Source organism: Peromyscus leucopus, chromosome 17 (genome assembly GCF_004664715.2).
Source record: "Peromyscus leucopus breed LL Stock chromosome 17, UCI_PerLeu_2.1, whole genome shotgun sequence".
NCBI classification, from domain to species: domain Eukaryota; kingdom Metazoa; phylum Chordata; class Mammalia; order Rodentia; family Cricetidae; genus Peromyscus; species Peromyscus leucopus.
The window spans coordinates 43,831,862-43,952,556 of NC_051077.1; the positions used below are offsets into that span (position 1 = coordinate 43,831,862).

General features: G+C 40.4%; 2 protein-coding genes across 10 annotated transcripts; one reads left to right on the forward strand and one right to left on the reverse strand.

Moving 5' to 3' along the window:
- Positions 1-6,942: 6,942 nt before the first annotated feature.
- LOC114701103 (histone PARylation factor 1) lies at positions 6,943-28,873 on the forward strand. Of its 3 annotated transcripts, none has more exons than XM_037211755.1 (9): positions 6,986-7,047; positions 10,436-10,595; positions 12,064-12,253; positions 13,332-13,430; positions 16,624-16,774; positions 19,872-19,959; positions 21,578-21,750; positions 23,559-23,690; positions 28,254-28,873. In XM_037211755.1, the coding sequence occupies exons 1-8, from the start codon at positions 7,000-7,002 to the stop codon at positions 23,688-23,690; spliced, it is 1,041 nt and encodes a 346-aa protein (XP_037067650.1). In that variant the 5' UTR covers positions 6,986-6,999; the 3' UTR covers positions 28,254-28,873. The 3 variants fall into 3 exon arrangements, with proteins under 3 accessions (XP_028736887.1, XP_037067650.1, XP_037067649.1); XM_037211754.1 differs by having other exon boundaries at positions 27,368-28,442; XM_028881054.2 differs by lacking the exon at positions 28,254-28,873 and having other exon boundaries at positions 6,943-7,047; positions 23,559-23,800.
- On the reverse strand, positions 26,920-107,223 carry Clcn3 (chloride voltage-gated channel 3). 7 transcript variants are annotated; one of them, XM_028881048.2, is made up of 14 exons: positions 106,623-107,223; positions 95,548-95,723; positions 58,930-59,087; positions 55,521-55,619; positions 54,056-54,243; positions 51,785-51,907; positions 50,486-50,692; positions 48,762-48,842; positions 47,114-47,659; positions 45,313-45,499; positions 40,933-41,331; positions 35,878-36,094; positions 31,350-31,425; positions 26,920-29,736 (listed from the first exon to the last, which is right to left on the reverse strand). In XM_028881048.2, exons 4-14 carry the CDS (start codon positions 55,585-55,587, stop codon positions 29,578-29,580), a joined length of 2,250 nt encoding a protein of 749 aa, XP_028736881.1. In that variant the 5' UTR covers positions 55,588-55,619; positions 58,930-59,087; positions 95,548-95,723; positions 106,623-107,223; the 3' UTR covers positions 26,920-29,577. The 7 variants fall into 7 exon arrangements, with proteins under 7 accessions (XP_028736881.1, XP_028736883.1, XP_028736884.1 ...); XM_028881050.2 differs by lacking the exon at positions 95,548-95,723; XM_028881051.2 differs by lacking the exon at positions 31,350-31,425 and having other exon boundaries at positions 106,623-107,222.
- Positions 107,224-120,695: the final 13,472 nt, after the last annotated feature.

Below are 120,695 nucleotides of genomic sequence, written 5' to 3' on the forward strand. Positions count from 1 at the left end.
AATGAAAAGGAAGAAGGAGGGAGGATTCATTCTCTTGCTCCTCAACCTCTTCCTGTATTCTTATTCTTCTTTGCTTTCTTCTTCTTCCTCCTCTTCCTCTTCCTCCTTTTCCTCCCCCCCATTCCCTCTCCATAGCGCCCCCCAAACCTCTTGAGCTTTGCCATCCATCTTCGCCCGTGCTCAGCGACCCTAGTTTTCACCCCTACAGTCCGGAAATACACTCTTCAGCACCAGTATCCTGGCTTTCAGGGCTTCCAACTACAGAAGTAGCTTTCTTGGGTTCCCAACTTGAAGGAAACTGTTTGTGGGGCTTCTCAACCATTTCGTGAACTGAGTGGATGAATAGATTATAGACAGACAAAGGATAAATATCTGTGAGTTATCAAGCTGCTGCCCAGGGCCATGTCTGGGTCTCTGTGGTCCTGCTGCAGCTGGGGGTCTTTGATGATATCTGTGGCCTATGTCACCTCAGTGGGCCATAGGAACAATGCAGGATGAAATAAAAGGGCCATGCTGAGCCAGCCCTGGCCTTCCCTGGCTCTGGGAAAGCTGACCTTGCCCCTCACTGGACACTGCAGCAGAGAGTTGCCCCCATCCCCAACACTCAGGAGAGATGGCCCCACCCCTCACCACAGGTGTGGGAGAACTAGCCCTGATGGCATGGTAAGGGGAGCTGGCTCTGCCCCTCGTCTAAAGGGGCCAGCCCCAGTGGCCTGGACAGACCAGCTCAGCTACCACCCAGGTCCATAGCCTGGCCTTGGGTTGGTCCACCCTAACATTTACCCCATCTAGGACCTGCTGGAGCTTGTGAAGGAACTGGTCCAGTGGAACAATACTCTCAGGAGCTCCATGACTCAGGGTGGCCGAGGGATATCAAGAGGAGTTTCAGTGATGATCCAGTGATGATGGTGTACCAGAATCCAGAGGCCTTGAACCAGACTAATGAGTCATTACAATGAACACTTGCAAGGAAAGCTGATTAGAAACATATATATATATATATATATGTTTGTTTCTCTGGAGAACCTGTCTATCTGGAAGACATACTTTGAGATAATTCAGATTCCCAGTCTCTTTCTCCCATTGGTCTCCAAGGAATATACTCGATACAAATACAAAATAAGTAATTAAAGAAGTATTTTCTTCAAGGAAGGAGACTTGCCCTTTCATGTCTTCTAAAGTTGGTGGCAAGCACTGCCTGGTCCTTAAAACACTTCTAAGACCTCCTATTTTACATATGGTTTAACAGCAAGGATCATCACACACACTTCGGAAGACCTCTAGCCTAAAAGGCAAGGGCTAAATATAACAAGTAACCAACCAGAAACGACTCAAAAGAATCAAGGTCAATGCAGATTTAAGGTGGAAGCATTTTTCTCTTTAAAATGTTTTTGTGTGTATGTGTGGTGTATGTGAACAAGCATGCTTGAGAGTGTGTGCTTGTGTGTATACACATTTGCAGGTGTGCTCATCCATGCATGCACATATCCAAGCCAGAGGTAGACATTGGAGTCTTCCTTCATCGAGCTACTTCCCGGATCTGCCTTCCACACCCCCTTCTGGCTTCTTACATGGGCGCTGGGGATTTGAACTCAGGTCTTCATGTACAACAAGCCCTTTACCCACCGAGCTGTCTTTCCAAGCCCAGCAGGAAGCATTTTGAACTCCATACTCTATGTCTTCAGAGGCAAGATAAGCTGCCTGTGTGAAAAAGAAAACCCATACGATGCTATAAAAAGGACATTGTTTAAGAGCACACAAAATAGAATTATAGCTGGGTGTGGTAGGGCACACCTTGAATCTCAGTGTTTGGGTGGCAGAGGCAGGCAGTCTCTGAATTTGAGGCCAGTCTGGTGTAACACAGCCAGGGCAACATAGTGAGATCTTGTCTCAACAAACAAACAAACAAACCAGAATTATAATTAAAGTACTATTACCACTACCACAAAAGGAGGTGTCTCCATGGATGCCCGGGGTCTGGGCTGCAACCTGTGGCCATGTTTGTGTCTGAGGGCCATGCAGCCGCCCGGCCCTGCTGATCTGAGTTGTCTGTGCTGCCACACAGGGTCATGGTGTCACCTGGGGCCAGGTTGCTGGCTCCGTGGCCCAGCGGCAAGCAGAGTCTGGGTTGACGTCCATGGCTCCTGCTGCCACCAGGGCCTATGTGGATGCCCAGCTCTGGACAGCCACCTGAGACCATGTTGGTGTCCGAGGGCCTTGCTGCCAGCGAGGCCATACTGATGTGGGTGACCTGTGCTACCTGCCCCCAAAGCCACGGTGACATCCAGGCCAGAGCTGTTGCTGAAAGCCATGTCTGGGTCCTTGGTCCTACTGCATGCAACTGGAGTCTGTGTTGATGTCTACGGACCATGTTAGCACAGGGGGTATGGGAACCATGGTCTGAGGGTCATATGCACCAGCCCTACCCCTTGCTGGTTCTAGGATAACTAGTCCCGCCTCTTGTTGGATACTGCAGCAGGAGAGCTGGCCCTGCCACCAGGGGAGAGCTGGTCTCCCATATTCTGGAGAGAAGGTCCACTTCGCACCCATGGGTAAGGGAGAACTGGCCCCAATGGCATGGGCCTAGGAAAGCTGGCTCTGCCCCTTGCCTAAGGAGGCCAGTGTAGCTAGAGTTTTCCTGCCTGGCCCACAGTCAGGACAAATCTCTGTCACCCGCCAGTCCCACAGCTGCTCAGACCCAACCAAGTAAGCACAGAGACTTAGATTGCTTACAAACTGTATATAAGGCTAACTGTTCTTATATCTTAAATCAATCCATTTCCTTAACTCCATACCTTGCCACATGGCTCGTGGCTTACCATCATCTTCACATGCTGCTTGTCATGGCGGCGGCTGGCAGTGACTCCTTCTGCCTTCCTGTTCTTTCTTTTCTCCTCTCAGTTAGTCCCACCTATACTTCCTGCCTAGCCACGGGCCAATCAGTGTTTTATTTGTTGACCAATCAGAGCAATTTGACACACAGACCATCCCACAGTAGGTCAATCCTAGTGGCCCGGACCAACCAGCTCAGCTACCACCCAGACCCACATCTGGGCCTTGGCCCACCCTAACATTGGCTCCTTCTATGATCTGCTGGAGTGGGTGAAGGGACTGGTCCTGCAGAATCTCCGGGGCTGGGGCAACAGCAGGATATCAGAGAGGAGTTTTGGTGAGGGTCCAGAGATGATAATGTGGTAGAAACCTTGAACCAGACCAGGGACTCATCGAAATGAACATTTTGCAGGTGGGGCTGATTGGACAAAAGGGTGTACTGAATGACACCACAGCTCTCGGTACCACTAGGATGGATGAAGAGGTGTTGGAAAGACAGAGGAGTGAGGTGGTTTGGTTTGTTTCTTTCCTGCTGTGTGATATTTTGTTTGTGTTCTGAGAAATAAAGCTTGCCTGGAGATCAGAGGGTGGAGTTAAGCCACTAGTTAGCCATAGAGGCCGAGTGGTGGTGGCTCACACCTTTAATTCCAGCACTTGAGAGGCTCATACCTTTGACCCCAGCACTTGGGAGGCTCATGCCTTTAATCCCAGCACAATCAGGAGGTAGAGACAGGAATATAAGGCTGGTGGAGATAGGCTCTTGGTCCCCTTCCTGTCGAGGATTTCTAGAGGTGAGAAGTCACTAGTGGCTGCTGCTCTGCTTCTCTGATCTTTCAGGTTATTACCCCAATATCTGACTCTTGATTTTTATTGATAAGACTAATTAAGATCACAATTAAGTTTTTGTTTTTAATTAATTTTGGAGGGCACGCTACAGGAGTGAGGTACAGATATGGAGGGATTGGGAGGTGAGCAGAATTGGGGTGCATTATGTGAAATTCCCCAAGAATCAATTGTAGCTAGAGTTTTCCTGCTTTGCCCACAGTCAGGACAAATCTTTGTCACCCGCCAGTCCCACAGCCACTCAGACCCAACCAAGTAAACACAGAGACTTATATTGCTTACAAACTGTATGGCCGTGGCAGGCTTCTTGCTAACTGTTCTTATAGCTTAAATTAATCCATTCCCATAAATCTATACCTTGCCACATGGCTGGTGGCTTGCCAGTGTCTTCACATGCTACTGGTCATGGCGGCAGCTGGCAGTGTCTCCCTGCCTCAGCCTTCCGTTTCTCAGAATTCTCCTCTCTCCTTGTCCCACCTACTTCCTGCCTGGCCACTGGCCAATCAATGTTTTATTTATTGACCAATCAGAGCAATTTGACATACAGACCATCCCACAGCAATCAATAAAGAATTAGGTTGAAAAAATAAAAAATTAATTAAGAAAGGAGGTGTCTGTCATAGATAGTAGAACAAAGGATGAAGAAAAATAGGAATAGAGCAAATTTTAAAAAATCAGGCAAATATAAATGACTAATTTCTGAAAAAAAGCAATTTAGTGATGGGGGGTTAGAAGAAATTACCAAATAAGTCATGCCAGGAAAAGCGAGGAACATGTATTATAAAACTGTATAGAGTCAACTGTGGGGCTTTTACCCACCACCCCCACAGCTCCCCAGAGTTTTCTTGAGTGCAATCAGCAGGAAATATTAGAAAGAAGGATTTATTGCGGAGAATATTGCAGAGATAAACAGATAGAAAATAAAGGATAGCCTCGAGAGGGCTTGGAACCTATTCCAACTGGGCCCCAACTGTCTCTGGCCCAGGGTTTTTATAGAGATGCCAAGGGGTGGAGCAAAAGACCTCCTCCCCCAGCACAGCCAAGTGCAGACCATCTCAGACACCTGCACTCAGGCCCGTGGTCCTGATCATCCTCTATTCGGACCTGCTGGGTAAAGCCACAAAGAACCCGAGAACGGGCTCCCACAGTCAACCTGTTCAAGGTTCAAAAAAAGTGAGAAAAAAGTCATTGTCAGAACACATTCTAATTAGAACAGTGTGAACTGAAAGGGGATCTGAAAACCTTCTGAGGCAGAAAACAGACAACAGGTGGGTTACAGATAAAGAAGTTAGTCACCTATAGCATAACACAAATCAGTGGCATAACGTTGCCTGTCAAGAATATTGAGAACAAAAATGCTGTGGCCCATGCCCTCCAGTATTCTGAGTGAAAGTTATTTTCAATTAGGAAGTTATTGTTTGGACAGGTGTGCCACTGGCGACAGGAGAGACAGCCCCCTGCTGCTGGATGTGCAGCCCAAGGACTTCCTTGTACCAGGCTTCTTCTTTTAGGCCACCAAGCAGCTCCCAAATCATGACAAGGAGACTTACTATTAGTTACACTTTAATGTCTTTTTTTAATGTAAATTTTATATATAGCTTTTGAAATTACATTGTTCAAAAGATGTAATGTCCAACCAGTCTCAAAGATTAAAGTTCTTAAATTGTTAAAAGAACTGATTTACTTAATTTCCTAACCTTAAAGAGCCTCATCTTGTCAATGGAATTATAAGGTATTTTAAGAGGTGCACTGCTCAGGTTTATGAATGAGATAAGGTCAATATCAGAGGTCACATGGGTCAAAACCAAACATTTTGGTCATAAGCACGTTTTCAAATTCCTGTTTCAAATAGCTCTCAGAAAAGGGAGCATAATCACTTGAAAAATCATAGTCTTGAGTAGTATTTCAATCACTTGAAATAGCAATGATAATATAGTCTTGAAAAGAAATGACTATGATAATATGGTCTTGAAAAGAAATGGCTATGATAATATAGTCTTGAAAAGAAAAGACTATGGTAATATAGTCTTGAAAAGAAAAGACTATGGTAATATAGTCTTTTCAGGTTTTGTTAGGCATGTTGAAATTCTTTACGTTAGTGAGAAACATGAACCAGACGGGAGGAGTAGGGCAGGATCACGGAGGGACTGTTACCGTTCTGACGTCCTTTTACTTGTCCCTATCTTTCTATCCTGCCTCGGTTACAGACTCGGAAGCAGCTGTGCACCTGGTTCGAAGTGCTCCTCCGAACCTGAGGATAAGGGCTACAGAGACGGCTCAGAGGTTAAGAGTAACATGCTGCCTTTGCTGGGCGCCCACTTCGGGTGTCTCACAACCACCCGTAACTCCATCTCCGGAGAATCCCATGCCTATTTTGGCTTCTGTGGACACTCGCACAGACATGCACAAACCCACAGGCACACATAACGAAAAATAAAACCACTTTAAAACTAAGGACATGCTCCACAAAATGAGAGTATACAAATTATGAATAATGAAATACAGACTCCACCTCAAGAATGGGGAATAGGGCATAGCCCGGACGGCAGTGGAGCCGTGTGTTCGCCAAACCATATTATTCCTAAAAGTCAAATTCTAATTTTTAAACTCTAGGTACAGCCTGAGGTTGTGCCTTTTAAACTAGCTCTCCGGGGGATGCCGCTGTTGCTGCCGGTGGTTCAGGGCTTAGCAGAGCCAAGATGTAAAAAACTAACTGTATTAAGAATGAAGGAGAGAGAAAACAAGAACAGAGAGAGAGAAGGAAAATGGGAAGATACAGGGAAAGAAATGGAGAGAGAGAAAGAGAGGGAGAGAGAAGAAAAAAAGATTGATTGATTCTCGAAGACAACAATTGCGGAATTAATGATAGACAATAACAGTGCAATAGGGAATTGAGTGTAAAAGAACAGTTCTTTAAATCAACAGAAAAGAAGAAAAACGAAAAGGCTGAAGTGAGGCAGCATCATACAGCCACCGGGCCAGCAGTTTGCATTGGAGGACGAAGTTTGTGCCTCATCAAAGACCCAAATTCGATAACCTCGGGTTCTCTGGAGCATCCGGCACAGGTACTGGGCAGTGGGCGGGGCCCTGGCGGCACCTCCGGACAGAACTGCGCTCAGGGGGCGGGGCAATCCTGCCGGGGGCGGGGCAATCCTGCCGGGGGCGGGGCCTGCGCGCCCACCTCCCGCCTCAGGGGGGCGGAGTCTGATCGCTAAAATTGGCGCCGCTGAGCGGCTGCTCGGATTGGCGGCTTTTGAACCCGGAAGCAGTCGTGGGCGCTCGGAAGTGGCGGGAACGCGGTCGGCGGCGCGCGGCGGCTGCGGGATGGTCGGCGGCGGCGGGAAGCGCAGGCCGGGCGGGGCGGGGCCGCAGGTAGGCGAGGCGGGGGGATGCCGAGGTGTGGGCATTGCTGTGGGCGGTGGCCGAGCTCGGGGCGGCGCTGGGCACCCCCGGAGGGCTGCTCTCCCGGGGAACGGCCGGGGCAGTCGGTCCTCCTCAGCTCCAGCCGACCGAGCGACCATGCATGCATTCATTCACTCGTTCAGCCCCCAGATGGAAACTGAGCCCTGGAGAGCCCCCGCTCTCCAGAGGAAGGAGCTGCCAAGGCGGCGGGGCACACGCGAGCATGCTATTCACCCTCAACTTTTTGCTTGGGGTCAACGCTGGTGTGTAGAGAAAAAAGAAAAGTGCTGGCTGGATTAAGCCCTGGAGTTATTAAAGACGACTTTTGTTTGTTTGAGACAGGGTCTATTTTGTAGCACTCACTCGCTCTGTAGACCGGGCTGGCCTCGAACTCACAAGAGATCCGCCTGCCTCTGCCTCCCGAGTGCTGGGATTAAAGGCGTGCGCCACCACTGCCCGGCAAGACGACTTTTAAGGCAACTCAGGTCTGAAAATCTTTCTTGATGACAGAGAAGACATGGAACTGTAAGGGATGCTGGGGGTGCAAATGAGTGATTAAAGTGGCCTGTCTGGACTTTGACATGATTTCGTACGTTCCCTAAGCATTCAGTAGCTAACAAGAGGAAATTAAGCAGGAAAACTAAAGCTTAACAAAAATTGTTCTAGCTGAATTTTAACTTGGGGAGGGGGAGGCCATTACTGTTAAGGCTTAACGGCCAGCGGAAGATGCTTACAGGTATTTTTCACAATGGGTCGTGTTTTCTCGCAACACCAAGTTAAAAATGTAGTCTGAAGACAGCAGCTGTCCCAAATTCTACTTGTTAGGAATGTGAGGACTCTGAAGCCCACTGATTTAAAGCCCAGCTGAGACATCTCTTTGAAGGGGCCGCTTTGGCAGGATAATCAACTTAACTGGAAATAAGATGGAGATGATCTAGTGGAGTGTCTGTCGCTGGCAATAATAGCCAGCATCAATTATCTGCTGTTTTATTTTGAGATAGAAGCTATTTTTTTATTTTTTTTTAAAAAAAAATGATAACAGGTACTGCAGTATGCCTTTGCATGAGAGTACAAAGCACAGAGAGGTTAAGTGACTTGCCCCAGGTGACAGCTGGAAATTGTCAGGAGTCAACTCAAAAGCCAGAGTGTTGGCACACACTTTTGATCCCAGCACTTGTCAGTGTCTTCTTCAGCTACGTGGCAAGTTCCAGGCCAGCCTGGGCTACAGTAGACCCTGTCTTAAACAGGTCCAGTGTGATAGCTCAGTGGATAATTGCACTAACCTCAAATCTGATGACCTAGATTCACTCCCTGGAACTCGTGTCAAGTTGGGGGAGGGAGAAAATGGGACCAAAATATATTGTATGAAAGAATCGAAATAAAAAGATAGATTTGAAAATAAAACACTCCCATAGCTCTGCATCTACCACTCCAGGTGCCTTATCTACTCTGCCCTGCCAAACTTCTACTATCACTGTAACTATCACCCTGAACTTCGAGTTTTCCCTTGCTGCCTTTTAGAGTTGTTTTCTAAAAAAGCTATTATGGTACCTCTTGTCTTAGTCTTCCATTGCTGTGAAGAGACACCATGACCATAGCAACTCTTATAAAAGAAAACATTTAATGGAGGCTGGCTTACAGTTTCAGAGGTTTAATCCATTATCATCACGGCTGGAAGCATGGCAGCATGCAGGCAGATGTGCTGGAAAAGGAGCTGAGAGTTCTACATCTGGATCCACAGGCAGCAGGCAGAGAGAGACTCTAGGCTTGGAATGGGCTTTTTGAAACCCCAAAGCCCGCCCCCAGCGACACACTTCCTCCAACAAGGCCACACCTCCTTTCAAATAGTTCCTGTCGAGCCATGTTGTCTAACTGTTGTTGACTCTACTTCCCTTTCATTGATTTAGTGTGCTCCACTCTTTGAAAGCTCTGTAACTATCTATTCTCCTGTTGGCTGGCATTTCAACCCTTAAGGACAGTGCCATCGTGAACAGTTCTTCCATGCCATTTGATGTGTAAATACAATATGTAGACTTTGACACTGATTAATAAACCTGGGCCTCTGAGAAAATGTAATTATCAGAAACACCTAGGTGAAAATTTTCAACTCTGGCATAATTGACCTATTGAGTGCAGGTCTCCTGTGCACTGGATCATGCTGAGCATGTCCCTAGCCTCTGCACCGCTAGACGCCACTAGCTCCCCTGGGGTTAAATGTGCAGGTGCTCCTTCGTTCAGAACCTCAGGTCTGGGCAGAAAGGAGGAATGGGATGGAAATAATATACTCCAAAGGATCTAGGAAAGGATCTAGGTTCCCAGAAAGAAAGATTGTACTTAGAGAACCAAGACAGGTACCCGGAACTAAGCGTGTTACCTTGGTAGAAGTGAATGCGCTTTCTGCTAACATCCTTTAACCTAGCAGAGTTACACTGCACAGGTGCTGGAAGATGCAAAGAATAGCAAGTCTTGGCATTACAAACCTCTTCTTAAATGAGTGGTTTTAACTCAGAGTTGATTCTCATTTTCCTAGCCATACCTCCCTCTCTTCTTGTTTGTGGAGTGTTAAAAGGAAGGCCTCTGGTTTTAAATGGAAGGTTATAATGATTGTGGTAAATAGTCCAGAACTAACTCCGGTAGGACTTCCTGAGGAAACAATTTTCTTTTTTCTTTTAATAATGTTTTAGATTAGAACACAAAGTCACTGGTTTGTCCTGGCTTCTTTATACATATGTGCCACTGTACCTTTTTTGCTTGTTTTTTAAGATGGGTTCACTGTGTGATTCTGTGTTGGCACTGCCCAGGCAATCTTCTTGAGTGCTGATTATGGAGTAATGGCATTCTGCCTTTCTGACAGTTTTTAAATTTTTTTCTTTTTTTGTGTGTGTTTCTGCTATCATGGAGAAGTGTATTTAAAGACATGCTGTGTGTGGGTATTTCTTGACCACCATGTAAACTATTTCTACTTCATACAAAAGAACCCCTAGGATTTTACTCATAAATATCATTAGCATATGCCTTTGTTGTTGTTGTTGTTGTTTTTTTTTAACATATATTAAGATGGAGCTAGAAAGATGGCTCAGCAGTTAAGAGTATGCACTGGTCTTGCAGAGGACCCAGGTTCAGTTCCTGACATAACTCCAGCTCCAGGGAATCCAATGCCGCCTTCTAGCCTATACAGGTAGCCACATACCCAACACAGACATACACACATGCACATAATTTACAGTAATAAAAGTAAATCTTTAGAAAGAATGTATGTAGCTCATGGAAACTAACCAACAATAGGCAGTAATTGGTATGCAAGGAGAGTTGTTGAGGTTCCTTTTGGAGAACTAAAGTTCTGTCTGCCAATTTTCAGTGTGACAAGACCGTTGAAGTGAAGAAAAGTAAATCCTGTGAAGCTGATGTCTCCAGTGAGCTCCGAAAAGAAGTAGAAACCCTGTATAAGCTTTCACTGCCTGAGGATTTCTATCATTTTTGGAAGTTCTGTGAAGAACTTGATCCAGAAGAGCCAGCTGGTGAGTTCCTCCAGCATCTTTCTGCTTCGGTGCCTGGAAAAGATGATAGGAAACTGGAGGAAAGACAAACAGCTCAGAGAGAAAGGGCATTTCAGCCTGCTACGGTGATGCATGCCTATTACAGTCTCAGAAGTTAGGACACTGGCTTGAGAGTATTGCAAGTATCAGGCTAGCCTGGGCTACACAGTGAGACCATATCAAAAAAGAGAGGATGAACACTCCCAGAGTTATTTCTAATGAGAGGGATGCCATCAAAGAAACAATACTTAATGTTAGTCCTTTTCATGGCTGACTTGAGAAGACAGCCCTGTAGGATCCTGGACGGGGTTATTTTGAGTCATGGTTTTAAAGGTTCCTGACCCAGGAGTTGGCTCCAGTGTTTGGGGGCCGGTGATATGTTATGCCAGAGGATGTGTGGGAAAGTGCTTACCTCATGGCAGACAGGAAGCAGAGCATTAGCGAGCGGGAGTCCTAGGATAGGATGAACCCTTCAAGTCATTGACCCACCTCCTCCAGCTAGATCTTACTTCCTACTGGCCAGTCACTTCTCAGTAATTTCACTAGCTGGGGACCATGCTTTCAGTACGTGAGCCTTTTTGGTTTAATGTCATATCCAAACCATAATGCTGTAATATGCTATTGTCACCTATTGGCAAAGGCAGGCAGGTTTCAGGACGTTCCTTCTTGGAAGTGGAAAGGGAAATTAGCAGTTGCATGTATTGTCATTTCTTCTGCAAACATGGATAAGCATAAATTCAAAGATATTTACTGGAGCAGAGAGAGAGAGATGGCTTAATGCTTGATTGTACCCTTCCTAAGAAAGCTGCAGGCTCTGTGAAGTTGTAAGTTGCACATCTGCACAGACTTCATGGCATTGTGGTCTTCTTTTGACCCTGTGGTCTGTGAAAGAGAGATGAGTCATTGAGGATCATGGTTCACAGATTATCTGAAAGAACCTGGAGTGACAGCTGAAGAGGAGGAAAGGAAATGGTCTCTCTATCCTTCATCTATGTTGTCTCCTCCTCAATCTGTGTATTTGTGGTAATGGCAGATAGCAGTGAGACAAGGTGAGTGTGTGGCTCTTATGCCTGAAAGAATGCACAGCAGCTTGGCTTGGGCAATGTAAGGGACAGGAATGCTTAAAATGCTAGTTCAGTAGAACATTTAAGGGGAAATCCTAAATTTAGTGCCACATTTCTGTTAAATTGATTCTTCCATTGAGTAAAAACATTTAGCATTCTTTAAAACAACTTGCTTAAGATTTATTTCGAATCAGGAGGCAGGGGTAGGTGGACCTCTGAGTTTGAGGCCAGTCTGGTCTACATGGTGAGTTTCATAACAGCCAGGGCTACACAGAGAAACCTTGTCTCTAAAAAGAAGAAAGAAAAGAAAAATTCAAAGTGATGAAAGACATTATTTCCTACTTACCTTAGAAAGTGTTCCCTGAGTAAACTTATTTTCCTTATAGATGCACTCGCCACAAGCCTTGGCCTTCGGTTAGTGGGTCCTTATGACATCCTTGCTGGGAAGCATAGAATGAAGACCAAATCCACAGGCTTGAACTGTAATCTTCACTGGAGGTTTTACTATGACCCTCCTGAGTTCCAGACCATTATTATTGGAGATAATAAAACTCAGTACCACATGGGGTATTTCAGGTAAAGGATCTTCTCTCTCTACAATACATACAGCTCCTCTGCTGTCAGTGAGTCTTCTAGACCTTCACTGGCATCCCCCAAGGAAAGACTACTTTTCCTCTATTGGTGGCTCCATGGTCTGTCTGTTGTTCTGGCTACTTTTCACCTCTTTGGTCTGCCTAGGTTGGTAAACTCTTTACATCAAACTTCCCTGGTTTCTTTTTCTCTTTGACTATGAAGTTTTGTACTTTTGGCATCAGAAGAGCTTCTCTGAAGCCCAAATAAGAAAACGTAAACCAGGTGTTTGACTTAAACCGTGCGCTTCCAGGGGCCAAAGGACTCAAAAGATGGCTCCTTCCATTTATTATCTTGATGACAGTATGCCAGTCAGTGATGACTGTGGTCTCTCTATGACTCAGTTTCCTCTCTTGGAATAACGGGGATAATAATAGCACATATTTGAAAGGAGTAATGTGAGAATTAAGAGAATGCCCGCAGAGATGTAAAATGTTAGCAGGAGTACTGTGGTGTAATAGAAGAAAAGAAGTAATAGAAGTAATAGAAGAAAAGATGAGGTGTGGCTGAAGAGAAGTTCTGAGCCTAGGGATGAGATCAGATGGATTTTGTTCTTGGCTTTGACACTACTTGGCTGCTAGAACCTTAGCCAAGAATCTTAACCTCTCTACTGGTTTCTTCAATTTTAAAATGAAAGGGTTGGCTATGAATAAGATTCTTCAATTCTTTATAATCTGTTCTGTTTCTGTTTGGCTTTTACTCCACTTTTTCTTCTCGCTTTTTTTTTTTTAATAAACTTTAAAATGAAGGTGATCGTCAGTTGTTTCTAATAGTCTGTTGACAGACTGACTTTCCCATTTTTTTTTTTTTTATATTTGAGGAAAAATAATTAAGTACTAAGAACTTTATCATTATGTTCTGATATATCAGATTTTTCATAGACAGTCTGGAGATACTTGGAGCTTAACCCTAGTAAGTTTATTCTGCTTTTTACAGGTATAAATTTGTCTATAGACCTAATTTTCTGCTTGTTGGCATCATAAATTATGGACAGCTAAATTTTTATTATCTTCTCTTAAAACAGGGATTCTCCTGATGAACTTCCTGTATATGTTGGTACAAATGAAGCAAAGAAAAATTGTATCATTAATCAAAATGGAGATAATGTGTTTGCTGCCATCAAGTAAGAAACTATTTCCTTTCAATTCTCTTTTAATTTCTTCGTTTGCATGTCTGCACCACATTCCAAAGTGGGGTTGTGGTGACTCCAGTGCTACAGATTCTAGAGCTCACTTCTGTGACTTCTGAAGTTAGCCTTACATGTTTTGCTGCTTGTCATCAAACGTTTATGGAACTGCTTATTTAATGGACATACTGCTTTATTCTGGGCTGAGCTCTGAACATGTGGCAGAGCGTGTTCTTAGCACATCACTGTAGGGTTTTATACGCTGCATTGCAAAAGTGAGTAGTGCTTAATCTTGATTTCATTCTGATTTTCCCTTGGAAATATCAGTGTTTTGTTTTTTTTTTAAAACTGGACATTACATTTAAGCAGTGCCATTAAGAGTTCATTATAAGAACTGACTGCAATATAGTTCATAGTGAACAGTTTTTAAGAGTAAGGTGGGTATTTATGAAATTCTTGGAAGAGCTACTAAAACAAGCTGAGCCTCCATGGAGGACAGTTGTGTGACTACTGTTTCATCAATGATGTTTGGCTTTGCTCTTATCAAGAAGCCGGAAAATGAACTGCTCTCTCAAGTAGCTCCAGGACTGTATCATTGATCTACAGTTATACCAGAAAAGTCACTGCCCACCCTCTGCCACTCAGCCTCATGAAGCTAAGGATGAGGTCCTGAGATCTCCTCTATAGCTGCTCCAGGCCTATCAGCTGTCTCCACAGCTTATACAAAGTGGAAATGCAGAAGCATGACTGCTACTTCCCATCCCCTCCACCTTTCAGACTTGAAAGAGTTGCTTCTGCTTGGAATAAATCAGGTCCCGTGTGACATCAGCTAAAAAAAGAAAAAAAAAAATGGCATGGGAAATGCACCAATTTTTCATATAGGACGGGGTCAGATCCAGCTGAATGAACCAATTAGTACTGACTACCTACATGATTTGAAGTCATTTGTTAGTAGGTGTGTAATTGATGTTGTAATTCTACAAGGTAATCTTTACACATGAAATAGTTGATAAAATAAAAGGCTTTATTCCTGTGACTTAATAGTATAATTTATTATTAAAGAATTCAAACCAAGTCCACCCAAAGTGACCACTATTCTATGCTGTATACACACTGGTGTGCATGAGGGACAGCCACATTTTGTTCTTTCTCATCTAAGATTTTCGAGTGTTATAAATGCCAAGCAAATTTTACATTGGTGTAGGTATTTCCCCCGGGGTTGGTTTTTTGTTGTTTTGGTTTGAGTACTGGGGTCTGAACCCGGGGCCATCCTAGGCAAGTGCCTATCACTTGGTTATGTCCTTGGCCCTGACACCATACTTCTAAACCTTTAAGATTTACCATTCAACTTAAGTTGGCAGTTGTTTACTGTCTCTTGTGCTGGCATGAAGTCCACGAGGGCAGGGCTGTATCTTTTGCATGGTACTGTTCCCTAGTAGATGCTCCATACATAGCACATATAAATGTATCTTTGTTTAAATTTCCAGTGCTGGGGACCAAACTCAGGGCATTACACTTGCTAGGCAAATGCTCTACCACAGAGCTAAATTTATAACTCCTCAAATATTTAATATAATTTGTATTGGTCTTCTCAGTCTTAATAGTTTAAAAGAATCCAAGTTCTAGGATTTCTGTCTGTTGTGCAAGACTCAATAGCTAAAGAATTGGACTTAAGAAAGCAGAGTCAATAAAGGTTAAGCAAAGGCTTAAATGACTGTCAGGGTCTAAGAACTTTTCTTAGGTTGTGTAATGCCCAGAGACGTGCATAATGAAATGAGGAACAGGTAGGAAGTACTTCCGCACATTGAATTAATGTGATTTGTGATTTGAATCTACTTTTGCTGAGAGGGAGTGACTGACAGACTTATTTGGCATAAGTTCTTGCAGAGCAGACATTTTCTCAAACCAAAGAAATGACTAGTTATATTTGGTGTCATTATTAAAATTCAAAGTTTTTATAAAAAATAAGATAGGAAATGCCAGTCAACACTATGGTGAACTTGACAGCTTTTCACAAAACTTCCTAATAGTCATGAATGTGTTGTTTTCATGTTCCATAATGGAATGAACTTGGTGTAATGAGAAGTTCCAACATTTAGGTTTATATAACTTAGGGAGCCCCATTCAGAATGCTGTAAAACATGCACGGGTAAAGCTTTATCCAGACCTGCAGGCATTCCAGTGGGTCTAACCAAGTGTTCATGATCACCGTTTCCATTCGCACGTTGCACATCTTTAAACATCATGAAGCGGCCTTGAAGCTGATAGTAGCTTTGACTGGTAGATGATAGAGATGATCCTAACAGCTTGATGGCCGAAGGGTCTTGGTGATTGCACAGTGCGTTACTTGGAATAACGGAAAGAAGTGCTTGAGTGAAGGAACGGTGTGCGTGTGGCTGTGTCTGAGTGAGAGACACAGAGTACTTGAAGGCCTCCCAGCCTCCACGAGAGAGCTTAGGGTAGGATTCATTCACATTGTGACAGACTAGATCTAGTTGTTAATGTGCTGCAGTGAGGAGGTGCTGGGTTTTATGGTGTGGGTCTCCGTGGCATGCAATCTGACCGTACTCTCCACTGTACCTCAGTTCCCTGCTGTGGAAAGAGCAGCGGGAATGACATGGCCTAAATGACTTCTGCAGATCCCTAATGTCGGTAGCAAACAGAAGTCAGTTTGTTCCAGTTTTAAAAATAATAAAACCCTTTCTGTGTACAGCACTATTTGTGTTTTCCTCTTCAGCCAGCCCTCTCCAAGGCAATATGCCATATCTTTTTTTGTGGGGGAAGTGGGGGGTTCAAGACAGGATTTCTCTGTGTAGCTGTTGCTGCCCTAGAACTCGATCTATAGACCAGGCTGGCCTCGAACTCACAGAGATCCTCCTGGCTCTGCCTCCTGAGTGCTGGGATTAAAGGCGTGCGCCACCACCTGGCTCTGTATGCGGTCTCTTAATTTCCAGCAGTATGACTTAAAGCGCAGCCCTGGCTTTTTGATCATGTTTTCCTTCCAGTGTTTACAGTGAAGATACATAATGCAGACATGTAACATGAGTACTGCCTACTCCTTGTTTAATGTAACCTATGAGGGCTTTGGAGAGAAGCATTGTATGGACTTGACATTTTTATTGCAGCTCCTTGACTTCTGGGTATTAAATAGAGACCATCAATATAACTAGGGCCTTTGCTTCTTTTTCAGATTATTTTTGATGAAAAAACTTAAAGAAGTAACAGATAGAAAGAAAACTAGCATTTTGAAAAACATAGATGAAAAACTCACAGAAGCAGCCAGAGAACTAGGATACTCGCTGGAACAGAGAACCTCGAAGATGAGACAGAGAGATAAGAAGGTAGTGTGCCACCGGTCAGCTGACTGCCGTGCTCTGCTCTTGGCTCCTCCCCCATCTGCCCTGTATGCTTTTCTCCAGCCCTAGCCTGGAGAGAGCTACATGCTATCCTCCAGGGGCTCTTAGACGGTGCTGCAGCAGGGGGCAGGTCAGCCTGCAGGTCCTATAACTGGAGGACATTCTTGTGGTTATATAAATTATGCGAGTCTTTTTTTCTTTTTTTAATGTACACTGGTCTCTTGTCTACATGTATGTCTGTGTGAGGGTGTCGGATCTCCTGTAACTGGAGTTACAATTATAAGCTGCCATGTGATTGCTGAGAATTGTACCTGGGTCCTCTAGAAGAGCAGCCAGTTCTCTTAACTGCTGAGCCATCTCTCTAGCCCCTCCTTCTGGTCTTTTAATCTTGTTTCAGCCATTGTGTAAAAGTAAATAGAAGCAGCTTTGTGCTTAATATTAAGCTTCATTTTTGGATGGCTGAGGTCTTGTTGTAGTGCAAGGTATGTTAGGGGTATAGTTCTATATATACTTAGTGACCTGACTAAAGTCTCAAAGGCAGCCTGCTTTTTAGAGACAGTATGGGAGCCAGGCAGTAATGGCATGCGCCTTTAATCCCAACACTCAGGAGGCAGAGGCAGGGGGATCTCTGTGAGTTCCAGACCAGCCTGATCTACAGAGTAAGTTTCAGGATAGCCAGGGCTGTGTCACCAAGAAACCTTGTCTCAATAAACAAAACAAAACAAAAAAAACTTCATAAACCAAAAAAAAAAAAAAAACAAAAAAAACAGTATGGGTTAAGATTTGTTAATTTTCTCCTGATTCCTCCTTGACCCTATCAGCATTTACTAGTGCCTACAGAGTGAGAAAGTGTTTTTATAAAGAAGCAAGTAATTCTCAGGTTTGGGGGTTTTGGATTTTCAATTATAAATCTGTAAGTCAACAGATATGTAAAAGAATTCTGCTTTTTTTGTGAGCATTCCTCATAACCACTGGGGGAGTGAGGCCCGGCATTGCCCTCTGGCCTCCCACGTTGTCGTCTGTCTTGTCTGAACATGCTAAGCCAAATGGCATCCTTGTTATCTCTGAATGAGCTGGTGCTGTGCAGAGTCCCAGGTGCACTTGGTTACTGAGGGCCCTGCCACCCTCTCTGATCTTGATCCAGCAGCAGGCTGAAACGCTGCCACTGAACTGCTGTTTTAGTGACTCTTTCTTGAGTCCTAAAGAACAGAGATAATTTCTAAAGATGTGTATTTTGAGAGTTATTAGTGACATTGAACATTCTGTATTTTCTTTCACCTGTCTGCTTCTCACGGGAAATTTCTCACTAGAAGAAAGGGAAATGAGCCTGGCCTTGCTGTCATGCATTCTAATGATCAGCAAGTTCTTTGTTTTTCTGTTAACAGCTAGAATTTAGTTCAGAGAGTTCATTAATGCCTTCCTACATCTATAAATATGGTTGAAACTTAAATTTCATGTGTTTATTTTGACTCCTCCCAAGTTTATATTATTTGTTTTTTCATTAAAAGAGCTAATACTATAAATACAAGGAAAATCATTTACAAGAAAATTATGATTTTCTCTTTCTGTGTTGGTGGTTGTTTTTAATTTATGTATAGTTTTTAATGTTACTGTGAGATCTTTATTTTCATAGTTTCCGATTCCTGAAAAATTCAGTTCCAACAGTCTGTTGGTGACTTTATCCTTCCATCTTAGCATAGAATCTGCATTTTGGCATGATTGAGCATTATACAACATTATATAGTGCAGCAGTGTTTTCATGGAGATAACACCTTGGAGGACTTGGAATGCAAAGACTATGTGAGTCACTATATTTGCCTGCAAGAAATCTGTATAGTGTTGGAAGCAAGTCTGCTTTTCTTGTATTTTAGTTTTTATTTTCACATTTAACACTGAACTGCAACTGTAAGTTGATCCAGTGTAAAGATTAAGATATAAGGCTATCATTTATTTTCTCCCACTCAAGATCAGTGTCTGAGAAATTCTTTTGAACACTCTGACCTTGAGGGTCACTCAGGCAGACGATGAAAGAAGTCGAGTGGGAGAGAAGGAGCCTTCACCATGCCTGGGGCTCAGGGAAGACTTCAAATGTAGATGGCGTTTGGGAACTTTATCTTCTGTCGTGAACACTTTCCCTAGACTACCTAAACAAGTGGAATACTGAAGATACTTGACTAGAAAAGACCAAGGCCAAGTACATTGGTGCACATTTGTAACCTCAGCACTCAGGAGGCTGAGGCAGGAGGATCAAGAATTCAAGCCAGAGGGCTGGAGAGATGGCTCAGCAGTTGAGAACACTGGTTGCTCTTCCACAGGACCAGGGTTTCATTCCCAGGACCCACATGGAGGTTCACTACCATCTGTAACTTAGTCTAGTGGATCTGATCCCTTTTCTGGTCTCTCCAGGCAAACATGCAAGACACGTAAAATGAAAAAGTTAAAACAACAAAAAAAGTGGGAGAACTAAAGAAAAAGGATCTAAAAATAACGCAAAAAGTAGACTAAGCGAATGTTAACCAGGAGGTTTAGGAGGGTGGCTCCTCTGGTTGGGCCTGTCTTCATCCTGGAAGATGAATGATTAAAAGTAAACTAGCCACACGATTTGTCATAAAGACACCATCTATTAGAACCACCTACCCTGTTTTGTAGTTTATTAACGAGCCTAACTTTCGGGTCATAAATAGGACTCAATTGGCAGTATTAACAAGAAGAGTCTGTTTTTCTACCAATTCACCCTGTTTCGTCTTCCTTTCCTTCCCAGTGTCCCGATGCTGTCTGTCTGGAGAAGGCTGCTATTCTGACTGCCTGCTAGAACAGTACTGGTGGTTTTCTGACATATAAAGACAAACTTGTAAATGACTGGCATGACTAATTATTTATTTTATTTTATATTTACTTCAAATACTTGATTTCTGATTTTTAAGAATGTATTCTCCCCAGGTTTACCTTGGTCCAGATTGACTGAGATAATGTCCCTGAATGCTCTGTTGTGAAAATACCCAGGGTTTATGTGTCTGTTGAGGTAGTTCTTTTGGACCCATTTTCCTGGTCTCATTTTGTGTTTTTTCTTTTCTTGATATAGGTTGTGACAAAGACCTTTCATGGTGCAGGCTTGGTTGTTCCCGTAGATAAAAATGATGTTGGCTATAGAGAGCTCCCTGAAACAGACGGTAATGTGTTTTATGTGTAACTGTGTATGTACGTTTGGACATGTGGTGAAAACTTTCCTTGAATTGGGAAGTAGGTAGCTGTTAAGAACAAACTCTGGTTTCAGATAGATGAATTAAAACTGCATTCATAGCTTGACCCTGAACAGGCTATTTAGTGTTATTAAACCCTGACCTTTTCATAGGCAAATTAAATAGTGATGTTCATTTTTATAGTGGTCTTTGGAGTATGAAAGTACTTAGTATGATGTCACATAATGCTGGATGCAAAGTAATTACTTTCAAAATTTAAGGGATTTTAAACCCATTGCTTAGGTAATTTTTTTTTCTATCTTGAACATAGTAATAACTTTAACATAGTAATAATTGAAGTGTTTGGTCACAGTCACAAAGCACTATATGAACATTTCAGTTTTCATATACCTAAGATACTACTTCATATAGTCATACAGAACTACTTAGATGATTTCACAAAGTCTAGTCATTACTCTGGTGAGAATCATTTAACCATTGTTCTGTTTACTGTGAGTACCCCGTTGGCATTCTTCATCTTCCTGTTTCTATGAAGAATCCAAATTAGTACCTCCTCAAGGAAGAAGCAAGTACTCCTGCCTCCTCCCTACACATGGCCACTTGGTCCTCAGAACTGTAAATGAGTCTTAGTAACCACCAGTCTTTAAATGACAGTTCTCAGAGTTTTACTGTGCTGGATCCAGCCAGTAAGTTGGGATGTGTTGTGTGACAATTTATATTTAGTTATATTTGCTATAGTTTCATTCTCCCTCTAGAAATTCAGAGGATGACTGACTGAAGTGTCTAATAAGTGGCTCCTAAACACTTCACATGTGGCTAGCACCACTGACAAATGGCATAATTTAAATTTAAAATTTTAAAATTAAAAAAATTTTTGTTTAAGTTTATAAGTTGAACCAGTATTAAACATTGTTATATTGATTTAATGTTAAAGTAGACCTATATTAGAAGTATTGGGTTAAATATCCTTAGTTTCATCTATTTTTAGTTTGGGTATAGGGTGTGTGTGTGTGTGTGTGTGTGTGTGTGTGTGTGTGTGTGTGTGTGTGTATGAATGAGAGGGGAAGGAAGAAGGGAGATGGGGGGGAGGGAGTGGAGGGGGGGAATTCAACACATGCCCTGGGGTGCATATGGACTCATAGGACAACTCGGGAGTTGGTTCTCCAGCCCCCTCATGGGCTTTGGTAATCAACGCAGGTGGCCAGGCCTGTGTTGTACAAGCATCTATAACCCACTGAGCCCTGTCACCAGCCCTTTCTTTTTAAATGTGATTACTAGAAAAATGAGAATTATATATTCAGTCATCCTAAATTTCTCTTTCACACTGGTCCCAGTTCCTGAAGCCAGGATTAATCAGTCTCTGTGGGAAGTTCTGGCTCCCTTGTCCAGTCTTCTGCTTGAATCACAAGTAATATTATGATGGACATTCTGAATTGCAGCTTGTCAGATTCCTAAGATGGCATCAGTTGAGTAGTAGTAGACATAGAAGTAATAGTAGTAGACATTAGTAGAAGACGTAAGGAAAATCTGTCATTAAAGATGGTTGTGATTTTGTATGTGGTAGCTTTACATCATTGGTTTCTTTCAGCTGACCTTAAAAGAATTTGCAAGGCAATTGTTGAGGCTGCGAGTGATGAGGAGAGACTAAAAGCATTTGCTCCCATTCAGGAAATGATGACTTTTGTGCAGTTTGCTAATGATGAATGTGATTATGGCATGGGGCTTGAATTAGGAATGGACCTCTTTTGCTATGGCTCTCATGTGAGTAAAAACTCTGCCTTTCCCCATTATCCGTGTATACCCACTCAAGTTTGCACTTACATTCTCAAGTTCAAATGCTGGGAAGCTATGGATCCAGCTTGTATTTCAAAGTCAACTTTTAAAGAAATTTTTAAAAGTTCTAAAACTGTTTGAAATCTTGTATTCTGGGACAGATGATAAGCAAAATTTAAGTTCACATTAAACTTAACTTATGTATCAATATTCCAGGGTGTACCATCTTTTTGGTGTGTTTATCATACATGGTGGGTATGTACGGTTGTACACACACCATTCCTTTGGTTCTGCTTCTCTTTAGGGGTGGTTATCTACTACCATGTCTTTCAGTACTATTTTCAAATATTTTAATTAAAGTATTGGAGCTAGTAGTCTATCATTATTTGTTCCTTAAGAAAATTAGCCATATCAGTGCTACTTTAACTATAGGTGTCTCAGAGTCGAAGGCCTGTAAGGCTTAGTTACGATTTTAAATCATGCCCAGCTGTGTAAGGCTAGGCACTTTTCTTAGTCCTTTATCTCTTTTCCTACCTGTAAAGTTGTCCTCTCATGTGCCCTGCACATTTCTCACTGTATCTTTGCTAAGTCATTGGCAGAGCATCTTCTCCAGGCTCACAAACACAGTCCCGTTCCAGTGTCTTAAATCCATTATCCACAAACTGCAAATGCTTGGGAGCCACCTTGGCTGTTAAGAATGCAGATTGTTTCAGTCGGTCAGAGATGAGGCCCTGATGGCACTGACATTCCCCTGTGACAGGAATGCCACCACTTCACAGACCGTGCTGAAGAGCAAGACTAAGCCAGCAGCTCTCCAACTGCAGTGTGCGTCAGTCATGGAGGGCTCGTTCACGTATTAGTGCTTCCTGAAAAATTGATGTTACTGGTTGAGAACCCTGCTGGAAAAGCATAGGCCTTTCTCTGCCTATATGGTTGTTGTTATCAGTAAAAAGTATCCAAAGTGTTCAACAAGCAGAATGATCCAGTTGTCACAAAAGACCTAACCATAAATGCCATTAAGATGTGAAGTAGGTAAAAGCAAACTTGATGGTTTTGAGAATCACACAAGGTACAGGATAAGTACTTCAATAAATGCTTCCTATTTATCAACAAAAGGATGTAATGTCGCTGGGTTTCCCACTAGTGTATGTCTAATAGCAATACTGTAAAATCATTCAGCAAGCCGAAGACCGAACTCTTAGCAGGGAAGAAATGTTTACATGATAGAGATGAGTCTGTGAATAAAGAGGAGGGGCTGGAGAGATGGCTCAGTGGTTAAGAGCACCCACTGTTCTTCCAGAGGACCTGGGTTCAATTCCCAGCATCTACCTGCCACTTCACAACTGCCTGAAATTCCAGTCTCAGGGGATTTGTGTACATATAGGCAAAACACATGCACATAAAATCCTTTTTAAAAAATAATAATGAAGGAGAGTGATTCAAATCCTACATTTGGCATATCTATTATAGGGTCTATAGAAGAAAAAGCAAAGTTTCATATCTTAACTAGCATTTGATGGCAGTTTGGGACACAAACATTGATAAAACTTAATGGACCATGAGAAAATTAAATTTGTAATGATCCTTAATTCCCTTCAAGATATACTGTGTGTGGGGGGAGGGGGAGACAACACGGACAGTTGCCTTTGAACAGACTGTCAGGTGCATGTCCCATGTCCACGGTTGACTGACATGATTTTGGAAGTGGGCTTTGTTGCACCAGTGCTTTTCAATGTACTGTCAGCTATACTTGCCATTTTCGCTGCTTGATGTTTTGTCTTGTTTCTGCTTTTCAGTATTTTCACAAAGTTGCTGGCCAGCTTTTACCTCTTGCATATAATCTGTTGAAGAGGGATCTGTTTGCAAAAATTATTGAAGATCATTTGGCAAGCAGAAGTACAGAGAACATGGATCAGCTTGCAGGATGAGTGAGTTGCTCTGTCAGTGAAGTGTTTTAAAGTGGGACCGTCAGATGGGGCTTTGTTTTTAACAAACAGAAATAAATAATGGAAACATTTATTAAAACTTTCATAATCCAGCTCTTCCGATGTTTTTCTTTCACATGTTAATAAATGGCACTCCTCTTAAGTTTCTAAGGTATTTGAGTGCTATCCCTGGTATTAACATGTTTATAAAATAGTACTTATCCAAATTCAAATAAACATCTATTAACTAGAAATCCCAAACTAATTTAAACTAAAAAGACTCTGCCTTTAGTGATGTGACAGTCTCAAAAATATAGCTTATAAGACTTTTTATGTGCCCTGGGACCAATATGAATCCCAACAAGATTTATCAAGAACAAATGGAATGGGAAAGCCAGCTTGTCATCCATGTCACACACACAAGCCTAACATGGAATTATGTCTCCAGAAACTGTGCCAGCCCATGAGAGCCAAGATAGGAACTGAACAAGATGTGACCATTAACTGCATTATAATTTGGATGTTTGTGGATACAGTAATGAAGGCAATGAGATAACTGATCTTTCAGCTACTAAACACTTTCCATTCTATTACAGAATACCAAACCTTCCTTGACATTTTCCTTCACTAACGGCATAGTCCATTTGAATTCAATACTAAGTATGTTTACCTAGGACCTGACTGGAACACATTTTAACTGCCTAAGCACACTCATGAATTGCCATAACCCAATCAGGATTGTTAGCCAGCTTAAATCCATTTTCTTCTTGGGGCCCAGTAATGGAATTTCTGTGTTAACCTTTTAAGTATATCCAAGGAAATGGAATGCTATGAAAATGGGAGATACTTTATAATGACCCAAAATCCTCACATTAACTCAAAAGTGACCTTACTGTCTTAACAGCATTGTCTCTAAACTACACCACCTAATTCTATTATTGATCCAATGTACAGACCTCAGTTCCCTGTTTTCTAGACTAGGGCTTGACAAACTTGGAGCTGGTCAGTACCAACACTGTAACCTCATCACAATCCCAAGCATCCTACCACCTAAATACTACTCCCAACTTTCCATCTTTCTTCCTCTAGTACCCCATTTTTTTTTCAATCTGACTGTAGGCTTCACCCAGCCTTTAGGTTCAGTTCCTATCATCATGCATCCATCCTCAACTCTTGTATTTATGTTAGTACCCTAAACCAAACAGTCTACATTTCACCTGAATTCTACAAAGTAGCTAGAGGGAAAAAATGCTGTCATACTGAGATGATTTATTTTAACCTCAGATGGCCATTTTGGATGCCTATGGGTTCTAGTCATTTCTCATCTAGTATCTCCTTCATCCTCAGTTAATGTAACAGAAAAAGGCAATCAAAACAACGGACTTAAAGCACAGGATACTTTGCCTTTCACATTTATGTCATACTTAGTCTCCAAGCCTACCAAGACACGCCCCCCCCCACACACACACACACTTAGGTCATTCATTTTCCCTCATTCCCATAATTAGCATAAGCTGTAATATCCTATACCTTAAAATCTGATCTCAAACTACTCTCAAATATTGCTGTCATCAACAGGAAAAGCTATGTCGTGCATCTTAAAATCATTTGTAACAGACTCCTTTTATGAAGACATCACAGAAGAATCCCAACTCTCTCCTGCCTAACTGATTACATGCTACCTTGCCATCAAACACTCAGGCAGGTCATCAGTATGCTCACACTGGCCAACTTTCAGCCCTTGCTTCACCTATCAGCAAACGGCTGGCTGCCGAGGGTTCCTTGAACCCCTTCATTTGGTCTAGCTCACCCTGTTTTAATGGCACCCCTTTCCCACCTCATTGGCAGTTTTCTTTTGCGCTCATTTCACCATTGAGCCTTCTGCCTCTTCTCTGTCCAAACTTAACCCATGTAATTTCACTTTGTCTTGTTTCTGGAGTAGACTTTCCATTTAGCTCAAGGCAGACCTTTCTCTTTCACTTGAATCTTCATGTTTTTATTAGTTCCTACTTAAAATCCTCACTTGTAACCCTAAAAGGTACTAAAAATGTCTTGGCTAGAGAAAGCTCAGCAGTTAAGAGCACTTACACCTATTCTAGAAAATGAGTTCAGTTCGTTCCCACTACCGACATCTGGTAGCTCGCAACTACCTCTAACTTGAGTTCCAAAGGCATCTGCACTCGTGTGTGTGCACACACAAAATAAGGGGCTGGAGAGATGGCTCAGTGGCTAAGAGCAAGACATGTACTGCTCTTCCAGAGGAGCCAAGTTCAGTTCTCAACACCCACATAGATGCATCACAACTATCTGTAACTCCAGCTCCACAGGATCTGACAACTGGTCCCTTGGGTACCTGCATGCATACCTACAGCACTAAAATAAAATCTTTAAAGAAAAACCTTAGTATTGGGCTGTTTGGGTAGGCCTTCCGGCCTGAGTTAGATCTCTGGCTCCCACATGATGGCAGGAGAGAACTGACCACTGAAGGTTGTCCTCTGACCTCCACATGCATGCTGTGCTAAGCTCATGCCTCCATTTACATATCCACAAAATAAACAACTTCATGTCTAAACATGAAGTTGCATGCCATTCTTTCATCAGAGCTTAGAGATGCTCACCCTTGAGCGCTCTTACCCTACTCGGCAGTCCTGTTCACCTTCACCATCTCTACAATCCTGCCATTTTCAAAGCATGACAGTTCAATTCCATGAACAGTAAGTGGAAAAATACATGATAAAAGATTTATCCTGGCTCTTTGGTGCTCTCCTCTTAAATAAATACTTGGTATTAGAAGACTGAAATTTCATTCATGTGCTTCTTACTGTTGTTTTAAAGCAGATCAGTTAGTGTATTTCTAAGGTGATCGTTTTTTAAGCGTAAAAGTCATTTGTTCTCTCAGTGAAGACAGTATAATTTTTCTTCTACAAGAAACCTTTTGAAACTGAACTCAACTGGACTCTTCTGTGTTGCCACTTGGGGGTCCTAGCCTGTTGCTAGAAAAGTATACATACATTCTCAGTCCAGCATCTTCCTCCTGGTTCTGGCCCCCTGCTCACAAAGGCAGAGCAAACAGCTGTAACCGCCCAAAGCAGATTGCCCGAAGCAGTGCAGGCACCATTCCTTGGAGGCTGCATGTGCCAGGCATGCAGGCTTACACTGACTGCATAGTGCAGCTGAGCAGCTGTGCAGGGAGGGCAGCTGGGACAGAGGCAATTAAAGGCCAAACCACACATTGAAGTAGAGATTTTTAATAGATTTTCTTAGTAACTCATCACAGTAATCACTTTTACTGTAATGATATGCAGCTTTACTACACTAGTATAAATAAAAACAGATAAATACAGCTCTAGGCAACATCACAGATTAACAACTAAGCATTCTTCAGGAACCAAAACCAAAAGCAATTATTAATAAGAGATGCTGACACCCTTGCCCATTTTCATCATACCTTCTTAAAAAGGGTACTCAAATAAGGCTCTGTACTTAATATATTGGTCAATAAGTTTGCCAATTAGCTAGGCACGTGTAGTTCATGGTCTCCACTATCTTATTTGGTTGAAAAACCAACCAAACCTTAATGTATGAAAAAGAAAAGGAGAACAGATGGCAATACCATAAAGAAAACAGAAACCCCAAACCTCTGAACACATTAAAAACACGGCACTTTTCATGTATTTCAGCAGTGAGACACATCAGAAATGGAGAACTATAACAGAAGAAAGTGAATGCTCTACTATGTATCCTGAAATGTCAATCTCTGAAGTAAGATGGGTTGTGAGAGCAGAATCTGAAAAGGAAATAAATGTGGAAAATAAAGTCATGTTCAGTTTCACTGGGTGAAGCGGCCAAGAAACTGGCCTCTTTCTCCTTTGAAGACTTGGAACCCAGAAAGGATGGGATGAGTCCCCAATTGGCCATGCGAAGGAGTGGTACCCCGGCAGTGCCGTGCACACACTGCAAATACACTTTGAGATCTCTGTAACTATCATTAAACATGAGTTTGCTCTGTTTAGCCGAAGAACAATGGAGGCGCTATGAAACACCTTGAAATCTGCCAACGGAAGTAAAAATATTGTTGGCAGGCAGCACAGCTGAGAAACCCAGAGTTTGGTGAACTCTGGATCATTCTAATATGGCTTCCTGATCTTTAAAGTTGTCGAGACCATACTGATCCAACATGATCTCACAGATATTAAAAGTGGCTCATTGCCGGTTGTTTCAGAACATGTCTGTCTGCACAAATGCATCTGCCTTTCAAAGTGCATACTCACAGATATCTAGGCCAGTCTAGTGAGCAAACTGACTTTGCCAGTAGTGAATTAAGACCATGATTAAAACGGGCATTTCCAGTAACAATTCCAAATACTCTGAGGTAAACTATAATTAATCCTGCAAAAATATGCACCATAGCTATTCACATAAATCATCACTGAACACTTCAGGGAAAGTCCTGACCTACTCAGTTATACTCAGATTATGATTATTATTTTCATTTTTGTTTGATTTTTCTTTTTAAAAGGTTTGGTTTTAATCTAGTAGTCATTTACGGTATTTTCAACTTTCTAGTTTGTGAACCGGCATGGCCAGGTCAGGGGCACAACCCAGGAGATGGCAGTGAGAACTCAGGAGGTACTGTGTACACCGGGATCACAGCAGTGACCACCTCTTCTCCAACTCTTGGACCCCCTGTAAACTTCCTTCACCCCTCCATATTTGTAAGTCAGAATTAGTCCATTAAAAAAATCACATTAAAAAGGTAAAATTATTTAAGTGCAATATTAACTGATCTGTATTTTATAAATTTTAATCCATAAAAATATAAATAAGAATGGTAAATTTTTAAGAAAAGAAATATACATTTAGTGCAAGTTATGAATTACATTTCATCTCCAGTGTCAGCAATGAAACAAACATCCGAAATAAAAGAATAATCTAATTTCAAGAAAAAAGTTCCAGTGTTTAACATGCAATTAATACCAGGTACAGCTTAACAGAATACTTCCTTCTCTTCACTGTCACAGCAGCAGCATTTGTTTAATTATGCTAAACAGCACTTTTATGTCCTAGTTGTAATTTAGAAATAGAAAATTTGCATAAGACTAGGTCACATTATCCATAAAGTCTGAGAGGAAAAAATAAAACTGATTAGAGTCAAGTTTCTTTGTTTTTGATTCTGAACCACACATCACACAAGCTGGGGGATTTCATTCACATCTCAAGATTTTACCTGCTTGGCCAGCGGTGGTATGTGTGTGCACGTTTCCAAGCCTTTAGTGATGGTACAAACTACACAGTTAATGGCACAAGAAACATTCCCTTCTTGTGATGAAACCTCAGTAAAATCACAGTACATCTCAATATGAGAAAGGACTGCTTCAAAAGGACACACCAATTTAAAGAGGTTCTGTTACAGCTCAGAAAAGGGGAGATGGGGGAGGGAGGAGAGAGAAGCTCTTTTGGAATGTAGAAAGGTAATGCTTAACTATACATTTCATGAGTTAAACACAACAGTTCTGATATAAAAGGGCAAGACCTTGCAGTCTTAATAGATGGCTCAATTCAAAGTAATCCCTCCAGAAACAGGGACTGATAATGTGTCTCTGTGGTGCTGAAGTACAGCCAGAGGCTTGAGGATTCCAGTGAAGGCTCCATGAAGGCTCAGGCCTGCACGCTCACTGCATAGCCTCAGTGAATGCAGCCAGTGCAGAACAAGAGATGAATTACTGCTCCAGTCAGTCAGGGAAGTACCTCACTCCTTTGCCTTCTCCCTCCCCAAACAATCCCTTCTGTCTCCCAGCATTATCTGCAAACCAGGTTGCAAAAGCTCCGCTTGTATTTCCTTTCCTTTTTTTTTTTTTTAAAGAAGAAAAAAGTGGACGAGTCCCTCATGTTAAAGAATTGTGCTATTCAACAAACGAACTTCCTCTTCTGTCTCCTCTCTCTCCTCATCTACAGAACTCAGTTGAACATTATTGAAGCGGGGTCTTGGTTTGCCGTCTGGGCCATATGACGGAGGATATCTTTTTTTGTTATAATGCCAAGGAGGCGCCTGAAAAGGATAAACAGAAAAGATCTATTAAACTAAAGGGGAAAGAAAACAGGAGCTAAATCTATAGATAAGTTCTTTTTGTTGACAGGAACAGAAAGCCAAGCAAGCAGACTGATTATGCATTTTTAAAGTGTTTTACTGGTAAAGACAATGAAATTACCCAGCAACCATCCTGTGACATAAAAAGTACTGTGGTCACTCAGATGTGAGGTCCTTCCACTGGGACTGAGGAATTCGAGCCTCACTGAAGCAGAGCTACTTTAATTCAAGAATGCCAACAAGTAACAAAAACTGGAAAGATGTATGAACAGGAAATAATTCTGATCCAGTTTGAAAAAGGAACCCATTCCCATTATATTAGGAAATAATTTAAAACTTCAACATTTTGTAGAACCAAAAATTTTAGGAGAATTTTCAGATTACCCAGTTGTATGCAGAATATTCATGAAAGCACATACAATTGAGATGAAATATATAAGCAACAGTCAATACAAAGCTTCACCTCCCAAACTTCAGAATGCAAGAATAAAACTATAGCACAACCCAGGTTTCCAAAAGCATACTTATGTTCTCTGTTCGTTCAATTTTGTGCTCCCCCAAAAGAAGATACAGTGCTTTTATGAAAGTCTTGGGTGTTAATGCTTACATTAAAAAGAAGGCGAAAAATCAAAAGGCAATCCTAAAAGATTATTACAGGAAGCAGAAAGCAGAATGAATGAGTAGCTACTATTCTGAGGTTAGTAGTTTTAAAAAAGGATGCATGAAACACTTGTGAAATATTAGCATACAACAGGAATACATACTCAGTTGTGTACTTAAACAAATGGGGACAGGTTTCATATAAGTATGACAACTGCAGGGCAAAATAATTTAAGGCAGTAATTGTTAAAGCCAGACAACTGGTTATGCATAAATCAAAATTTATCTGCAATCAATCACACCACTAAGATATAAAGCCCATTAACACATAAGCTACTTAATGACAGTCTAGAAACATACAAAAGGGGCACATACATGACCTAGGTACAATCCACTAACGAAATGGCAGGACACACATTCTAACTCTGAACATACGCAAGGGGTAGCAGAAAAAGAACTAATGCTATGAACACAGATATATACACAGTGTGCTCTGGTTAGTGTGCCCATTAAAAAGTTAATGGTCAGCATTTCTACTTGCTAAGCTCAGTTAAAGTCACAGAGGAGCTTAGATTTCCCACAACACTACCACAGACGAGGAAGCATAAACGAGGGTGAAGGGCTGGGGGTGACAGCACAGGCATTTTTTAGCCAGTCAGGAGTCTTCTGAGATGGGTGAATCCACTAAGACAGACAGACTTTCCATGTTTAAGCATGCCCAATAATGTCCCTCATTCAAGCAGCAGACTCTGCAGTTGTTACAGTTTACCTAATTCTGAGACTGTCACCTGCGGCTTCCTCTCTAAGAATGGGGTTTAGACAGTCTATCTATTTCTCTCACAGACATCTGCTGAGAGACGGTGACCGACAGCATGGTGGGGCTGCTGGTCAGCAGGTGTGGGAGAACTGAACATTCACAAGTTTCATGCCTCCTGACTTAAGGTGTCTAGTGAGGAGAGCTGACAGCTAATCACCAAGGGCTCCACGTGCTGCTTTAGTTGCTCGAGATGCTCTAAAATGTTCTTCTTTGTGATGATCCCCAAGACAATCCTGAAACAGATTATTATGCTAATAACTGTGAGAAATTAAATTGAAAGAGGTTCCAATCATAATGATAAAGAATGAGAGGAGATAAAACATAAACCATAAGAATGCTTCTCATGAACTTGAGATAAAAATAAGATTTAAAAATCTAGGTTCCATTTTCAAACATTCTAATTTCAAAAGTGACACAATACTGTTTCTAATGGTGGGGTTTATTTTTTAAAAATCAAAATAATGAAAATTTTAACTATGAAGATGGTCCAAACTAAAAGTATTAAAAGAAACTTAAGGATACACAGCTACAGACCTCTAAAATTGGGAGGTGGCTTTCAGTGTTCTCTCCTTGGATGAACATGTTTTTCAGTTTCTAGGAGCTATTTGATCTGCCTCAGCATTGTGCATATGAGGGGTGGGGGTGAGGGTGAGGTGTTGGTGGAAGTGGTTGAGTTTGAGCGCCCTAAGAAAACTTAAATCTACTAGATTTTTACTATTTATTTGGAATTCCAATTCAGGAAGAGCACATGTAAATACTACTGACCTCATTTTCAGCAACTAAATCCCATTTCTTATATAATATGGTAATAAAACATTTATGAGTAGAGGTCAAAATGACTTTTAATGCATATTTTTCTAAATAATTATTTCTCAGTTTACAGTTATCACATCTTACAAAGTGATTTTCATAAATTCTCACAAGGATACATGAAACTAGACTACTTTTAATTATTAAATTTTTTGATGCTTATTTTACAACAAATAAATTTGACTGTAATATGTAATGATATAAATTTCGAAAGTCCATCTCAAATGTCTTTAGAATAATCAGGCATTTTCTGATGATCTGTCTGCTTAAGGTAACTTTCCTGTTAAGCTGCCTTGGAAATTCTGATTTCTTTTGCTATTGTTGTTTTGTTTTGTTTTGTTTTGAGACAGGGTTTCTCTGTGTAGTCCTGGCTGTCCTGGATCTCACTCTGTAGACCAGGCTGACCTCGAACTCACAGATATCCCCCTGCCTCTGCCTCCTGAGTGATGGGATTAAAGGTGTGCACCACAACCACCCAGCCTGATTTCTTAAAGAGGGTCAGTATAGGACTTGAAAGCAGTCTGGCCCTTATAGATATCTCCCTCATAAAATAGTAGTGGCTGGTGCTGGAGGGGCAAGAAGGGTGGACAAACTTAAAAGCAAAACCAGGTTCATAACCAGGTTCATGTATTCACATTATTTTCTTTAAAACACTGTAGTGGAGTTTTAGATTATGGGAACAACCTCTCCAAGAAGCTCAAAAACTCTGCTGCATAAAATGAGTATTTGACCACTAGAGAAATGTTCTTTGGGAAAATATATGAGGGTTCTTTCTTTCTTCCTTTCCTTCTTTCTTTCTTTCTTTTTTTTTTTTTTTTAAGCTTTGGGGTGGTGGTGGTGAATATGTGCAAAGTGCATTGTACACATGTATGAAAGTGTAATCCATGATGTTGTACAATTACTATATGCTAATAAAAGGATTTTTTTAAGCTATAAAGTTCAATACATTTTTATGGTAGCACTTAATTAAATACAATAACACCAGTGTGACTCGTGTGCATGCTTTGTTTATCCAATTAAGTAGAATGATTAATTTCAGTTTATCACAGTAAGCTCAATCACTGTAGCAAATGAGGAGGAGAGGGGCACATCTGCAAGGACCAGCGGCCACCTTGGGACTCCCAGCACCCGCAGACAGAGTGCAGGACTTTTAGGAGGGCAGAGCACACCACTCCTCTGTAAAGACCTGAGAACAGAAAGCCAGTTTCAGGGTCACTCTGAGTTTTAAAGGGTGAAAGGAAAATCAATGCAAAACATTTGTTTAAGAACAATCTGATGTTTCATTTTGAGCTCACAAATAATGATGTGAAAATTAACAAGTCAGAAACTGACATTTCCCAATGTGTGTTTCAAGAAACAGTAATCCCAAGAGTGCACCAAAAAAATGTTTGTATTCGCAGGCAAGCCAGGTAAGCTATGATTCCATTACTGAGAGCTGGGGAATCAAAGAACATCAACATCTTCAAAGTCCTGAGAAGTTCCAAAGTAAACCTCAGCTATAATTTAATTCAGTACTTCTCAAACTGAGTCAGTCACAAAAAATTCTAGCAACTTCTAGCAGCTGTTTTGTAAACTCATGGACTCTGAGAAGTTCTGTTAATGTAAAATGAGAGACAACACTGAGCTGATACCACAGTTCAGATCTGTTCTCACTACTTCCTGTTCTTTTTCCCTCCTGTGCCTATGGCCCCAAGTCTGCTGCATTTTCCTTCCCCCCAGTAACTGTTTTCCACTGCGAAGGTACCACATGAAGCTGGAAAACACACGGCTACCTAGAACTGTATGGTCTTCACTTTCAAACATGCCGTCTTCTTTTCTTAGTTTTAACCACTGAACTTTGAGACTAAAACACCCTCCTGCTTAAGTAGTTCACAGACAATAAAGTCAAGCGTTTCCTCTCCATATGATCTTTTTTCTTTCTGAATACTTATTTTCTGTGAAGAAATAAGGAAAATATGCTCAAGACTGTGAAACATGACCTCCCTAGAAGAAGAAAGCTCCTTCATTTTATATCTATGCCAGTGGCGGCAGCAGATAAAATTGTATGTAACTAATTCTTGTCTCCCTATAAAGCTAATTTAATCCTTAAGTATTTTCCTTCCTAGGCTCTACACTGCCAAAATCTTGTCAATTAAGCAGTAAGGTGAAATATGAAAATTAACCTACACAGCAGGGCTTTGTGGTCACAGCTAATCACTGCTTACAGAATAGCACTGGGATTTGTCAGTACAGAAGAGAACCTAGGCCAGGCACAGAGAACTCAAAGCCAACAGGAGCTTATGAAAACTTACTTTAGTTTCCAACTGAGTTATATGACTCAAAGGGCCCAAGGTGAAGCTTTGTGAAAAGATACACTGTTTAACCAATATTTATTAAGTCTGAAACAATGAAGTTTGGTACCATTTTTTTAAATTAGACAATAGTAAACAAAACTGTAGACCATAGTATTTTTGTTTGTTTGTTTGTTTTTGGTTTTTTCGAGACAGGGTTTCTCTGTGTAGCTTTGCGCCTTTCCTGGAGCTCACTTGGTAGCCCAGGCTGGCCTCGAACTCACAGAGATCCGCCTGGCTCTGCCTCCCGAGTGCTGGGATTAAAGGCATGCGCCACCACTGCCCGGCAAGACCATAGTATTTTATGAAACACATCTTTGATATATTTATATTATACTCCAGAAGCTAAACACCCACCATGGCTCTAATATTCCCACTTTCTGCTTCTCCTGTGTTTTAAACTGAAGTATAAATGTCTATGATACTGCTATTCCTAAGCCAAAATGGTCTACTGTGTCACCCAGAAAATGTTTAAAGAGATGGAAAGATTGGGAAGAAAGGACATTATGTCAGTAAGTAGAACAGTAGCAGGAGTCTGGGTTTCTGTGAGCTGATATGCTAACGTGAACAAGACACCTGTGAAACCAACCCCTCCTACCCAGTTTGCAGCTACCCAATTACGTGAAAAAGTACCAAAGTATCCAGTAAATTACCTTTGTTTGTTGTTTATGCCCCCTTTCTCTAGAGAGTGGCCGTGTTCTGTTACCCACATGTTTTATGCAAATTCTTAAAAAGATAAAATTTGTTGTGATTCTCTGATGTTTTGGGGACAGTATTTAATCAGCTTCACGCTATTCACGGTGAGCCTTCAGTCCATAACAAATCCAGAAAAACCATGTTTCCTTTTCCTAGCATTTCTGTTACATGACTTCACATGAAATAATGTTCTAAGAATTCCAACCAGTTACCAGCAAGGAGGCACATGCCTGTAATCTCAGTGCTCATGAGGTTCACAAGGATCACAAACTCCACCTGCCTCTAGCTAGTGAGGCCCTGTCTCAGCAACAACAAAAATAATTAAATACAAAAATTAAAAATTCTGCCATTTAGCAGTTCATGGGTCAGATCTGTTTTGGAGAAGGTAGAAAAAAAAAACAAAAAGAAAAACAGTATCACTGAGGATTTTCAGTTAAACCATAAATTTTCATATATTACTTCATTAATGATAAGTACTGGCTCAAATAGCATATAGCAAACTATCTAGAAAAAGATGTACAACAAACCTATCCACTAGAAATGAAACACAGAAAGAAAACGGTTCTGCAATGCTCCCTGAAGGCTGAGCCCAGTATCCCCAGGAAAGAGACACCTGAAGTTCACCAAGCTCTTCACTCTGCTCCAACTTTAATACAGTATCCTTGACAACCAGCACAGAGCTGACATCCTCCTTACTCTCAGGCAAGTGTGGAGCTTGACTGATCCTCAAGTTATTACTAAGTCAGACAGTCCCACTGGGACCTGACTCACACTCTGCCCTGAAAAGGTTCCACTAATAAGGACCAGTAATTGCAGTGAGTGAACCGATGTCTGTTGAGCTAAACTTACCCGTTGTGAGTTACAAGGCACTGCCTCAGACCCAGCTTTCGGAAGATGTCGACCACAATCTCCATTGGGGTGTGGTCTGTTACTGTAAAAGGGCTCATATCAAGAATGCTTCTCAGCTTTAATGGCCGAGGGCTTTCTGCCGGAAGAGATGGGGTATGCTGTGCAAAGCACACCCGAGAACTGCCAACAATACCTTCTTGTTTTTTCCTGGCACTTTCTGAAAAGGAGATAGAGAAGAGCAAACATTTTCAATTGATGGATTTTCTTTTCTTACATGCAGCTTTGCTCATTTGGCATTAAAAACAGTAAGTGTATTCCATGATTTCTGGTCCCTTTCCTTTTCCTGTCCTTCTATTTAAAAGAGAATTAACTGACAAGCCATTTGGTAGCTTTTCATATCTGCCGGAAATGGAACTTGACAATAATTTTCTATAATCATATCATGCTGTGATTTTCTTCAATGGCACTGAACTCTTCTAACTGTGGAGACAAGGAAGCACATTTGAAATAATTTTATTTAAAACCTATACGCATCACAAGAGCTGTTTACTACAAAATCTGTCATCAGATGAAGCCTGCCTGTGCTGACTGTGACTTAGTTCTGCACTAGAGATGAGATTAAGGACGTTCACTCTTGCTGTGTCTGCTCTACACTCCACCACTGGGAATGGGCTGGCTCTTCCTAACTACAATTACACTCCCGAGACAGGGTTTCTCTGTGGAGTCATGGCTGTCCTGGAACTAGCTCTGCAGACTAAACCAGGCTGGCCTCAAACTCACAGGGATCTGCCTGCCTCTTGAGTGCTGGGATTAAAGGTGTGCGCCATCACGCCCTACTGGGCTGTTTTATTCATAAAGGTTCTATCAATTTCTCTTCCCCTCCAATGTTCTCTGTCCAGCTGCCTGTTTCTTCTCCCACCTTTGGGAGTGAGTGCAAGACAGAATGTGCAAGAAGTATAAGAGGCCACACACAGGAAAACAGAAACCCATAACATGGGCAAAATATGCAAATGAAAGTCATCCAGCTTTATGCTTGGTTTTTGAATAAATATTCACTGAAAACTATGTGTGTGTGTAAATATGGTATTAGTTATAGTGAAAATATTTTGCACATTAATTTTGCTACAAAAATATTTAAGCCAAAATAATAAACACCAGTCTGACTGGAGAGAAGGGAATATTACTGCTCCTAAATGAAAGCTTTTGTGCTTTTTAGTCTTTCTGACCACTGAAGCTGTATTCAGCAGTGCTAGAAACATCTTGACTACCAGGGCACTAAGTGAGGTCCTAAAGGCTTGTGGATGGGCCACCTGAAAAGTATGGTCACAGTATGGAAAAGACATCCATTAGTGAGCAACATAGATGGTTCTTGAACAATGCTTACTAAGTTGCTTTCAGCCCATAAAAATGCAACATGTGCATGACAACTGAACGTACAGTATGAACAGTAATAGTAAATAGCCTTAATGGACACACAGAATAAAATGATGGAAAGTGTGACATTAACAATATCAAAAAGAGGAGAATGAAGAGAGGCTTCCTCCAGCAGCTGATGGGAGGGGATGCAGAGACCCACAGCCAAACATTAGGCAGAACTCAGGGAACTCCACAAAAGAGGTGGAGGAAGGTTGTATGAGTCACAGGGTTGGTTCTAAGATGCCAGCAGAACACAGCCCAGAGAATCAACTAAGCAGGGCTCACAGAGACTGAAGCGACATTCACGATGCCTGCATGAGTCTGTGCTAGGTCCTCTGTTGCTATATTGAAACTGTTTAGCTTGGGGTTTTGTGGAGTGCCTAAAGAGGGAATGGGGGTGTCTCTGACTCTTTTGCCTGCTCTTGGGACTCTTTTCTTCCTACTAGGTTGCCTCGTCCAGCCTTGATATGAGGGTGTGTGTCTAGTCTTAATGTAACTTATGCCATGTTTGGTGGATATTCCTATGAGGCCTCCTCTCTGAAGGGAAAGGGAGGAGCAGTGAATCTGGAGGAGGGGGAGTAAGAAAACTTTGGTAGGGATATATTGTATGAGAGAAGGATGAATAAAAAGAAAAAAAGAAGAGTGTGAAGAGTGAAAGTTTTTATATGCATCTAAGTTATCAGGAATAGACAATCCAATTTAGCATACTGTAATGGGGTGTACATATTATTTAAAACTGCAGTATAAAAAATAAAAGTGTTTAAAAAAAAAAAACTGTAGTGCTGGGTGGTGGTGGTGCATGCCTTTAATCCCAGCACTCAGGAGTCAGAGTCAGAGGAATCTCTGTGAGTTCAAGGCCAGTCTGGTCTACAGAGTGAGATCAGGAAAGGCGCAAAGCTACACAGAGAAACCCTGTCTCAAAAAAAACAAAAACAAAACAAAACAAAACAAAAACAAACAAAAAAAAAACCTGTAACTACAATATTAACAATGTGATATGTTAAATAAACAAACAGCAACAAATGAAATTAACTAAATACTCAAACATTTAAATGTGGTGATACATTTTAGGAAAGTGTCTCTCACATTCAGAGACCAGAACTTCTGAGTTAATAATACACTTGAGGTCACTAAAGCCTGTGAATTAAGCTGATTTCCTGTTGTGTACTCAGCCTATTTGCTGAAACCTTCTTTTAGAGAACAATGTAACAAACAACCTTACTTGCCTTGGATTCCCCATGATTCTTAGCTTTTAAAACCCGAGCTAATCGATAGCTTTACTCTTAAATTTCATACTTTTCCATGCTGCTGACCCAGAGTGACATATGCTTGCATGTGTGTACTGTGGTAATTGCTGAAAACAGCAAACAATTCAAAAGCGACTTTATATAAGCAAATATTTGCCATAAATACTGGGAACAGACATTACTTGATGACAGTACGTTTGCAGTTATGCTTACTTTTCTGAGTCCTTCTAGGTCAGGTGAAGTAAATAACTTAATCCCTTGTAAAACTCTTAAAGATTTCTATAAAGTATCCCTCAACCCTTTCCCACACCATGTTTTCTGTGCTGTTCAATAAACACAAAACAAAGGCCTTTGTTAGGGACACTGACACAGAGACAGATCTACAGAAACATATAGCAAGATGGACAGTTAGACACAGAACAGAATTCAGGCAGACACAGATATACATACATACACAGATGACAGACAGCCCAGAAACCATAAGCTACAGACAGATGGAAGACACAGGGAAAGAAGTAGATATTGCAACCGTGACCTTGTTCTTTGTCAAACTAATCCAAGTCTGAGATTTTACTCCTTAATACGACATCAAAGCATTCTGGTGCCTGTTTATGATTACACAGTTTTATTTTGTTTTTGTTTTTACTTACTGCAGTGCTGGGGAGCAAACCTAGAGCCTGGTACTAGACACGTTTGCCAACTGAGCTGCATCCTTAGCTAAAATGCTCAATTGTAAAATTATATATATTTATATATTCTTTGGACTGTTCCTCTGAAGTGAACATCCAGCCCCTTTGCCTTCAATGCATCATTTTAAGAAATGGCATTCTTCATTGTGGGAGTGGAGGGAGGATGATCAAGAGTTAAAAATCATCCTCAGCTACACAAAGATTGAGGCCAGCCTGGCTAAAAGAGACTCTTTAGGTCTTAACCTCCCACACCCCAAATAAAGAACTGTCACTTCCACTTTTAATTTTCATTTGAAACTTAAAGAGATTTTTAATCCTCACCATGAAATAAGTGTGTGCAATGACAGATTTTATCAAGCAGCTTAACATCCCACAATGCATTTATCAAAACATGACCCTAACATTAGTCTCTATTTGTCAGTGAAAAGAATGTTTAAGATGATGACTAGTATATGAAGGCAGAATTCACTTGAAGGAGCATCGTGTACTGGCCACACAATGTGCCATGATACCTGCTAAGTTGTTTCATTTTAAAATTATTTTAATGTTGTTCATTCCCAGGCTTTTGAAGTAGAAAAGAACATGGACTTCATTTTCTTTTTCTCCTTTCTTTTTAAAGGCAACTTCAAACATGCATTCCCCTTCTGCTTCCACCTCCAAAGTAACAGGATGACAGGTGTGTGCCAGGCCAGATGTCTGTTCCAATGCCACCCAGAAGATTTTTAAAAGAGTTTCAACACTTTCCTTTTCATGATTTTAAATAATCTGAGACTTCTCATTTGGATTTAATATTCTAAAAACGTGTTCTCTGATTAATTCTCTATTAAAAAGGAGAACACATCTATTTGGTATTTCAAAGATCGTTTGTTGGGCATGGACAATTTATCCTTCAATTATGTATAACTATGTATACATATAATAATACATAGTGTAATCACACACACACACATAGACATATACTTACTGTACAGGATTTTGTCGAGTAAAATATTTTAAAAATCTACAAAAGTACCCACTGGCAAATATTTAAGATGTGTTCAAAAGTCATCTTGTGACTTAACATTTCTGATGCCATGATCTTGGCATTTCATGTATCCAAAGTACCATACTCCCTTAAACTAACAAACTATTCCTATGCAATAGTCTCTGTCAAGTGACAAAAGTTTAAAACAATATCTCTCTGAAATCAGTAGGAATATGAGTTATTGAAAAGTTTAGCACTGTTTTGTCTTCAAACCTGACCATTTTCCTTAACCTTTCTATAGTAATTCCACAACTGCTCACCTCTCCCCTTTTCTCTGGCTGGCTACTAGCAACCCTAGAGAATGGGAAGGGTGATAACAAGGACAGTTACCTTTACGGAATGACAAGTGTTTGGACAGCTCTACCTCGAGGTACTGCACAGAAAACTAGGGGCAGCAATTCAATGGTCTAGTGAGTCTCCTCTCTCACCTCTGCATCACAGGGAAGAGCTGCTGACAAAGACTACAATTCTCACTGGCCTTCCCACCACAGAGCAGAAGAAGAATCACTGAAGCCTAACCCCTTTTCTGGAGAACACAGACTGTAAAGCACAGAAATTAACACCACTTGCCCCTGGAAACCCAACCAATTAAACGCCATGCTTTCTCCCCTCCTATAAATCTGTTACACCCAAGGTGTAACACATGACAGACATTCATGACGGTTTGTAAAAACCATACCTATTGCAATTGTCAGGTCCCTTCTGAGGGCAAATCCCACTAATCGCTGAGATTCTTTTGACATTATAACAGGAAAGCCATTGTAGCTGGTTTCATTAATCATGTTTTCTATGTCATCTACTGTCATATTGTCCTGTGTCAAAACAGCTAAGGGAGGATCACTTCTTCGAGGTCTCATGACGTCAGCAGCCAAGGTTGTATGAGTGAATTCTTCTTTTGCATCCAGGAAAGGGTATCCATTTAGTCGGATGTGTGCTTCATAAATGCCTTCCCTACCAAAGGCATCGCCAACCCATTTACTGGTCATTACTGCAGCCATAAGAGGAACGATATATTCTAAGCCTCCAGTAAGTTCAAAAACAATAACCACCAGGGAGACAGTCATTCTTGTCACACCACCTGAAAGAAATAAACACCACTGGTCAGGGAAGACAGACTCCTCCCACCACCTCACTAGAGTCTTGGACTAGGCAGGTGAACATGGAATAAAGCCAGACCCTGACCAGTGAAAAGCTTATCCCCCAAAACAACTGCTCTTAGGATAATAACCATTACTTCTAATATGATCTAGAGAGAAACCAACCAGTTATAGCACAGAAAATGATTAAAGCAACATTCCTAAACCTTTTATAGACAAATCAACCAACCAACCAACCAACCAACCAACCAACCACAGTTGACCAAGAAAAACAACTTGGCCATTTTGAGTTACTGCTGCAGCAAAGTTCAATCTCACTCTCATAAAAGCTTACTATAACCTCTTAAATATAAATAAGTATATCGTGGCTCTTTCTTGCTTGCTACCAATTTATAAATTACACATATAAGTAGAATATTAAATAAATTTATTTCCTCTATGTCTTTTCAAAATGTATAGAATATTTGGAAGCCTTGATATGTACTAACAATGTATGTGATATTGTCGGGTAGAAACTTCACCTATGCTGGGGCTGGGGACAGGGCTCTAACACAGTGGGAGGGTGCTTGCCTAGCAGGTACAAGGACCTAGGTTGAGGTCATTATCCCAAGGAGGAGGCATGGAGGAGAAAGGGAGAGGAACGCATCCACTCATTTCTTCGGAGAATCACTCTCGGCTGTGAACTCTGACCCGGCCAGCCTAATCTATTTCCACTGACTGGTGCCGTTACGTGTTTCTGTAATGCACGCTACACTCACTACCTGCTTTGTCACCTATAAAAAGAATCTGAAGTGGCTGTCAAAGAAAACAACACACATTTGAAATCCAAATGTCCTCCTAAGAGGGGTCATTTCAGCTTCCCTGATCCCACATCCTGCACGTACTCTTCCTGACAATCTAGGTGATTGTTTTCGGAACCTTAATCATATTGCACTGTCTCCACTATCACCTCTACAGATCTGAATTCTTCTGTAAAACACCTACCTATGAGTCCTTTTCTCAGGATTCCTCTGTAAATACCTATGAGTCCTTTTCTCAGGATTCTCACCGTTACCAACCTAGTCCAGGACCCAAATTATTCTTTCATTAAAACTAAAACAAACAAATGGCAGGCTCTTTTCAATTTATTTTTAGTATTTATTATGTACAACCGTTTGTCTGCGTATTATATCTGTGCACCGTGTACATACTTGGTGCCTATGACAGCCAGAAGAGGCCGTCTGCTACCCTGGAACCAGAGTCCCAGACATTCAGAACCGCATGTGGGGTCCTTTGGAAAAGCAGCCATGCTCTTCCCTGACAGCCATCTCTAGCCCTGTGCTCGCATTTTAATACACCTTCTCTTTCCTCCTTGACTCTCAGACCCCGTTACTTTCAACCTACTTCCTACGCCACGTATACAACTAAGCACTGCTTCCTTTCTTACTCTGCAGCCCAGGCTGGCCTCCACTGGCAACCTCACATGTCCGCTGGGGTGACAGTCATGCACAGCCACAGTGACTTTAGCGTCATTTCCATCATGCTGTTCTTCTGGTCAAAAGACTCAACAACATGGGCCAGCTGGATGGTTTGGCAAGTAAAGGCACTTGATGCCAAGCCTGATGATCCGAGTTCAATCCCCACCAAGACCCACATGGAAGCAGAGAACTGATTTTCATAAACTGTCCACTGACCTCCACATTTAAGTGTGACACTTATTCTGAAACCCCTCAAAGTAAATAAATAAATGTAATTAAAAAACTGACTAGTTCACAAACCTGTCAGTTCATTACACTTTTTTGTTTCTTAACCTAAAAAAGGAAGGATCCTCTTACTATGCATTATATATCTACTCTATGTCAGCATGTCCCAGTCAATTTATAAAGACTTTTTCTTGTCTTTAATCACTTATTTTACCCGGAACCATGCTAACATCCATATGTGCATGTTTTCTCATACAATCCTCAAAATAATCATAATAAACAAGCTGGTATTTCCATTTCATAGATAAGAAAAGTCAATATTAAAGAACTAAAGGAACTTTTCCAAAGTCATCCAGCCAAAATGGCAAATCCAGAACTCTGCAACCAATCTGAACAATTTCAAATATAAATTCATCCTGATGTAAACTAAGATACTAATCTTTTTACAGTCTACTTCTTACCAATTCAACTTGTTTCCCAAAATATACAAAATGTACTATATAATACAGTTACATTTCTTCAAAGCATGAATTCCAAATATGTTTTCAGACGAATTTATCTTTGCATTAGACTCTTCCTATCCCACGAGATTACTCTAAAAACACTTCAGAGAGTAAGTCTATGGCTCTGACTTACAGGACTATTATGGAGGTCTATGAGAAAGAGCTACTGGACAGTTATTAAAAGTATAGAAGACCATGCATGCGTGTGTGTGTGTGTGTGTGTGTGTGGTACATGCCAAAGGAGGACACTTGCTGTTTTCCTCTACTGCTCTTGGCCTTATTCCTTTAGAAAAGGGTCTTACACTGAGCTGAAAGGTCTCCCCAGCCAGTGAGCTCCCAGGATCCACCTATCTCTACCCTCTAATGCTGGGTTACAGAAATGCACAGCCAAGCCTGGCTTATGGGATGGGTGGTGGGGATTAGAACTCAGGTCCCATGCTTGCATATCAAATTTTCTTTCTCACTGAACTACCTTGCCATCCCTCTATTACATTTTTATCTGAGGTATCAGCATGATTACAGATACAGATCCCAAAAGTCTGTATGATTCTTCATATAACAGCTTTAAAAAACATGACTATGACTTGAACTCATTCATGTTTAAACATGGTTTTAGGAATTGAGAACCAGACAGATCTGTCTGATTGAAAAACGACCTTAAAGTTAATTGCCAGAAAAAAAAATTAGATGCCAAAGAGTCATGGGTTTTTAATTGTCATTAGTGAGCTCACACTTCAAATGGAAAGAAGATATGCCCAAATAAAAGAGCTGGGGACTCACAGTCCTCAAAGACGAAAGCTTTCAAAGTATGAAGGTGACCTGTACAATTTCCCAATTAAAATGTAACTTAAAACAATAAAACTGCAACCCTCCCTTCCTTGAACACCTGAACGCTCTGTTCCCTAAGTCCTGCACTGAGTGCTCTCAGCCCATGGACGGGCGGGGGCGGGGGGAATCAGCCAGAGGCCGGCCCACATTTCACTCTTATCATTCATTATACCTAGTGCAACACTAAAAAGAATGTGGAAGCTAAAGAAACGAAACTTGGATGAAAATGATTTTGTTATTTAATTTCACCTAATATTACACTTCTGAAGATTTTGAGTCACTGAGCAAAAACAAAGTCAAATACCTACTATTATTAAATACTACACCAAAGTTTGGTGGAAATTTTAAATATAAAACCAAACAATTTTTTCATTTTTTTCAAAGGAAATAATAGATTCTTGCAGATTGAGAGTCATTATTTTGCTTTTATTTCACTACAACGAAGTTACTATTTCTTACTTTTCTACAAATGTACCTTAGATGCTAGAAGGCTGAAAAATAAATCTTTTATTCAGGCTGATAAATTACTACAGAGTTTAAAGTGAAACTATTCTGAAGCTTTATTATAATGCTGATCTTAGGAACAGCAACTGCCATCAATGGTTACAGACAGGCTCAGATCCTCAGTAGTGAAAAAACTAACAGGCTCCTTGAACAGGTTTCAGATTAAGCCTTAGTTGTTCCAAGATGGTCTCTGTCATAAAGCATTATGTGATATTACAAACATGCTATTATTAAATTTTTACATTAAACAAATGTTCTCAGACAAGTACAACAAAATCCAGTACTACATAAGAATATTAGTGCTTCATTTCTTTTAAAATTACTCCTTCCTTCTAACAGGCATCCTTTCTCCCTAGCAACCAAATAAACAAGACTCCATTGACACTGGCTCTTTTCCTTCTCGGACTGGCAAATATCCACAAACAAGGAAACACGATCACATTACCTAAGCACGCAGCAGCACCAACCATGGCATAAAGCCCAGGTGTGATGCAGTCGGCCCCAACCTCACACCATTCCTTGAAGATAAACCAGTCGTGGTGATAGTAGGCAAGCTGCTCCACGGCAATCCCCACGATTCTCCCTGCAATTGCTCCAATGGCCATGCTGGGGATAAACAAGCCTGATGGAACCTGGGACAGGAAGGAACACAGCTCTAATCACGTGACTGAAACTACACCCTATGGATTTGTTGCTAAGAATTGGCTCCCTTCATATCCTAATGAAATTCTAAAACCCTAGTAAAAATTCAACCACAGTAAAATCCTACTAAATGAAAGTTCATTAGTAATTCTCTGAATTCAGTAACAACGCAATAAAGTGAATTCTCTAAGCCAAAGAGAAAATAACTCACACTTTACTTATCCTTTATCATTAGTTAGTCTCTAACAAATTTCCAGTAGTCCATAGTAAAAAGAAAACAAGAGACTGATGTTTCCCGTAAATCTGTTCACTGTGGAGCAGTAAGCTTCCAGTCTGACCTTCCCTTATACTTCTACAAATGGTAGAGACAGCAGATGCTACTTCTCAAGTGCTACAGCTTAAGTCAGGCAATGTTTCCAGAGCCCCCAATATTCTGAATGGAGTATACATGTGAATCAACTAAAAAGAGAAAAATCTTTGCTGGCAGAAATTCTTTCTTCAAAGTTAAGGAAAGTAAACACTGGCATGTACTGAGCTAATTAAAGGGATATACAATGCAAAGGATTAAAGCACATTTCACAATCTTCAGTTATAATCTGTCAGCCTGAGCCCAGGACTTAACGAGGGCCTGCCATCTGCCTCCAGCTTCCTCAGTGCTGGCCAGCTACAGCCACTGAGAGTACTGGGTATAACTCTACTGACACTGGGACTCATGAAAAACACCACTCTAGTGGTCCTTTCAACTAACTCTGCTAAGAAAAAGAAGAATAAAACTCTTAGTTTTTGAATTTGATTCAATGGCCTGAAAGCAATCTTAAAACTTCCAACCTTCCAATCTCACAGAAGTGAAGCCGTTACTCCACATGAGCTCAGTTTGTGAAAGTGCGCCATCCCTGCCAAGGGTCAGCTGCTGCAGGAACCTCAGGGGTCATGAGCTGAAGAAGAACAGGCTACGGCAAGCTGACATTTGCTTCTCTGTGTTTGCATCTGGGAGAAAGCTGTGAGTCCAGGAGAAGCCATGTTCCAGGGCACAGGACTTTAGATACTTGATGGATAGCCACAGCATTTATAGCTCTAGCAATCTGATTCTGAGACCACAGTGTCCATTTAAACTAACATACTACAGTCTATAGAAGGGAGAATAATGGCTTCTCCTGGATTTATGACCATGTTACATGCCAAGGAAAAATTAAAGTTGCAGAGAATGAAGACTGTCAGCCAACTGACTTTTAAAACAAGAGGTTACCCTGTATTATCTGGGTAGATTAAAAGTAATCCTAGGGGTTTTTTCATGTGAAATCAGGATTTATATTTCTAAGAGTTAAACAAGAGAGAGTAACCAGCCAGCCATGGCTCTAAAAATGCAAGAGAGGGAACACAAGCCAAGGAGTGCATGCAGCCTCAGAACATGGAAAATGCAGAAAAACAAACTCGGGCCACTGTCTCCAGAAGTCACCAGAAACCTCTCGATTTCAGACCTATAAGGGCTTTTCAGATTCTGCTCTCAGAATTGTAATCATTTGGATACAATTTCATTTCTCATTACACATAAATATTTTGGACATCTCTACATTATTCCAGTATCATCTCACATGAGCACTTACCTTGATACCAAAGGTGAATACTGTCATTATTATCTTAAATATGAGTGCCAGACACAACTGCCAGATAGCTGAATACACTCCAACGCCTGCTGGACGGTCAGGAATATCGTCAACAATTTTACTGGCATTCATGTCATTTCTGTAGTCACAAAGAGAAGAGGATTCCAACGGCCCACAATCTGTAAACAGCTCTTTAATCAGTTCACTGGTGTTGAGCCTGGTGTAGGGGTTGGGGAAGGCTATCACAGCAGTAATGGCGGCAACAATAATGACTTCGAGAACGGGGTACTTTCCAAACTTGGTGGACTTGCGTCGACGACACCAGGCAATATTTGCCCTAATAAAAAAGGCTCCCCAAAGCCCTCCAAACACCCCTAGGAGAATAAAAGGGAACAGTTCAAAAAGGTACCAGGGTGTATGATACTCCACATAAAAAAGGACCAGACGGCTGTTCCCAAATGGATTGATGGATCTCAAAACGAATGCAGCCACCAAAGCAGCAAAAAATGATCTCCATAAAGTTTTCAGAGGAAAATAATAGCTAACCTAAAAAACAAAAAGAAAAATTAATGCTATCATTTCTGATTCATTATAACAAGTATAAACTTGACTGTAGCTAGCTCAAATTTTGTTGCAGCTTGAATTTACATGATTTGCCCTAATAAAAAAATGATGCTTTTTCTTTGACTATAACTACAAATTCACAATAACTGATTACAAATGTCTAATAATCATTTAGAATACCAAGAACTGTTTTTCAAAAGGAGTTTCATATCTAATTCAATCATATCAGCTAAAAATAAATATCCCCTTAGGAACTTTTGTTAATTCATTAAAATGTAGTTGATTTGTCTCTTCTCTAAAACCGAAAGAAAAAAATTTTAGAGTCAAGCACAGGCATATTTTTATGTAAAATATGAAAAAAGGAAACCAATGAGAACACAAAACAATATATTCCACCAAAGCAATAAAATTATTTCCTTAAACATCAGTAACTGTTAAAGAAATAACCATATAAATTTTAAACAAGCAAATTATAAAACTTTAATTAAAAGTCAGCTTATAAAGTGATTTAAAATAGTAAAATAAAAATGTGGACTATAATTCAGCCAGAGATATATAGGTTTTAGTGGCTTCCATTAAGTAAAATTCTTATTTTGTTCGTTTTAAAGATGTCAACAAAGCTCAGCTAGAACAATCACTAACATTTACACATGAGTAACAGGCTAAAACAGGTGGCTGTAATGCGCAGATGCACACTTGATGCTCAGCAGTCATAGGAGATGCTCAGCCGTCAAGTATACACATACTCCATGCAGAGGCTCACAGCCATCCAAGACTCCAGCTCCAGGGGAGTTGACACCCTCTTCTGACTTCTGTGGTTACCTGCACTCACATGAATACACCCACACACAGATGCATACAAGTCATTTAAAACAAATCCTTTCTTGAAAAATTAAAACACAATTTTCCGTAGTTGTGGGTTATGTATAAATTATTACTTTTTATGTGGGAACTACTTTAAAACTTTCTAAAAATAAATTCAAAAACTTGAATTCTATTATACCAGCTATAAAAATTAAAAGCACACCAAGATACAATTTTAAATGGAATTCTGCCATTTTCAATGCTATATTTTTGTACATACCTCTTCCAAACTAAAAAGAACTCCTCCAATGGGCGCACCAAAGGCCACAGAGACGCCTGCAGCAGAGGCAGCAGACAGGACCTACAAAGAGAACATGGTTTGGTTCTAGTCCCCTGATCAATTCAGACACAGCAGACAGACTTCATACTCCATGCTATTCCAAACTCCTTTTCTGTCCTAACCTACATGACCTGTGAAGCAAAGGCAAGTATTCATTTCTTCTAAAAAGTTATTCTTTCTTTCCTACTTTAATTTAAAACTCATTTGCACTCTTTCTACTCAGTTAAAACATTAACACCAAACATACAAATGTGAGTGTATTGTAGAGAGAAGGAAATGAATACCGGCAACCTTCAATACTGAAGTTTTATCAACAGGGAAGAGAGGAACACGTGAAATGGGTAAATGTTTACTTATTTTTTAAGTAGGCTATCATTTCTCCAGATTTTGGAGCTAACTACTTTACCATTAGTAATTACTCTAAACTTGTGAAAGACATCAAACATTTCTCTGTATTTTACTATCCAAAGTACTCTGAACATCCGGCCACACTTGGTATCACTCTAAGTATGTTCCAAAGGCACCATTCTAAATACAAACAACAGCCCCTTTGAGTCACCGACTAAACGGTGAAGACAGTTTCAAGGAAGAAGGAGACCTACACACATTCTTGGGCCCCCAGGGCACTTCTCTAGGGGCACTTATTGCTGACTCTCCACCTGAAGGAAATCAACTACACTGTCGTTTCTTTGGAAATTGACTGAATTATTATTCTTAAGAATCTTTATCCCAGGGCTGGTGAAATGGGTCAGAGGTTAAGAGCACTCACTGGCTGCTCTTCTAGAGGTCCTGAGTACAATTCCCAGCAACCATATGGTGGCTCACAACCATCTGTAATGAGATCTGGTGCCCTCTTCTGGTGTGCAAGCATACACACAGAACACTGTATACATAATAAATAAATAAAAATCTTAAAAAAAAAATCTTTATCCCTTTTACTACTTTGATCCAGTGAATACCCGAGGGTACCCTAAGCACTTGCTCAAGTCATCCCAGTTTACACTTCTGTAAAGAGCATGAATTGTGTCAAGCTGCAAGGCACAAGTCCTAACTGCACAGACCAGCTATGTAACCACGGTATCTCAACTTCTCTGGGGCTCCCTGTTCTTTTCTCTGGAACGATCATGATAATGTCACTCAGTGAATATATATAAAGTGCTGAGAATGCCACCTAAGTCTCCATAATCCAAGATTTGGATATTTCACTTTTAACATACCTAGACATACGCATACAATTACAGCAATAACACAGTAGATAAAAACAGCATTTGGAATCAGAGAAAAATAAATCCAGATTCTGCTACTAAGTCTATGCTATCTTGAGCACATCTGCCAGCTTCTTTCTTTTTAGAGGAGACCACACCTGACTTCCCAAGCCAGAACATGCAATAATGTCAAAAACCAAGTGAATACAAACAGCAAAGGTATCTGAGAAATCAGCTGAAAGCAAAGGGGTTCTGGCTAGTCTGACTGAACCAGCAGTAGCAGTCAATTCCAGAAGAGTACAAATTAGGAAAGGACAGACAGACGGGCTACACCCAAGTTTCCATCTGAGTCGGCAGTTTGTCCGAGCGCGTTTCACAGATCCCGACACCGACGTCACTCAAGGACGTGGAGCTCACGTGACACCACTGCTCTGTTACGGAGCTGCAGACACCACTCACCTCCCTCTTCTTAGCTTCATTTGTGCTGTACTTGGGAAAGAGGTAGGAAAAGATGTTTCCACAGCAACAGGCAACGTGGACCAGGGGGCCTTCTTTTCCTAAACTCAGCCCTGATGCCACAGCCAGCACTAACGTGATGGTTTTAATCATTAAAGTCCACTTCCCCAAGTAACCTCGGATGATGAATCCACTCAGAATTGTTTTGATCTACAGAGGAAAGATGGAGGCAGTTTAACCCTTTAGGAACAGTGAGAATTTAACTCAGCAAAAACACTCTCATGTTTCACCCACCAAACTTTGGCAAACTGTAAAATATTTCGTAATTTAAAAAGACTTTATTTTTACACATACGATAAATCTGCATATAATTATATATGTAACCAAAGATAAAAGACAACCCTATCTCAGGAACAAATAAAAATACTAGGTCATGATAAAGTAAATGTAGGGCCATAGTAATACGTAATAAAAGGCCAATTCGAAATTTTCTGTTATAGGAATAAACAAAGTATTTAGATACATCTGTCCGTCATGAATAAAGACATTATGCCTTCTCATCACACTGTAATCACTTGGATGTTCTTACCTACCACAGAAGATGAGCGATAACCAAAACTGCAGGCATTGATTCCTTATTAAGTATATTTACCTACACAGCCTTTAAAAATCACAGTTCATTTCTAAAATATGTAAGAAGAAAACTTCATTTTTAAAAAATAAAAAAGAGAATTAAATGAGTTCAAGCTTAAGTGTTATTCTCTTTTAAATTACGACTGATGAAACAAAAAATAAGTGTGTATACTACTGATCTACTATGGTCAAATTCTGTTCTTAAAATATAAAATGACGAAATTTATAAGTTATCAGTTTATTTAATATAGCCAACAGTTGTAGAAAGGGAAGGATACATTACAATTAGAGTCGAACAGCAAAATATCAACTAATCCATCAAAGAAATTCAGGCCATAAAACATTTCTGATATTTTTGTTTTTCAAACCTAATTTGCTTATTTATGTGCTATATATTAGTGGTTGAGAGGTGTGTGTGTGTGTGTGTGTGTGTGTGTGTGAGAGAGAGAGAGAGAGAGAGAGAGAGAGAGAGAGAGAGAGAGAGAGAGAGAGATTGAGATTGATTGATTATCAACTTCTATATTACAGGCTAAACCATCTCTCAAGCCCCCAGCTTAAACTTTTTTTAATTTTTTTATATTAAAAAATACTCTATTTTCTAGAAAAGTACAATTCCTAAAGATAAAAGGCAGAATATAATTTCCATTCAATGAATATTATATGGCTTACCTCTGGAATTCCAGAGCCACAGGCATACGGAGCAAATACTTTCACCAAAGAAACTGCAAGAAAGGCAAAACTCAAAGCCCAAAAGATGTACATGATATAGTTCATGATATAAGATCCCGGGCCCTAAAAAGCAAAAACAGCAGGGAGTATGAACACGAGTCCAACAATGTACCACTAATTCAAGTGCCTGTCACATAAGAAACGTCTGTAAAACTTATTGCTACTGTTATTAGTATTTTCGGATTTGGGATTCAGATATGCACCCAGGCTGAGCTCAAACTTCTGGCTCAAGCAATGTCCTCGCCTAAGCTTCCTAGACAGCTGGGACTACAAGTACACGCCACCCCACACACGACTGGGTAGAAGTTCTAACAGTTTATTTCCACAATGACAAAAGCTTTATGTGAACAAGGAATTGAACAGAATCCAAAAGCTAACCACTATCCATGCTAAAAGCCTTAGTCCCATTTGGTAAACTTCCTAGTTCTCCTGATTTCTAAGGTCTTGTTACAGAGACACAGGCACTGACCCATGCCCACCCACAAATGTTTTAGAAATCGTTGGTGGAGGTAACTTGTGCTGGCACTTGGATTTTTCCTGTATTTGTCTGCTTGCTTGTTTGATGTGTCGGTGTGTTTGGCTGTGTGGTTTACTGATGCACAAGCATGCAGAAGTCCACAAAGTACTGAAAAGAACAGGGGGATTCTCTGGAAATGGAGTTAGAGCTATGAGCTTCCACGTGGTGCTGAAAATGAACTCTGGTCCTCTGCAGAGCAGCGGCCACTCTTAACCCTGAAGCACCTCTGCAGCCCAGCACTAAGATTTCATCCTCTTTCAACTCTCCCAAAGATCATCAAACTGACTTTAATTAAGCAAGGTAAGAAACAAAAGCCACATGAAATACAATACCGAAAAATATTCTTTTTACCTAAACTTTGGCTATAATAAAAGTTTTTAAAATATAGCCATATGTGAAAATACAAATATCTGTATTTTAAAATATATTCATATGTAAATATATAAATATCGAATCTTATCCAAATTTAAGCTTTATTACAGAACATCGCTGTAATTATATAATTAAATATTGAACTACTGCAAAGAAAAACATAGGACCTTCTACCATCTGCAAATACATACGCCCAGTTCCAGTCTAAGGCCTGCTAACCCTTTTTGTTTGGGAGGCACATTTCCTGGCAAATGGAGATCATCTCGGAAAACTCTTAACTGTACATAATACAGAGGTCAATGGACTGTGGGGAGCCCAGCACCACTGGATACCTCTATACCATAGTTCCTGCATCTATGGCTCAGGGGACGGGGAGCAGAAAGATTTTTAAGAACCAAACTACCAGGAAGTCTACCTTAAAAGGTCAGCATAAGCAAGGCCAGAACAATGGCAGTATTGATAGACCCATTAATGCAGAAGAGGGGAAATTCCACAGGACCCTACCCTAGACAAAGAACTACAGGAACCAATGGCAGCTAGGGAAGAAGTATTAGTCTCCTCCAAGGATGAACCCCCTTGTTAGCTAACCAATACAAAATGGTCAGCCCCTGCAAACACAAACAAACAAAAACCAGCTCAGCAGGATGTATTTACTTGTTCATGCGTGCGCGCGCACGCACACACACACACACACACACACACACAACACACACACACACACACACAATGTAACAACAATAAAAGACAGAGACTATCAATTTCAGAGTAAGGGGGCACAGAAGGAGTTGGAACGACCGTACCCAGGAGGGATGGAGTGAGGAAAGAGGAGGGAAAAAGGATGTACTTCTATTTCAATTAAAAGTCTATCTTAAAAAACAAAAAAATAAAGCTGAAAAAATTTTAAATGTATTAATTTCTTTAAAGTATCCCAACCTAGAAAGGCTGATTTTATAAATTATAAAATATATCTTGCACTTCCATAATTCGAATGTTCCCATCTTAGAGACACGTCAATCCACTTCTTCAACTTCACACAGCTCCTGTTGCACTAACTATACTTCTCTGCCACACTTGCAGTAAATCTCTATCATAATCCACGTGACTCATGATTATGCATTAAATGACACAAAAGCTGCCTGAAACAAAATGCCCTTGTTCTCACTGTATTTACAGATTTTCCATTCCTCTCTGCTAAATACAGACTTTGTCTTTTTCTCCTTTGGTGCAGGTTATAATCACCTAATGTGTGATTAATTCTGTAACTAAAGGAAGCAGACACACTTATCTACATCAACGCTAACTCATCTTGAGCAGAGACTTACCTCTGCTTGGCCTATGATCAACTCTGCCCATGTTTTCCACTGTGGACACTTATCCCTCTCTTCGAAGGTCGTTTCATTGGAGCCCCAACAACACTGCTCATGGTTATACCACAACGCACTGAGGCAAATGCCCTCCTTTAGGTCAGTCATCCAGTCAGCAGCAATGTCTATTAATCCAGCCAGGGCTCCTGCAAGAGTGCATTGGACAGGGCCAAAATGTAAGTCTATTTAGGGAGCGTTGAAACTATCTAGTGAAGAGATCAATAAAAAGCAAAAATCTTCCTATAAGCCAAGGGTCAATTAGGAACTATTACCTAAATTTAAGACTTAAAAATTTAAATACATTTATTTAAAATCAAATACAATTTTAAAAACTGTAAATAGCTCTATTTTAAAATAAAACTGAAATTCTCTGGAATTAAAACTGACACATCGTTAAAATTAACTGCAATTTTAAAAAGAGAAAAGTTATTTTAAAAACACTAAAAACCTTGGAAAGACAGCTACTTGACAGGAGCCTCACAACTCTGGCAAATGAAATTGGGACATTTAATTAGCATGTTTCCATTCTAAACTTAATCAGTAGACTTACGAATGAATGATATAGACCTTATTAAAATTTGATGCTCACAGCTAAGCATGGTGGCACACACCTTTCATATCAGCACTTGGGAGGTAAAGTCAATCTCTGTAAGTTTGAGGCCAGCCTTTGTCTACATATCAAATTCAGTATAGCTAGAGTTACATGTTGAGACTGTCCCAAAACAAAAAAAAATAATAAAATAAAATGTTCATTAAATATAATTAAGGAAGTTCACATCATTCACTGAATAACTTCACAATAAATTAATTTTTTTAATTAACAGAAAGCTATACATATGAAGGTTATCTTACTGACAGAATACTAAAAATATATAAAGTTATGCTAAAATCTAGATTATCTTATCACAAGAAAGCAATGGGTCACACAGACATGGGTTTTTTTAAAAAATATATATATATTTACTTTATTTTATGTTGATGGATATTTTGCCTGTGTGTGTGTGTGTGTGTGTGTGTGTGTGTGTGTGTGTGTGTGTGTGTGTCACATGCATGCCTGGTGCCATGGATCCTCTGGAACTGGAGTTAGAGACAGTTGTGAGAGGCCATGTGGGTGTTAGGAATTGAACCTGGGTCCTCTAGAGAAGCACCCAGTACTTCTAATCCCTGAGCTATTTCTCCAGCCCCAGAACACAAAATTCTTATGCATGCCAGTTATCAATACTTTTTCTATTCTCCACAAATACCTTACTTTTTCATGTTTTCTGTCGTACATGACAGAAGCCAGGAATGATTACAACTATCCCTAGAGGTACTCAGACCATCAGCTGCTGGCTGTTCAGCTCCACTCTCTGGGGACCTGGTGGCCACACTCTCGGTTAACTTACAAACAAGAGCAAAGGTTGGCGGTGAAAGTTCTCCTTACCTGATGCCAGTCCTGTCAGCGTGACTACGAGCCATCCTGACCAGGCGTCATACAGACTCTTTGTCATTTCCCATGCTGATTCTTTTTTTTACTGTTGATCTGAAATTAGAAATATTTGTTTCATTTTTAAACTGCAGTTCTCCAGTTCTTGAGTCTAATTTTTTCCAGGTATCACAACACAGAAAGTGCCTTGCAAACTAAATAGTGACACTGTTCCTAAAAGCTGGAGGATAAACACCATTCGGAGAGCTGTACTTTAAATAGGAACCTGTGGATTTGAGTGTGAGGGGCCAATGAGCCACATGGAAGTCTGACCTCGGCTGTTTCAAACTCCATCAAATTCAAACCTTAACTGCTCCACAGATGGCTTGCACATCACAAGTTGGATAACCTAGCTGGAAACTGCTGGCTTCGGGAGCCAAGTAAATGCTCATGAATATAACAGAAGTCACATGGGCAGAGACATCCCCAAAGTAACAGACCTGGGAAGACACAGACGCAGAGCTTCAACCCCACTTGTAACAGACTAAGACTCTTCTTCACCACGGGATCGAGAAGAACAGTGTCCTCAACTGACTGAGGAGAGGCAGTTCGACATCACCAGGGAGGAAAGCTATTTGTTGCAAATCTCCCCTCATACCTGTCTTCCCAAGAATGGTTTTCTAAGCCCGTCCCTAACTAGTTTCTTTAGTTCTACTCAGAACTTGGCTTTAAGAAGCCTATTGTCCGTCCAGGACTTCAGCACTCAACTATCCTGTAGGAGAGCTACAGCTGGAATTCAATGGCCTTCTCTATTTCAGATGGATCATCTATTCAAAAGCCACAAGGACCAATTAAAAAACACAGTCAATTCTATGCTGAATGAGGAAATTACACTCCTTTCATAATAGAAGAGTCCAAACACAGATATCAACCACTTTTAGAACTGGAGGTAGGGCATGTCTTAAAAGCAGTCACTAAGTTCCATTCTGCATTTCCTTGATAAAATAAACATATTTTTCAAAGATAATATTAGATCATTTTCAGACAGAGTCTGTCATTCTTCTTGTTCCTCTGTTTGCACACAACAGTCACCTAATCAACACGGCTAGGGTATTTTCAGTATAGAAACACTGTGTGTGCATCGCCAATCAACAAATATAGAAATCACCTAAATGCTTACCAACATAGTATTGGTCAAGTAAGCTGTAATGCATATAAAGACTTTTCTAAAGAAAACACTGGTGATACCTGTCACTTTGTAAAGCAAATTAACAACAATGTAAAGTATTTTTACTCAGTGGTACTTTTCTGATACTACCTAATAAAAATTATTAATACAGGCTAGATAAAAAAAAAAAAGTTTAGGCCCATGAAACCCCCTGAAGTTTTACAAGAAAAACTATTTCCAGTGCAGTTAAGATTTTATATGCCAGGGCTGGAGAGATGGCTCAGTGGTTAAGAACACTGGCTGCTCTTCCAGAGGACCCAGGTTCAATTTCCAGCACCCACATGACAGCGCACAACTGTCTATAACTCTAGTTCCAGGGGATCTGACACCCTCACACCAATGCACATAAAATAAAATTAAATAAATTATTTTTTTAAAGAAGATTGTATATGCCATGAGTTAAGTTCCCAGGACAAAACCCAATCAACCAACCAACCACTGTTCACATCTGACAATACACATAGATCAGCAAAGTATTATTATCCAAATGATGATTTCATGTGAAGAAAGTATATCCTCAAAGTTCAAGGTGAAGCAATGGATTTTAATGTAACAAAAGGCAGTGTTGATTAAGACAACTTCAGAATGCACACAATAGCTAATCTTTCAGAAACTAGTACTTATTTTATTCTATCAGAAAATAGCTATGATAAAATGGCTATTGAAATATTCATAGCTTTTCAAACTACAATTGTGTGAGGCTAGATTTTCTTTTTATTCTTTAAGCAAATAAACCATAACATTAGAATGCAAAAGCAGATATAAAAACCCATCAGTCTTTTATTAAGCCAGAAAATCAAGAGGGTTAAAAAAAAAAAAGCACTCTGCAAATACTTTTTTATTTTAGAAAATGTATTATTTTAATATAATATAGTTAGGTTTACAAATAATGGGCTTGTAGTCATAATTTTTAAGTGAATGAGTATTTTTAAATGTTCTAAATTTTAGTACTTAACAGGGAACTATTAACTCATATAAACAAAAGTTTCTTGAGGTTCCTCAATACTTTTTCTAGTTCAAAGGACATTTTAAGAATGACTGGACGAGAGCAGTGAGTTCATGTGCTTCTTTTCAGCTCTGCCCTCAGGTCAAGAGCATCTGAACAATCCGTACTTTCATACAGAGCACAATCTATTGCAAGCTCAGGCTTCACATAAAAACAGACACCAATACAAAAAATTACAACTAATTTGTATAAACTTATTTTGATAGTAAATTTCAGATACCAAACACATGAATGAATGAATGAATGAATGAATGAATGAATGAATGGAGAGGCTTTGACAATTTGGAATTTTAATATAAAAGAAATTTTCTTTCTCTTTTTGAAAAATTGTGTTTTAGATTATACCAGTTTATATTCACTGTACTGTGGGATTCGGGGGATAGGGTTATTTTGTTTGAGACAGAAGCTCCTGCTCCTCAGTTTCTTGGTTACTCGAATTATAGGCAGGAACTACCATGCCTCAATTTTATTTATGTTTTTCCTTTAAAAAACCAGGGGCTAGAGAGGTGGCTTGGCAGTTAGGAGCACTGGCTGTTCTTCTGGGGGCTCAGGTTCAATTCCCAGCACCCACATGGCAGCTCACAACTATCTATGACTCCAGTTCCAGAGAATCTGGCACCTCACAGAGACATACATGCAGGCAAGACACTAATGTACATGAAATAAAAGCAAATCATTAAAAAACAAAACAAAACAAAACCCAGTGGCTTGTTATGCACACAAAAAGCTTTATCCAGGATCCAATTTGAGAAATAGCTCAGCATTTAGTCCTGGGAAAGGAAATGTAAGTAACAGCAAAATCCTACAGAATCATTCTTTTTCTCAGTACATTGTCTTCCTTTTGCACTAGGCTTATGCAACACGGTTCTTGCCGCTGTAGCTGCTGAGACGCTGTAGCTGCTGAGACGCTGAGAGCGAGTATCTTGGTGTCCTCACCCAACTCCTAAGCTGCACTTCTCCCTTCCCTTCCTATCTTGTCAACCGTATTTCCTTGTTTTTAAACCACCTCAAACCCTGCCCAGAAAAATACAGGGCATAAAGAGCCAAAAGAGACAAACCAAGACAAAGGGGGAAATGCATCATGAATGACATGCCAAATATATTTTAATGTGTATCATTTTGGTGAACTGAGATCACTGGCAGAAACACAATTTTAAACAGTTCATTTCGCACCATTTTTATAAAATACTTACACGTCTGTGTCTTTCTCTGTCTTTACACTTCTCTCGAACCCAGTCAATAGTATGGAAATCATCATATGTACCAACACCTGGGATCGGTTCGTCCAAAAGATCCAGCAGGTGTGTAGCGCTATTAATGCTGCCTCCATTTGTCATTGTATAATGAGTTCCTGCAGAACAAAAGAGAAAGAGATTATTTTAACAGTGAATTTTCCAACTTCCTTACAAATTGGTAAGTAACACAAAATCACTGAAAAGTAGAGGAAATGTTGATCAGCCAAAATTTCTTTCTAATTTTGGATAAATTAAGGTATAAAGGATACTCATGACCTTATATTAACAAGCAGCCAATGGTCATCTGGTATTCTGGCCAAGAGAATTTTGTGTGAATTACTACCATTTACTGCCAACAAAATAAACTCCAGTTATCTACTTGTGAAGACTACTTGTGAAGACTGATAAACAGAAAATGATTTTCATCTAGTAAAATGCAAAGAGTTGTTTTCCAGCAGGAAAGAAAACTCTCAGAATTGTGAAGGTCTGTGTTGTTGTTTGTTGTTTTATGTCTTAACAGGATTTTCTTTCCTTCACAGACTATATATACATTTCTGTATCACATGTTCGCTGAATCGGTTTTGTCATCAAGCTGGTTCCTTCATTAGGGTTAAATAAATCTTTGACATATATTTACTACATATTTTACATGTGTAAACAAATTTAAAAAACAACTGGAGAACTGAAGAAATGCAGATAACTTTTAAATATGAAAATAAGTTCATTCTAACACATAAAATGAATGCAAATTTTTAAGTATGTAAATACACTGAGCTGTCAGTTATGTAAAAAGAGGCCTTGACAAAAAGTTCCTAATTTAAATACAAGCCCTTTGGAAAGACAAATGAGATTGCCCTCATAGGCTCATCTATATGCATACTTGGTCCCCATTAGAAGAACTGTTTGGAAGGATTAGATGTGTCCTTGTTGGAGTAGCTGAGTCTTTGTTGGAAGAGATGTGTCTGGAGATGGGCTCTCAAGAGTTCAAAGCCCAGCCAAGCCCAGTCTCTCTCTGCCTGCTAAGTATGATCTCTCACCTCTCAGCTATTGCTCCAGCTATGACTGTCTGCTTCCCACCATGATAATGGTCTAATCCTAAGAAACTGTGAGCAAACCCCAATTAAATGCTTTCTCTTGTAAGAGTTGCCTTGGTCATGATGTCTCTTCACAGCAGTAGAACAGTAACTAAGACATACACAAAAAATTTCAAACCCACAAGTTCACTATTAGGAATTTTTCTTTAAGCTTCTATCTGCACAGTCTCCAATTCAGTGTAGGTAAAATTTCCTAAAACTTGTTACAGGAAAAAAAAAAAAAATGAATGCCAGAGTATTTATAATCTGATACAAGAGTTGGCAACAGTTAGAGGGCAAGAATCCGTGGCATGGAAGCCAGAGAGTTCCAGCTACTTAACTCTGCCACAGTACCACAAAATAAAGTACAGAAACACACCAGTGGATGAATATGAAAGCATTCTAAAAAAAGTTTAAGAAACAGGTGAAAATTTGTCTTAAAAAAAAAATAAAGAGATGAAGGGCAAGATCTGTCACACTGGCCACAGTTTGGCAACCTCTAATCTACAGACCTTGTGCCAAAAATAAATATAAAATAAATTAAAACAAGAAATCAAAATGAGACCTATTTCTTTTTCCCTGACTTTTAAGGACTAAGCAAATTTTCTAGATGACCTTGCTTTGCTGTCTTTTTGTTTTAAACTTTTATGTAAAGATAAAGAGATAATCACAAACATATCAAATAAATTATCACATAGCAACACTGAAACAGAAGTCTTCCCCAAACAGTAGGTAACACATCTGGATGTCAGCAAGAGGTTGTCCTACATACACTGGGTAGGAGAAGTAAGAGGACAAGGAGCTCCCACGCCAACCCAAGAACCTCAGCACTGTTAAGACATCAGCCAACAAAATACACCATTTCCTCATCATTCAAATGCCCTAGAAACAAGGTATGAAAATGGGAATATCTACTTCCTTTTCCTTAACAGGGTTTCTCATCCCCCTACTGAACACACTTGAATGTTTGCACTGGGAAGGTGTAACATATCTACAAAGGGAATAGTAGAGTGATTTAGGTGTTCTGGCCGAAGTGCTCCAAGAATAAACAACTTATTGGTATTGGCTGACAGTTTAAAGATACAATCTCTGCACTGCAATGTTCAAAATGTGAGCACTCAAATTTAAAGCTTTACATTCTTCTATTTTGATAGAAACTACTTTAAAGGCTAAACATTTTCAGAAGAAAAGCCATTTATCAAATTATAAAAGCATGTGCTACCTCAACAAATGTTAAGAATATCTACTTTGCTTTCTTTTGTTTTATTGTGTTTGTTTGTTTGTTTGTTTTGTTTTGAAACAGGGTTATTTTGTGTAACCCTGGGTGTCCTGGAACTTGTTTTATAAACCAGGCTGGCCTCAAACTAACAGAAATCTACCTGCCTCTGCCTCTCAAATGCTGGGATTAAAGGTGTGAGCCACCACCAGCCGGGTTTCTACTTTGCTTTCTATATGGTAACATTAAAACTGGTAAATTAAAAATATTTTGGAGGGTAGTATCAAGAGCCCCTATGCGCAGTACTTTGTGGTATTTTAGGCAAAAACAAAGAAAGTAACTCTCACAAGGAAAAAAAAAAACAAATACACCCAAATTAAGGAATTTTTGCACAGTAAGTTTGTTTGTATTCCTTAAAATGTTGAAATTAGCTGGATGTAGTGGTGGATCTCGGTGAATTTGAGGTCTTTATAGTAAGTTCCAGGATAGTCAGGATACACAGAAAGAGCCTGTCTCAAACAAACACCCCCAAAATGTCAAAATTATACAAGATAATGAATAGTCTTATGATTAAAAGACATGACAACTAACTGTAAGATGTGCTCTAGGATTAGATCATGAACCAGAAAAATATAGTATGGGCACTGGTCTGCTGGAAAAGATGTACATTATTGTAAGAATGCCAATTCTGATTTTTAAAAATTGTAATATAATTACATACACATGTACTTTTTGTTCGTTTTTCAGGACAGGGTTTCTCCATATAACCCTGGCTGTCCTAGATCTAGCTCTGTAGACCAGGCTGGCCCCGAACTCAGAGATCCACCTGCCTCTGTCTCCTGAGTGCTAAGATGAAAGGCGTGTGCCACCACTGTCCAAATGTACTTCTTTATTTGGGAAAAGCACGCACTTTCTCTGAATTTTACTCTTGACATAATTAAAAATAAAGTATATCATACATTTTCTATAGAATATGTTACATGTTTTATATAACTTTGGCATATTTAATACAAATGCAAAGAACAAAACACAAAACAAACTAATGTAGTAAAATGCTAGTAATTCAGAAATTTAGATAAAGCATGGAGGATTTTTTGTATTAATTTTCACTTCTCTAAGTCTGAAGATTCTTTTTTTCTTCAATGCTGAGGATCATGCATGCTAAGTATACCATTAAACTACACCCTTAGCCCTGAAATTGTTTAAAGAATCTACTACATGGATAAAGAAACGGCTCAGTCAGTGAAGTGCCTGCTGTGTATGCATGAAGACCTGAGTTCAGATCCCAGAACTCACCTCTAAATCTAGGTGCAGTAGTGAAAGGTTAGGGGGCACAGACAGGAGGAGCCATCTCTGGGGCTTGCTGGCTAGTGATTCTAGTCAATTAGCAAGCTCAACATTAGTGAGAGACCCTGTCTCTCTCAAAGGGAGAGAAAAGGAAAGGAAGAGAAGAGGACTATAACAACACGAAGACAACTGGAAAGATGGCACAAAGGTACAGAAGTACTGATTCCTCTTCTAAGGACCCAAGTTTGGTTCCCAACAGAACCACCTGTAACTCCAAATCCCCAGGATCCAATGCCCTTTTTTTGGCTTCTGCAGGCAGCCACACACATGTGACACACACTCATGCACACACACACACACACACACACACACACACACACGACACGAACGAACGAACGAACGAACGAACGAACGAACGAATCTTTACCAAACAATGAGGTGGAGACTGACTGCGGACAACACCATGCATCAACCTCTGGCCTCCACATGTAGTTGCACACACACATGCACAGACAGAATACATTCACTACACACACACCTCATGCATACACGAGTCAACTACTAAATGCGTTACAAGCTCCAACACTTTTGTCCTGTGTTGCCCTTATCTGAATGGAGCTAAAGAGCTACAGACTTCTGATTTCACTGCCTTTCTAAGCAAACTCAGAACCTGTGAACCCTTCAACATACATGTACAATAACACATCACCAGAACCACGAAAAGCACTTCTAGACTGTTTGTATCATGAAGCTATGCATATGGCATATCTATTTCTCCAATACACTTGTGAACTGGAGCACAGCAAACATTCATATTCATCATTCACATGTTTTGAGCTTAGTGATTTTCAAATAATTACCCTACAGAAACTATTCTAACTTGCCAATTCACAAAACTATGCAGCAAATCAAAACTTGTGAAAACCAAAACTTTTCAAAAATTCAAATATTTTCTCTAGGGATACCTCTAAATGGTTTTTATGTACTTTGTTCCACCAAACACACACAGACACAAACACACAAACTAAATTGTAAAAAAGAAGAGAGGAAAAGACGCTTTAGTCTACTCTAATACATCATAGAGATGCATACACACCTCACATGTGCAGTAACTTTAAAGGTATTATTTCCTAACATTAACCACATCATAAGGTATTCAAATACGCCATTTCTTTGTATACAGTTCATAGCAATATATGTGTTATAAGGTTTTGCTTACATATGCAAAAGTGAGATAAACAGAAACCAATTACATGTGTATTAAATCTTTTAATAAGCAACAGACTGAACAACTTTATCTTTCAACATCATTTTACACATGAAGTAGACAAGTTTTAGGCATTATCCAAACACAAACTGAAGTTCTCTTACACTTAGGGTAAACTTCTTTTATACTAAAAGAATTTCAAGAGTTGGTTAATATAAAAATGATAGCATGGCTTTTCTAAAACTGATATATACAAATAAGCTCTGGAAAATAAAGAGGTCTTCAAGGTTAAGAGTTGCTTCCTTGATTATGCATTTCTTTGTTTTCAGCAAAAAAAAAAAAAAAAAATGCTTCTCACAATTGGATTTTATTAACCTAAATTCACAGGATGCCATTTCTCAATGCAAATGCTGCCCTCATTTGCTTATCTTTAAAGACAGTAATGGAGATGTAGCAGAATACCTTTTAAAACTATGAATGAAGTCCTATGACCTTATTTCCTTATCCTGTCCACATACGTTCCCTGACCATTGGAGACATACATTACCAGGGAAAAGAGTAGAACAGTATTACTGGGGCTGGAGAGATGGCTCAGCAGTGAGAATCACTCACTGCTCTTGCAGAGAACCCAGGTTCAGTTCCCAGTACCCACGCAGAAGCTCAGAGCCATCTGTAACTCCAGGTCCAGGGCTTATGATGCTCTCTTCTGGCTTCCACCGGCATTGCATACACATGGTACACATACATACATGCATGCAAAACACTCATACATATAAAATAAGAATTTTTATTCAATATTATTTCCAAGTTTCAAATGAATAATTCTGAAAGCCATACAAAGGAGATAGTCATAAAAGCAAATACTTTGAGCACAAGAGATATTTTCTAGATTTCAACAGTCTATAAGGAAAATAAATGGCTAGAATTTCTGCAAGAAGTCATATGAAGAGCCCATCTTGCTCTATTACTTGAGATGTGCTGTGGGAAGAATGAGAGAGAACCAATTATCCAGGAGAGTCATAACAGACCAGTGGTTGGCTTCAGCCTTTTCCATTTCCTGTAAGTGAAATATATAGACCATACTTACTTAACAAGCTGGCCATATCTGTTTTAGATGATGAGTTTTTCATTCACACTTTCTGAAAGTTATATCATTAAATGGACACACGCATCATTTTTGATGAGGTGTTTAATATATTTTCTAATGATGCACTATAACTTGAACATCTTGATCACTTGACCATTGCAAACAGTATCTGAATTATATGTATATTCTTGGTCATCTTTTCCAATTGATTTCAACTTTTCCTTGTCCCCTTTTTCAAAGCCTAATTTCAAATATTTATTTTTAGTAACTAGGTATATCTTCAAACTTAAAATGATTAAATAATCAAGTAATTATCCTCATCAAAAGGACATTATTTGTGCAAAAGGCCCATATTAATATTGCCTATTTGGTGCCCCTTTACTTCTCTTCTGGTAACATACCTTAAGCTTTTTTAAAAAAACTTCTACCCTATGAAGTCTGCAGTCTTGATTTGGAGATCTATCAAATCCATGCCTCAGCCTAGAAAAAAGGAGTGAAGCTCCCCTACCAAGGATGGGCCACTGGGTCTGAACTCTCTGAGGACAGCGGGGAGGGAGAGAATGGAAGAAGGGAGGGTCCACCAAAACTAGCTGCTGGATATGTAAGGCTCAAACATATCAATACAAAAAATGAAACCAATTCATTTTAACAGCTAAACCATCAAAAGGATGAAGCTGGCTCCTGCTACTTGGATTCCAAGATATTACATTATATTAAAGTTCGTTAGATCTCAAATTTAAGACCAAGTCCCCCATGACCCTGCAATACACATACACACATACACATACACACACACACACACACACACACACACACACACACACACACACACTTTTCTCTGGAGGTTTGACCACCAATATTTGCCTGCCAATCTAATATCTACTTATAATTACCTACCAGTTAAAATTCAGTAATAAAAAAGTCTGGACAAATATTTTCCTTCAGAGGAGTCTGGAAAAGAAATTCCATGACCTTCACATACTTTGATGGTAGAAGGTTTTAGAGAGTCAAATGCTAGCTCTGCTACCTATTAGCTTTGTGATCCAGCACACATTGCTTATTAACCTCTTAGCCCATAGGTCCATTCTGTCACCTACTTTTAGCTTAGAGGCCAGTATGTAGACCAGAAGCAGAAAAGTAATAAGAAAGATTAACATTTGACAGACAAAAGGAAATAAAACAAAGACGCAACTTTTAATTTTGTTCAAATGTTTTGGTGTCTAAGACTTCACTATATTGTATTATACTTTGATATTCATCTAATATGATTAAATCATATAGTATTCATCTTAATCTAAAACACTGGCAATAGCAAAAGAGAAGGGGAGGGAAAAAGTATCTTCTACATTTAGGCAAGGAATCCTTCAACTTTAGAGGTGGTGAGGGGAGTCTCAAATTTTTAACTAATCATAATTATGCTAACATATATACAAAAACAAATCGCTTACAAGTATGATCAACAACATAATTAGTGGCGATTTTACAGTTCAAATACCAGCAACACTGAAAGACTTCACTTAGTTAATGACCTGCATGCAAACTGACCTGCAAGTGACTTCACCAATTAACTGTACTAAGAAGGCTTTTCAGCTTCATTTCATTCTTCTATGGCCATAGAACTGTAAAACACTCTGACACCACAGAAATAAAATGCACTATTTACTAATTATCTGCAACCTAAACATTGATTTGTAGAAAATAAGTCTAACTGTTCATTGAAGAATTTTTTTTTTGTTTGTTTGTTTGTTTGTTTTTTCTAGACAGGGTTTCCCTGTGTAGCTTTGCGCCTTTCCTGGAACTCACTTTGTAGACCAGGCTGGCCTCGAACTCACAGAGATCCGCCTGGCTCTGCCTCCCGAGTGCTGGGATTAAAGGCGTGCGCCACCACCGCCTGGCAAAGAAATATATTTCTAATAGTGCAGAGTCTCACTGTTAGACCCAATGAAGTTGGGTCAAAGAAAGTTGTCCTCAGCTAACAAGGTAAAGAATGATCAAGGGAGATTGCGAGTATCAACCTCTAACCTCCATACTCATACAGACACACGTGTATGCATGTGCACACACAGGCGCACACAGGCAGGATGAAAGAGAAAATGTTGTACTCTTAGTCATGGACAGCGTTTTGCTCTCAGAATACACATTCCAATCTGCTGTGATAACGCATGTCCAATTCCACCCTCATGCCTTTACTTACACAAATTAAAACATGTCTCCAGGTAAATACGTAGACGCTAGTTTTTAAGACCTTTTGACTGCAGCCTACAGCATTCCGCGCTGACACAGTTTACAGATACACACATAAATAAAATCGAAGTCAATAAATGATACTATTTAGTAAGTTGTGATTTTTCACTTTTTGTTTTATCTTTTAAAAAATACTTGCCAATTTCATGACCAACATTTTAAACATGAAAGTTTACACAAAAGTAGAGAATAATAAATATCAAGATTGTCTACTTTTCCATTATTAAAGATCTTTATAGACCTCCTGCTAGCTCTCACTGTATAGTTGTTAAACAGTATTAAATGAAAAAATTACAAACTGCTACATCTTACTTACACTGGATTCAGTAATCAATTCCATAGTTATATAAACAGCAACCTAATTTTTTTCTCACTGATAAACACTCAAATGACATTCTTTCACAAAAAAAGTAAACATACCATTGCTTAATAAGATTGTCATTTATTTCTTCTGGGCCAATTTCCAAAGTTATGAAGGAGAACTTGGCGTTCCCACTGACATTACGTATTGCTCTCACAGCAGACAAGCGTAAAGCACAGATGCTGAACATTACGGACAAAGGCGGGCAGACACCCATGTTTAAGCATTCCCTGCCAAAGTCACTGCTGTCTTGAGAGCAGCAGGTCCAGCCACGCGTGTTCTCTCCCTCTGGGAGCGTACTGATAAGGACTGGTCATCCTGGTAAGGGAGGAGAGGGTAAATGGAGCTTGAGAACAGAGGTCCCTGAGTTTTGTAAAGTAAAGGGGCAGTGCCAAGGGCTGTCAATGTGACTCAGGTGGTAGCATGTACAAATCCTAAATTTGATCCCCAGCACTGCATAAACTGGACATGGAGGTACAGGCCTGTAATCCCAGTGCTTGGGAGGTAAGAGGCAGGAGGATCAGACATTCAAAGTCATCTTCAACTACATAATCAAGTTCCAGGCTAGACTGGACCACATGAAACTGCTTCAAAAAACACAAAGGAGGGGCGGGGGCAGTGCCCAGCATGGAGCTCTGCAGTCAGTAAGGGTCAGTTAGATGGGGGCTAGATCAATGACAGTATAAATGAAATACAGAAGGCTATGCTCTGAAAATCTGTTCAGGCATCTAGTCACATTTAAGTACTGAAACCGCAAAGCCTCAGAAGCTAACACAGAATCCAAAGAGAAGGCATACAATTAGCCAGTGTCAGTGCAGAGCTCCGGCCTACTCCAATGTACTGTTTAGTTTTCTATCGTGTACCACCTCAATAGCAAAGACAGCACCTTCGATAGACAAGGTAGATGAAAGTTCCTATGCATACTGGAAGGAGGTTAAACATGCACTTCTGATCTCTGCATAGACAATGATCTGTAGACAGCATCAGAACAAATAATAAAATCGGCAAAAGAGAAGCTGAAGTAAATTTTGGTCTGAGTTGTAAAGGAAAGACCACACACACACACACACACACACACACACACACACACACACCCCTAAAAATTAAACACATATTAATTAAAAATCAAAAATAGAATTTGAAAGTATAATTTAGGCCACTAGTCTCCTATGGAGGTAATAAGGTAGAAACCTCAACATAAGAAAAATGCCAAAATTACAAATTTAGTGAATGTGGTAAGAAGTCTGCTCACATCCTGAAAAAAATGAATATAAAAAGCATTTCTGATGTAGGATAAGCCATGAGATTATTTAAAATGAAGAACCACAGTAAAGAGTTTGCTGGTTACTTTTAGAAAATAGAGCTAGAAATACTAAGATCAACAATTTTTTAATTGAAAATGTGAATACTATGGGCAATATATATCTGACAACAGGACCTTGTTATAACAGTGCTTGAAATCAAACAACAGTGTAAAACAAAGCATCACAAACATCAAGCAATTCTCTCTTTTTTTAACCAGAGCCTACAGGATGCCCTTATGACAACAATATACTTTAACGCCTGGATTTAAAAGTTGTACAAAAAGTGGAGAATACTGTGTTTTCCAGAGGGAGGAAAAGCAAACACATCACCGAGTGTGACAGGGCAGGGAAAACGCTTTAAACACATCATCACGTTCTGATGCAACAGAACCAACCATGCTCTGACTGGCTCTGTACCAACAGCGTTTATTCATTCTAGACTCCACCACAAATGCCTGGCAAATTCCCTGGTTCCTCGGAAAATGGCCTACTTAGTAACACCTGCCAAAAGCAGACTTGTCTCTTCCTCTCCTAAAGAGCCATAGAACACTCAGTCTAACAGCAGTTACAAGAAATTAACATCCTTGGCGATTTGTTTTCAATATCAAAGCCTTAAGGGCCCACTAGACTCAAGCGCAGATCATTTGAGACTTGTACACTTGAGAAGAAGAATGTCTTATGATGGAAAGGGCCAAATGCTCTGAATCAAATTCCATAAGTTTTAGCTATTAATATTACTATTGTAGCTACCCTCAGTCTCCACAGTACCTAGTCGTAATTTATAGGAATGCAAGAGCTTCCTAAGTAATTCAAATAAAACAAGAGGCAGTCAACTATTTTTAAAGGCTTTTAACATGGAGTAAGTGGACTATTAACCCTGTCCCCTCCAGCCCCACAGGAAGTCCAGGGGCTGGTGAGATGGCTCAGCGCACTGAAAACTGCTGCCAAGCCTGACACCAGAATTGAGTCCTGTGACCACGTGGCGGAAATCAGAGGAACTGATTTCCACAAGTGCCTCCATACACATGCCATGGCACATGTGACCACCGGCCTCCTAACACACACAAATAAAATAAATGTAACACATACAGCTTTTAAAGTCAAGATCACGAAAAGGCATTAGTAGATGAAAGGCATTCAACCCCCAAATGACTTAAACTTCATAAAAACATTAAGAAGCCAACATAGTGAATAAAACTAGTACAAATAAAGTTTATTTTCTTCCTGAAGAAAAAAAAAATAAGAAAGAGACAAATTATGAAAACCTGGTTGTTTCTACATAGCATATTTACTTCCAAAGATGACTATTTCTAAAATATCATTTTCGTTTCTAATCAATGATATATAAATGATTTCTATCTTGAGTCTACTTGTTCTTCTAGCCACTAAAATATGCACTTAAGTAAAAAGCTTCATTATTTTATTTTTATTCATTATTCATTTATTTTATTCATATTATTTTATTTATTTATGCTATTCATTTTTATCCCACCTTTAAAACTGGAGATTAAGTCCAATTACCAACAGAGCTAATTCCTAGCTCCAGCGTTACTAAACATATCCATGCTTACTTTATCAATACCCTCTACAATTTTATACTTCGAATTTTGCCTCCTTCCTCCTTACCAGCCCAAAGATCTGCTTCTAATTATTGCATTCTGTCCTCATGGGAAAGCTGATTCCCTCTTCTTGATTTAAGTTACTTTCCTATGTCCATGTTACCAGTTCCTTTGTGCTGATCTATGGTTTCAAAGGGTCCTAAATTACAGAAAACAAACACCTTCTCACCGATAGACACTAGAACAATACAGTATGTTCTTAAAGACTAATAACCAGCGGGTTTATACTACAAATGCACACTGCTTCGTAAAGCCCTCAGCTCACGTTAACAGAGGAAGTCTCATCCCAGAATCTGAGTGACACCTGAGCTGGGATGGTTCAGGCCTTCAGGATTATCCTCGGAAACTAAGGACAGGTCACAGAACTTTTTTTCTGTTTCTCTCCTGGTAATATCTGTATGTCTAGTTTCGTGTAAGTTTTGACATTTCTTATTTCTAGTGGGTTTTACAGACAGTTTATAAATTAGTCCTACCAAAGACTACCAACCCTAACCTTTCTAGTTTATCATTACTAACAAATGGATGTTGTCATCACTCAGAGAAGTACGGCCTCTCTGGTTTCACCATTTAAATATTGATTAGCAAATACTATGACATTTGAATAATCACTGTTCAATGAGATTATTACTAGAAAACTGATGATGGGAACAAAGAGAAAGAAAAAAGAAAAACAACAACCTCAGAGAGTAAAAAACTAGAAAAAAATTAATCTTTGTACTTTTAGTTATATTTCCTCACATGTTCTAACATTATATATATATATATATATATGAATATATATGGAAATGGTATATGGAAAGCAACTCATAAAGAAAAGCATAATATATGGGCCATGATCTTGAAACAGTTTTTTCTCAAAATATAAAAAGCAACCTTTTACTAAGCACAGAATTCTATAGAAAAAAAATGTCACAACTGTTCAGAATTTAATTGTTGTTTAGTAGGTACAATATAACCAGCAAGTATCTGTTGAATGCATTATAAGTCCTAAATTCTATGGAACTTAAAATCAGGATACAAAATGCACTTCAAATTTTCCTTATTTACCTTGTAAACATTAATAAAATTTGGGATTAAACCATAAAGTTTATAACATCAAACAAATAATTCAAACTAATATGGCTCATATATGAAGTTACCTAGCTAAAGAATGTTTCTTGAATTTCATTTATTTCTAGAACAACAAATGCCAGCTAGTCTTTTTTAAAAAATAATCAATTTAAGAAAATGAGCAAAAGAGCAGTTTAATTAACTAACACCTAATTAGTTTTAAGGAGACCGAGGCAGAGCCTGCCAAAAGATTAACACCATTACATTGGGTGTTCTTCTGTTCTCAAACTACTGGTTTACATTCTAGATGTATAAAAAGAACCCTAAATTGTTTTATGCTATCAAGTTGTACAATATACCTTTGGGAGACAATATATAGTATGTCAATTAGCTAAGACATTAAATGAAAAAATATGCTAAATCAAAACATGCTCTTTCCTGCTATTTTTAAATGTTATAAAATGCAGCTAAGAGCTTTACTATTACTTTTTGGTGCAAAGTCTACACGGTAATTGGCAGCAGCTCAACAGAATGGTATACCGGCACTTGATTTCACTGTGTAAACTAAAGAAAATACAAGTTTCCAGAGGAAGAAAAACACTACTTTGCAGGTGCCAGCCACCCACCAGGACCTTAGCTAGCTGTAAAAGCAGCTTATTTTTGGAGTTAAACCGAACGGATTTTCACACAGAAGATGGAGTCGGAGCCCTATGTGATCTGAAGCAGCGCTAATCTGCAGAGAGCAAACAATCAGGGAGGCCCCAGCCCTGCTGGGAAGGCTGCATTCTCCCACACCAACAAGGCAGGGCAACTAAGCAGCAGCACACTGCAGCAAGAGGACAACAGCCAGCCTGTTCCCAGAACCGCCCCGCCGCCGCCGCCGCCGCCGCCGCCGCCGCCGCATGACAGCCAACGGAGGACTCAGAGCAAGGGGATGCTCTTACCTCTTTTATGTAATTCCCTCAAGGGAATAGTGTCTCCTCCCCCGTCATAAGGCAAGTAGGGATCGGAAGGATCATCCATGATCAGAATTTTTTTTTAAAGAAGAAAAAAAAGAAGCAGCAGCAAACGAGAGAAGCTTGCTAGATTAAAAAGACGGTGGCATTTTTCCTCCCCCTGCTATAGCAGGCAAGGGAGATGCCATATTTGATGAGGTTGGAACTGTATAGTTCGACTGGCTGAGGCAACTGGGTTCTTCCACAGTGGATGATGTCATCAAAGGGAAATTATTGCAGCCTGGTTGCTAGTGGCTACAATCTAGCCCGGCTTAGAGGCAGCACAGCCTTCTTAATCAGGTCCTGCTGTGTGCCACGATGACTAAGCGCCAAGTCTAACAGACGAAACTGGTTTGGGAAATTTAAAGCGCTCACAACGTAGTTTCAATAGTAAGACGGGAGAAACGTTTATTGTTATTTTAAGAAAATATAAGGCTTTAAAAGGTAATTCTAAATGCAAACAATGACCCTTTTCATTGTAGGGAAACAAAATCAACACTAAAAAGGCTGGTTTATAAATGTACTAATGTATACATAAATTCATGAATCATAACAGGGAAAACTAAAACATACCAACAAGTTTCTCCGGAGTCTTGGCTTTAAGATTATGCTTAATTTTCTTTTAATCCTTTTATAGAAAGTTTAAATGCTGAGTCACTGAGTTGAATGAATGGTGTTTTATCTCCTTACTAATCCCCTCCAGCAGCCTCCTGTTCCCTTCTTTCAAAGCCCAGCCAGGAGACACTCTAGTTTAGGAAAAAGGTGAAAACTTAGCAGTATACTAATAACTCTTACATGTACAAATTATGCCAAAAAAGATGTATTCTGTAGCAGACTACTTGGGTACTATTTTCCATCTTACAGAAGACTGTACTTAACAAAGACTTTCAGTAGTAAAATGTATATCAAAGTCAGCTACTCCCACTGTCTCTGCTAGAAAATTTCAAGTGTAGGAATGTAACTTTCTGTTGTTAAAATGGCCATACCAAACGTAACTAGTGCTCATGTGTGTGACAGGGGTTCAAGTTTTACAGATCCTTCTAGGACGCACGGACGAGAGCATTCTTCTAAAATGCCTCATATGTAGTACACTTGTTAAATAAAAGGGTGATATCCACCATGAAAATTGTCTATGGAACTTGGGCATGAGGGTCTATAAATGCGTTTTCCTCGGTCTTGAATGAGACGACCTCTAAGATCCAACTCTGTGTATCTGAAAACGGCATGTAAGAAAGGGCAACGTTTATTCATTTAGCCTGCTGTGTTTTCAGTTATTCTGGAGTCTGTTCTCTCCCAAGGTGGTTAAGTTAAATAGGTTTCTATATTTCAAAAGCTCAAAACTCAAACAGCTTACAAAGCCCACAGGGAATTTGGAAGTCAAGTCTCCAGGAAAAGAATCCAGACCACAACTAGTATGGCAGGGTATTCTATTTATTTAACCCTGATGTGAGCAATCAGCATTTAACAGGAATGGATGTGGTACTTTTTTTCTGTGCATTTCAAATTCTCTTTGAAAATTCTATTTTAGCTTAACGTAAATTTGGTCCCTCACTGTTCTTTGGTATAATATATACTGCATAGCACTCAGAAATCATTTCACCTGTAGGAGACCATTTTCTTCCACACCTTAACACAACAGGAAAACCTTCCTACACACCTCCCTGGCATTTGTGCACACTCTCTGAACTTGGTCACAAAGAATGAAGAGGACAGCACCAGAGGAGGAGTATCACATCTGTGAAATGCTGACAAGGTCAAGTAAATGATGCAGCCATGCTGACTTACTTTTCCTGCACGCTGAACATGTGCTCTACCACTAGGTTGCATCCCTGCCTCTTCATTGGACTTTTTTAAACGAATATATTACTTTTATGATCATGAATGTGAAGGGTTTTATTTTATTTCAAAAGCAAATTTTTCATGCATAACAGGATTCACAGAAGACACTTTCTCTTCAGACACATTTGAAAACAGTAGGCACTAAACTTTCGTTGACAGCAGCCCTCTTCCCTAATAAGGAGGTGGAAAGGCACAGCAGAGCTTTCAGAAAGGCAATCCACTAAAGCCACACAGATGGCTGCAAAGTTAACCACCACTAAACAAAGAAACATAGAGTCTAAGAAGTCAACCCTACAACAAACTAAATTACAAACCAGTTCTGTACTGTTCCTACCTCATAAAGTTGAGACTGCTCACCTAGGCAAACACACTCTCCAGTCTCACTTCAGAAGAGGACAAGGTACATGAGAAGGTGAGGCGGAAGGACTGTGACCAGGAAATTAAAATGAATTACAATCAGGGTGTGGTGGAAGCCAGGGGAGCAGAGAGCAAAGTCCAGAATTCTTAAACACAGCATGCAGGAAAGGCTCAAAGGGGAGACTCCCAAGAACCAAAATCAACAACCAGCCGGGTAGGTGCACACACAGGACTTGCAAACCCCTGTCTTGTCAAGCACATCCTTGATTCCAACCTCAACCGCATGGTGTCTGGATAGATCAGACTATTTATATTGTGATATCATCATGGTCCAGCCTGCTGGTCACAAATAACACTAATGATCCAAGAAAACTACGTTTGTTACATTTCAAACAGGGGACAAACAGCTGAGGTGCCTTTTTAACATATCAAAGCCGGACCTGGCCCAGAGGTTCTCCCAGCATCCCTCAGTCCCTACTGTAACAAGGTGCGGCTGTCATTCCCCACCCTCTACCTGACACTCAGGCCTTCCCCCAGAGGCTCTTCCCTGTATAGTCCAGGCATTTTGGTGCCCCAACCCCTTCCCCTTTTGTACTTTGGCCTCCTGGCTGCTGCACCTGCTTCCCCTCCCCCTCCCCCACATGTCCCAGATCAGCCTGGTCCTGTCCACTCTGGACTCTCCCAGATGTCCCTGCCTCTGACTATACTCTCCCGCATATCTACAATAAACTTTCTCCTCCACCATCCCTAGGAGCAGCCATGTCTTTTCCTTTCCTTTTTACTTCTTTTTTCATGTACTTTAAAAGACATATTTCAACAAATTAACAAGCATACATTCTCTTGCTCCCTCTCATGCCAGGAATTGAACACTTACAAAAACGACTTTTCCTGAGTGACCGTGCAAGCTGAACACACTGAAATTATACACTGTCTACACTCGGATTACAATGCAACGATACTATAAAATTGCTTAGAAATAGAACCAGTAGCCGGGCGGTGGCGGCGCACGCCTTTAATCCCAGCACTCAGGAGGCAGAGGCAGGCAGATCTCTGTGAGTTCTGAGGCCAGCCTGGTCTACAGAACGAGATCCAGGACAGGCACCAAAACTACACAGAGAAACCTGTCTCGAAAAAATAAAAAAAAAAAAAGTTCTCTTATATGTTCAGAAATTATGAGTTACAGTTCTAAATAACTCAAGTAAATACTATTGTAGAAGTTAAAATGAAAATTAATGGTGATAACCAAAGATAACATCATAAAGATTCAATAGTATCTATAGAGAAATTTATAGCCTTAAATATACTCAAATTGAAATAGAAAGCCAAAGAGCTAACCATTTACAGAAAGTAGAAGATAAAAGCAAGTCAAGAATCAGAAAACAAAAAGACAAACTGACTTGTTGGAAAGACTGATTGTCCAGTCTATAATGACACAATTAGTTATGGAAGGAAGAGGAAGGGGAATGGGAAAAAGGGGACAAAGAGTAAGGTGGGGCGAGAGACTGAAAAGCAAGGAACTAAAAGACGACACTACTGCCCACTATGGGGGAAAATAAACCAAAGATACAGAAACAAGTGAGTCTGGAAGGACTTCCTCCTATACACAGGCCCTTCCTTCATCTCTACAAAAGCACAACACACGAGTGGTGTTTAAAGCTGGCTATCACAACCATAATGCTAGGGCCACTGGCTATCTCCATGTTAGGATAAAGAAATGCACACATCCACACATCCTAACACACATGCACACCATCATTCGGGTCTAAAGGTAAAAGGTAAACAAAGATCTTATAAAAATAATAGAGGAGGAATATCTTCATGACTTGAAAGTACAAACATTTTTCTCAAAATACAAGAGCATGAATCATACAGGGGAAAACATCACATAGGACCCCATTACAATGAAAACATCTGTTCCAGGCGATGGGGCAGCTAATCAGCATCGGAGCAGAAGCAGGCGATCTTGTGAGTTCGAGCAGCTGATACAATGATTCAGAAAGGCAAAGCACAAGAGAAACCTTCGAAAAAAAAAAAAAAAAGAAAACATCTGTCATCTGTTCCTAACATGACAATACCTATGCAGTAGAAAGCATGTACAACACCTTTATCCATTTAAGAGTTTGTATTGATTTAAAAAAAAATCTCTAAAATAGATAGGACAGTAGCAGGGAAAGGGCAAATAACCTGTTCTGTACTTCAAAAAGATTTCAAACAGCTACTACACATGCAGAGATCCCTAATCCCTTTGGCCACCAAGAAAATGCACATTACAATCACAACCTAAAATAAATAGTGTCTGGCACTAGCAAGTGGTTGGTCAAAGTGCAGCAGTGGAAGCCAGTAAGTAACCTTGGAGCACACCTATGACAGATGTAACCTGCGATCAGTTCACGCCTAGGACAGATGAAAGTGGTGCACAGATGTATGCACCATTCTGAAAGTAACAGTTTGAAACCACCAAAACCATAAAGATCATCAAAAATTAATGTGCTGAATTGCAGTAAATTTAGAAAAAGAATGATCTCACTGTGTGGAGTAAAATCACAAATAGCTACTACTATCAACACATGAATGATTCTGGAAAACCACACCATAGGAAAGGAAGAAATAGAGGCATATGAAACAAATCATTCCATTTTTAACTTTCAAAAACAGGCAATATTAGGTTGTAATCTTAAGGATGGGTATACTTCAATGATCAAATCCCAAAGTGAATTAAGAAAGGGGACCAGGGAAGGAAAGCTCCCTCTGAACAGGAAGAGGTAGTGATCAGAGAGCCCAAGCATGAGCTTCTGGAAGAGGCTCTGCTCTGTTCCTTACCTGGGTGGACTGCAAGACCTTTGCCTTGTAATGACACAGGAAGCTCTATAGTTACAATGTATGTGTCCTCTAAGTGTTTTGTATCACAATTCAAGTCTCAGAGTTAGAAATGCATCCTGAATAGCTCTAGTTTTACTAACATCTAATGTGGATTTCAATCCTCCCCCTAACCAAATTCTTTTAGTGTAACATTACTTACCATTTCAAATAACAAGTGTGTAAGTGGCTTCACTGACTTCCATACTTCTAAGCACTGCTTCTAAGAAATTACCATTGTTCATAACTCTCCCAAGCAGTTCCACAGAACCCTGCTCACTCAGTGGGGAAAAGTTAATTGTTATACCTGCTCCTCCTTCACGTCGTCTAACCACAGGGCAGAGCAGGTGTAACACAGCACTCACTGACTTACACTTTTTTGGACCTTTTAAAAATCTTACTGTTGTCGCAGGGTTAGGGCAACATTTGCAGATGGATTTTAGGTACAAGTAGCCTGATTGTGTACTGTAATAAAAAACAAACTCACTTCTTTCCAGTGATACCAATTCAGTATTTTTAGGATTTCGTTGGTACTTTAGGCTCATTTTATCTAGGCAGGCACCAACAGATCAATATCATGTTCTTTTTCCTAGTACATTTAAAACATTCCAAATCACAGCACTGAATCATCAATTTAACATATTCTAGTGTTCCCTAACTGTATCGCCTTACTGTTCCATAAAGGCACACATCTGGGCAGTCCTTCACTTCCACTCAGATTAAGTAGGCTGCTCCGGCTAAACAGCCTGGGGATGCGGGTGCAGAGAAGGTCTACCCGGGGACTGGCAACAGAGCGAAGCTATCAAATGCACAAAGAACATGACCTCGCTTACAACAGACCAGATGAACTTTGGAACAGTTTATTTCTAAAAATAATTCTGAGAAGACCATCTGAAAGCACCTGGATTTTCTCCAACAGGCAGCCATTAAATATAGTTACTGGAGTGGCTTTAGGGCAAAGCCCAGGGTCTGGGAGTCCCAAAGAAATAGGCTTGGTCACTGTGCTGGCTAATTTTATGTTACTTGACACACGAAAAAATACCTCCATGAGGCTGGGCTGTAGGCAAGCATGTAGTGCACTATACTAAATGGCGACTCTTGGATTACTGTGTCCGAGTTTTCTACCTGAGGTGACAGCAAACACAGAATTTCATTATTATTCATAAAATGACTCCAACTCCTAGCATTTCAACTTTTATCTTCTAGCAACAATCTCTTTAAGTATCTTTAATTTGTTTCATATAATATATTTTGGTCATAATTTCTCCTCCCCTAATTCTTCCCAGATCTTCCCTATCTTATCCAAATTCTTTCTCTCTGTGTCTGTCTGTCTGTCAGGTCATAATCTCTCCTCCCCTAATTCTTCCCAGATCTTCCCTATCTTATCCAAATTCTTTCTCTCTGTGTCTGTCTGTCTGTCTGGTCATAATCTCTCCTCCCCTAATTCTTCCCAGATCTTCCCTATCTTGCCCAAATTCTTTCTCTCTGTCTCTCTGTCTCTCTCCTCCCCCCCCCCAAAAAAAAAACAAAACAAATAAAACCAAAAGCCCATAAAAAATACACAGAGTCCATTTTGTGTTGGCCAACTACTAGGGGGCATGGGGCCCTCCCTGGAGTGTGGCTGATATATCCATTGACTCTCCATTGGGAAAGAGTGATTTTTTCCCTTTCCCAGCAGGTATCAACTGCAAACAGCTTGTAGTCTACCATCACTTTTAACACACTATACCAGGTCATGTCCTCCTTATTACCTTTACCCTGCACTTCTCCCCACGCCGCAGTAGACTCCTTGTATCACTGCCTAGCTTTAGTCCTCTCAGTGAGTTCCTATCATTTTCAGGGGAAATCCCATGCTAAGTCGCATGATCTTGATTTTACTTTGCTACTTCTTCAGTCTCAGGCTAGCCCTTTCTAAATGTCCTCTCTCTGCTCTCCAGACATTGTTCCTCCCTGGAGCTTGAGCTATGAGGCTTCAGCACCAGCTGATCGTCTCCAAGGGCACATACACTCACGCTCCCGTCCCCTCAGTCCACGGCTCCCTTCTTTCACCTGCCTTAACTGTAGTGTTCTTCAGTTTTTAACCTTAAATGACAGACATGTCATTGGTTCTACCACTTACATGTTCTCACGTTCATCATCCCTAGATAGCACATCCTCTCTCCCTAGATAGCAACAACCTCAAAAGAAGACCCACAGCATTCTCACTCACTCCACTAGCCTAAGCATTCCTCATCTTGGCATCTGGTCCATAAAGTAGCCTAGTAATTATTTGTAGACTAGGAAATACACAGTTAAAATTAAGTCTATAAAATAGAGTCTACATGTATATAAAATTATTCCAACATAATTGTGTCTGCATGGTCACAGAAACAAGTTAAATCTAAAAATAAAAAAAATTAAAAAAAAATAAAAAAGGTCACAAAGATGATAACCAAGTTAGGTGATTTTCATTTTCAACTTCAGGTCCAAAGGAAATAAACTCCAATTCCCTGAACTCTAAAAGGCAGTCTATATATTCAGAAATGAGCTCAAACTGAACTATAGGATCATTCCTCAAGAACTTGGGAAACCAGTTCCCATCTGCCAAAAGGAGTCATTTTCCTTAGCCTTCCCTCTGGCAGGACTTAGGGCTCTCACTGACATACACCTGTGGCTGTATATCAAAACCCATGTCAGCCTCCAGGCTCTGTCAGGGTCACAAGTACTTGTTAAACATCCCAAAGCCCCTCCCCAACACTAGCCCTCTGGTCCGCCCCTCCCCGACTCCCCCAGCCACTCACTCTCTTAATAACCAGCTATCCTCACTATTCTCTGCCCGTACTCTGATTTACTCTCTCGTTCATTCTCTCTCTCCTCCCCCAACTCTAACTCTCTTTTTTAATTACATAATATTTTTATTGCTTACTCAGGAATTTCACATCACTCGCCCTTGTCATATCCACCTTCCAGTCCTCCCAGGTCCGCCCCTCCCCACGTTTATGACCTCCCCCGACAAAAAGAGAGCAGTGAAGAAGGAAACAAAGTCCAATCTGTGTTGTCACTTAGTCACTGGAGCATGGCCAAACACCCAGTAGTTAACCCTTAGAGAAAACTGAGTCCTTCCGCGCCTGCACCCCACTAGAAGCTGTCAACTGTGGAGAGCCGCACTTCAGCGTCCTTCCCACACTTTCGAAGAGTTCTCTTCGCTCACTTTCTGTCTAAGCTGTTACTTTCTTGGGGATGGGGGAGGGGGTTGTCACAGAAGCCGTCTCTGCCCCTCCTTCTGAACTGTGGGTCTGCAGCCTCTCTATCTGGGTAGCTAGCCATCTCTTTCCACTCCTCTCTCCAACTCCCGCTTCCCTAGCCCTGGCCACATTCAGTCTGCTTCCTCTCTGCTCTGGACTCTTTCTTCCAGGTGCCCCTGGCTGTTCTCTCTCTATCTACAATAAAACCTTCATCGTATCACAGAGTGGTCATGCTGGCAGTTTCATTATGTGCCCCCTCGCATACATCTTGTCCCATTTGGGGAACTAGAATTTCCTTTGGACCTGATATCAATCTTATATTTTTCTTAATTACTCATATTCTCTACAAGCTTATTTAGATTTTATATTTAAAAGTTAATTATTTCCAACCATTGGGGGGGGCATGAAGCATAGGGATATTAAGACAGGTTTTCACTTTAGCTCTAGCTAGACTGAACCTGGGTCTGCAAGCACATGCCATCACGTCTGTTAATTCTTCTATGTGTGTGTATGTATGTATGTATGTATCTATCTATCTATCTATCTATCTATCATCTATCATCTATCTATCTATCTATCAATCTTTGCAGTACTGGGACTTGAACCTAGGGATCTGGACATGCAAGGCAAGCACTATACCACTAAACTATATCCCCAGTCTTTTCCAATCTATCTTTAAAAGTAAACTTTATTTCAGAATAGAAAGATCCTGAGTACTTCTTACTCATTTTCTCAACTGTTAATATTTTATATTTCCATGGTATATTTTTCAAAATTAAAAGCTAACATTGGTAAACTCCAAACTTCACTTGGACTTTAGAATATTTTCTCTCCATGTCGTCTTTGTAGTCTGGATTCCAGTCAGGTACCATACTTCACTTGGTTATCGTCTTTAGTTGCTGACCATTTTCAGATATGACTTGTTTCCGTGACCTTTACTGGTCAGGTATCCTGGAAAGTGTCTCCTATTCTTTACCTATTATTTTTTGTGGAGAATAGATTTGGGTTATCGATCTTTGGAAAGAAGAATACAAGGATGACATCTTCAGGGGTATATCAATCTTAACTCATTGGTGACATTAATGTTCATCATTTGAATAACAACATTTGCCAAGGTTCTCCACTAAAACATTTCTGTTTCTACCTACCCCTGACTCTATTCTTTGGACTGTCATTAAGTCAAGGCCACTTTCAAGGAAGAAAGATGTTGAAATAAAGCTCCTTCTCCATAAAGCTGCAAAGCTACATAACTTTTTGGAATTCTTCCTCAAGCTAGACTTGTCTCTGCCCCCACCCCCATTTATTTATATCATTTATAGCACTGATGTGGGCTCACTTCATACTTAGAACAATAATCCACATTTGTGCCCTTGTGGTTCCCCTGATTCTTGCTCTGTCCAGTAGGAGCTCTTTCAGGTTCCTCTGACATGATCCCAATAGGTTTTAAAAGTATGGTCTTGTTTCTGACACTTGTAAGGTACTCCAGGCTCATTTTATATTTTCCCATACCAGTCTCAGAACCAACATTTTCCCCCACAGCAATCCAAATCATTATTAAATCTTTAAGTGAATCATAAAATACTTTTATGAGTCCAGGATAAGCTATCAGAATATCATGACATAATCTATTTGATGGCTGGGATGTGTAAACTTTGGATACCCATGCCAAAATTGTCACAAAGGATTTTCAGGTATAATAAAACACTTCTACAATTTCTTCTACCATAGTCTTTTTTTTTTTTCTTCCTAAACTAGTCTAAACCACATATAGGGGCACATGCCCTTAATCCCAGCATTAAAGGAGTAGAGGCAGATGGATCTCTGCAATTTCAAAGTGAGCCTGATCTACATACTGAGTTCGAGGCCAGCCAGGACTACAGAGAGACTGTGTCTCAAAACAAACAAATACAACTAGTCTGAACTGGGTAGGCAGTCTAGATCTTTGTCTCAGGAAATTGAGAAGCAGGAGTGATAATCACTGACGGCGTCAGAAAACCCCTTAACATACCTATGCTCTGCTTCCCACCAAAGTCTCAATTCTGTCACTTTTCCTCCTGATCGCCACTATCGTTCTGGTGGGGTTTTGTGCAATGCAGTTATGACAGTATAAGAATTACTGCCTCCCACTCAACTGAATAGTCTATCCATTTCTATAGGTAACTAGTTAAACCAAACTTTCCTCTATAAATTCATGATTCCAAATAAAAAGGAAAAAAGGCTCCTAAAAACTATAAAATATGAACAGCTAATATACTAAATAGACGGCTGTTGGACAAAACTGCATTAAGGAGTTCCTCCTACATGCATACCTGTAGTGGGTGGCTGTTTGAGCCATGCCTTGAAGCACACCCCCAGTGAGGTAGCAGGTAGCTGTTATACCTATGACCTTGAAGTATACGCCCCTGGCGCGTGGCCAAGGGGACCTTTAAGACTGGGATGCACGTGCTCTCTCTTAGGTATTGTAAGGAAAGGATAAATAATCAGCACATATGGTTGCCCATGATAAATTTATATATTCTTTTTAAGATTTATTTTATTTATTAAGTATACAGTGTTCTGTCTGCCTGTGTCCTTGCAGGCCAGAAGAAGGCACCAGATCTCATTACAGATGGTTGTGAGCCACCATGTGGTTGCTGGGAATTGAACTCAGCCCCTATTAAATCTATATATTCTTGCCCATGAAGTTTGAACTATGAGGAGGATTGGGAGTTCAAAACCAGCCTCAGGTACATAGTGATTTCAAGACTAGCCTGAGCAACAAGAGACTCAAAATCCAAACAAAACAAAAAAGTCAATTAAAATACATCATGCATCAGTCCTAAGAGATTTATGTGAAGACCATAAACTACTTATAAACCAAAAGGAACAAGTAGAATGATGTTACTGAAAAAAATAAAAGAATAAACACGTGTATACTGGAGTAGGACTAGCAATGACCAGCACAAAGAAGGATGAGGAAAGCAGACACTGCAGAGGCAATGTGGACAGCTACCTTTTTAATTCTGTAGCTAAATTGTTACTATTTGAAAAACCTAAAACACATAAGGAAAAATGTAGTCAAATTCCACAAGCAAAATAAAAGCCATTATTTTCAGCTATTTTTTTTTCCAGCCTTGTATATATAACTAAGAGAACTGGAACATGATAGAGAGTTGACACATAAAAACCTTGCCTGTAGTCAGCCAGTGGCTCACGCCTTTAATCCCAGCATGCAGGAGGCAGAGACAGGAATCTCTATGAGTTCCAGGACAGCCAGGGCTACACAGAGAAACCCTGTCTCGGGAAACAAACAAACAAAAAACCTTGCCTCAAGTTTTTAACAGATGGTAAGTCACTTTATTTAGCAACCCAGTATGCTTCTGGCTGCTAGTTTATCTTGAAATTCATTGTGTCAAGTAGGGTTTTTAGACCCTGGAGATCTGTAAGATCTCTTACAAAATGTCTGTAAAGTTAAAACCATTAATACTAACACACTTATCAAAATTCTACTGCTACTGTAAAAAAAAAAATCAAAATGTATTTACTGAAACAACATAAACTCATTTACTTACAGTTCTAGATAGATACCAAAAGTCCAAGATCAAGGTGTCAGCTGGAATGCATTCCTCCTGTACGTTCTAAGAACAAAATCTGTTTCCTTGCTTTCTCCAGCTTCTAAAGGCCTCCTCCGTTCCTTGATCCATGGTCTCTTGTCGTATCATGCCAACGTCTCGGCTTTCTCTCTAAGTCTCCTGCCAATGACCCCGATCCACCTGCCTTCCTCTTTTAAAGACCTTTGTGATTACGTTGACACCACCCAGTTATTTATTCCAGGCTAATCTTCCTATCTCGAGATCTCCGATTGATCACAAAGTCCCTTTCATCATCTGCTGTAAGACATTTACAGGTGCCCGGAACTAGGGTAAGGAGAGTGTGGGAAGGTGTGGGAGGGGCCATTACTCAGTCAATAGAACACTTTCTTTTTCCTTGTACTGACCTTTGCATACATAGTTACAAGAGGAGCAAGACGCCACCATCTACACAAATCAAAGCTGTCACACCAACATGTACTAAACACCCTTGTGCTTTTCACAATTGTGTCCTTGTTAAAACACAAAAGCCTGTTTTCCTTACAGATGAGTGCCTGACAAATAATACTCACGTTATTAAATCACAACTCTTAGCCATATGCTCTATTTACCATTCCATGTGTGGAAACAGGAAATCTACCCCTCTGTCACCCTTACTGTTCCTCCAGAGCCCACCTGGAGCTAATATTTGAGCTGGAAGGTAAACTTATTTTCACAAATCCCAATTTTGAAAGAACACCAACTATAGTTGTTTAGAACTCAGAATCTGGCAGGCATTTTCTCTACAAAATCAGGTGAGCCTACCTCTTCAAGTCAAACAAATGGTAGTACGTGTTATCAATAACAAATCCACTTTTAGGCAATAATAAAAACTGAACCTGTGATCCAGAAAACTTCCCAACAGTTCAAGACTTTCTCTCTGACACCTGTGGCTTCTTGATTGAGTGCACAAAGATATAGAGAGATCACTACTGTTAGTGATTGAAATGTGTGCCCCTCAGCCCAAATTTGTTCCTTAAAGGCCTTACCTCTTATCTTAGAAAATGATTGTATTGGGAGATAAGGTCCAAATTAACCTTTGAAAGAGTAATTAAGGCTAAACAAAGTTATTACTTTGGGCTCTAACTAAGGGTGCCTAAACGTGGATACACTGAGAAGAAAAATAATACAAAGACATGGGAAGGGCAGGTAACTATACACAAACCAAGGACTCATAAGAAATCAATCTGTAGCGCTAGAAAAATGAGAAAGTATGTGGCTTAAGGTACTCAGCCTGTAGTAGTTTTTTATGGCTGTAACAGCAAAATGATACATTAATAAATACAATTTCCAAATTATTTATGTGTAATACTATAACATGTATGTGGGTAGATAATCCACTAAAAGTGCAAGGTGGACAAATGGATTAAATTTTACACAGCACGAAGTATTCATTAATATGGTTTCAACACTGCAATTAGCCTTTAAGAAATTAACACTTGTCACATTCTAGTATAATATCAAAGAAGACTATCCACAATGACCTACAAGAAGATACTAAATTATGTTCTTTCCTAACTATATATTTTCTAAGATGGATTTTCTAGCATGTTATAATAAGCACATTTGAGAATTTGTCTTTTACTAAGCAAAACATTAGGATATTTTTAAATGCAAATCAATGCTGCTCTTCTCATTAAGTTTATTTGGAAAACATATTTTTCATTAATATCAAAATACATTTTACATTTATATTTTAAATGAACTAAAGTTTTACATTCTTCTTTAATTCATAATGGCAAATATTAATAATTAACTTTTGGGGGGGGGTTTCAAAACAAGTTTCTCTGTTTAGTCCTAGCTGTCCTGAAACTCACTTTGTAGATCAGGCTGGCCTCAAACTCGATCAGGCTGGCCTCAAACTCGATCCACCTGCCTCTGCCTCCCAAGTGCTGGGATTAAAGGTATGCATTACCATCACCTGGCTAATAACTTACATTTTTAACAGATGCTACTAACTAGGTGTGGTGAGACATGCTTATCACCCAGAATCTGTGAAGCAGAGCTCCAGGCCAGCAGGGCTACATTGTGACATTCTGTCTCACAAACACAAGGGCTGGAAGGCTATATCACATGGTAGATGCACAGGTCAGGACTCCTAATTATTTTCTTAATAGTATAACAGAAAGGGATCTGGGGAAGAGAAAAAAAAAGTGTCTACTTAAAACACATACTAAGAAGAAATATATCTCAATGATAGGTATTTTGTGAATTCCTGGATGAATTATTTATTTCACTTTTCTAAGGCATCCATGGTCACTATTTTCTATAAAACTAACAGTTTAAATTAATGTAGATTTGTCAAACATATAGCATACACATCTGCCTTTTTCTCAGTGCTGCATGAATGTCTCCTGACAGACACAAAATTCTTTTTAAAAGATTTATTTTTATTTTATGTGTATGAGTGTTTGTAGCATCTATGTGTCACAAGCATGTAATGCCCAGAGAGGCCAGAAGAGGACACCAGATGCTCTGGAAGTGGAGTTATCAACAACCATGAACCAAATTTGAGTGTTGCAATCCAAACCCAGGACTTTAAAAGCAGCAAGTGCTCTTAACTGCTGAGCTATCTCTTCAGCCCTACAAATTTCTTCTTTATGAAGAATTCTGACCTTGTGTAAGAACAATTTTTATGAATGGAACCTCTAGTGACCTCCATTTAGTCTCACACCGTATTGAGCGTTACTATTTCTTCTCTCTCTCTCTCTCTCTCTCTCTCTCTCTCTCTCTCTCTCTCTCTCTCTCTCTCTTTCTTTCTTTTCTTTCTTTTCTATTTTGGTTTTTCGAGACAGGGTTTCTCTGTGTAGTTTTGGTGCCTGTCCTGGAACTCACTCTGTAGCCCAGACTGGCCTCGAACTCACAGAGATCCACCTGGCTCTGCCTCCCGAGTGCTGGGATTAAAGGCGTGCGCCGCCATCACTTTACTATTTCTTAATGAAAGCTAACTGAATATAAATAATTCTAAGCCTAAAATTACACAAAAAATATCTCTGCATGAAATAATCACTGAGGAACTCCTAAAACGTTATCTATACTGTCTGTAGACATCTATCCCAAGAAAGTCTAAAGTGAACTTGTAAATCCTGTCAGACTATTATAAATAATGCCTATATAGATGGAGGACTCTTATCCAAAATGCTGGGGACCAAGGTATTCAAAAAAAAATTTTTTTTGTCGTTGTTTGTTTAAGGATTTGGGGATAGTCATATATACATAATGAGATACCATGGGGTAAGGTCTGAGTCTAAACCCAAAACTCACTTACGTGACATTTTGGGGCCAACATGGATACAAGAGGAGCCTATAATGTGCCACTCCTCCCTGAGGAATGACAATTAATGGTTGCTGGGTGAAGGTGCCTTTTTCTCTAGTGGTGTAGCCACTGATAAGTTGTCTGTTATCCAGTAATAACCTCCCACTCATGTTCATATCAGCAACCCTAATTAAATTAGTCATACAAGAAGCAGAAATGAAAGTTGAAGGAAGACCATTTGGGAGAGAAGGGTATAGAATATTATTTTGAGATGTTACATTTGTTTTCTGTGGAACACTTGTTTAATAATGCAAAGATGTGTTACATTCTTTTATGTAGCATTTGTTTAACTCTGTGAAGCTGTGTTACTGTGCCTGTCTAAAACACTTGATGGTCTAATAAAGAGCTGAATGGCAAATAGCGAGGCAGGAGAGAGGGGGGCGGGGCTGGCAGGCAGAGAGAAGAGAAATCTGAGGAGAAGAAAAATTGAGAGAAAGGGAGAGAAGGATGGGTCAGCTACACAGCTAGCCACCACAGAGTAAGAGTGGAAGTAAGACATACAGAAGTAAAAAGAGGAAAAAGCCCAGAGGCAAAAGGTAGATGGGGTAATTTAAGTTAAGGACAGATGGCTAGAAACAAGCCAAGCTAAGGCTGGGCATTTATAATTATGAATAAGCCTCCGTGTATGATTTATTTGGGAGGCAGGCCCCCAAAAGAGCAACAAACAACAGAAGGTTTTCACAGTGGGGGAGGGGGAAGTAAGAGGAAAATGACTAAAATTATAAACATCCTGACATTTTCAAATAATATACTTTTTTAAGTATATTGGTGGTCTGGAGAAATGGCTCAGCAGTTAAGTGCACTGGCTGCTCTCCCAAAGGACCCAGTTTGATTCCCAACACCCACGTGGCAGCTCATAACTGTCTGTATACAACGTTAGTCCCTGGGAATCTGACTGACTCCCTATTTTGGCCAGCTCAGGCACCAGGGATGCACATGATACACAGACATACATGCTGGTAAAACACTAATACACACAACAGAATAAAATGGGATATTTTTAAAATGTTAAGTATGTTGGTAACATCTATTTCCTGGTCTCCTTCCTACATTTTGTCACTTCAGGTGGCTTTCCTTTTGCTTCATTCTTGTATAATACTTAAGTTGATTACCAAATTCTATGTATCTTTTTATGAGCTGCTTTGCTTCTTCTGTTGGAATAAAGTAGACTATTTTATTTCTCACTATACAAAAGAAATCTGCACTATTATTTTTACCCAGTAAGATCTAAAGGTCTGGATAACATGAGCCTACTTCTCAGATACCAGTTTTATGATGTTGATGCCATGCTGGATCTGTAGGACGAAGGCTGGCATTTGTGTTCTCATCCTAACAAGTATCCTATGGGCCACCCAGTTTCCTGAATGGCCACACTGATCTACTTTACCTAGCATTCCTTCTGAAATTTCTCATGGAGGAAGATTTAAGAATATTCCACCCAAAAAGAATACAAGGTGGTGGCACATGTCTTGAATCCCAGCACTTGGAAGGCAGGCAGGCAGGCAGGCAGATCTCTCTGAGTTCAAGGTTAGCCTGGTCTACAGAGTGAGTTCCAGGGCAGCCAGGGCTACATAGAGAAACCCTGTGTCAAAAGAAAAAAAAAAAAAAAAAAAAAAAACCCACACCCACACAAAAATGAATACAATATAAATAAAAGTATAAACATCTTTAATGAAGCTGAACCTAATGCTAGATATTTGAATGCTAATCTCTTTTAATAGCTCAGAACCTCTGAGCCTAATATCACAAATCATTTTTGAGTTCTAAAGCTCATGCACTGATATAGAGATACAGCATCCCTAATCCAAACATTCAAAATCCAATGTGCTATAAAGTCTGCAGCTTTCTGAACCAACAGAACAGGAACAGGAAATTCTCCACCTGACTTCATGCTAGTCACAGCCAGTCACAGCCAAGGCACAGGCATACTGCAAATTCTGTACAAATTATCTTCAGGCTCTGTGTAAAAAAAAATTCTGTGTTTAAATGAATCCCCTGCCCAAGAAATTTCATGTTATATATGTGCAAATACTGCCCCCTCAAAGTTATAGAAAAAAAAAAAAACCTGAAACGTGGTTCTAAGCATTTCAAGTAAAGGATATTCAACTTCTATTTGAGAAATGAATAATACCTGTATTCCAATCCCAGATACCATATGTCCCAAAGTTCAACACTGAAGCATTTGTGTTTCTGAAAATTTTTAAGAGTTTTCTATACAAAAGAAATTGAGACATTCAGTTTTAGACAATCTAAAAACTTCAAAGATTCCTTGACACTGCCAGGCAAACATTTCAGACAAGACAAAAATATACACAGGCTCATATTTTAAACAGCATAATTACATTAGCAACACACCTAACTTTTTGGCCTTTCATTCACATTTGTTACTAATACTAATAGTCATCATTCTTAACAGTACTTCTACTCTGATAACTGTGTTCTAAAGTACTTAGCATTTACTTTTTGTTGACTTTATTTTTGAGATTCGTAAATATATTTCTTAAAGGATTTGTAAACTATAAGCTATTAAAAAAAAAAAAAAAACAGCTATCTCACGGGGAGTCCCCAAGCAATTTCTCTCTTATAACTTAAAGCCTATTCCATATCTAGGCCTACATCCTTTTCATCAGAAATACTGGAAATGTAACTGGTATCTTGCTTGGATGCTCTCATAAAGGGAATTTGTTTATATTAGGATGAAAGAGTTTAGCATATCCAAGCCGAAAAAACACAGGAGAAAACAGAAACAGCCACTCATAACTGATTCTCTATCATTAACCAGCTATTCTTTTAATAGCCCAATTTATATCATTTGGGTAAAGATCTCTGATGCACTCAATACTGAGAGCACTCATTCAGTGACTCTTGTGTTGTGGGGCTTTGTCTTGGAAAACTAAACAAATACTGAATCAGGAAAGAATACTTACTCTCAGTTGCTTGTTCTACCATTCACTGTCATAACTCTTTAGACACAAGCCCTCATGAAAGTAAGGCCTTTCCTTGCATTTGTCTGAGTTCATGATGGTAAAACCTTTCTGCTGCTGTTGGGAGGACCACAACAACTACACTGAAAGAACACTCACTGTCTCTCACAAGGACACTCACTGCTTCAGAGGTAATTCTCACTCCTACAGCTGGTCCTCCATGCATTATGTTGTTGTGGAATATTAGTTTAAGATGTGTTACACTCATTCATGCTGTGGAATATTTGTTTACAGTGCAAAGATGCACTGCATTCTTTTATGTTGCATCTGTTTACATCTGTACAGCTGTGTTACTTCACCTGTCTAAAACACCTGATTGGTCGAACATAACCTGAATGACCAATAGCTGGGCAGGAAAGGGATAGGTGGGGCTGCCAGGCAGAGAGAATAAACAGGAGGAGAAATCTAGTCTCTAGAGAAAAGGGGGGAAGAGCAAGAAAAGGAGGAGGAGAGAAGGGTGCCAGGGGCTAGCCACAGAGTAAGAAAGAAGAAAGATATATAGAATAAAGAAAGGCAAAAAGTCCAGAGGAAAAATGTAGTAAAGAGACATGGAATAATTTAAGTTAGAAAAGCTGGCTAGAAACAAGCCAAGCTAAGGCCAGGCATTCATAAGTAAGAATAAGTCTCCATGTATTTATTTGGGAGCTGGGTGGTGGGCCCCCAAAGAATTAAAAAAAGCAATATTACAAAGTCAAAAGGTATATTAAAATAAAATTCACTGAGACTGGTGGGTAAAGGAACGTATTAACAAGCCTGGCGACCTCAGTTAGATTCCCTCTAACCTACATGGAGAGAACTGCCTCCACCAAGTTATCCTGACTTTCTCCTGTACCACATGTCATGCATACACACATATACAAAAAACACATGTAATAAAAAGCATTTAAAAGGAAATTAATTCATTTTTTAGTTTATAAATAAAATAAAATCAAAATTAAAAACATATAATTAACTTTGAGAACAAAATCTATACAAAAAGCACCAGTGTCTGCTTCCCCTAAGGGCATTCCAACTTCTTCCTTGCTAATACAGCCTTAATTTCATTTGGCTGGTAATCACAGTGACATCGATCACTCCCATTGCCAGTGGTGGTCTGGATTGGGTATGTTGTCAAGTTCTAGTCAGTCACATACAAAGACGAATACTGGTGGGTTTGGTTGGAGGAGAATTAGAAGGTCATATTTTTGCACCCTTGATCTCCCTTTCTACTTAATTCTCTTTTTCAGAAGTTGGAGTAAAGGCATCACCAGCCCTTGCTGACAGTGGAAAGATGGAAAGTGCTGGATCCATCCTCCTGTTCCTTCTACTTCCTGAGTTAATTTTACACCCCGCATAAAAAAACCAAAGATCTAAGAGAGGAATAAGAAATGTTGTTCATGTCACTTGATTTTTAAAATTATGAATGCATACATTCTAGTTCATAACTGTCAGTAAATGTCACTTTTAAATTAGGTAGAAAAAAATCAGTGATTATAAGAAAGCAACAGGCTAATAATGCAAGTACTGTCTTTTTAAATCAAAGAACATCCCAGGGAGGCAGCCTGGAGGTGTTACTATTCTGAACAGCAATGAAACAAAGAGGTAAGCACAACAGTCTCGGCCGTTCTTGTCTTGGGCCGTCTCTAGACTCACAGACAGTAAAGCCCACGGGATGACAGTGAAAGGCGGAAACCTCAGACTCTGAAGTCCAAAGCACCACAGCCATGAGAATCTGAACGCACCGACTCCTGGAGCAAAGAGACGGGTGCTTCACTCCAGGCCACTCTACTCCGAAAGGGCTGACGATTCCCAAACCCCAAACGAGATAAAGACAATAAGCAGTCACTGTAACAAAAAGTGAGCACTGGTGCCTACACCTGAACACCTCCCGTAAATACAGCAGCTTCCTACAAAGAAACCTCAGGAGCAATGCCCTAAGAATAAAATGATTCTGAGAGACCAACTAACAGAAAGCTAAAACCATGTTGTAAATTCTCTGGCCAGATCCTAGACTGCTGGTCTGCTGGAGAAAAATACGAAAGTACTCTGGGGCAGATATTGCCACCCTGCAATTCCACTATTACTTGTATATAGTATCGAGTACTCAGCTAACAATTACAGGGGCTAAAGCCAAAAAAGATCCAGAAAGAGAAAAAAAAAGGAGGCAACAGAAATGGAACCAAAGATGATTCAGGCTTCCTGAAATCTTCAGACAGAGATGTCAAGAAATGTGATTAATATTGATTAATTAGTAATATGAAGACTCTCAGAACAAATAACAAATAAACTGGGATTCAGAGTAAAAACAACAATACATCACTATAATACAATATCGTGGATTACAGCATGTGTATTACAGAATGGCTATACTCCAAAACTCCAAATCATTGACACTACCAAATGACACTACCAAATGCTGAAGAGAAGGTAGGCAACAGGAACTCTCAGTCAAAATGACAGACACTTGGGAAGACAGTTTGGCAACTTCCTATAATATTAACTGTACCTTTACTGTAAGATTCAGCTATAATGTACCAAAAATATTTACTCCAGTTAAGTGACATATTCACATGAAAATGAAAAAAATAAATAAAAAGATGGAAAATACAGAAGAGCCTGAGCACTACCACATACAATTGAAATCCTAACGGAACAGAAACGATGTTTGTGATGGCTCATCTTGGTTATCAACTTGACACAGCTGGGCAGAGGGACCCTCAGTTGTGGAGCTGCCTCCATCAGATCGGCCTGTGGGCATGTCTGCAGGGCATTTTCTTGATTAAAACTGACACAGGATGGGCCAGCTCACTGTAGATGATATAAAGGTGGCTGACTGAGAGTCTGGGGAGAGTAAACCAATATGCAGCACTCCTCCGTGGTCTCTGCTGCTCTTCCTGCGTCAGCTCGGCCCTGGCTTCCCTACAGGATGGACTGTAACCTTTAAGACGGAATAAACTCTTTTCTCGACAACTTCTTTGATCGTCATATTGATAAATCAACAGAAAGCAAAGTAGAACAGAGATATACTATAAAAAAAAACTGAGGATGAGAAGAAATCAAGTCACACTAATTTTTAATTAATTAATTAATAATAACTAATCAAGTTGTAAGTTTCTCTAATAACTCCCTCCACCAGAGAAAAGAACACTGGAGCATGTCCTGCTTAAGGAAATGTAACTACAAAACACAGACATATGCTGAGGGTCACTGAAAATAGGTCAAGTATTTCAGAACTCTAAAGGAGCACAGAGCCCAGGATGCACCTACAGAAATACATGGTACACAGAGATAACACTGTAGGTTGGACCCTTAGCAATAGTACTGTTTCTCACTGTGATGCTTGCTCAGGCTTTCCTGTATTTTCCATCTTTTACTTTATTGTTTTCATTTTCATGTGAATATTTCACCTAACTGGAGTAAACACTTTGGTGCATTATTGCTAAATCTTACAGCTAATGTATAGGAAACTACCAAACTGTCTTCCAAAGTGTCTGTCATTTTGATTGAGAGTTCAAGTTGCCTGCCTTGGTACTGGACCAAGCAGTTATGGATATGGGAAAAAAACAAATTTGAATTCTTACTCACATTACACACAATTAGATGCAAGCAGATTCTAGATCTAAATGTAAATGGCACAAGAAGAAAACAGAATACTACCTTTGATCCCCTGAAGTATCTGAAATCTTTATTTTTAAGTAACAGAGTTTGGCTATGTCAATCAGGCTGGATAGAGCAAGTCTCTATCCTCGCTCAATATCTGGGATTACATGTGTGTACCATCATATCCAATTAAGAACAATTAATAAGAACACAGAAAGTAAGAAGAACAAAGAAAAATACTAACTAGATTTCATTAGAATCAATGACTTCCCCAAAAGATCTTACTAAGAAAATGAAAAGACACACTTCAGAGTAAGACAAAACATTTCCAATAAATGTATCAGACAAATCAGAATATATAACAGGCTTCTATAAAATAGAGAGATTGATCTGGCACTTCTAGAGGCAACCTAAGCCAAGTCAACATCTATAAATGCATTTCAACTCCCAAGTCATCAAAAACAAGCACAAAATGAAAGACTTCTGCATACACAGAATAGTTAAGATGTTTAAAACTGATCCTCCTTTGGTATTTGGTTTGGGTAAAGATGTACAATTAAACTTTCACACACAACAGAGATAAGCATACCACAATGCTGGAGTATCTCAGATAGCACCTGATGATGCTGACACATGCATACTCTAGATTTAAGCATTCCACACTAAGTATAACTCATGATGAGTTAGATTACTTCACTAAAACACATGCACTTACATATTTTAGCAGGACTATTAACAATGGCTAAGATCTACAATGAAATATATAGACTAACAACACTGCAGTGTATTTACACATGGAAAACTACAAAGCAATGGAAATAACCATTGCCATATGTAACAATTTAATTAAAACACCAGAGATAAGAGCTCACACATTATGACCCCACTTACATAAGATGCAAACAGCCACTAAACCAATCTAAATGGAAATCAAATAATAGTTATCTTTTAAGGTAAGGAGAGAGGAGTCTAGGTAATGCTTTGTTTATTAACTAAAGGGAAATTATAGAACTTGTTTATTTTGCAGACATCAGTTTTCACGAGCATGATGCAAAGACTGCATACCTCTCTGGATTATACTTAAATTTAAATTTAAAAGTTTATTTCAATGTTGGAGACTTTGGAGGTAGTAAAAATATTTTAGGATAATACTATGAACAAGGCCACTGAGATGTATACTTTTCAATGGTTAAGTTTAAGTGCTGTGAATCTACCTTGGCTTCAAAAAGTTACCCCAAATGTTAGTCTCAAAAAAAAAAAAAAAAAAAAAAAACAAAATCAAAGTATATTCATGGCGGATATTCATGGCGGATATTCATGGCGGATATTCATGGCTATACTACAGTTCTCAGTTGTCATGCTGCACTTACCAACTGCTGTGTCACCGTCTAACAAAGTGTCATCTTCAGAAGTCTGAAAGTCCATAATAGCGCCTGCTCCATCTAAGAGCTCCTCATCGCTACTGGCGCTCCTTATGCTGTTGTAGCTGTTCCTATAGTAGCCTCTGTGGAACAGCTGCTCAGACTCCATTGAGCTCTCTGGTTATCTGGAAAAAAGGGGAAAATGGCTTCAACATTTTCCCAACATTAAACAAAAATCACGGACGCTAACATCGCAAAATGAAAGCTGTGATCTTTGTAGGAAAAAATACTAAGTTCATCCGACCTAACAATGGCTCCCTCTCTTATGCTAAGTGGTGAGGGATGGTTCAGTTCTTCTCACTATGCAGCTGTCAAAAAGAAAGGAAAACTCCTTCAAGCAGTACGTTAAACAACCTTCGGATCCTCTAAGTTTCAATGCATCAAGCGCAGAGCTGGCTTACAGTGTGCAGCTTCCTGCACAAGATGGGGAAGATCCGCAGTATGCAATCAACCACTCGGGTATGCACCGACTGGACAGGGCTTCGAAGGGAACAGGCCTCCAGGGAAGGCACCCAATGGCTGAAATTCCAAGTCCACTGGATTTTACCTCAGACAAGTGCTACCTAACTTTTAAAATTAACATTGTAACTTAAATTTTCTTAAATTAACTTGAAATATTCACGTATTTGGAGCCCAGAGTCAAACATTAACCAAAGAAAAACTAAAAATAATTATATGTTTTCATTTTTTCAAAGCAGGTAAAACTAAATTATTGTTTTCATTTTTATTCTTTATATACCAAAAATAATACTCATACTTTTTTTTCCTGAGACAGGGTTTCTCTGTGTAACAGCTTCTGGCTGTCCTGGCACTCACTCTGTAGCCCAGGCTGGCCTTGAACTCACAGAGATCCGCCTGCCTCTGCTTCCCGAGTGCTGGGATTAAAGGTGTGCGCCACCACCGCCCGGCTCATTTTTTAATATATCTACTCCCATGCTCACTAACAAGATGCGAATTTGTAAGTATGTTGACATGCGTGGGACTCAACAACATTAGAAGCAGCCAAACTAGTGAGGCTGGTAAAGCAAAGCTGATCAGCAAGTTGCAGCAGGTACATACAGAACATGAAGGAACCAAAGCTCCCCTCTTAGACAATCGCGCCTCCTTGGTACTTTTCTTTCTGCGCATGAAAAACGCATAACAGTGTCTTAACGAAGGTATTCAGAAACTACACTTCTGTTTTAGAAAATCAAATATTATTAAACAATAGCTATCTTTTTAAAACTAATTGACAATATAATTCCCTTAAAGATTCCTTCAAAAAGGGTGCTCATTTCTATTCTCAGCACCTAGCAATGACTCAAACAGAATACAGGCAATAAATACCAAGCTTCCTGCTCAGTTGAGCTCAAAGAGAAACGTGTTCAGTTTTCAACACATACACACCCTTTGAACGACAGCAGGCTGGCCTTGAAAAAAGCAAATTTTGAAATAAATGACAAAGAAATATTTGCTGTTCTGCAACTTTATAAATATTTCATTATTTCCTCTACCAAAAACGCCCTATTGTAACATACTAAGAGTATTAATGTATTACTTAACAAGTTTGTATAGTAGAGGGTGGTAGCTTGCAAGCCTATTTCCTATAGTTTCAAAGACCAGACTCCCAGAGATCAGGTCTAGTGCTGTAATAAATTTCTAATGACCTCCGCACAAGCACCTTGGCTGCCTCTAACTTGATCTTTGTACTGCAGCCAGCCCTTAAAAAAAAAAAAAAAAAGGCTGCCTAGTAATCTCTCCCTATTCTGAGTATTAAAATATTCTAATTATTTTCACACTTCTTAACAAAGCAGCAAAGCCCCAGGCCAGCAGTCCCAGTCCAGGTCCCAGATTCACTTGCAGTGTGTACTTCTTTGAGACTCTAACCACTGAGCTTACACTCTCTCAGTCCCAGCCGGGCCTTCCCTGCCTCCTGGCCTTCAGTAGGCCTTTGATCTGGAACACACCCTCTCCTTTTCATCTAACCTTGCTACTCATTCTTCTGTTCTCACTTCAAATATCCATTAATTAGCTAGGCATCTGGCATATTCTTGTAGCCTCAGCTACTCAGGAACCTGAAGCAGGATTATCCAGAGTTCAAAACCAACCTCAGGAACTTACACTGTCTCCAAACATCAACAACTAGCAAACAAAAGTACTCCTCTAGTTGGTAAACACATCTCTCTGGCACTCTCATGACACTTTCCAAAAGGAAATGTGTTAAATATGAGCCAATAATAAGGTTTGGGAGCTAAGATTCTCTCCACTTAACAGAGGAGAAATCTGAGACACAAAACGTTTAAATAACTTAACCAAAGCCATGCAGGTAGTTAAAAAAATTAAAAAAAATAAAAGTCTACCCTAGTACTTGAATCAAGTTTTGCCTATATCAAATTTTCCTATTAGCTCTTACAGCTCCCACTGTATAGCACTGACCACAGCTTTATGAGACTCTATTTATTTACTGATCTTCTGATCTAGAATGTATCTTAAGGCCTAGTACTGTTATATTTTTGTTTTTCATTACACAGCCAATGGTTAGCAAAGTATATAGCATATATATTAGGTATTCAATTTGAGTACTGTTTTGTTTTGTTTTTTTGTTTTTTGGATTTGTGTGTGTGTGTGTGTGTGTTGTGTGTGTGTGTGTGTGTGTGTGTGTGATGGTCTCATTCTGTAGCCCAGGATAGTCTACCATATAACAAAAATATTTAACTTTGATGAAGTTCAATTCATCAGTTTTCCTCTATGGATATTACTTCCTAGACCTATTTCCCAAAGACCCAGCAAGCAAGTAACTTAAGGGAGCTTTATGGTTCTCAGTCAACTTTTGTTTCTCCTAGAAAGGTATCTGGGCAGAGCTGAAGGTAATGGCTAAGCTCCAAAGGTGTGTCAGTCAGCTATGTATCTGACTGCTAAGTTAAACAGAGAGGAAGTAGGTCACAGTCTGGAGAAAGCAGCACACGAAAACTCTCCGCGTCAGCAACCAGAAAGGACCAAAAGTCTCCAGAGGAACAACGGTGGAAAGCCTCGTCACCTGGAGGGAAGACTCATTCCATCTACATCTCTTTTAAAGCTTTACTAGCAAGGCATGGACTACCTTTCCACCACTTCCTGGTCAGAGAGGCCCCAGGTCTCCAGGACACAGGCTACTGCCAACTGCCCTTGGTTACCCACGTGACTACGAGATCCTACTGCTGAAGACAGCATAGTCTCTGAATGCCAACCTGACCGGGAACCCGCCTCCCTGGTAATTAGCTTTCACGGTGCTGGAAGGTGCTAAGCAAGTTACTGAGGCAGAGACGACACCCATGGTCTCACCCAGCACTGGACCCTTCCCGCTGCAAAACCAACCCGCCAGGCAAATGTGCCCGCTAATGCAACAGTGGTATGATTTTTTTTTCCTTTTTGAGACAGGGTTTCTCTGTGTAGTCCTGGCTGTCCTAGAACTCAATCTGTAACCCAGGCCGGCCTGGAACATCAGAGATCCACCTTCCTCTGCCTCCTGGAGTCGTGGGATTAAAGGTGTGCACTGGCAATGGTACGACTTTTAAGGGCTAACCAAGCACTTTCTGATTAGATCTGAGACCTCCTCTGACAGAGGAAATCTCCTGTGTGGTGCTGAGTCCTCCTGGGGAAGTCAAAGACCCAAGGGCAGGACCTGCTGTTCTTATTTTGACAGCTGTGCTGTCAAATTACCTTCAAAACATTTCTGTGCATATCCACACATGCTTCTTTTTGCAGGGGGCAGCAACTCAATGGGGACATGCAAAACTGAAGTGCTGAGATGAGAGACTGAGCCTCAACTGACAGTACTTAGCCCTCAACACACAACACACACACACACACACCACACAACACACACACACACACACCACACCACCAAGGAGACATCAAAGATGAGGCAGAAATAATAAGAGCTGGAGGATGGGGAGGAGGGCCATGAAATGCTTTCTTCTCTATAAGACATGCTATCACACTCATGAACTCACAGGAGCTGTGATTACTTGCATATGACCTGTACAAGATCGCAAAAGCCAAAATCTACCCCAGTATAGGTGAGAGAGATGATCGCCAGGCCTTCCCCCTCACTAAGGAGCTGTGGGCAGTAGATGTGAATAGTTGCTGGGAGAAAAAGAACCACTTTTGTGAGGATGTAGCCACTGGTAGATTTGTGCCATACCCCGGGAGACAGCCCCACACCACACACATATGGGCAACACTAAGTGGACTCTGTGAGAGACAGAGATAGATAAGACAGACAGACAGACCTATCAACCAACCAAATGGGAGAAAGAAAAGACAGACATGAGGTTGGGAGGAACATTGGAAGGGACATGGAGGCTGTCAGAAGCGGTAAATGAGGATAGGTATGATTATATTTTACTATATATTTAAATTTCAAAAACAAAAAACTTTTATGTTTTTACTAGGTCTCACATTAAAATGTGACATTTTATTGATTTCAAAACAGCCATTTAATCACAAATATTTATAGAACAGCTAAAAAGTATCAGAGATTGATATAACTATAAATGCAATGTTATTATATACCATATTTTTACAGGCCTCAGGAAGTTCAGTAAACTTCAGCATACAGTAAATACTATTTTCACAGGAGATGTAGAATTTTCTTATATTGCTGATCTGTATTCCTACAGTAAAAAGCAGAACCCAACCAACAGCACAACTTAACAGAACTCGGAGAAAAAGACTACATCTCACCATGGTAGATGACATGAAGCTCCCTGTGGTAGTTTGATTGTAATTGGCCCCCATAAGCTCATAGGGAAGGGCACTATTAGGAGGTGTGGCCTTGTTGGAGGAAGTGTGTCACTATGGGGCGGGCTGTGAGGTCTTCTATGCTCAACATACTGCCTTGTTCTTAGACCACTTCCTGTTGCCTGCACAAGACGCAGAACTCTCTGCTGCCTTTCCAGCATGTCGTCTGCCTGAGTGCCACCATGCCCCTCCATGATGATAATGGACAGAACTTCTGAACAGTAAGCCACCCAAATTAAGTTTTCCTTGTAAGAGTTTCCATGGTCATAGTGTCTCTTCTCAGCAATAGAAACCCTAAATAAGACACTCTCCTTCCCACCCACCCCCTCTCTCCTCTCCTCTCCTCTCCTCCCCCCCCCCCCCCCCCCCCCCCCCCCCCCCCCCCCCCCCTCCCCTCCCTCCCTTCTCTCTCTCCCTCTCTCTCTCTCTCTCTCTCTTTCTCTCTCTCATCAAAAAAGGTAAGTACGATGGGGGAGGGGGTTTGGTTACCTGAGGAAAAAAGTGGCATGAGCTGAACTACCAAGCTGAGACTAGAAAAGGCCTTTATAGGTAGGTATATGAACTTCTAGTTGTAGGAAAGGCTTGATGGTCAGTATGTTGGGGAAATCTACCGTACAATATATCCTGTACCAACCCTAATGAGGCTTCTGGTAACTGCCACGCCTACCTATGACTTGCCCCTCAGGCGGGGCCAAGACAGGAGCCCTTAAGACCCAAGATCCGGATGTGCTGGCTCTCTTGGTTCCTTGTGAGCCTGGATGCTGGATGGTAGACCGAGCAGAGTTCTCCAGAGAACACCGCTGGACTGTACCTCTCCTCTCCCGGATCCTGTAACCAACCCCTTTACTGGCTGTAAGTTACCCAAATAAACCTACTTTTCAACTTCGTAGAGTTGCCTTAATAAATCCCCCAATAGTTTCCCAGAGGCTGTACCCAGCAGGACTGCATAGAGGTTGACTGGACCATGGGCCTGGGTACCAGGTGTTCGTAAGGGTCTACACTTGACTGTAACTAGCAAGGGGGAGGTCTCTTGCTCCACCCCTTGGCATTGTTATAAATAGACCTTTGGAATAAAGCTCTGGGCCGGTGGATAAGGATTTAGGCCACCCGAGTCTAGCCTGTGTTTTCTCTGTTTCTCTCCCCTCTATTTCTAACTAAGTCTCTTATCCCTCATTCCTCAAGAGTCCCTGGGATAAATAATGGTGGGGGCTGGTCCCCCACATTACATTTGTTTCACTCTGTGAAGCTGTGTTACTGTGCCTGTGTAAAACACCCGATGGTCTAATAAAGAACTGAATAGCCAATAGCAAGGCAGGAGAAAGGATAGGCAGGGCTGGCAAGCAGAGAGAATAAATAGAGGGGAAATCTGGGAGAAGGGGAGCTAGGAGCCAGAGAAGGAGGAGGACTCTAGAGGCCAGCCACCCAGCTATACATCAAGCCATGAAGTAAGAGTAAGATTTACAGAAATAAAAGAATGGGAAAAGCCCAGCGGCAAAAGGTAGATAGAATAAGTTAAAGAACACTGGCAAGAAATAAGCCAAGCTAAGGCCAGGCATTGATAAGTAAGAATAAGGCTGTATGTGAATTATTTGGGAGCTGGGTGGTGAGTTCCCCCCAAAAAAGAGTAAAAAAAAAACCCAACAACAGGAAAGAATGCCTTTTAAGGTGTCACACAGAAGAAAGATCAATAAATCTGGAAATATTGAGAACTGGGAGGAAATGAAGCCAGAGCTCCAAAGTTTGTGTTTCTTTCTCCACACTGAAAAGATTTCACCTCTAGAAGTAGGAAGGTCAATGGAAGGAGGGCGCTGAAGAGCAGAGAGAGGAGGAGACGGACACGTTCACAGGTCACCAACCCAGGACATCTGGGCAGAAACCTAGACACCAGGCAGCAGATCCACTGAGGTTTCCTCTGGGAGGAAACACCGCATTTTTCCATCTCATTTCCCACCGAGGGGGAAATCTTTTCTCCTTTTTCTACAAGGGATTACAAAGCAAAGTGGGGAAGACATAACAAACTGAAATGAAGCAAAACTAATTACTAGTCAATATTAGTTATTAATAAGCAAAATAATTAACCTTTACTTCGAAGTCAATAGAAAGTGGAAATTAGATGTAAAACACATTTTTAGTAAACAGTTTGAAATGCATCAAACTGAAGAGTCATTGAAGGTGACATTTACACACTAAAGTACAATTAAAATGTATATACATCGGAAAAAATTTAATAATTTGAATTAACTCAGAACTATTCTAATAAGTAATCGTTTTCTAATGTTATTAGTTTGACAGTTTCATATATCTATATAATGAAGTTTAGTCGTTTTGAGCCCCCATTTCATTTTCTCTCCTCTATCTGGAACCCTTCTTCTTAAGTAAATGTAAAAGATGCAAAATTGTAATGCATACATATGTGTATGTTTACATATGTATGTATGTGAAATATATATTACAATTTTTCCTTTACATTAGATACAATTTTGCTGTACTTATACATATTTTATATATAGTACACACATACATACAAATATGCAGTCTTTTGTAGGAAATTCAGGTCTAAAATAATCAGAAAGCTCACTATACAACAGAAATTCAATGTAATCTATTGAGAATATCAGCACTGGGTGGGATTCAGTTTAAAATAAATACCCAAAGTAAAATTAACCTCTCAAATTATTTTTATGTAATTATTTTTCTTAGTCAGGTGTGGTGACACATGTATTTAATGCCAGCACTCAGGAGGCAGAAGCAGGCAGATCTGTGTGAATTTGAGACCAGCCTGCTCTATACAGTGAGTTGTGGCCCAGCTAGTCCTATATACCTTCTCTAAAGCAAATAAAGATAAAAATGGAGTATTTATCTTCTTTCAAATACAGTAACTTACGGCAGACACAGGCATAGCAACCATCTAAAGGCTGCATTATGGTTACTGGCTTCTATCAGAAAAATAAGCAAAATTCTAACTACTCCTTTTTTATAACAAAAATGCAAAAATGTTATTCTGTATAAGTCAAGTTTCAGTACATTATTAGAGTCCACCTACTTCTAAGAACAGTGTAAGACATCACAGTAAAAAACACGCACGGGGTGGGGGGTGCTGAACAGATGGCTCAGCAGTTATGAATACTAGCTGTTCTTCTAGAGGTCCTGAGTTCAATTCCCAGCACTCACATGGCGGCTCACAACTGTCTAACCTATAATGGAATCTGATGCAGACGTACATGCAAAGCACCCATATACATAAATTATAGAAATAAATTTTTATAAAGCTAAAAAGTTTTAAAAACACAGTTGGATTTGTTCTAATGGGTGGGGGACAAAAGAGCAAGAATAAATTGAGGAGGGGGTTACTGATTGGATCCACTGGGTTATGAAGATAGAATTTATCACATTCCAAGATAAGACAATAATCTAACTAGTTTCTCCCAAAAGTAACATTACTTGGTATTTTTTAATTATCCTTACTTTTTACCTAGCATTTCAAAATTGCACCTTATATATTTTAGTTTAAAAAAATCCAAATAATTAGCTCCCTGAAGAATATTTCTTAAAGTTATAAATTATTTTAAGTTAAATACTAAGTGTCTATCAACAGATATAGTAAACAAGTACAGAAAAACACTGCATGATCTCACTTATATGTGGAAAAGCAGAGTAGAATTGGCGGTTCTCAGGGCTGGAAAGATGGCTTAGCGGTTAAGAGCACTGACTACTCTTCCAGAGGACCTGGGTTCAATTCCCAGCGCCCACATGGCAACTCACAACTGTCTGTCACTCCAGTTCCAGGGGACCCTCACACAAACAAACAAACACACAGGCAAAACACCAATGCACGTACAATAAAAATAAATCAATTATTAAAAAAAGAAAGAAAAGAAATGGCGGCTCTCAAGAGCTGGTCAAAGGGTACAAGGTTTCAGTTACCTAGGCAATTAGTGACCTACTGTACAGCACAGTGAGCAGAGCTACACATGACGAGCTGCATGCCTTTAAACTGCTACCTCAACAAAAGTATTTCTACATACAAGAAAGACAAGCTGATCTATGCGGGTATGACTTAATGTTTCCACAATGCATACTTTTATCAAAGTACCACTTTGTACCTCAAATATATACACATAAGTACAATTTGAAAATTAAAGCGAACAAGCATCGAGAAAAGGGAAAATTAAGCACTGCAGAATTTTTAAAAGGCAGCAGGGGGAAAAAAATCCACAAATCAAGGCTCATAATAAGAAGGGAAAAAAACAACAACCAATAATCCAATTTAGAAGCTGCTATGGAAGGCTGAGGCTTTAAAACCAGTTTTCATGACTTCCACCACTCTCCTAAGAATGGGGAGAACTGGTTACTTGGTTCCCTCCCAGCTGCAGCAAATTTCCAGCAATGTGTGAGGCGGTGGGGGGGGTCTTCCTTCACTTTATTCTTAACTGAGGAGCACTTATCTTTAGGAACCAAATGGAACTGGAGCTGCAAGGCTTATAAACAAATAAGGATGTACACATGAAGACTGACATAAAAGTTTACTGAAGTGGTAGAACTGGATGCTTTTCTTTTTAAAAACAACACATTAGAGTTTCTCCATCCCCTTTATAAATTATAAATGAATGGACCTACGGTGCCATGTCGCTCACACCACCTTCTTCTGTCACCTAGTAGCGCTTGCAGGACAGTGCAGCCACCGAGGATTAAAGCAAGAGCTCTGGAGCGACACTGCCCAGCTTCGGTCTCAGTTCTGACACACTACACACTGCTGTGGGGCCTTAGGAATGATAATCAAATGCTTTCTCAAATTTCCACACCTATTGAATGGACACAGTGAATGCATCTACTTTGTGAGATTGGTGAAAACTTGAGTGCTGTGTGTGTGTGTGTGTGACACACACAGACCCTAAACTACAGAAGGTACTCAGTTATGTGCATTATATCATATATATATAGGTGGTGTCTTCCGACAGTGTTGACTACAAAGCAAGTTAGAAATTACACAAAGCAGCGATTGTGGTCAAACCCCACAGGATACAGCTTTGATATATGACCCACCACAGAGATCAAATCTGGCTTCCTGAGAGGTCTGAAAATTATTACCAACATGTCACAACAGGAAACAGAAAGCCTATCACCAACATGACCTGGACAATTGCCATTTTTCTACTGCAAACCCAAAACCTTAACAAATCTGTCCTTCTGAACGATATACATTCAAAACCAGGTTGTTGATTCCTTAAAGGCTTCATGAGGTACATTAAGACAGCATTATTTCCAAGTAATGACTAAGTTATTCATACTGACCTCTTAAAATAATTGGAGCTGCCTGCCACTCAAAGTCTTTGAAGTAGCAGAGGGAGAGGAAGGGGTGGGGGTTGAAAGCTATCTGTAACAAATGCTGCCAACACCATATAAACATTTATAAGCTTATTCAATTTGAGAAAACACCCAGAGTCATACGCCTGATTTTAAAGCCACACAAGATAGGACAGCAGAAGCAGCAGCACCTTTCGAGACTGGTTAACAATATACACATAAGCATTGGACTTCCTCTATATACGCCTAAACTGAAATCCTGTTTTTTGGTAACAAAGGCATGTAAAATTGATCCAAAGTAAATAATCATCGAAATTCCTCATGGGCGAAAAGTACATCTACAAAGTGTCAATTACATTATAAGCTACAGTGGTCCTGCAGGAACTCTGAATACAAGTGCTCAAAAAAGTTTGCAGAACTGAATTTTTGAATTCTATACACACACTCACACAGAGAGAGCTATTAAAAGGCATGGTCACCATTGGTCCAATTGTCATAAACAGTCATTATTTCCAAAGGAAATAGAAATCTGGGCCTAGAATTAGAATACACCTGATGAATATGTAATGAACTTCCTTGTGCTCTAATTTTAAAACGCCATACTTTAAATAAAGCATACCGCAAGAAAAGCTCTCCAAAGCAAGTTCTGGTCCAACAACTTTACTACCAACACGCAAATATTTACACACACACACACACACAAAATGATTTGATGTACGTAAGTCTAAAGATAGAAAACCTAAACGTTATTGCTAAATTTGGGCAAACTCTGTAAGTTCAAGATTAATCCTGTCCTGGCACCTAGTTTTAATTCTTACAGGTCCTTCAATGGTTCCTGGAGGAAATGGGGGCGATTTTAATGGGCTGGACACCAGGTAGGTAGGTGACCACACAGTGCAAAGAGACGGGGACGCCAGAACCTGGCCGAGGCGTGTGACACCTGCCTGCTGGCGACTCACCTCGCAGCGCAGAGGCATAGCAAGTCGGGCGGCTGCTGGCTGCGCTGCCTGCGGACCCCGCATCTGCTTGAGATCGCGCGCCAGCCGCCCGGGGAGCTTCACCCGGGCACGGCTGCCGGGTGCCCAGCCCGGCGGACTTCCCTGCTCCCCGGCTGCAGGAGGGGAGGTGACGTAAATGCAAGCCAGGTAGGACTGGCGGAGGGAGGCTGGCTTCAGGGGGGTTGCAGTTCAACCCTCCTCCGGCTCTAGCGGGGCCCTCAAGCCCAAGCCGCCTCTGCCGAGGACTGGAGTCTCGCCAGCCCAGCTCACGGCGCTCTGGAGCCGGACTACAAACTGCCTCGGCGGCGCTCCACGTCGGGGAGGAGAGCAGCCGCGCGGCTCCGCCAGACCTCCGCCCACTCCAGCCTCCTCCTTCTAACCTCCTCCTCCTCCTCTTCCTCCAGACAGCCGGCCCGCCCCGAGCGCACCCGCACTGAGCGAGGGAGGCTCCGCGAATCCGGCCCCGACCGGCCCTGACCCGGCTGAACGGGAACCAGGGAAGCTGCAGGAAGAGTCGGAGCCCGAACCCAGGTGCGTCTCGCGCGCGCGCGCGCGCGTGACGTCACCGCGCTGCCGTGAACGGCCGTTCGGCGTCCGGCCGTCCCGGCACTTCCTCCCACGGCCGCCCTGGGAGGCACGTCGGCACGTCGGGCGCCTATTGGTCGGGATGGAACGGAGGGGATGAGATGGGCGTGGCCACGAGAAGATGCGCTGGGCGTGGCCGCGAGAAGACACCCCCTCCTGGGCGTGGCCGCGAGAAGACCACCCCCCCATGGGCGTGGACAAGAGAAGACCACCACCCCCTCCTGGGCGTGGCCACGGTACCGGCTTGGGGCGGCCGCGGAAGACGTCTAGTGTGTGCAGGTCGTTCACGTCACTCACGTCTTCGCTTTGGCCCCGCCGGCGTCCACGTGAAGGACCGCAGGCAGCCCCCCAAGGTGGAGAAGGCGCTTTAGGAAGCGAACGGCCCCCGACATCGTGGCGAAGCCTGGCTTCCTCCCACTCGGCCCTGCCGGGACCGAGAGAAGCCTTGGCCGGCTGAAACCCCCCGCGTGACCTCACGCCAAATGCTGTGGGACCTGCGGTGGTGTATGCCACCGTGTCACCTAGCCTTACACACCGTCGCACGTTATGCGCTGAACAAAAATACAAAAGGGGAAAAATCCTTATAAATCCAAATTTAGACTCACGCATTTCCAAAAAAAAAAAAAGTAATTCTTGGAAGAATCTTAAGGTACCTCGTGGTCTTACATATTAGGTTCCTGTCGTGTGTCACAATGCAGAGGAAACCTGTTCCCTTTGCTCAAGGAGCTGTATTGTAACTCAAGCAGGGAGGTGCATCAACGCCTGGCTTTTGCCGGATCTTGCCCAACAACAGCCATGTGAACAAAAAGATGCGGAGTTTGTAACTGAGCGGGACTGTGGGAGCAGTATGGGTGTCGCCACTGGGTGGCAGAATTAAGACGTGGTGTCATGGTTGAGTATCTCACATGTGTTTGGTATGTTATGAAAATCGGTGTCCTCATATCTACTGCTTCTAAATATTAGGTGTGACTTGGGCTCTCACTGCAGACGTGTAGCCTAGTTATTTTTTTTTTGGGGGGGGAGTATCTAGATTTTTATTAGACTACTCATAGCCATCCAATCATTCATGTGTTTTCTATAAAAATGGCATAATCCTCCTGTACTGTTTTCTTTCATGGAAGATTACTCTTTTTTTTTTTTTTTTTTTTTTTTTTTTTTTTTTTCATCAGGTTTCTCTTGTGTAGTTTCGCTTTCCTGAGCTACTGGTAGCCAGGCTGCTCGAACTCACAAGATCGCTGCTCTGCTCGAGTGCTGGATAAAGCGTGCGCCCACGCCCGCAGAAGATTACTCTTTTAAGTAGACAAGTAAATTCTACTTGTGCATTTGCTTTTCTGTAATACGTTATACACTAGTTTATGAGAAGGTTTATTTGAAACTTTGTGGTGGGGAGTGCTTGTGGCTCAGCGATAGAGGGCTTCGTTGGCATACCGGAAGCACTGCGTTCTACCTCCAGGTTGACAAAATAAAATACTTGATTTCTGGCATCCATTCAACTACACTAGTCCTCACAGAAATTATTTTAACTGTTTCCAGGTTGGACTTAAGCCTTTCTGTATGCAATCCTTAAATGTGTGAGGCTCAGTGAGAAGTACCACATTGGACAATATATTTAAACAAAGAGCTGTGTGGTAGCATTGTCTCCAAACAATAGGTTACACCTGAGAATCATTTTCTTAGTGATTCCTCTGAGATTTTTGCCATTAAATCTCTTCTTTAATAGACTTGAGTGGAAAGGGAAAGCAAGGCCATCCCTGGCGCGGTGGAGGGTAAGTGCTGTGACATGGATACTTGCAGCCTGAATGATCTTCTTAGAGCAGCAGTAATTCCCAATAAGGAGTTTTTACAGACTTTCCAATCTTCCTAGACCTTTACTGGGAGCATGTACTAGTACCCTATTGTTGTGCAGGTGTATTATATAAGAGTTCTAGAGGATAAAGTCTGACCCAGGTCTCACTGTTTAAAATCAAGGTTGGCTGGTTTGTTTTCTTCTAGAAACCCTAGGGAAGCATCAACCTTGGTGCTTTTTGTAGTTATTAGAAATCACTTGAGTTTCCTGGCTCATTTACTCCTCCATCTTCAAAGCCTTCAATGATAGGTAGAGTCCTCCTCTAACCTAATTTATTGACTGATTCTAGGGATTACACAAACATGGATGTATGTCTTTTTGGGGGGACTGATTAGCCTGCCTGCTGTGGAATACTTAATTTAGCCCTTTACAGCATAAGGTCTTAGTATCCATGCTAGTATACTGGAAGGATTTAGAGACACAGAGTAGTAAGTTGTCTGCATGAGGTCAGTTTCTCTTGAAATTGGGTTTTGCTGTTCTTAGAACTAAGCTTAAGCAGTAATAAACAAACCCTATTAATATTCAGATTGGTTTTTCCCTTCCCTTACCAGCCAACTAGTAAGGGTTTGGACCTCTAGGAAAGGAAAAAGGAAAGATGAACTCACAGTGGAAATTGATTTCCACCACATGTAGTGCAACCTGTTCACTAGTCTAGCTGGTACCTTGGCCAAAAGAAAGATAAACTAATAGTGCCCATAACTTGTGAAAAGGCCAGGGCTTTCCCATTGGTACTTTTCCTGCTTTGAGAGTGACAGGCTGTGTTTTTTAAAATCTGGCAAAAGAAGCCAAAAAGAGCACTGGGAAGCATATCTGTTTTCTCTAGATTCTTCCTTTTTTGCTGCTATAGACTCTCCTTGCCCAGGCATTGTGGTGCACATCTTTAATCCCAGTGCTAGGATTATATTCGAGTTCTAGAATATATTTCATCCTCTAGATAGGCCAGGCAGGCAGATATAAGCAGTATCAGGGAAGTAGTCACAAATGGCCTTTTCCTGTCCTTTGTCTTTTATCCCTAAGATAAATCAAGTTATCTTGAGCAGCTTTGCATAAGAGTTACTTATGGGGCCTGTGAGGTAGCAAATAATTTTCCAGTTTCATATGGCTCTTTTCTACAAAATCCTGCCTTGTATGTCAACATTTTCAAGACAGATATGAAATGATCCTCACATTTTGTGCTGCTAAAGACTCAGTGTTTCAATGGTGCATGGTGGCATGCATCTGTGACCTAAGCACTTGGGAAGCAGAGACATGAGGATTGCTATAGGTTTTAGGGCAGCCTGGTCTATGTATAAAGAATATAGTGGATTCTAGGCCAACCAGAGATAGACAGTGCTATGTCTTGCACCTTGTACCTTGTAAAGATTTGTCACTAGAATTAGTTTAGTAAAATGCTGATTGACCAGTAGCCAGGCAGGAAGTATAGACAGGGTGACCAAATTAAGGATGATGGGAAGGAGAAGAATCAGGAGTCACCAGCCAGATGCAGAGGGAGCAGGAGATGAGCATAACATACTAATAAAGGTACCGCCATGTGGCAAAGAATAAATAGAAGTATGGATTAATTTAAGTGTAAGAGTTAGCTAGTAACAAGCCTGAGCTATTGGCCAAGCATTTATAAGTAATATTAAGCCTCTGAGTCAATTATTTGGGAAGAGGGTGTTAGGTATTTGTGAACAGGCATGCGGGGAAGAAACGTTCAAATACAAGACAAGGAGAGCCTACCTCAACTAACTAAATAACTAAATAAAATATTTAAAAATAAAATGAAAAAGAACACATTGATACTGAATTGTGTAACAGTTTTAAGCATCTCTTCTATTGTTTCTGCTGCGCTGTGTACTTCAGGATATCTGTCCTGAAAGCTTCCAGCCTGTTGTACTGTCACTGCCTCCCATCTCGCAGGATGAGTGCTGAGATGACAGAAGCATGTCATCACACCTGGGTTCTCGGCCTCAAACCCATTAAGTCGCAGTGATTACTTTTACCCACTCACCTATCTTGCTGGTCATATTATTGCTTTCCATAAGTGTTCGTTTCAAGAAGGCTCTTCCCTTCTGACGGGTTTTATGCTCTCAGAAGGCTGGATTATTTCCATAGCAAGTTGTTGTTCCATGTACCCACTTACATTTCTGTTCTTCTTCCATGCTGTGATGCAGTTTCTGTGTTATGACTAGCTAAATAAATTTTCCTTTATAAGTTGCCCACTGTCAGATATTCGTTGCATAACACCAACAGAAGATGGGCTAAGACAGAGGCCAAAAAAGATACTAGGGAGAAATATAGAAATAAATGCAAATACAAGTGGTGATTTAATATATGAAATATTATATCTACAGTCAGTGACAAAGGAACTACAATTAATAACTGATTCTGGCATGTTTAGTTTACCTCAAAAAGAATACAAAGATAGTTTCCTTAAGGTAATTGTAAGTAAATTTGTTGCAACTTTGTGGGTTTGGTTCCAGGTTTTGGCACCAAAATGTGAGTTTTGCAACTCTGGTAAGAGTTGTCCTGACTACCTGGGAGTCGGGCAACACCTTGAGCTGCTTAGGACAGCTATGGTGGCTGGAGCTGCCAAGAGGCAGCCCAACCCTGGAGGGCAAGGTATCCCGGACACCTCTTGCTGTTTAGCATAGCTCTGCCCTGGAGATGTCCCAGACCCCTGGAGCTGTTTAGCACAGCTCTGATGGCTGGAGCTGCAAAGAAGCAGCCCAACTCTGAAAGGGAAATTTTCTGACTGCTCAGGAGAGTCATGCCTTAGAACTGCTTCAGCAGGGAAGGGTATTCTGACTGTTCAGGAAAGTCAGGCCTGAAACTACTTCAGCAAGGAATGGTATCCTGACTGTTCAGGTAAGTCAGGCATGGAGCTGTGTGTGGAAAGGTATCCTGACTGTCAGGAGTCAAGCTATACCTGGTTGTGATGGGGATGGTCTCCCCACAGGATATAGCAATCCTGCTCCTCTCCTGGAAAGCAGCTACAGCTGAGATTTGCTCAGCCCCCACTTAAGGGGACTTCCTAGCAGAGCTCTACTTCTCCAGCCCAAGAAATTACAAATATGTAGCAATGTTCTCTGGCTCAAAAGAAAAGTGTTACTTTTTCAGTTATTTCAGCTCCTCCTTGCTCTGACCACTGAGGGATGTCTCAGAAAGGGTCTTCTCTATACCAGTGAATGAAGATCTTCACGCCCAATCTTTAGAGAAAGATTTATTTGGGAAGGAGGAGTCCAGAAGAGTAGCTGCCTCTACCAGGGTGGTGAGAACAGCTGTTTGTTTGTTTGTTTGTTTGTTTGTTTGATTTTTAACTAACCAGGCAGGGCAGTTTACATAAGATGTCTTGGGTATGGAGTCAACCAGGGGTTGACTTGGAGCCCAGGGTTCTACTGTCCTGCTCTGTGATTGGTTGGTTTCACAAGTCAGTTGGCCAGGGGCAGAGATGGCTCTGATTTGAGCCAAACTGTGTTTCTTTCACTAGCCTTACTTAGTTTTTTAACACTAATTCTAAGGCCAAGACACATTTCTTTCACTGACTCTGATTCTAGGGACCAAGAGTATTATTTTGGCACTAGTTTCAGAGTCAGGGCATGTTTTTTTGGTTCATTTCTTTTGCTCAGGTCCCAAACCCAGGATGTCTTTCTTTCCCTGGTCCTGGTTCCCAAAATTCTACAGTCCTGCTCTGTGATTGGTTGGTTTCACAAGTCACTTGGCCAGGGGCAGAGATGGCTCTGATTTGAGCCAAACTATGTTTCTTTCACTGGCCTTATCTGAGCCATCTTTCCCTAGTTCTGGGCTCCAGGGTCAGGGTGGGTTTCTTTAGCCAGCCCCTTTTCCCTACAATAATTACAGAAAATAATTTCAGATGGATTAAGGCTATTAAAGAAAATAAAATTTAGATTATTTGGATAACTGGGGGTTGAGAATCTGCATGGCAAGAGATGAAACAGATGGACAGGACTGATAATATGCAACTTAAAGTTTTTCTACATAGTCAAAGACACCGTAAAGAAAAAGTCTTAGTGAGACCAGCAGAAACATTTGTTTACAGTATGGCTGTAATGGCTAATTTATTTCATAAACAGCTTATGTAAACTGATCATATTTTATGTATCATGTGTGAGTGCACACATGCACATCACGTGGCACATGTGTGGATATCAGGGGGAAACTTGTGGGAGTCATTCTCTTCTTCCACCATATAGGTCCTTGGAATTGACTTCGGGTCATCAGGGGTGGCAGAAGGTGCTTTTCCTTGCTGAGCCAACTCACCAGCCCTAAAACTAGCCTGTAGCAGCACAGCCCATGAAAGGTAACCCCCGGCAAAAATGCAAAATGTATACAAAATCAAGAGAAATACACAGAAACTCTGAGTCCACATCTAGGCACCTTTTCTTATAAAGGTAACCAAAAATATTGAACATAATTTCCAAATATGAGTGACATTGTTTTTTCCTCACTTAAATCTTGCCTCTCTGTATGCCTTTCTTCCTTTTTTTCCCTTCCTTCCCTCCTTCCTCTCTTCCCATCTTTCCTTCCTTCCCTCCCTCCCTCACTCCCTCCCTCTTTCCCTCCCTCCCTCCTTCCTTCCTTCCTTCCTTCCTTCCTTCCTTCCTTCCTTCCTTTCACCAAAAACATGGCTTGACAAGACAGTCTATTTCGGTGAGAAGACCCCTCAGTGTTGTGTTCTTTTGGTCCCTTTGGCAGGTAAGCATTGGGACCCCCACTTCTTTCCTTCTTTTGTGTTGTCTGTCATGTTTGTCTGCCCATCCCATTAGAAAGGCACATTTTTTCCCCGTTTCAGTTCACCTGGCACCTCCACATAAGGACTGATCTCCCCAGGAGGTAGAACTAAGGCTCAGCTCCGATTGCTGTCCCGTGTCCAGAGACACTGTGTGTTCATACAGTCATGGCCTAAAAAACCACGAAGGTCGCCCCACTAAGCACAGGACATAAGGGTCCAATACAAATTTTCACCCTGTTGAAAAGATGGGTAATCTTTTCACCAACCCCGCCAGTTTCCTGTCAGATATCTCTACGATATCCTATGAGGAGGAGACAGACCCCGAGAGAAGTGTCAATTTGGGCCCTGAGAAATCTGTCAAGGAGAACATAACTGTCAGTCTGTGCTGTGGGATGTTCTGTGTCCTGTGAATTTGTATTGCTCTGATTGGTTGATAAAATGCTGATTGGCCATTAGCCAGGCAGGAAGTATAGGTGGGATAAGCAGACAAGGAGAATTCTGGGAAAAGGAAGTCTGAGTCAGGAGACACCAGCCCACCATCCAGGGAGCAGCATGTAATAGCACACAGGTAAAGCCACAGAACACATAATAACATATAAATTAACAGAAATGGGTAGTTTAAGTGTAAGAGCTAGTCATTAGTAAGCCTGAGCTAATGGCCGAGTAGTTTTAATTAATATAAACCTCTGTGTGTTTACTTGGGTCTGAGCAGCTGCGGACCAGGTGGGACACAAAAAAACTTCAGCAATAAGTGGCGCCCAGACATAGGGCAAGAATTTCCATCCAAAACCTGAGAAAGCTTTTAAAAAGGGTTCTAAAATGGAGTCAAGAGCAGCTTCCTAGTTGTGTCTCTCAGGAAAACTGTGATACAGAGATGCTCTGGTATATCGGCTTAAGCTACAGTATGGCAGGTTCCTGCCACTGTACATAGTGGCATCTGCAAGCCATGCAACACACTGTGTGGTGGATTTAGCTTTTGCTAGTAAAAAAAAAAAAAGAGGTTTCTGGGCTACACGCTGCTTTGATAGAAGCATAGACTCACTCCCAGAGTCAGCAGACACCATGGCTCCCAAAACTGGTGGTGAATTACCTCCGCCATGTTGAAAAACTGAGGTGGGCAGACAGAGCCAGCAGCCAAAGCTGCCATTTCAGTCCTAGTAATGCTGCAGTTTAAAGCAATAGATTCACAATAAGGTAGATTCAGACGGAATAAGACTTTTAAGACTTTAAATGGTTTACAATGTGTGTAAAAAATGTAGGTAGGCTTGAAAGAGAGAAGAAAATAAATATAGACAGTTATATGAGAAATAGATAGTTTTAAAAAATAAGTCTTTAAAGAGACAGTGAAAGTAATATAAAAAATAAGCCACATAAAGATGGATATCATACAGAGAGTCTGGATTATATTGTCTTTGGAATTTTTAACTGCAGAGAGACATTTGATTGTAAAAGCTGCTGAGTTAAATCAATGTGAATATTTTAAAGATATCTTGATTTCAAAATCTATGTCTAAGTATATGTTACTTTGGAAAAGAGGCCCTGCTTTTGTTTCCACAGAAGATGAAAACCTGTGGATTGCTTCTAGGCTAATATGGTTTGACCAGCCAAGCCCCACTGAAAGGTCTCTGATGATACCATGGCCCAGATGATCCAACATTCAAAATGGTTTCAAAGCAACTGTCTCAGACAATGCAGCCTCACAGACTACTCCAGTCAGGACTAACCATAATTCTTAACTTTCTTTGTATCCCCATAAGAATACAGCACCCTCTATCAGCAGGAAGTAGCCTAGAAAACTATGCCCACATTCCCCAAAAATGGATTGTGGATGCTTGTCTTTGTTTAGGTTGTTGGTTACAAATTGTTATTGGTCATAGTCAATCTTTTTCTAAAAGAAAAAAGGGGGATATGATATAGAAAAGTAGAATATAGATATGATAAGATAAAAGAGTAGATTATTGAACCTACTTTTAAAGAGCAACAACTTGTTTGAAATGTTTTACATTACTATGGATTTTAGTTTATTGATACAAATTTAAAGTTAATTTTGTTATACTGTATGTATATTTCTACTCTTGTTTAAGGTATTATGTTTGTGAAGCTCATTTGAAATTTTAATGGATAATTAAGAAATACAGATTAATAACTAGTCTTCTATGATAGTCAAACTTATAGTCATGTTAAGTTTTCTAGTGATTTCTAGATATAATTCAATTAGGTAGGTAATCTTCAAACACTTCAAAGATCTACAGAATATGGCATTTAAAATGTTTTAAAACTTAGGCTTTCCTGAAGAATGAGACACATCTGCTCCTGACAGGACCGATTAACTTCAGAGAGGAGAATGGGCATTGAGGACACTCCATATGGAGTTTATTTTATTCTTGGCAAAAATAGCCATTTGGGCAAGAAACTGTTCTTGCCTGGACTACTTGACAAAATGTTACATTGAATGGACATGCAGGACCCATAGGAAGGTGACCACTGAACTTTGCAAGGCAAAATGACCCTTCAGGTTCCTGCTTTGGAGAGGAGACTGCTAGACATTCTACAGGACACAGAGAAAAGTGACTGAGAGACTCTAGGCCTGTGGGCTGAAGATGGATGCCCCAACATTACAGAGGAACTTTGGATGACTATCCAGGCAGGCAGCTGTCTCTGTCATTCTAGATTTTTGGAAGTTGTTTACAATGTTCTTTCTGTTTATTTAGGTAATATTGTATTCTTCTGAGGTCTTTGATGTAGTTGAAGACTAGATAGTTATAGTTATTATTTTTCTTGGTTATGACAAAAGATAAATTAGATATGAAACTTTAGACTCATAAATATAAGATAGATAGAATATTTTCTTTAATTTTGCCAAATACAAATAGACTAGATATTGTAACTGTAATTCTTGCTTGATAACTGTTATATGTAATTTTACTATGTTAAAGTTAAAACCTTACTTTTTGATTAGACAGAAAAGGGGAAGCACTGTGGGATGTTCTGTGTGCTGTGAATATATGTTGTTCTTATTGGTTGATAAATAAAACACTGATTGGCCAGTAGCCAGGCAGGAAGTATAGGCGGGATAAGCAGACAAGGAGAATTCTGGAAAAAAGAAGGCTGAGTCAGAAGATGCCAGCCTGAACTTCTGGGAGCAGCATGTAATGGCACACAGGTAAAGCCACAGAACATGTGGTGACATATGGATTAACAGAAATGGGTAGTTTAAATGTAAGAGCTAGTCAGTAGGAAAGCCTGAGCTAATGGCTGAGCAGTCTTAATTAATATAAGCCTCTGTGTGTTTACTTGGGTCTGAGCAGCTGTGGATCAGGTAGGACAAGGCAAAACTTCAGTTACAAGTTTGGGCCCCAAGATATCTATAAAGGAGAACATAGCTGTCAGTTTGGGTCCCATGAAATCTGTCAAGGAGAACATAACTGTCAGTTTGCATCCTGCAAAATCTGTCAAGGTAAATATAGTTGTTAATATGCACCCCCCTCCCCGAAATCTGTCAAGGAGAATGTAGCTGTCAGTTTGGGTCCCACCAAATCTGTCAAAGAGAAGGAGGCAGCTGTCATTAAGTCATGTGCTGCTACCCCCTCTGCTCCACCACCACTGCTGGCAGATACCTCCACTGCTGTATTCTTGCAGCAATCTCCCACAATACCAGCCTGCCTCCAGAGGTGGCTACTCTGCTGTGGTGCCAGATGTCTTACAACACTCACGGCCTGCACCACTGTCAGTCCGTAGGCCCATGGAAGCTTTCCCGGTCAATAAGGACCCAAACACCTAAGACCAGCCCTGGATTCCCACACCCATAGTTGATCTCTTCCTCATCAGGAAAGCAGCCAGTGAGTCAGGCCCAGACTCCCCCTGCTTTCAGCAGATCCTTGCTCAGTGGTCCATGCAGTTACAAACTTGTTTTGATTGGTACCATTTGTTTAAAGCTCTGTTGGAGCCTGCAGTCATTCTCGGTTGATGATTGGCCTATGAGGATCAGGCAGAATCCCAGGCCAGGACGAACATCTTACTTAATGTCCAGGTGACCTATGATATGCTCACAGGGCATGGGGTATATGTCCATCCTGTGCACCAGGCACAAATTGGTTTGAATGCCTATTTTCAACAAGTCTCAGACCTGGCCCTCAAGGCCCTACAAGGGGCTCAACCCACCTACAAGCATTAAATGTCTCTGCCAAGGAACACGCCCCTGCCCCTGGTGAGATGAAGAGATCCTATCTCCCTCCAATGGCAGCTGACAGCCCCCCTGCTAACCCATGGGAGAGGGTATGCTTGTGTTTTGCCTCAGAGTGACACTATGCCAATATAGTTCCCAACAAGAGATGTGTCAATATGTATACTGTTAGATCAGCCTGCTTCCACCAAGGAGAAAATCACCCAGGATGGGTTATGTATATATTCCCCTTTCTTGCTCTTATTGCCCCTCTTAAGGCTGAAGACTTGTGGAGCCTTGGTTTTCCTCATTTTGTATGATGCCTTTTGAGACGAGGAACATTAGTTTAGCAGGCCAGGAGCTAGCTAAATATATTAAGGGCCCATGGTCAGCTAAGTTTCAATATTATCCATTACAGCTAACACAAGAAATTTTCCAATTAAATCAGACAAGAGCACAAGTTATGGCCTTTGACTCTTGATTTTTTGAAAACTTTTGGCATGATATAAAGAGGCTGTTAGATCCGTCCTGGATTTCACTTTTGTTTCGATTGGAGAGGTGATGCTTTTGATCGTTCTCCTTCTTAAGTGTGTTCTACAGCATACCCAACAACAACAGGCAGCCACTAAAGCAACTCTACATGTGTTAATGGCTCTTAGACATCCAACTCATAGCCCTCCACAGGAGATTACGCATGCCTGGCTTTCCAAACTTCAAAAGGCTACTGCCTGACACTCTCCACCCGGGGTGACTCCCTTATGGATGGATGCTCTTCGAGGGCTGGTAGTCAAAGATGGGTAAGAGCTTGTTTGGTGAGCCAACATAAGACAGGCACAGTCCAGTTGCTGAGCCCCCTGAGGTGGGGTCAACAAGGCCATAGCAAAGAACTCCGACTCTTGCTGAGTGCCCGTGTAGTAAAATAAAAAGGTCGATGTGTAGTAGGACAGGCCCATAGGGTTGAGGAAATTGGCTCAGACCAGTTGCCAAGGAATGCACATAACATACTCCTTAAGAGCCAACCTGGAGTCTGCCTGAAGGCCTACCAACAGGAGCTGTCAGAGTTCCTGGTCACTGTCAGAGATCCTGGTCATTGTCAGAGTTCCTAGTCACTGTCAGAGTTCCTGATTGTGCCTAGTTTGCCTGAGAACCTAGCAACAGTCACTGTCAGAGTTCCTGATTGTGCCCAGCCAATGAGAAATGACCACACAGACTGGGTGCTGGGAGGAGGGTAAATAAGGCCTTCCCTTGTTATTGAACACATGAGTTCGTTATTTGCTTTCAAAGGACTCCTGGTGTCTGTGTTATTGACATAGTGCCTTCTGACCCCTCCCCCAAGAGAGAATCCGAGCAACACATCTATATCATGGGAATATTTTGCAAGTATATTTGTGTGTGGCACATGTGTTTGAATCTATGGGCACACATGCAAGTGGTGTACATGTTCACATGTGTGCATATGGAGGCATGAAGTTGACATTATCTTCCTCAATTGCCTTCTGCTTTATCAAGGCAGGGTCTTTCACTGATTATGGACTTCACTGGTTATGGCCAATTTAGCTAACCAGAATGTCCAATGAATCTCCTGTCTTTGCTTCCTGAATGCCTGGGGTACGGGCATCTAACAAGCCTATCCAGTCTTTTTACATGGGTTCTAGAGATCTGAACTCCAGTCCTCATGTTCACAGCAAGCTCTTTATCCCCTTAGGCACCTCCTTAGTCTGCTGATCATTGGATCCTTATATTGACAGGAATTTGGTGTTCTCTAGGGAGATGTTCAGGATCTACTGTTAAATTATTTATCCAAGTTGTGTATAATGTGTGTACAATATATCATAAAATGTATGTACCATATTTTAATGGTACACACTTTAAAAGATTAGGACTACCATGCATATATACATGAGTATTCTTTATGAGTAGAAGTGTGAGTGAGTTCAGAAACTATTCATATTGTTCATACACAGAAGTGAGCACTGAGGGTGGAGGCTGAAAGCTTTATTTTTATTTTTTTTAAACTTACTTATTTATTATATATACAGTGCACATATCCCTGCAGGCCAAAAGATGGCACCAGATCTCATTACGGATGGTTGTGAGCCACCATATGGTTGCTGGGAATTGAACTCAGGACCTTTGGAGGAACAAGCAGTGCTCTTAACCTCTGAGCCATCTCTCCAGCCCTGAAAGCTTTATTTTTGTACACTTAAGACTACTAGATTGTTCCCAGGAGCAAGACTACTTTTGTTTAAAAGGAATATCCAATGGAATTCTTAAGAATCAAAAATATTTATGCTATAAAAATGAAACATTAACTAGTATAGGCGTATATAAACCAAAAAGGGAAACCACCAGATATTGGTGAGGGGGGTTGGGGAAGGGTAGTTAGTTACCTAGATGTTCAGCAGGTGTGGGAAACTTAGTTGTTTGCCAAATGGTCTATTAGTATTTGGGCACACAAGAATTTCATAGCAGAAGACAGCTGAAATATTAAAAACTGGATAACACCAAATATTTCATAATAAATAGCTTGCCTTTTGACAGACCCTTGGCCAGTCAAAGTATAGCTTTAATACACAGCTGAATCTCTATAATCTTTTGGCCCGCAAGAGGCCACCCCTTCGAGGCCAGCCTGGACTACCAAGTGAGTCCCAGGAAAGGCGCAAAGCTACACAGAGAAACCCTGTCTTGAAAAACCAAAAAAAAAAA

Bases quoted from the DNA above. Each gene is read 5' to 3' on its own strand.
- LOC114701103 (XM_028881054.2), top strand. From the start codon at position 7,000: ATGGTCGGCGGCGGCGGGAAGCGCAGGCCGGGCGGGGCGGGGCCGCAG. The intron at 16,775-19,871 runs GTAGTGTGCCAC...TTCTTGATATAG, and splicing joins TGAGACAGAGAGATAAGAAG to GTTGTGACAAAGACCTTTCA. The intron at 19,960-21,577 runs GTAATGTGTTTT...GGTTTCTTTCAG, and splicing joins AGAGCTCCCTGAAACAGACG to CTGACCTTAAAAGAATTTGC.
- Clcn3 (XM_028881050.2), bottom strand. From the start codon at position 55,587: ATGACAAAGAGTCTGTATGACGCCTGGTCAGGATGGCTCGTAGTCACG. The intron at 41,332-45,312 runs GTAATGTGATCG...TATTTCTTTCAG, and splicing joins TGGTGCTGCTGCGTGCTTAG to GTGGTGTGACAAGAATGACT. The intron at 36,095-40,932 runs GTATGGTTTTTA...TCTCCTTTTCAG, and splicing joins GGACCTGACAATTGCAATAG to AAAGTGCCAGGAAAAAACAA.